The 141,239-nt window shown below is 46.6% G+C and overlaps 6 protein-coding genes across 15 annotated transcripts; 4 read left to right on the top strand and 2 right to left on the bottom strand.

Annotated features, from left to right (window-relative positions):
• The first annotated feature begins 21,951 nt into the window (after positions 1-21,951).
• Positions 21,952-45,685, top strand: SLC13A5 (solute carrier family 13 member 5). Of its 2 annotated transcripts, XM_036341837.1 has the most exons (12): positions 21,952-22,053; positions 26,724-26,852; positions 27,144-27,280; positions 29,759-29,946; positions 31,074-31,242; positions 32,720-32,842; positions 34,958-35,173; positions 36,273-36,373; positions 37,186-37,304; positions 39,474-39,635; positions 42,259-42,396; positions 43,548-45,685. In XM_036341837.1, exons 1-12 carry the CDS (start codon positions 21,952-21,954, stop codon positions 43,677-43,679), a joined length of 1,716 nt encoding a protein of 571 aa, XP_036197730.1. In that variant the 3' UTR covers positions 43,680-45,685. The 2 variants fall into 2 exon arrangements, with proteins under 2 accessions (XP_036197730.1, XP_036197731.1); XM_036341838.1 differs by lacking the exon at positions 42,259-42,396 and having other exon boundaries at positions 43,548-43,679.
• Positions 45,686-55,767: 10,082 nt separating this feature from the next.
• CUNH17orf100 (chromosome unknown C17orf100 homolog) lies at positions 55,768-73,336 on the bottom strand. 3 transcript variants are annotated; one of them, XR_004972948.1, is made up of 3 exons: positions 68,065-70,122; positions 67,044-67,168; positions 55,768-57,555 (listed from the first exon to the last, which is right to left on the bottom strand). XR_004972948.1 is itself a non-coding variant. In XM_036341218.1 (3 exons), the coding sequence occupies exon 1, from the start codon at positions 72,932-72,934 to the stop codon at positions 72,581-72,583; it is 354 nt and encodes a 117-aa protein (XP_036197111.1). In that variant the 5' UTR covers positions 72,935-73,336; the 3' UTR covers positions 55,768-57,555; positions 67,044-67,172; positions 72,285-72,580. The 3 variants fall into 3 exon arrangements, 2 of the variants coding, with proteins under 2 accessions (XP_036197111.1, XP_036197112.1); XM_036341218.1 differs by lacking the exon at positions 68,065-70,122 and adding an exon at positions 72,285-73,336 and having other exon boundaries at positions 67,044-67,172; XM_036341219.1 differs by lacking the exon at positions 68,065-70,122 and adding an exon at positions 72,285-73,336.
• MED31 (mediator complex subunit 31) lies at positions 73,298-80,814 on the top strand. Its single transcript, XM_036341217.1, has 4 exons — positions 73,298-73,420; positions 74,245-74,322; positions 74,632-74,728; positions 78,180-80,814. The coding sequence occupies exons 1-4, from the start codon at positions 73,393-73,395 to the stop codon at positions 78,370-78,372; spliced, it is 396 nt and encodes a 131-aa protein (XP_036197110.1). The 5' UTR covers positions 73,298-73,392; the 3' UTR covers positions 78,373-80,814.
• On the top strand, positions 73,395-140,507 carry KIAA0753 (KIAA0753 ortholog). Of its 5 annotated transcripts, XM_036341210.1 has the most exons (19): positions 73,395-73,420; positions 74,245-74,322; positions 87,162-87,323; positions 88,497-89,115; positions 92,113-92,219; positions 93,297-93,359; positions 93,769-93,984; positions 96,847-97,057; positions 109,680-109,912; positions 111,507-111,673; positions 113,314-113,433; positions 115,055-115,144; positions 117,340-117,418; positions 118,630-118,713; positions 120,770-120,946; positions 122,805-122,886; positions 128,885-129,005; positions 129,714-129,938; positions 139,012-140,507. In XM_036341210.1, the coding sequence occupies exons 3-19, from the start codon at positions 87,228-87,230 to the stop codon at positions 139,127-139,129; spliced, it is 2,808 nt and encodes a 935-aa protein (XP_036197103.1). In that variant the 5' UTR covers positions 73,395-73,420; positions 74,245-74,322; positions 87,162-87,227; the 3' UTR covers positions 139,130-140,507. The 5 variants fall into 5 exon arrangements, 4 of the variants coding, with proteins under 4 accessions (XP_036197103.1, XP_036197105.1, XP_036197102.1 ...); XM_036341212.1 differs by lacking the exons at positions 73,395-73,420; positions 74,245-74,322 and adding an exon at positions 74,637-74,728; XM_036341209.1 differs by lacking the exons at positions 73,395-73,420; positions 74,245-74,322 and adding an exon at positions 85,718-86,474.
• TXNDC17 (thioredoxin domain containing 17) lies at positions 79,672-82,068 on the bottom strand. Of its 3 annotated transcripts, none has more exons than XM_036341214.1 (4): positions 81,694-82,054; positions 80,955-81,036; positions 80,466-80,541; positions 79,672-79,853 (listed from the first exon to the last, which is right to left on the bottom strand). In XM_036341214.1, exons 1-4 carry the CDS (start codon positions 81,887-81,889, stop codon positions 79,785-79,787), a joined length of 423 nt encoding a protein of 140 aa, XP_036197107.1. In that variant the 5' UTR covers positions 81,890-82,054; the 3' UTR covers positions 79,672-79,784. The 3 variants fall into 3 exon arrangements, with proteins under 3 accessions (XP_036197107.1, XP_036197109.1, XP_036197108.1); XM_036341216.1 differs by having other exon boundaries at positions 81,567-82,046; XM_036341215.1 differs by lacking the exon at positions 80,955-81,036 and having other exon boundaries at positions 81,642-82,068.
• LOC118671978 (collagen alpha-1(I) chain-like) lies at positions 82,487-85,617 on the top strand. Its single transcript, XM_036341208.1, has one exon. It carries the CDS (start codon positions 82,530-82,532, stop codon positions 85,602-85,604), a length of 3,075 nt encoding a protein of 1,024 aa, XP_036197101.1. The 5' UTR covers positions 82,487-82,529; the 3' UTR covers positions 85,605-85,617.
• Positions 140,508-141,239: the final 732 nt, after the last annotated feature.

Here is a 141,239-nt window from a genome sequence, read left to right as displayed (position 1 = left end):
TTGTGCGTCTATACCAGCCGTGGGCAAACTACGGCCCGAGGGCCGGATCCAGCCCATTTGAAATGAATAAAACTAAAAAAAAAAAAAAAAAAGACCGTACCTTTTTATGTAATGATGTTTACTTTGAATTTATATTAGTTCACACAAACACTCCATCCATGCTTTTGTTCCGGCCCTCCGGTCCAGTTTAAGAACCCATTGTGGCCCTTGAGTCAAAAAGTTTGCCCACCCCTGGTCTATACCATATAAGGAACAAGTGCGTACTGATGGGCGTTTGGGTAGTTGCCAGCCTTTGTGAACCTATATATATAAAAGACTGGTATGCTAAGTGTCCCTCCTATAGTCTGACTGGTCCCTATGACCTGCACTGACCACAGGGGGCAGACTCTCAATGCAGGAGCTGCCATCACGCGCACTGGCCGGCACCACGGACTTGGCGCTGATAAACCGACACTCGACTTCCCCCAAGTGGGACACAGGCCCCGCCACCACCCCCGGAGTGACACCCCACCAAATCGCAGCCGACGCTGCCAAGACCTCATGGCGCAAAATGTGGCCCACAGCCCAGCCCAGCCCAGAAACGGTCTCTGTGGGTGCCGGGTAATGATGTCATATAGCAACGCCTGCTTCCCCTCCCTAGCGACTAGTCTCCTTGGAGTTTCTTCAGCCCAGGAACACAGGTGGAAACATTTTACACTTTAACCAAATGTCTGTGAAGCGTTTTCCTGTGCCTCATCTCATTTGATCCTCACAAAAGACTTGGAGTAGGTAGGTAGGAGGCCTGGTGGAATCCTATTTTCTTTTCATTAGCGGGAAAATGGAGATTTAGAAAGTTTAGAAACTTGACCCAACTGAAAAGAAGTAAGAAATGGTGGACCTTGAAAATGACTTCAGGTTTTCTCACTGCACAGAATATAGCCAAACACTGCTGCAGTAAAATATTTTACCCTTTGTTCTCCCTGCGTGATCTACAATAATAATCTGTTTCATGTTGATATTTACTGCTGTGTTGCTGACATTACCTGAAAGAGAAGTTGGGGTGCTTCGCTGGGCTAGAAAAAGTTTAGCTAAATCAGAAAGCAGGTCTAATTAAGCAAGTTTATTCTATATCTATAAAAGGCTAAGTTGACTCGCACATGCGCGACACATTAAAACTCCCGCTGGCCCAGTCGCACATGTGTGTTTCCATCTCTCATTGTCGATAGTGAATTTGGTTGACACTTCTGTTATAGAGAAAGGGTGAATAGCGATATTAAGATATTTCTTCTAACTAATTTCCTTTTCATGTGCATGAATTCATGCACCGGGCCTGTAGGTACTGTAATTAAACACGTCTGTGTTTGCGTCTGTGTGTGCGTATGTGAGGACAATACTTTCCTAGAATGAAGTGCTGGCTCAGGGAGTGTGTGTATTTACATACGGGACTGATATTGCCAAACTGCTCTCCAAAGATGTAGTGCCAGGATATATTCTCAAGAATTGTGCCTGAGACCTTACCCTCCCACACCCTTAGCGACCCTGTGCGTATCAAACTTCCCAGTCTCTGCTGATAGTTGAAAAATGCCATCTCATGATTTGCAAATAACATTGAACATTTTTCACATATTCGTAATCCATTTGTGTATCTTTTTTTGGTAAACTCCTTCTTTTTCTCATTTTTGAGAGTTTTTAAAAGGCCTTTTCTTACTCATTTGTAAGAACTCTTTATATATTAAGGAAATTAGTCATTTGTCACAGGAATTTATAGTCTATGTTAAGCTCTGGTGAAGCTAGTTACTGTTTATGCTTTTTAATTTATTCCCCCTACCTATTCTCACATATTTTTCCATAAGAATTTCTGAATCAGCTTTCTCTAGTTCCAAAAACAACCTGCTTGGCCTTTACCCCTCTGGCGCTCTCTCCTACTACTGTTTCCTTCTCCCTCCAGGATTTCTGACCTCAGCACTATTGGCATCGGGACCTAATAATTCCTTTTTTGTCGGGAGCAGTTCTGTGCACTGTGGGGTATTCAGCAGCATCTTGGCTTCTATTCACCAGATGCCAATAGCAACCCTGCACCCCCCAGGCCCCCCTCCCCGGTTGTGACAATGCAAAATGTGGGCAGGCAGTGCCAAACGTCTGAGGGACTCGCTCTGATTAGCTGCACGGCTCTCCTCAGTGTTCCTAGAGCGGGCAGAGAACACTCCTGCCTCCTCTAAATCTCTGCTCCAATGTTCCTTCTCAGCCTATTTCAGACCACAGTTCCCCTGCCTGCCCCACACTCTCTATACTGTTCCTGATGTTCCTTTATTGCGCTATTCATCTCCAAAAATACTATATAATTTACTCCTTTAGGCCGTTATTTTGTTTGTCTCTCCTCCTCCTTTAAGAGTGTAAGTCCCACAAGGGCCAAGATTTTTATCTATTTTGTTCTCTCCTGTGCTGAGAACACACCTGGTACATAAGGTGCTCCATAAATATTGAGTGAATGAATGAATGAATGAATGAATGAATTGGAGGAAAAGATTTATATATTGGTTTAGGTGAGAGATTACATCTTGACAATATTGATTCATCCTACCTAATGCAATGATATTTTTCATATATTAATGCTTACTTTTACGTGGGGACACGCAGCAGGCAGGTCTGGGCTGTTGGGAGGCTTGGCTGGGGCCCTGCGGCTCCCAGGGCGGCAGGCGGCAGGCCCCATGGGGCCATGGCAGTGTCCTGCGGTTCGCCACTTCACATTTATAGCTGCAGGCTTCTCAGTTTACTGTCCCTGGCGGAGGCCTGGCTCTCTGCGCCGCAGCTGTGGTGAGCTGGGTGCCTGCCTGAGCGCTGAGCTGAGGGAGGCTCCGAAGTTTCCCAGGAACCCCCGCCCAGGGCTGGCCCTGCTCTCTGCACAGAACCTGGTTTCAGGCTGGAGGAGCTGCTGGATGTGGAGGGTCCCTGGCACCCCTGCCGCCCGGGCCTCCATGAGCAGCGGGAACCTTGCCAGAGGGCGGGTGCCGCAGGGTCTCTGGGGCAGGGAGCTGATGGAGCGGGTGAGGGTGAGGGTGAGATAGGAGAGGGGCTGACAGCCAAGGCTGGTACCTGGGGGTTGTTACCCGATAAGCACAGGGGACACATCCAGCTGCTGTTCTGCAATGTGAACCCCTTACCCCGTGGGGTTTCCCATGCAGCCCCTGCCAGAGCGGCCTCCCCAGCCTCGTGGTGCTCCTCTCAGCGGATGGATGTGTCTCTGTTCAGCCGGAGGGTCCGAGGCTGGGAGAGGTTAGGGAGGGAGGGAGGCGAGTTGTCTGAACGCTGGCAGCCCTGGTGGAGCCTGGAGCAGGACCATGAGCCTGACTCCAAAGCCTGTGCCAAGGGGACCCCAACTTTTGTCGAACTGGAGACTGGGGTCCTGCTGGTTTGCCAGAGCCCTGGGAGGAGCGGGGCCTGGCTCCTGGGCACCCACGGCAATCTGCATACTTGGACTCAGTTTTGGGGTGTGGGGGGCCCAGTGCAGATGGAGTTCTGCCCTGCCCTCCCCACCTGGGCCCAGGGCCCTGGCTCTGCCTGCTCTTTGGGAACTCTGGGAGTAGGAGGGAAGGTCTGAGAGGGAGGGAGTTTGGGGTCAGGCATGAGACAGGCCTCTGGGCGTCTGGAAGCTCACACCCTGCAATCGAGGGAAACCCCAGAGAGCAAACAGGGGAGGGGTGGGGGCAGGTAGGGCCATGATTACTGGGTGGGGTGTGGAGGCACCCATGGGAGGGAGGCTGGGCCCACCTTGGGGAGGTGAGGCAGGAGGGCAGATACCTAAAAACGGAGCCGATGTTCATATAAATAGAATACCTGTTGGGTGTGTTTCCTTTTAAAGCTGGGATTTATTTCAGGGTTCCCTTCCTCAGCAAACACCCAGCGGGCCAGTCCGTGGTGGTTTCAGCCTGGCGACACGGGCGGCTGACCAGTCAGGTCATGGTGCCCTTCCTCTGGTGTCAGATGCAAAGGGCAGTTCTGTACTTACTGACTGCCCGTGGGGGCCTGGTCTGTGCTGAATGGGTCACGGGAAGAAGCAGGTCCTGTCCCTGCCCCCGAGGGTGAGGCAGGCCTCCTCCAGATTGTACAGGGGGGACAGGTTAACTCGGCCTTGCCAACCAGGAAAGGCTCCAGGGCCTTGTCTATGCTGAGCTTTGAAGGATGAAATGAGTTTTTCAGAGTCTCCTTTTTTTTTCTTGTAACAAACAGTAAGCCCCTACTATGTGCTGGGTGTCAAACTCGTAACAGAGACACAGGACACGGGCCCTGCCCTGAGAAGTCCAGCAGGACAGTCATGTGAGTGGTGACAACAATGTCTTAAATGTTAAAATAGAAGTGAGTGTAAGATGTATCAGGGGTGGGGGAGGGACCTATCCATTCTTTGTGGGGTCTGCACAGGACACTGGCTGGCTTGTCCTGGGCATGGCTGAGGCCAGGGGAGCTGTGTGCAGCAGGAGAATTGTGCTAAGAAATACGTAGTTGGGCCCGGCCCGTGTTGCTTAGTGGTTGAGCATCATCCTACAATCCGGGAGTTTATGGTTTGATTTCAGGTCAGGGGACATGCCCTGATTGCCAGCTCGATCCCTGTCATCATTGGTGTTTCTATCTTTCTCGCCCTCTCCCTTCCCCTCTGAAATCAATAAAAATATATTTAAAAAGGAAGGAGGCACAGGGAGATTTGACTAGAAGACAGAAGAGGAGAAGTAATGTGATGACAAAGCAGAGAGAGATTTGAAGAGGTTATGCTGCGGCTTTGAAGGTGGCTGAAGGGGCATGATCCGCAGGGTGCAGCTCTGGAAGCTGCACAGGCCAGGAAGCAGATTCCCCCGTGAGCCTCCCAATAGATTGGTGGCCTTATGAAAAGTAGAGTGAGATCTCTCTCTCTCTCTCTCTCTCTCTCTCTCTCTCTCTCTCTCTCTCTGTCTCCAGCTCTCTTTACACACACACACACTCTGAGAAAAGGATATCTGAGCACAAAGCAAGAAGGCCCTCCCTAGAGAGATCCCATTCTCCTTATAAGGCCACCAATCTAATGATTACAAATTCTGAGGTTCCAACTACCTCCTAAAGTATGAGCCACAAGCATGGGGGTACCCAGGTCACCCTCACTTCTGATCAGCCTGCTACACATTTGGGAGTTCCCATGACCCCCTCAGGTATAATAATTCACCGCAATGACTCACAGAACTGAGGAAAGTGCTACACTCATAATTACAGTTTATCATAAAGGATGCAAACCAGGCCGGGCCAAGGGGCTATGCACTGGGTGGGCTCTGGCAGGCTCCAGCACGTGAAGCTTCCGTGGCCTCAGGGATGTGCCCCCTCCCGCCACAGAGCTGTCTGATCAGCAACCAGGAAGTGCATCTGGGCCTCGAGGTCTGGAGTTTTTCATTGAAGATCCAAGTTCCCATCTGTTATCATTTCCCTTCAACCCAAAGCACATCATTCATTTTGCAGTGCAGGTCTTCTGGCAATGGACTCTTTTGTCTCAATTCTTGAAGACTCTCTTCATTGGGTATAGAATTCTGAGTTGCCAGATTTTTCTTTTCTTTCAGACACTGAAAACGTTGCCTGCTCTTCAAAATAACTGGTGAGAAGTCCACGGTTCCCCTGTGTATAATTGGTCATTTTTCTCTGGCTGCTTTTCTGTTTATCTTGGGTTTTCAGCAACTTGATAACGATTTGCCTTGGCACAGTTTTCTTCATATTTATCCTGCGTGGGGTTTGTTCAGTTTCTTAAATCTTTAAGTTTATGTGCTTTGCCAAATTTTAGAAAATTTTCCAGTCATTTTTGGCAAATATTTTTCTGCCCCATTAATTCTCTCTTTTTCTACAACGATGATTCAATGTATGTTAGACATTTTAATATTTCCCCACAAGTCCCTGAGGTTCTGCTCTATTTTCCCCCCACTTTTTTTCTCTTTTTCAGATTGGATAATTTCTATTGATCTAGTTTCAAGTTCACTGACTCCTCTGTCATCATCCATCTAGTGTTAATATTTAATTTTAGATATTGTGTTTTTCAATTTTAGAATTTCTACTTGATTTATTTTTATAGTTTGTGTTTATCTGCTGAGATTTCCTATCTGTTTGTTCATTATAAGTATGTTTCCTTACGTCAATGAGTGTGGTTGCTGTAACTGTTTTAAAATCTTTTTCTACTAATTACAGCATATGGTTCAACTTATAGTATTGGTTGTGCTGTATTATTCTTTTTATAATGCCCCCCCCCATATCTCTTTCTTTGCTTGTCAAACAATGTGGGATTATATCTTGTACGTTGTGACTATTATGTTGTAGAGATTCTGGGTTCTGTTATAGTCCTCTGAAAAGTATGGAGTTGTTTTTTAAGCAGGCAATTAAATGATTGGATGCAAATGCAGACTGAATTTCAAATCTCAGTTCAGATTTTTACCCGTAGCCAGGTTGTTTAAATCTGTTTCATGTATGTGTGATTCAGCATCATCCAGGGTCTGGGAGGAGTTTGTATGCAGAATTTAAGGGTCCTTTTCTAGGACACTCTTTCCCCCTGACATGTCCCCATCCCTTTCTAGCTGCTGTGGTTGTGCTCTGGTCCTTCGTCAGAGAAAGAATGAGGATTTTCTGTTTAGCTTTACGAGGCCTGCCTGTAGACTAAAAGATCTGAAAATGGAAACTCACCCAGTTCTCTTCCCCCACATGTTAATTAATATCAGGCTTTCTTGCAAGTGTGTGTGTGTGTGTGTGTGTGTGTGTGTGTGTGTGTGTGTTTCCTCTTCAGTGCCTTCAGGGAAATGTTTTTTTGTTTTTTTTCATTTAAATAATTTTTTTTTATTTCCCAAGAATTTACAACTATTATATATAGAAATCTCGGTCCTATAGGCGATTACGTGGCCGTATTTGAAGTTGCTATCTACAACGGGTGTCTTTCTCGTTCATATCTCCCTGCTATCTCACTTGCTCGCTCCACTCCAGCCTCACGGGCCTCATTGCCGTTCAATGAACTGACCAGGCACAGCTCCCCACAGGTGGGATTCGCAGTAATTGTTCACTAATGGACGCTTCACCTCCTTCGGGTCTTTTCTCACAAGACACATCTAAGTTAAGGCCTTTCCAGGCCACCGTATATAACGTTCCTGCCCCATCCCATGATGTTTATATTCCACTCGCATGCTTTGTTCCCCCCGCCATCATACTATATATTAGATTTATTTTTTATATATCTTTTCTCAACTCCATAAGGAAAGACATTTTTGTCTGTTTAGTTATTTTATTTACAAATATGGAGGTAAGGACTGGGAAAAAGTACTAGAAGTACTGTTGCAAGTGCGTGCCTCCGGGGAATGGGAAAAGGTGGGGTGGGCAGAGGAATTAAGTTGTCGCTAAAATAATCAGCTCAGTGCTGTTGCACATCTTGCTTTAGTCCCTTCTTGGGGCATCTCCACCTCCAGTGCCACCAGGGGCTGGGGGAGCAGAAGCGATACCAGGCGGCCACAGTGATAAGCACATGGTAAGCATTCGTGGCCGGGTTAGAAATGCGACTGAGAGCATGAACTCCGTCGTCTTTCATTCTGGAGACACTTCCCTGTGGGGACTCTGATGGGAAAAGCAAGTGAGGTGATGCTGATCAGAGCGCACAGGCTTATTTTACCTTACAGGAGCCTGTTGGTGGGACGAAACACCAGACTTTCAGAGGAATCAAGAAATACTAGGGCACGTTGTTGGGAGAACACTCCCATTTATATACAATTCAAAACTCACCTCGAAGCCTTCTTCTTCCATCCATACTCCAGGGTCATCTGAACCATTCCCAGGATAGAGGAAAAGGACTGCACACATCAGCTCCAAATTAGGTTAGCATAGTCACCCTTTTTGGGAAATCATTGTAGCTGCTAAGGAACTCCTGCTTGCACAATTCCCATTCTGTTGCAATTCTTTCTTGATTGTTTTTGGTACAATCATGTTCCCTTTTTGGTTGAAATTAAGCAAAGCTAGCTCTGGTCGGTTTGGCTTAGTGGGTAGAGCATCAGCCTGTGGACAGAAGGGTCTCGGGTTCAATTCTGGTCAAGGGCTTGGTTGCAGGCTCCTCTCTGGGCCCTGGTCGGGGACATGCAGGAGGCAACCAATCAGTGTGTTTCTCTCACATCGTGTTTCTATCTGTCTTTTTCCTCTCTCTTCCACTCTCTCTTAAAATCAATGGAACAAATATCCTCAGGTGAGGATTAAAAAATAAAGAATTTATGCAAAGCTAGATTATTTATTTACTCACATCTTGTAAATGACAGCTGGGGCTTTGTTGATAGCTTCTCTGCTGTCCCTGTTTTTTATTGTGTAGTTTTGTGTTGTGTTTCTGCTAACATTTTTAAGCAGTGACCCGACCTTCCAGGCTTCTTATTCCTATCTATATATATATAAAACCCTAATACGAAATAGACCGAATGGCAGAACAGCCGAACAACCAGTCGCTATGACGTGTGCTGACCACCAGGGGGCAAGTGCGGAACATGGCAGGCATCGGCCACGGCAGGAGGGTGGAGTAGGTGACCCAGGGCACCAGACCAAGGCGGGGCGCCAGTCGCCGTCGTCGGGCGAGCCTCTGGTGGTTACTGAAAATTCTTTGCACCCACTGCTGGCGAGCGGGCGCATGGGAGAGGCGGCAGTGGGAGCAGGGCTGCCGGCAGATAGGGGACCCCGGGCCATGGAGGATGGGCTAAGACCATCACAGCCTCGCGGCCCACAGTTCCTTTCAAGGTGCCCCAATTCATGCATGAGCCCCTAGTTTTAAATAAAACTTGATCTTTCTATCAACTTTATGTTTATTTTTTAAATTAACCCCCTCACTTATTTTATATAAATAAAAACATTATTATGACTATTTAAAAATATTAAAAAAGAATATCTGTTCACCCACTACTCAGCTTAAGAAAGAAAATATTAGAACTAACAGTTGAAATGTAATGTGGACCCCAATTCTGTGTCCCTGCCTCCCCGTATTCAACTACTCTTGTACACTTGGAGTTTATTATTCCTTTGCATGGCTTTTAAACACTTACCATATATTTCTGGTCATAAACAATAGATAATATTGTTTTTGCATACTCTTAAGCCTTGTATAAATGGAGTGAAATGTGTATGTGTGTGTGTGATGTATGTATTTCTACAGCTTACTTACCTCCACGCTATCTTATGTTTTTAAGATTTATCCACATTCAAATATGTAGCTCTAGTTTATTTATTTTAATTGCTGAAAGGCATCTAGTTGTATGACTATGCTCCAAGTTGTCAATCCATTCACCTGCAAATTAGGATTTATGATTTTCCATTTTTTTTGTCATTGAAAACAAAATCATAATGAAAAGTCCTCAAAAGAACTGACATTAATATACCTCAGAAAGATGTGTAAATGGTACTTTTACAAATAAAGAAAATGGAGAGGAAGAAATAGTCAAAGAAATAATTTTTAAAATTTCCAGGCTCACCAAGGCTGGTGTGACTCAGTTGGGCGCCATCCCCTGAACTAAAAGATTGCCGGTTCAATTCCTGGGCACATGGCTGGGTTATGGGCTCAATCCCCAGTAGAGGGTATTCAGGAGACAACCAATCAATGTTCCCTCTCACATCAGTGTTTTTCTCTCCCTCTCCCTTCCTCACTCTCTAAACACACACCCACACCCACAAAAACAACATTAAAAAAAAACTTTAAAAAACTTTTTTCAGGCTCAGTCAGTTGGAGCACTATCCCAATATACCAAGGTCGTGGGTTCAATCCCTGGTCAGGGCACATGCAAGAATCAACCAATGAATGCATAGGTAAGTGGGACAACAAATGGATGTCTCTCTCTTTCTCTCTCTTCCACGCTCTCTAAAATCAATCAATTAAAATTAAATAAGCAAAAAATTCCATAACTAAAGAATATCAGTTCGCTGAGCCTTCCAAGTGCTCAGCACAAGGGAAGTCAAGATCCTGTAAAAAAAAAGACTCTATGAAATTTCAGAACACTGGGTACAGGAGAAGATCCTGTGAGTTTCCAGAGAGGAAAAAAATACAGCAGTTTTTTTTTCTTTTAAATCAAGAGCAAGAATGTACTTAGACATTTTAGATAGTGACACTAAAAGTAAAAACAAAAAACAAAACTAACAAACAAACAAAAAAAAACAAGAGAAAAAAGCCTTTAAGTTTTTTTTAATTTTTTAAAAATCTATGTTTCTTTATTGATTTCAGAGAGGAAGGGAGAAGGAGAGAGATATAGAAACATCAATGATGAGAGAGAATCATTGATCGGCTGCCTCTTGCACACCCCCTACTGGGGATCGAGCCCGCAACCCAGGCATGTGCCCTCGGCCAGAATCGAGACTGGGACCCTTCAGTCCGCAGGCTGACGCTCTATCCACTGAGCCAAGCCGGCTAGAGCAAGCCTGTAAGTTTTTGAGGGAAATGATTTTCAGAGTCGAATTCTATAGTCAGCCAAACTGTAAATGAAGGGTGTGGAATACAGATGTTTTTGATGCTTTGCTGGGTTGAATTTGGTGGTGATTTCTGTAGGACCTTTGTGTGTTTATCTGTGAACTCGGTCTATAGCTTTCCTATTATGAACTGCCCGTGGCTGGTTTTGGTGTTGAGATTATGTCGACCTCCTAAAAATAAGAGCGTATTTTCCTATTTTTCAGGAACAATGCATATAAAATTAGGCTTATCTACTCATGCACCTTTTCCATATGTTTGAAAATGTTCACAAGTAGGTGTTAAGAGAATAATTAGAGCAAAGGGGAAAGTTTGAATCCTCACTCAGCTCAAAGGAATCTGTGGTGTCAGGTTTGCAGCCAGTCAAGCAGGACATAAAACTTTGGACCCAGCATCAATTTGGAAAAGGGATCAAGGTTCACATTTTAATACCGACATCATTTATAGACACAGTGATCAAAGGAAACTCGCCTAACTTAAAAACACAGTACAGCTTTTCCATCCGTGTGCTGTTCTCTAACTATACCACTCCCCCCCACGCACCCCCAAAAATGGATTTTGGAGAACTAAATTTTCAGGAAGAGGGACATTAGCTATTCTTATATTGTCTGAAATATTTTTCCTTTATCTTATACCCTGAACCTCACCAAAGCTTTTCTAGCATTAAATGTGTGCAAGCCCCTTTAAAAATGTTATGAACATTTATTTTGTAGTATTTAAAATATGTTAAAAGCATAAAGGAAAAGTATGTCTGTGTCCATACCCAGTTAAAATCATAGGCCTCCCTACAGGTTAAAACTAGATTAAATTTGGTGTTTATTTATACTGATACTAGTGGCCCAGTGCACGGATTCCTGCACATTGAAAGGAAATTAATTAGAAGAAATATATATATTTTTAAAATATATTTCTTTATTGATTTCAGAGAGGAAGGGAGAAGGAGAGAGATAGAAACATCAATGATGAGAGAGAATCATCGACCGGCTGCCTCCTGCACACCCCCCATCGGGGAATGAGCCCGCAACCCAGGCATGCGCCCTCGGCCGGAATCGAACCCGGGACCCCCCAGTCCGCAGGCCGATGCTCCATCCACTGAGCCAAGCCGGCCAGGGCAGAAGAAATATTTTTAATATTGCTATTCACTCTTTCTCTATAATAGAAGTGTCAGAGATGAGAGAAAATTAGTAAAACGTATATGAAAATAATATATAAATTGATTAATAAACAATAACAACCTGATATAACAACAACAAAGACATGATATAAAAACAACAAAAACATGAAATAAAATCAACAAAAATATGATATAAAAACAACCAAATTCACAATTGATAATGACAGATTGAAGCACACATGTGCGATTGGTGCCAGTGAGAGCTTTATATGTATCATGCATGCGTGAGTCAATGTTTATTTTTATTTTTTTAAAATATATTTTATTGATTTTTTACAGAGAGGAAGGGAGAGAGATAGAGAGCTAGAAACATCAATGAAAGAGAAACATCGATTCCTACTGGGAATGTGCCCACAACCAAGGTACATGCCCTTGACCGGAATTGAACCTGGGACCCTTTAGACTGCAGGCCGACGCTCTATCACTGAGCTAAAGCGGTCAGGGCTCAATGTTTATTTTTAAATTGCCAGTTCGCGTCATATGTACCGGCCAGTTGGTGGACCAGTTAGTCGGACGTACGGTCGGTTACTTAGCCTTTTATATATATAGATTCTTTATAATTTTGCTACTTCTGTTTGTATCCCTAAACAAAATGTAGTATTATGTGAATGTTTTAAATTTTATAAATATTATCACTCTCTACAGAGGCAGAGCTGCCTCAAACAGACTGTCAAACTACAGCAGGAAGGCCGGGGAGGTTGGGAGGGCAAGAGGGGGGTGGGTAAGAGATCAACCAAAGGACTTGTATGCATGCATATAAGCATAACCAATGGACATAAGACACTGGGGGGTAGGGGAGGCCAGGGGATTGTCATGGGCGGGGGGAAAAAAAAGGAGACATATGTAATAATTTTTGTAATACTTTTTGTAATACTTTAAGCAATAAAAAAATAAAAAAAAAATATTATCACTCTCCAAATATTCTTCTGTGACTTCTTTCTTTCACCAAATATTATAAGATTTCATCAAGTATTTATGTTTCAGTCATATTAATATGTGTACCTCTAATTCCTTCATTTTTTTCTGTTATATAAATATTTGCTATGAAAATACCCCAATTTATTTTTTCATTCTCCTGTTATTAGATGTTTCCATTTATTTTGCTCTTGCAAAAACTATGACCATAATTTTCTTTTATATGACTCCTTGTACATATATGCAAAAGAAATTTGTTTTTGGTTTTTTTTGGAGGTGGTCTTTGAACTTCCCTAAGCTAATTTTGAAAAAATTATGTATCTTTTTCTACATTTTTAAGTTGACACCTAAAACTTTTAAGTCATAACTTTAAATATTAACTTGAACCTTATGAATTTCCCATATTTGTTGGCTGAAAATGGTTGCATATTAAAAATTCATATGGTTCAAACTTATAGTTGCAAAGAATGTCATGTCTTGTTATTATAAATATTTAAAAATAAAACTGTTACTTCACTTTTCAAGATGTATCCAATAGAATCTAAATCGCATGGTAACTTGATACTTGCTATTACCCACTTTAAAAATATTCAAATGAACTCTTCCTCCACAGACCAAATTTTATAGTTATTTTTCCCATGTATCTTATACGTCCATTCCACTTAGCTCATATTTTTCATTTGAAGTCCTCTATTGTTCTTCCAATCATATTTTCTACAGTAAAAATATATGTATGAATAGAAATACTCATGTTTTAAAGTTTCTTATGACAGTAAGACTCTAAATGTTAAATTTTTCTTCTGTTTTGAGTTATGACAACAATTACTAGTATCATTTGACCAAAGTAACATAAATATAGCATAGGTTTTTATAATTATTATATAAAAGTGAAATTTGATCAGAAAGGCAGCACATTAAGGTTGATGGTTTTTTTGTTATCAATTAACCAAGGATGAATGCTACTTATTTACTCTGATAAAGCAGGATCCAGCATTGAGTCTCTTCTTCTTTCTTGTTATAGATGTGAGCTCTAAGCAACTTCGCTCTTGTGCTTTCATTGTATTTGTGTTAACACACTGGAATACAAATTTAGTTTAACTCGTTTATCGGAAACATCTTCTATATAACTTAATTGGTAAAGTGATCTTTATGAATTTTTAAATTAACTTTATGGTAATACTATTGGTATATGTACCCCAATGTTCATTCCACCATTATTCACAATAGCCAAAATATGGAAACCGCCTAAGGGTCCTTCAATGGATGATTGGATAAAGAAGAGGAATAGATTTTTACAATGGAATACGACTCATCCATAAAAAGATGAAATACTGACAGCTGCAACAATATGGGTGAATCTTGAGAGTATCATGCTAAGTGAATAAGTCAAATGTGTGATTTCACTCATATGTGGGATATAAAACAAAGAGCAACAAACAAGCAAAGTCAGCCTTATTGTCAAATTAATTATCCAAATCAGATATTCACTTTCTATTTTTTTAAAATATATTTTATTGAGTTTTTACAGAGAGGAAAGGAGAAAGAGAGTTAGAAACATCGATGAGAGAGAAACATCGACCAGCTGCCTCCTGCACACTCCCCACTGGGGATGTGCCTGCAACCAAGGTACATGCCCTTGACCGGAATCGAACCTGGGACCTTTCAGTCCGCAGGCCGACGCTCTATCCACTGAGCCAAACCGGTTTCGGCCACTTTCTATTTTTAAAAAAGTCTTGTTTCAATTTTCCAATTTGAATACCTATGCTAATTTGCAATTCCTGTAATAACATCTCACGTCTGATTTTGTGTAACTCAAGTACCAGAGTTCAGATAACTCACGTAAGTTGATCGTGTGTCCACACACGACTTAAAAGATGTAAGTATCATTTCCCGGACTTAATAATATTTATCCTGTGTAGTAGTGTTAGATGGGAAGAGGGTCTCAAAGGTCTGGGAAGGTCTAACTAAATGTTATTTCTTGCTAAATCTTAAAATGTAGCATAGTATTTTGAAGATGCAGCTCTAAACAGAATGAGCTGACAGGAATTCAACTGATGAAAACAGCCAACTGCTAAGAAGAAATCAACATGTAACTGACCAAATAGTATATATAGGGTGCCCCCCCCCAAAAAAAATGTATACAGCACTCAGAAGAATTATAAAGGCAGTGTTTATTAAAATACATTTCATTTTCAAAATTGAGCTATCAGCTGTTAGTGTGTATACATTTTGGGGGACACCCAGCCTGTATACCCAATGGAAAGCCTCCCTTTGGGGAGGCTGAACTCTGGATGTGAATCCCCTGTGCCCTTCATTTGCTTCGAGGAAATAAAACCACCTGCCACAACCATGTCTTGTCTTTTGAACAGAGCATCCCAAGTGGAAACACCTTGGTTTCCTCACAGTAGGTCATATTGTTTGCTTGCAATTATTAATCCCCTCCCCACCTTTGCAATCCTTCTGTGAAGCAGAGGACATTTCCCCACCACATTGACTTTGGACTTGGCCGTGGACTTGCTTTGGCTAATAGACGGGCAGAGAAGTGAGTCGGCTGCATGGAACAGAGGCTTCGGAGGTGCTGCAAGTCCCACCCGCCCTCTTGCTCCTGCTTCCTGGCAGGAGAGCAGTGGCGCCTGAGGATGTCCACCTCCCCAGGCTGAGTCTTTGGGATGAGAGAGCAGGTGGAGCTGACCCACAGTGCTGAGTGGGGAGAGCATGGAGCTGCCCACAGTCACCCACAGCCAGGAGCAGGGTTGCAAAAACCACCGACTCCCAGTGAACTTGCAGCCGGGAGTAAATGCCGTTGCAAGTCTCACCTAGTGAAAGCTGACCAGTGCTTTCTTCGAATAGCAACATCCAATACGCCGAGCAAATCAGGCCCTGACTTTTTAGCAGCCCAAGCTTGTTTACAGATACAACAGTGCTCCCAAGTAAAGTGTGGAAACAAGTGACGCCAGTCTTGGGACCAGTTGTTGGAGCAAACCTCTCCGTAGAAAGACGCATCCAGCCCAAATATGCACCAAGAAACTCAGAGTCCAAGAAATCTGTTCCCAGCTGCATTCCTAGGCATGCCTTATGCACATCGCAATCTCACCAGTGATACCGTTTTCCTTGCTATGATGTCCGTCATAAAATACGAACTGGGAGGAGCGGGACTCATCAGTCTAAAGCATATGTTTTATTTACTGCAATTACAAATGATTTTTTAATGTTAGCACAGTCTCACTTATAAGGAGTTGCAAAAACAGTACCGAGTTCCCCTATCCCCGTTCTCCAGGTTGATCCAATACATCATTCCGCATAAGCACAGAGCACTATTCAAAACTGAAAACCGACACTGGTGCAATACTAGCAAGCCAACTACAGACCCCCTCGCTTTAACGATTTCTACATGCACAGCTTGTGCGTGTATGTGTGTCTGTAATTCTATAAAATGTTATCATATGTATACGTGTATCCATCACCACCATCAGGGTATTAAACTGCTTAATTGCCTTTTTATAGTCACATTCTCTCCCAACTCCAACCCCTGGCAACCACTGGTCCCTCTAATATTTCCACTTGCAAAACATTATAGAGATGGACTAGCGCCATAAGTGACCTTTTGAGATTGTTTTTTGGCCCCTACTCAGCACAATGGCCTTCAGATCCAACCAAGTATTTTTTTTATTTTTTTTACTGCTGAGTAGTATTTTACTATCTGTTTATTCACTTGTTGAGGACATGTGAATTGTTTCTAGCGTGCGGCAATTATAACTAAAATTGCTTCAGTAAATGGTGTTGGGAGGACGGGACAGCCACACGCAGAACAGTGAAACTGGACCACTGTCTTACACCACACACAGAAATGAACTCAAAATGGATTAATCCCCAGAAGCCATGCAAACAGCCATCAGATATACGAAAAGATGTTCAACTTCACTAGCTATTAGGGAAATGCAAATCAAAACTACATGAGAGACCACCTCCTCACACCTGTAAGAATGGTTAATATCAAGAAGACAAGTAATAACCAGTGTTGGAGAGGTTGTGGAGAGAAAGAAACCCGCATTTAGTGCTGTTGGGAATGTAAACTGGTACAGCCACTATGGAAAACAGTATGGTGGTTCCTCAAAAAAATAAAAAATAAAAATAGAGTTACCATATGACGGACCCAGCAATCCCTCCTCTGGGTATCTACTTGAAAAAGTAAAAACATGTATTCGCAAAGATATATGCACCCTATGTTCCTTTTGCATTATTCACAGTGACCAAGACATGGAGACAACCAAAGTATCCTTCAATGGAGGATTGGGTAAAGAAGATGTGGTGCGTGTATACTATGAAATACCACTCAGCCATAAGAAAAGACGAAATACTGCCATCTGCAACAACATGGATGGACCTTGAGAATATTATGCTAAGTAAATTAAGTCAGTCAGAAAAAGCTAAGAACCATGTGATTTGATTCATATGTGGGATATAAAACTGAAACTCAGACATGGACAGACAACAGTATGATGGTTACCAGAGGAAATTGGTTGAAGGCTTGGTAGAGGATAAATATATAGTGAAGGAAGATGATTTGACTTTGGGCTGGTGGTACACAATGCAATATACAGATTATGTATCATAGTAATGTACACTTGGAACCTATATGCCCCTATTAACCAATGTCATCCTAATAAATTTTTAAAAAGACAAAAAAAAAATAGATTAAAGCAGTGATTTTTCAACTGGTGTGCTGCAAGAATTTTTTATGCACTACCTGACTTTTTAATCAGGGAACACAGACCTCTTTTCTCCTAGATTGTCAAATAAAAAAATGACAATAGCCAATGCAACAGTAGCTATCCAGTATGAATGAATTAAGTACCAGATGATCTCACTTATATGTGGAATTGAAAAAAGAGAACTCATAGTACAGAGAATAGACAATGGTTGCTAGAGGCAGGGTAGGAGGGTGGGCAAAATGGGTGAAGAGAGTAAAAGTTACACATTTCCAATTATAAAATAAATAAATCAAGGGGATATAATATGCAGCATGGTGATTATTATAAACTAGAGGCACAGTGCACAAAAATTCTTGCACTTTAGCGGGGGGGGGGGGGGGTCTTCAGCCCGGCCTGCCCCTTCTCTCAGTCTGGGAGCCCTCAGGGGATGTCCTACTGACAGCTTAGCATTATTTCCTAAGCCACAGTCTAGCTTCCCTCTGTGGGAAGCAACTGGCTGATTGTGGAAATGCACCGCACCCATGACCCCCTCGTTGCTGCTGCCTCTGGGCTCCCTCTGTGGGAGGCAACCAGGCCGATCAGGGGAAGGTGATGCCCCATCACGCCACTGCTGCCGCCACTGCCAGCTTCTGTGGCTGCCTGAGCCTCAGCCCGGCCCTCGCAGCAGCTGCTGCAGCTTTGTCTGGAAGGACGTTCGGAAGACGTCCGGTCTAATTAGCATATTACCCTTTTATTAGTATAGATAATGCTGAATTGTATATTTGAAAATTGCTAGGAGAGTAGATCTTATAAGTTCTCATCAGAAGAAAAAAAGTTTTGTAACTATGTATATTAATGGATAACTAAACTTATTGTACTGATTATTTTGCAATATATACAAATATAGAATCATTATAGTGTGCACCTGAAACTAATACGTTATATGCTAATTTTTTCTCAATAAAAAATTAATTGGGTGTATTTTTGGAAGCTGACTGTTTTGGAAATCCATCCTTTTCCTTAATGGATGGTTTTGTAAATCAATGACTTTGTAGAGAGATGTTATATCAAACTCAATTAATTCTGACCAGAAAGTAACAACTGCATATTAAAACTTAGGTCTAATTGATAAAACACACCTACTTTAAAAATCTTATACCTAAAATAGATTTTTACTACCTCAGTTTTAAGATGAAAATTCTATTAAATTATTCATATACAAATGAGAACTGTCTCACAATTTATATACTATGATATTCTAAAATAATTTTGATTTATCTATGTCCCTTTTGTAGTTAGGGAATTATTTATTTTTAAGTTCAAAAATATGTTCTAGTGTTTGGATTCATATTTTGAGAAATATCATTTTTAAAACCCAAGAAATAAAATATAGAACACATCCTGATGATAGGTTACTAAAAGCAGCCGCATTGAGGTAAAATGATGGACACCGAATTAATACTCTTTATGATAAGTTAATCACTATGAGATGTAAACTGACATGCTCCTTTTCATTACTTCGTTTGTTATCATGAGATGTAATAATGTGGCTAAATTATAAGCTATTTGTGAAGTGGGAGAATAATAAAAGCAGAGCATTTCTTTGGTAAACAAATTTGCATGCATAAATTGAACTCTTATTTCAGCTTATGAGAATAATTAAATGACTCGAATAAAAAAGAATAATTTTATTAAATGATTACATATTATGATCAAACTTTCTTATGTGATTAACATTTTTAGTGAAAGAAAGATATCTCTACTGCTTAAAACCAGTTGGTCCGGCAGCGGCCAGTAAGCATCAAATAGTCCATGCAAGCTCTCTAGTATATCAAGTTTCCGTGTAAGCATGGGTCTGTTTCTAGGCTCTTCATTCTATGCTACTGATCTATTTTTCTGTCCTTATACCAATAGTTAATGATTACATTAATTACTATAGCTTTGTGAATCTTGAATTCAGATAAGCAATTTTCACTCCACTTCTCCAGAAGTGTCTTACATATTCCTGAAAAAGTTTCAATATTAGCCCTAGCTGGTTTGGCTCAATGGGTAGAGCATTGGCCTGCAGACTAAAGGGTAGCAGGTTCGATTTCGGTCAAGGGCATGCACCTTGGTCCCAGGCTCCATCCCTGACCGGGTGGCTACGCAACCAAAGGGTGTGTGTCTCTCACATCCATGTTTCTCTCTCTCTATCTCTCTCCCTCCTTCCCACTCTCTCTCTTAAAAAAAAAAAAAAAATCGATGGCCAAATATCCTCTAGTGAGGATAAACAAAAAACAACAGCAACAACAAAAAGATTGGAGTTAGCCCTGGCCGGTGTTGCTCAGTGGGTTGAGCATGGTTCTCCGTGCACCAAAAGGCTGCCTGTTCGTTTCCTGGTCAGGGCACATGCCCAGGTTTTGGGTTTGATCCCTGGTCAGGGTGTGTGCTGGAGGCAATCCATCTATGTTTCTCTCTCATACGGATGTGTTTTTTTCTCTCTCTCTCCCTTCCTCTCTCTCTAAAATCAATTAAAAATATTTTTTAAAAAAGTTTGAATTTTACATTTAGTTTGTCAAATAAAAATTCTCTTGGGACTGTATTTAGAATTTATAGATTAATTTGAGAGAAATGAAAATGTTTACAATGTTTAGTCTTCCCACCATGAACTTGGTATAACCTTCCCATTTATTTAGCTTTTTTTTTTTTTTCCTGTTGTACTTTAGTTTCCAGTATTCCTGAATTACCTTGGGATTTTTTTCCTCAACAATTTTAATACGTTCTTATTCACTGGTGACTTTGACTGGCTTCCACTGCTTACCTGGCAACGTTTTACTTAGCCTTGAAGTCTCAGTTCAAATGCTACCTCCTGGGTGAAGGTTCCCCCATTGCTCCTGCCACTGGGCATTTATTATACTTGCCATCTAATTGCAAAAGGAAATCGTTCCTGAGTGCCTACTACGCGCCAGAGCGTTGTGGGAAGCACTCGCGGAGCGTTAACCCGCGTCATTTACAGAGCAGCCCTTTGAACCCGGAGTTGGTGTTAGTCTCTCCATTTATGAAAAAAATGAGCCCAAGAGGGCAGCCTGCCTAAGGCACAAAGCCAGGGGGAGGCAGGCCCGGGAGAGGGTGCGGGCAGGCTGGCTCCGGAGCCCACGCCCTCACCCCGAGATAGTCTCTTTCAAGCAGTTGTGTTGTCCCGAAGTGGTTCGCCCGCCTTCATTCACACATCCCAGAGGAAATGTTAGGCGTGCACACACTGAACCAGGCGCCGTAAAACGTGCTGGTGGACATATGGTGTTGAATAAAACAGACATTAAATAAAAATCACACCAGTCAGTATATAGGCACCAGTAGTGCTAAGTGCCCTGGGACCGGGGTGGGGGAGGGAAATCCAGTTAGACGATAGAATTACAACGGGGGAGGGCATCAGCAGGCAGAGGCAGGAAGGGTCTGGGGGAAAATGTGTTCTTAGGGGGAGGTACAGGAAGAGTCATGCACTTGGCGAAGGAGGGATATGCTGAGTTTTAGGGCTCTTGAGACCCAGGCTCTAAAGGTTGGAAATAGGGAGATGTCAGACTCCCATATCATGGCTGGGTTGAAGACAGAGGGTGGTAATTACTAAGGAGCACGCGGTGGTTAAGCCTCAAGCAGGGGCAAGACTCCCCAAAAGAAAGCTGCAGAATGAGAAGACAGGCAGGCAGAGGAGAAGGAAGGAAAGAAGAAGGATGGAGGTGGCAGTGCCTGTATCCTTGTATCTCCAGCACCCCAAATGGGGCCGAGCACAGAATCGGTGCTCAGGACTTGGCAGGCGGCCAAATGAATGAATGGCCCTTTCAGGGTGGCCTTGGTTAAGTCCCTTCCTTGCTGCACCCGTTTCCCTATGTAAAATGGCAGTGGCAGCTTGATCAGGAGGGCAACGGTGGCTCTTGGGGCTCAGTCCGTCCCCTCTCCCCCAGCCCCCAGGGGAGCACCCATCATTCTGATGCCCATCAAAGTCAATGCGCAGGTCCACGGGTTGCGCGGGTGTCCCTGGAGGGCTGAAGGCGCTCAGACTGCTGAGGGCAGAAGCCTCGCCTCCTCTGCGCCCAAAGGAGCCGGACCCGCTGCTGGGAGAGGGTGCGCGGGGGTGGGGGGCGAGGGAGGGGGCGAGGTCTGTTGCCCAAAGCAGCACGGACGCCTCGGGAAGCCAGGAGTGAGATGCGGGAAGGAGAGGCCCGCAGGGCGGACTGCCTGGGGCGGCTTGCGCGGGGCAGGGCCACCGCCTCTGCTAGAGACCCCTCGAGATGTGGGTTCGAGGGGCTGAAGTAATGAGGAAGAAAGGGGCCCGGACTGGGAAGACAGATCTCAGAGACCCCAAGGCACGCGGAGACTTTCACCTGGGACCCTGCGGACGCAGAAGAGGGGCCACACGCCAAAGCCATCGGAATAGATGACCGATCACTTCGCGCTTGGCAGCCCTGGGCGCGCCTCTGTGCATCCAGAGCAGCGCAGGAGAGGCTTGGAGAGTCCTGCGGGGCCGGCCCGACGCGCGGGAGTCCGCAGGCGCCTCCAGCCGCCGCGGGGTGGCGGAGTTGGGGGCAGGCGGGCCCCACCGACCCCGCGAGATGGCCCCGCCCCGGAGCCTGGCAGAGGCCTCACCGTGGGGGGCGGAGTTGCCGGCGCTCCACCAGCCCCGGAGACTGTGGCCCCTTCTTAAGCCCGCGGAGCCTCTGGCCGCCTAACCTGCCTCTCCCGCTTCTCCCCCCAGCACGATGGCTTCGGCACTGAGCTATGTCTCCAAGTTCAAGTCCTTCCTGATCTTGTTCGTCACCCCGATACTGCTGCTGCCACTCATCATTCTGGTGCCCACCAAGGTCAGTTGCATCTCCTGCAGCCCCGGGGACTGCAGGCTGCCGGTCTCAGTGACGGGCTCCGAACGCGGGGGCACCAAATTGGAGCGCAGGGATTCCCAGGCGGGCACTGCTCCCCTGGGCGTTCAGGGCGCCAGATAGGAGGTGTCCTGTAGAGAATTTCAAGGGGCAGCCCAGCCTTGGGGTTTACAGATCCCAGGACACAAGAACCGTCCCAACAAGCACGGAACCACCTCTCCACACAGGACATCCACAGGCTCAGCCTGGCCTGAATCTCCCCAGAGATTCCGCCCCCCCCCCCCCCCCTCCCAGTGCCTATAGAGCCCTGGCCTTCTTTCCCTCCTTCGCCCTCCTTAGTGAATGGGGACTTGCCAGCTGTAAGTGGCTTCCAAGACCAGTCAGGCACCTAAGTGGATCCCGAGTGCTGTCCTTGTCACTCTCTGTCCCTATTTGGAGCCTCAGTTTCCCTATTATAGTCCACTTTTTTTTCCAGCTTGGATCCCCTGGACGCCATGGCTGAGTCAAATCCTCCTGGGGCTGAGAGACAGGTCGGGGTGGGTCTGCTCTGCGCGCTGACTGCTGTGGCCGTGGCTGTGGCTGTGGCAGGAGGCGGCCAGCTTCCCAGAGCTCACGCCTTGGGTGGCAGGACTCAGGGTGGCAGGGAAGGCTTGTCCCATGCCCTGGCCTCCTAGCGCTCCTGGGAGGGAGGCAGAGAATGAATGGCCTTGGCCACAGGGTGAGGGTAGTCCTGGGAGCCCTGGCCCCAGCTTCGCTGGGCTGTGTGGAGCCTGTTTGGCAGAGACCCCAGGCCTTTGAAGGCTTTTGTGGCTGCTGGCTGCTCCTTCCTCACTCCCTCTTCCAGCCCTTTCACTCTCAGCCCAGACAGGAAACCCCAGGGTCCCCTGTCCCTCCAGGCAGGCTTGGGAAACAGAGGGGTTCTTTCGGGGATACGCTTGGGCAGTCCCAGAGGACTGGGGTATCAGGAAGCCAAATCTGCAAGAGAAGCCGACTTCATTCACTCTTCCTTGTGATTTTAGTGAAGCCTCTGAGTTTTCCGGACCTTGGTATTCTTGTCTGTACAATGGGCAAGGTGGTTTGGTTCTGACAGGTATGGCTTTGGGTGCCCAAAGGGTCTATGCTGGTTCCTAGGATGGGGGAGGGGAGGCCAAGAGGAGCCGTCCAGTGGGCTGAGCACAGCCCTGGATGAGCCAGGGATGGCCCAACAAACTGGGGTGGCTCTTCTGTTTTCATACCAACTGTGAGCTGCCGTATTTCCCCTGTAGAAAGAGATTTGGGGCTGTTGCTATCTGTGGGAGGGAGCTGGGGAGGAGAGCTGTGATTTTAGTTCTGTTGGCGTGAGTGATGTTCCCTGGAATGATTATACAACTTGGCTGACCTTCCTGCTCTGGGACAGTGTGACTGAGACCCCTACCACCGCCCCCCCCCCCCCCCACACACACACCCTGAGCTGGGACCCTAAACTCAGAGTGTCTATGAGTGTCATTAACCTGCCTTGGGAGTGAGGATCAGTGACGGAACAGGGGACATCTGGGAAAGTCCTTCCAAAGGCCCCCTTCTCCTTTGGCGTTCCCTCCCGCTGGGACAGGTGACCAGGGCCTGGACCTGTCCTGGTGTCTCCCTTTGTGCCTCTGTTTTAGTCACCACCAAAGAGCTCCCTGCCCCTGCCCCCACGGTCACACCATTGTGCAAGGAAACCCAGAGGCACTGGCATGGGCCAGCGGGGCTGGGCAGCCAGCGAGGACTTGGCAGCCTGTGGGACACTGTCTGAGGGGGGCAGCGAATCAGAAGGCACGTGCCCCGGCCTCCCCCACAGGCTCCCCTCTTTTCTTCCTCTCCTCCAACCGGCTTCCTTTCTGGCTTCATCTTGGCTCCACTTTTTCTGCCCTTTCTTGCCCTGCTTTTTTAAAAATAGCTTTTTAATAAAATCAATATGCCTATTGTAAACATATAATTGATTTTATTAAAATTGTAAAATAATATTTCTCAAGTCTGTAACGTATAATGTAAAAAATGAAAATACCTTTAAATCCCATAACTTATTAATATTCTGCTGGCCATCTTTCTAGAAATTAATCCATCTCTTTTCTCCCTCGCTCTCTCACTCACTTTATACACACACACCCCCACACACACATACAAACACACAGCAAGTTCTCTTACCTACATTCATTTTTTATTAGGCAACATGTCATGGGCAGTCTGTTAATAATTACACATGGGTTCCTTCAGTTGTACATTTAACTTGTATTTGTTGATCCCTTCAATGTGCTAGGCACTGTGCTGGCTGCGGACTTTTAAGTCCCACTCCCCTTTGTCTGGGCTCCTAGTGCCTTGCCAGCCACATTCCCGCGGCAGGAAGCGCTCTGAGCTTGTTTACCCCCAGGGAGCAGGCTCCTCTCTCGGGCAGAGTCCATCTCACTCTGTGTGGTGACCGCCCCTCCTCAGACCAGTCTAACGTAGCCCGTCCCGCACAGCCTCTCCCATGGGAGCATTCTAGACCAGGAGGGTCAAGTCCGCCTTCGCGATGGGGCATCTCTGTGGCCTCGGTAGTGGATGGAGGCGAGGGGCCAGTTAAGCGTGTCTTTTCCGTTGGTGATATTTGGCGCCTCCAGGAGCTGTGCTGTGACAATAGGTTACAGGTGCCACCGGTTGTGTCCAAGTGTAGATAATAAAAATTCACCCAGCACCTTCTGTTGAAAAGGGTACTCCTACCTCCTCAGGTTACAGGCAAGGTCCCGAAACAAGCAGGGAGGGGGCCGGGTTGGAAGTGAGACGAATATTTTCTCAATGATCCATCAGGCACCTAAGTGGATCCTGCTTAGCAGCCTGTTGAGTGACTGCTGAAAGCCAGCCAGTGGCAGACAGTGGGCACTGGTCGGTCTGCCTGGTGTGGGGCCTGGGCTCCTCCCCACACCTCGGTCCTGCCTGGAGCCCGTGGAGCAGTCAGCATTGGTGCCTGCAGCCTCCCAAGCAGGGGCATCAGCAAAGCCTGAGACGTTTGTGTTGTCACAGCTGGAGAGAGAGTTACGCCAGCTAGTGGTGTGGGGGCCAGGGACGCTGCTGAACATCTTACAGTGCACAGGGCACCCCACCCCTCGGCAAAGAGCCTTCCAGCCCTAAATGTCCGCAGTGGAAAGGCCAAGAAACCCCGCACCAGGCAGGGCGAGGGGTCCTGAGGTTCTCGTGGGGTGCCGAAGGAAGAAATATTTTTTATGACAGCTAACACAATCTTGACAAAGAATTTCTGTCTTCACCCAACATCCTGTGCACGTAACACGTGCTCTCTGGGGTGATGCTAAGGGGGGTGGGCAAACTTTTTGACGCGAGGGCCACAATGGGTTCTTAAACTGGACCGGAGGGCCGGAACAAAAGCATGGATGGAGTGTTTGTGTGAACTAATATAAATTCAAAGTAAACATCATTACATAAAAGGGTACGGTCTTTTTTTTTTTTTAGTTTTATTCATTTCAAACGGGCCAGATCCGGCCCGCGGGCCGTAGTTTGCCCACGCTGTAAGCAGTGAGAGTGTACAGGTGCGTCTCTCTAGCAGCGTTGTCACAGCTCTAACTATGCTAGTCCATTCCTTGAATGGACATTTGCTGGGCATCTCCTCAGGGTCAGGCCTGTGTGGGAGCTGAGGACAGAGTGAATCCACAAACCCTGGTTCTGGTCTCAGGTGCTTCCTGTTCTCTGGTGGTGGTGGTGGTGATGATGATGGTGAGACAGTTAAGGAAACAACAATGGCAATCGCATGTGCCAATTGCTCGGGCTGCGGGAGCAGACAAGAGGCAGGGCACAGACCCAGGCTATGGGGGAGGCGGGGAAGGCGCCTAAGGAGAAACACAGACTGCAACCAGGCTGGGGTGTGTGTAAGCGGAGGCTCAGTTACCGCAGTGCCTGGGGTAGCTGGAACTCGGGGTGTGAGTGGGCAAGGAGATGGGGCTGGGGGGTGTGCAGGGCCTGCTCCATCATAGAGGGTCTCCTAAGTTATGCTAAGGCATTGGGGGTTTATCCTGGAGGCAACAGGAGGCTTTTAAACAGCGGGTGATATGATCAGATTTGCAAAAGAGAAAGAGGGAGCCTCTGTGCCCAGTGATACAATAGGAAGGTCAAATCGAAGATCATCTCCACCATCCAGGCTGGAGGAAGTGTGTCCTGAACAAAGGCAGAGGCCCTGGGGTGAGGGCAGGAGGAGGAAGAGGCCAGAGCCATGGTTGGCAAACTGCGGCTCGCGAGCCACATGTGGCTCTTTGGCCCCTTGAGTGTGGCTCTTCCTAAGCCTTAGGAGTACCCTAATTAAGTTAATAACAATGTACCTACCTATATAGTTTAAGTTTAACAAATTTGGCTCTCAAAAGAAATTTCAGTCGTTGTACTGTTGATATTTGGCTCTGTTGACTAATGAGTTTGCCGACCACTGGGCCAGAGAATAACGGGCTACAAGCTATAGGTTTTGGGGTTGGTGTAGTAGGCTGGGTTGGAATGAGGGAGAGGGCAGAGTCTGGGTGGTTAATAATGATTCTGATAAAAGTACTGATGGAACATGAAACCACCTAAGGAGGTGGGCATTATTACCCACATTTTAACGGGGGAGGGGGGGGGGAGACGGAGGGCGGCGGCTACGTGCCCAGGCCTCAGGGCTGTCTCTTCAGTTTGCCAGGTGTGCCTACGTCATCATCGTCATGGCCACTTACTGGTGCACAGAAGTCATCCCTCTGGCTGTCACCGCCCTCTTGCCTGCCTTGCTTTTCCCACTCCTCAAAGTTCTGGACTCCAAGCAGGTGAGCGACCCAGGGGATCCTGGTGGCTTCCTGCTTCTCCCACGGGCTCCTCTCAGAGCCCGTCTCTGAGCAGCCTAGGCCCCGGGGCACCAGATCAGCTCCCTGTGGATTCTCTTGGGCATGGAGACATGCCACTGGACCCTGCATCCCACTCCAAGCTGACCCTCACGTCAGCATCTGCTCTGCTCGCCTGTCTCTGGGGACTTGGGTGGGCCCCTGAGTTAATCTCCAGGAGAGACCCCAAACAACGTGTGGCCAGGAGGCAGCCCTGACCATGCCACCACCTTCCAGGTGTGTGTCCAGTACATGAAGGACACTAACATGCTGTTCCTGGGAGGCCTCATGGTGGCAGTGGCCGTGGAGCGCTGGAACCTGCACAAGAGAATCGCCCTGCGCACACTCCTCTGGGTGGGGACCAAGCCTGCACAGTAATTACGCCTTCTCTTCTTGCCACGGGCTCCCTGCGGGCCCCAGGGCTGGGGAGGAGCTGTGGCACAGCCCAGTCACCCACTGGCAAGGGCTGCCCATGGGCTTACCTGGGCTTGGCAGGTAGGTGGACCCCTGGGTGGGGTAGGTGACAATCTTAGCTGAGGACACAAGATGCATGGGCAATGGTGGGGGCCTGTGGTGAGTGGCAGTAGGTAAGGGTTCTCTGAATCCAGAGGAGACTGATCAGCAAGGGCCCCTGCATGTAAAGAGGACTTCCTGGGGGAGGGGCTGCAGGGTTCCACAGGGAACGAGGTGGGTGGAGGCTGGATCCAGCCATGCCTGATAGGGCATTTGTGGGGAAAGCAGGCCAGAGGCGGCTCAACCACCCCACTCAGGAGGAGCAGAAAGGTCATCCTTCCAAAGCTAGCAGCTTCTTACCTCATCTTCCCCATGTCATTTAGAGCCTCAGCTTCTCCCCTCTCTCTAAGATCTCCCCTCCAACCACAGGCAGCTTCCAACCAACCCATGGAGTTGACATCATCAGATTCCCCTGGTACTGAGCACCTGCAGCGCCCAGGCACGACTCTGGGAGCTCATTTATCTCCTCAGTTAACCCTCACCACAACTCTGAGAGCTGGGTATTATCCCTCCACCAGATTCTATAGACGCGGCATTTGAGACAGAGCGGGGTTAAATGCTGTGAAATGAGGCCTTGGCCCTGAGTTAATCTCCAGTAGAGACCCCAGGATGTACCTTCTTTTCAGGCAATGTGCTCCCTAAAAGACGGTGTGCCTAGCCCAGCCCTGGGAAGGCAGCGGTTGGTTACTGCACAGCAAATCCCTCCTGGGATGTCCATGTGTCAGGGACTGTGCCGGCCCCATGCACACAGAGCCTGGTGCACCCCCAGGAGTTGATGCCTGGCTCCCCTGGCACCTCAGACTCCGCTGAGCAGAAAGCTTTGGGACTCTCTGGTGTCTGTTATCCTATGTGGTATCGATCCCCCCCAGTGATTGGTCTACAGGGTCAAATCAAAGGCCATTGCATGTTCTAGAAGTGTGAGACCTCGGTGGCCTCAGAATTCTTGCTCTCAGGATCCTTTGAGCGGCCAGCCTTCCTCCACCAGCAGGTGGTCCTCATTCTGAGAGAGCTGAAGGACACTGGTTCCAAACCCAGGAAGTTCACGCAGGCTTCTCTGCTCCTTCCTGTCTCCGGGCTTCTCCTCTGAGCGTGGTTTCCAGCTCCATGGCATTTGCCTGCCCCGGGGAGACCTTGATGTTGAGGCCTACATGCTGCCTTGAAGCATCAGGTCAAAGCCTCATTCATGAAAACTCTGCTCCTCCTTCCAGCCTGGACCCAAGCCTGTGTTCTGTGGGTCGGTGAAGTCAACCTGCATGGACACCGGCGTGGACCTTGCCTTGGTGCAGTGCAGCTCCCAGATCCCTTCTCCAGGCGCATTAGTGGTCCCGGGGAGAGGCCTGGCCACAGAGGGGCATGGAGACTGAGAGTGGTTTTGTTCCATCCATCCAGCCCTCCCTGAGCTCCTTCTGTTCCTGGCCTTGTGCTGGGTGTGTGGAAGCCATGGAGAGGAACCAGCTTTTCTCCTCCCTGCTCACCACCAAGGGGAGAGCAGTCATGGGCATGGGTCCTCCAAATACAGCTGTTGATGAGTGTTGGTGGGGCTGGAGGAGGGTGTGTCCACCCCTGCCTGGTGGGCACCGGGAGGAAGGCTACAGAGGAGGGACTTTGATTAGAAGAACCACGAGGGGTGCTCTAGGCAGATGGCAGAGGTGAGACAGCGGTGGAAGGACAGGTGTTATAAAGGAAGGGAACATGTTTTCTGAATATTGTTTGATCTGGTCCATTGCAGAATAGAGGGAGTACAGGTGTGTGTGCAGAGAGAGTCGGTGGGGCGGTCAGCCATGAGAGAGGTCCCACTTTCCCAGGCTCACCCTACCCATCAAGGCTAACTCTGTTATGAGAGGAGAAGCAGGGTCTGGAGTGGGTGGGAATCTTCTAGATAGAAGTGGGGTGTTGGGGCTGCTTGCCCATAGGGCTGCTCCATCACACCCTTAAGACACACTAGGGCCAACCTCCACCCTGGGTTGACACCCTCTGGATGCCTGTGCTGCCCCTGCTGGACAGGAGCTCCTCAGAACCATGACAGGTTCTGAGAAAGGCCTCTTGGTGTCCCCTCAACTCCCCTGCGCCATAGCCAGCGGGGTAGACATCAGTAATGTCTGTGGGAGAGAGGTAGGAGGGAGAACAGAAGGAAGAAAGGAAGGGAGGGAGAAAGGATGGGAAGGAGGGAGGGACTAAAAGTATAATCCTCTCCTGGACTACCCAGTCTTGAACTGGCATCAGCACCTTGGCCTTGACCCCTGGCATCCCTGCAGGGGACCTAACCCATGTTGCTCCCTGAGGGCTTGGGGCAGTGAGGGTGGGGATTCTCTGCTTCCCTTCCTGCTCCTCCTCTGCAGGCTGATGCTGGGCTTCATGGGCGCCACCGCCTTCCTCTCCATGTGGATCAGCAACACAGCCACCACAGCTATGATGGTGCCCATAGTGGAGGCCGTGCTGCAGCAGATGCAGGCCACGAGCACAGCCAGCGAGGCCGGCCTGGGCGCCCTGGAGCTGGTGGACAAGGGCAAGACCGGTGAGGTGCCAGGTGAGCCGCGGCCAGGTGCTGCTGGGTCCCACAGCTTTGGCCACCTCCCTGACTCCTGGAGCCCACATTTAAACAGGCATAAAGAGAAATACTTAGAAACTGCTGTTTTTTTTTTTAACCTTTGGAAATGTAATTATTGCAGGAAAGTTAATTTCGTTAGTACAGTGGGGCCTTGAATTACGAGTTTAATTCATTCCGAGACCGAGCTCGTTAAGGAGCTCGTTAACTCAAATTACTCTGTCTACTCAATGCAAAAAAATCCGCCGAGACACAGCTGGTATCTCAAAAAACTCGTTAGTCGGGACACTCGTAAGTCAAGGCCCCACTGTATTGCTTATAGCAAGTTTCAAATCAATAGGTGTTCATTTGATTATGCATTTGAGGATCTTTTGAGCACTCACTGGGGGGGGTCCCTCACCTGTTGGTCTTCCTACTCATCCTCAGGGAGGCCTCCCCTGAACAGGCCACACCTCTCATCTGCTCACTGCTCCCACAGGCCCCCGGGGTGGTTGTCCCAAGCTGAGCTCAGGAAACTCAGAGGGCGCCTGTTTTATTATCTGCCTTGTTTGCACCCCGTCCCCAGGGCCCAGCACAGGGGAACTCAGGGCCCATGCTGATGGCCCGATCGCCAGATCCTGGGGCAGGTCCTGGGGCTGCTGAGATGAAGTGGACACACCCATATTTCAGACTCGAGGAGCCGGGTGGGGTGGGTTAATGAGGCCCCTCACACAGTTCCTCTGGCTTGGGGGATGCCATGGGATGCCATAAGCCAGGCACCAAAGGAGCTCAGACAGGGGAGTCTTGCTAGGAGGCAGGGACATCTAAGATAGATTTGGACACACCCCCTGGATGGACAGACCAGCTGGAGCAGCTAGGAAGCAGAGAAGAAAGGCGTGTGTCTAAGGCAGCTGCATTTGCCCTGGGCATGGAGGAGCCTGGGGAAGCTGTGGGAAGTGACAGGGAAGGCAGACAGGGCCAGACTACACAGTTGGGCTGTGGGCTGAGAGGACCCGAGAAGGGAGCCTGCAGAGCCAGCACGTCCCACCTTAGTCAGCAGCAGAGCTAGGAGCTGGAGCTGAGCCGCGGGCCCCTGGACTGGCCCTGCTCACGGAGGTGTGTCACTACAGGGAGCCAAGTGGTTTTTGAAGGCCCTGCTATGGGGCCACAGGAGAATTGTGACAGGAAGAGCATGTGCAAGGCCATGACACTGTGCGTGTGCTACGCGGCCAGCATCGGAGGCACTGCCACCCTGACCGGGACAGGACCCAACGTGGTGCTCTTGGGCCAGATGCACGAGTGAGTCACTGGCCATGCCTTCTGGGGACAATGACTTGGGCCCTGGGTTGTTGGATGGACTCAGCCTCGTCTCCCATCTCCTGAGCTGGGCCCTGGAGCTGGGGCCTGGCCGGGGCGGGAGGCTGTGCCCCCATCAGCCTCTGCTGCACCTGCTCAGGTCTCCTCAGGGTGGGAGCTGATGACAGTCCCCAGGCCTGGCTGCTTTCTGTCCTGGGGGGCAGGATTTTCACTCAGACAGGTCCTGTGATTGAACTCTGAGCTAAAGTCATGGGAAGTGACAACATTGTTTTAGATGCTGGGTCCTTGTTTAAAACTTGCAGAAAATAGACACCCTTATAGGTGCTCTCCTCAAAACTGGCTCACCCACCTTGGTCGTGAATGGTAATGGCCCTATGATATTGGGGATCTGGAGATGCAATAAAGGGCTAGGGGTTGGGCCACTCATTGCCTCACCAGCTTGTTCACTACAGTTCCTCTCACTGTCCTTGAGATGACGTGTGCCCTTGTGAGGCCCCAGGTGGACCAGAGTGGTGGTCTGGAACTTTCCTTGGCCACAAAGGGACACAGGCCTTGAGGACCCAGTTGTGTGCTGGCCTTGTGCTGGGTGGGGCTGGAATCACAGAAGAGGGTAGACCTGGGCTCTGTCTGTGGGATACCCATGGCCTGCTGAGGGTAGCAGATGCCTGGAGAGTTCTAGGCAGGACATGTAAATGCATGAAGGAAAGTGCAGACGCAGTGAGCGCAGGGAAGGAGAGAAGTATGACATGCCCGTCCTGTGCAGACAAGACAGGTGGGGTGGGAGGGCAGCTAGGAGGTGGGAGGGCAGGCCTGGAGCCTGGCCAAGCAGACTCTTGAGGTGGACAAGCAGACTATTCTGATCCTGTGATGTTTTCTGTAATGATAGCCTCGGGTTCTCCCTGGAGTTCCCGCTGAGTGCAGAAAGCTCTGTGTCTACTTTCACACCCTTGGGCTAAAGTGAGCAAGTCTGGGGGTGGGAGGTGGAGCCTGGCGTGGAAGAGACCCTCCTCCAGTCCCCAGAACCCTCTCTGGTCCCACCCTGGGAGGCTGGGAGATTTGTTTTCCTAAGGGGGCCTTCCCTTGTAGGAGCCCACAGGGTGAGGGTTCTGGGGCATCTGTGGACCTGCTGATGCTATTGACCAAATTACGTGTGTACAAAGCTGTGTTTCTCTGGAGGGAAGAGCCATGACTCTCATGAGCTTCTTAACAGGGTCTGGACCCCCATGATGGTCAGTTGGTCACCCCTCCGGCTTGTATTGGGCATGACTGTTCTGGGGCCCAACTGATTAGGGTAATGCCGGGCAGTGGGCATGGATGGCTGGACCTTAGGAGGATGGGACTCTGCTCCAGACCACCTCGCAGGGTCCAGCTACTGGTCAGCTGGTACATACCTGGCCTGACCTGCTTGCTCTGCGGCTCAGCATCTGGTAGAGGCATGGACCCGTGTTTCTCTCTCCAGGCTGTTTCCTGAGAGCAAAGACACCGTGAACTTCGCCTCCTGGTTTGGATTTGCCTTCCCCAACATGCTGATCATGCTGCTGCTCGCCTGGTTTTGGCTCCAGTGTATTTTTATGGGATTCAAGTAAGTTGAACTGCTTCCGGAATAGTCTAACCTGCCACGCCCTTGCAGAACCACCAATAGGCGAGCCCACAGAGTTCTTCCTGTCTGGCCCCATTTCAACAGCCCCATCATCTGCTAGTCTGCCCTCTCATTTTGGCCACCTCGGGCTGCTCACCGTGCCTTTGCACATGCTGTTCCCTCTTTCTGGAATGCCATTCCCTATCTTCTCACCTTTCAATCTCCTCAGGCTTCAAGGCCAGTTCAAATGCTGCTTCCTTAGGGACATGTTTCCTGACTTCCCCACCCCATTTCCCCACCCCATGCCTGCTCCTCTGGGCTTCCCTGGGCACCCCATGGCTTTGACCCTTGGTACCTGTTGCCATGTTCCAGCACTGCCCCTGTCCCCTGACCCTTGACCTGAGCTCCTTTGGGGCCTGTGGTAAGTCCTCTCTGTCCCCTGCCCCCAGCCCGGCTCCTGGCCAGGGAGAAAGTGTGCCATCAACGTGAGTCAAAGCAATTACAGGGAATCTTGTCCCCGTGAGCAAATCGATACCCTGGACCAACTCCCACTTGGCTGTGTGTCCATTGGGTCGGGTCACAGCACACCACCTGCCGATATCCAGACTGTTACTGAACACCTGCCACGTTCCCAGCAGCGTGCGCATTCTGGGAAGTTTACCTTCCTCTTCCCAGTACACCCAACCCAAGTTCACCAGGAGTCAACCTTGACAGCAGCCAGGCTTTGGACAGAAACCATGGTGTGTGGCTGACAAATACCTCAAAAACACTCTTGTGATTTTAAAAGGCACATATCTATCTGTGGAGCTAAGGGGACCCTCTCACAGTAGTATAGAAAGTGCTTAGCTGTGAGCGTGTGCTCTGTGCCTTAAATCACAGGCAGCTAGAGCCAAAGACAAGGTGCTATCTGGCCACAGGGAGATCTCAGAGCCGAGAGGCAAAAGTGTCCCAAAACCCAGGGAGTTAGCGGGAGAAAATGGGATTTTTGTAAGTTTTCTTCTGAAGGAGGAACTGATTTGGAAACTGCAGTTAAAAGAAATCTCTATATAATCATAAGTAGTCATAGCAACGACATCATAATAGCAGTGGGCATCCTCATATGCCACTCGTGTGCAGGCCTCACGTGAGAGGGAAGCTGCTCCCATGGGCACTTGGGGCACACACAGCCTGGCTTGGAGGGAAGCTCTTTGCCCTGCTTTGCACACCTGCTTCAGGACCAGCGGGCCCCGGGAGACCTGCCCCTAACCTGTCACAGGCTGCAGGTGGTGTCCTGCCTCTAGTGGGGCCATAGGAATAATAATGACCAACATCTGTTGAGTGTTTACTAAGTCACAGACACAACTTTAATGACTCTACATATATTAATTAATCTTCACATCAACCTGTGAGGTAGGTGCTCCTATTATTCCCAATTTACAGGTAAGGCAACTGAGGCACGGAGAGGGGAAAGGGCTGCTCAGGGCTGTGTAGCTTGGAAGCCATGGGACTGAGCTTTGAACACAGGCAGTTTGGCACTAGAGAAGCGGTTCTCAACCTGTTGGTCGCGACCCCTTTGGCAGTCGAACGACCCTTTCACAGGGGTCGCCTAAGACCATCCTGCATATCAGATATTTACATTACGATTCATGGGAGCATCTTCCAGTCTGGGCATGTGCTAGCACACATAACAGGTCCTGGGAGGCATGGTGGGCAGGTGAGAGACATGGAGTGGGGAAGGGGTGCACTCAAGCACCCTCCACCCCAGACGATGGGTAGCACCATAGGCCTTCCCACCACGCTCTGCTGCCCCACATTCAGGCTTCCATTTGACCAGCCCCTGAGCCAACCAACCTGCACCGCTGTTTTCTTTCTGTGTCTCCTCTAGTTTCTTTTGTTTAATTCTTTATTGTTGAAAGTTTTACATAGGTCTCCTCTTTCCCCCATTGACCTCTCCCTGACCGTTTCCACCCCCCAGCACATGCTCCCACCCTGCTGTTGTCTGTATCCATTCGTCATGCTCATATGCACAGTTCCAAGTCCTATGGTTCATCTCTTACCCCATCCCACCCACGCCCTCCCGTGCCTTCCCTCTGAGATTTGATGGTCTGTTCCATGCTTCTCTTTCTCTGTATCCTCTAGTTTTAAAAAGGCTTGGGGCTGCGGTCTGGAGAAAAAGAGTAGCGAGAAAGCTGCCTACGAGGTGTTGCAGGAGGAGTACAGGAAGCTGGGACCCTTCTCCTTCGCCGAGGGCAACGTCCTGCTCTGTTTCCTCCTGCTGGTCACCCTGTGGTTCTCCCGGGACCCAGGCTTCATGCCTGGCTGGATGGCGGTCGCCTGGATGGAGGGCGAGACAAAGTAAGTCCCTGGTTCTGCAGCGCCTGCCGTGTCCTCCTTTGTTCTGTAGTTGAGTTCTGTTGGTTTCCCGACTCAGTCGTTCCTCACGAATCTTCAGGACAAGCCCACAGATATGCCCCTGTGACTCCTCCTTCCCCAACAGGTTGAGCAGAAAATCCTTGGCCAGGGTGGTGGTCAAGAGAGACTTGTTGGGCTGAAGTGAGGCTCCCAGAGCTCTGGGTTCCAAATCTCTCCTCCATCCTCTCCCCAACCCCCACCATCTTTCTTTAGATCTGGGCAGTATCTAAAGACACAGATCCTGGGGTCCAGATGCTTCTTTAGGTAGAGACTTGGCAAAAATGGGGGTATATGTAGTTTCTCTCCAGGCTAAGCTGTTACATGGAAGAAAGGCTGAGAAACGTGCATTTCCTGGAAATGGGTTGGGAGACAGCTGCCTGTTACTGTTGATTCCATTTTTTATTTTTATTTGGTTAATCCTCAACCGAGGATATTTTTCCCATTAATTTTTAGAGAGAGTGGAAGGGAAGGAGGGGGGAGAGAGAAAGGGAGAGAGAGTGAGAGGAGAGAGAGAAATTTCAATGTGAGAGAGACACATCAATTGGTGGGCTCTGCATGCGCTCCAACCAGGTGGGGATGGAACCTGCAGCCCAGGTACATGCCCTTGACCGGGAATTGTACCTGTGACCCTTTGCTGGGTGGACCAATGCTCTAACTACTGTGCAACAGGGGCCAGGGCTACTGATTCCTTTTGGAAGGTCTGCTGGTCATCACCCGGTGAACCCAGATTTCTAGAGAATCTGGCCTAGAAGAGGTCAGACATTCACCCATGGAACAACACAGGATGTGAGAGGGAAGTAAGCTGCCCAGAGTCGCCAATACTGGTGACAGAGCCAGGCCAAGGATGCGGGGGGGCGGGGGGGGTGTTGGTTTCCAGCCAGGATTCAGTCTACCGCACTACTCCTGACCTTGGCCTTTGGGGTTCCAGTTTTCATGCCCAGCTGAGCCTGCCTCTTCATGCAGGAGCACGTAGACGGGGCACAGGTTTGTGGCATGGCTTCCTGCAGCTGAGTTGGCTCATCCATGCCCTCTCCCCACCTAGGTATGTCACCGACGCCACCGTGGCCATCTTCGTGGCCATATTACTATTCATTGTGCCGTCGCAGAAGCCCAAGTTCAACTTCTGCAGCCAGACTGAGGAAGGTAATGCTCCTGTCTTGGCCTTGCATTCATCAGGGTTGGGGGCCTGGTAGCAGAATCTCTCCATGGGAGTCCCTGGGCTTGGGGCGGGGGGGCGGGGGGGGGGAAGCCCACTCCATCAAAGAGGACTGGCAAGATTGCACAGTCTGGGCAGAGGGCATTTTCAGCCCTCCCTAGGTATTGTTAGTGCAACATCTCTTTTGCTTTTTAAACATTTGAAATCGTATTAATATTACATCAGGTACAGAAAAATGTTTTGCATTTCCCACACCACCATCAGTATTATTTTGGTTTCTCGCTTCCTCCCAGTCTTTACTAATAAGCACGTATATTATATGGCTATAATCAAAACACACCATTTGAATCCTGTTGCTTTGTTGTTTCTGTTTTCATGTTTTTGACCGGGTTACTCTAGAGACATTTCTTGCTCTTGCCCCAGTCTTCAAACTTATCTTCCCTCATAACGGCATTGTATTGAGTCAGGGGGCTGTAATCATTCTCCTATTATGGGACATTCTGGCTCTTTTGAAATTTCATTATTATAAATTAAGGTGTTTCTTCTTCAGGATAAATTTCTAGGGTGTCAAATTGTTTTCCAAAAAGATTGCACCAATTTATAATGCTGCCAGGAGTGTGTGATAGTTCTGCCATATTTTCACCAGTGATGGGTGCAGTAATTATTGTAAATTTTAGCTAATTTGTAGATATGAGATGGTACTCATTGTCCATACAGGCTTTTATTCCCTGATCAGATGTCTTGGTCTTCATAAGGCTGCTCTGGGTTGTGTATGTGTGTTTTTCTTGTCTCTTCGCAGAAAGGAAGGCTCCGTTTTATCCGCCTGCACTGCTGGATTGGAAGGCGACCCAGGAGAAAGTTCCCTGGGGGATCGTGCTGCTGCTGGGGGGCGGATTCGCTCTGGCTAAAGGATGCGAGGTAACTTCCCCAGCTGTGGGCTGCCCGGGGCCTCCTTCTTTCACCAAGAGGGTGACCAACGAACTGCTCCACCCCTGCACTCCTGTACCCCTGCTGGTTCTGTGTCAGTCCCCTCCACTAACTGCACATTTCTCAAGAACAGGAACTCTGTCTTGTCATGTAGGAACCCTGGGCCACGATTCGTGCCTAGACTAGAGAGATACTCTTTGAGTGATTGTGGAAGTAGTGAATTTAGGCGACTCCGGGTTAGCCAAGAGAGGCAGAGGATGCTGTGAGGTCTCCTTTGGGGTCTGACAATAGGATCTTTACTCTGATTTCTTCTAGGGAAATCCTCCTTTCAAGTCCTTGTGGAAATCTCCACCATTACCTTTGGTTCTTCTGCTCCCTGAACTCTTTGTTGATATGGCTGCCAGTTTAAATTTTTCTCTAGCTAAGTGTATAGCAGTGTAGAAGGAGAGGAACAGCCTTTGGGAAAAACCACCTCAAAAATGTAACCTTCTTACCTCTCCTCCTTCCATAATAGGGGAAAAGTGAGCCGGAGAGACAGATGAGCCAGCTATTCTCCACCCATTCATACATCCATGCACCTGTCCATCTGTCCATCCACCCAGGAATAGAATGTGATAGATAGACTGGGTCTATCCTGTTATTCTGTTTCCTTAGCATCTGGAACAGATCCTGGTGCACGGCAGGCGCATCAATATTTTTGGATGAACAAATCCATTCATCTTCTCTATCCAGTCATCCATCCATCTAGCATTCATTCCTTTCACCACACATTTCTATTATGCCCCTGTTAGTCCAGGCATGGGACTTACAGAGGAGATTGAAATAGGGTCCTTGTTCACAGGACCATCACAGGCTAGAGAGGGGACATATATGGGAGAGCATTTAGGGAAGAAGTGACATGTTGGTAAAGGAATAAGTGTGTGGTACCCAGCTGAGGATCAGAAGATGAGGCTGCTGAGGCTAGCAGATACTAGTCCATGAGGGTCTTGAATTCAAGATAGGGAGTGTGGACTTAATTCTGCAGGCACTGAATTCAGGGGGCAGCCACTGAAGGGTTGAGGCCAGAGAGTGACTTCGTCAGAACTCCAATTGGGGAAAATCACTTTGATGTCTGAAGTAGAGGCCTAGGCAGGGCTGGGTTGAGGGAGACCATTAGACGCTCTATAGCTTTCATCCAATTCAGGCTTAGTACTGGACTCCACGGACCATTCTCTCCTTGAAACTCCCTCCTCCTTTGGTCCCCAAGATACCATTCTCTCCTGGCTTCCTTCTAACTCTGACTATTCCTGCTCAGGCTTCTTTACTGACTTTTCCTTTGTTCTCCCTTAAATATGAATGTTCCTCTAGGCCAGTGGTTCTCAACCTTCCTAATGCCGCGACCCTTTAATACAGTTTCTCATGTTGTGGTGACCCCCAACCATAAAATTACTTTTGTTGTTACTTCATAACTGTAATTTTGCTACTGTTATGAATTGTTATGTAAATATCTGATATGCAGGATGTATGTTCGTTGTTCACGACCCACAGGTGGAGAACTGCTGCTCTAGGCTCTGTCCTTGGTATCTTCTCTGTTCATTTTTACATTCTCTCCCCTGGACAATCTCTTCTCAGCCCAAAGCACCAAATCCAGATCCCAATTTCTGTCTCAGATTTCTCTCCTGAACTTTAAAGACTGTGGGAGACAGAGGAGACAATGGAGATGAGATGTTTGGGGTGACTTGATTGAGTGGAAGGAATGAGGGGGATAGAGATCCCCGAGATGATTCCTGGTCTTCTAGGACAGCAGGTGGATGGTGACTCCATGCACCAAACTGGGGAGCCAGGGGGAGCGTAGACTCTGGGCTAGAGAGGATGAATGCAGGTTGGGGCATGTTGAGTCTGACATGTTCATGGACATCTGGTTGGAAATTTTTAGAAGGAGTATGGATGTTGAAGTCTGGATAGTAGACCAGCTGGGCTAGAAACACAGATTTTGGACACAGCAGAATGAGGATAGAGATTGAAATTGTGGGCATGGATGAGCTTACCTGTGGAATGTATGCAGAGAGAATATGTAGGAGGGGAGAGGCTGAGCTCCCTAGAGAAAGATGAGGGTCTCTTCTGGCTCTGGAGGCACTGTAGCCATTAGCCCCTCAGTGACTGCCCTCTGGTGCTTTCCAGGCCTCGGGGCTGTCTGAATGGATGGGGAAGCAGATGGAGCCCTTGCACGTTCTGCCCCCAGCAGCCATCTCCTTGGTCTTGTCCTTGCTCATTGCTGTATTCACTGAGTGTACAAGCAACGTGGCCACCACCACCCTGTTCCTGCCCATCTTTGCCTCCATGGTAAGTAACTCTGCTGGGGGAGGAGGAGGCTCAGCCATTATTTCATAAGAAGCTATCAACTCAGGACTATGTCCTAAGTTCTTAGCGAGGCTGCGAAATCAGGGGCCAGGGCCCTACCAGGGTTTTGAGCCTCTGATAGGACTTGTGTGCCTTTGATGACGTGGGCCTACCCTCAATGTTTTGCTGGTTCTTTTTTTGTATCCCCCATGCTGGCCAAAGCACTAAGCATAAGCCAGGTTCTCATAATGTATTTATAAATGTAACCGCTTATTTTTCAAAATGGGTTGTCTGGACTTGGGCCAAGGCGGAGGGGACCAGTGCCACGAGGGAATGATAGAGGGTCTTTGAGAATGTAGCACAGGTGTGCAGGAGGACTGCAGATCAGAAGGACACCACTGGCTGGGATTTGGGGACACCTCTGGCTGGGAAGGTGGGGCTTGGGGATAGTTTGGGGGAGAGGAAATTCTGGGAAGGTGAAGAGTCCAAATAAAGGAAGTGAGTGCATGACTGAAAACCCCTAAACGCCCTGCATTGAGCCCCGGGATCAGGAATCAGTGCACTGTGGTCAAGCATGTTGTTGAGCTGGGACTTAGAAGAAAGCAGAGCCAATAGGAAAATCAGCTGTGATCTTTTCGTGCATTTTCTCCTGTCACTCATGACATGGCAATACTGACCTCAAGGTGGTAAAAGAAGAGCCCTGGGCTTGGAGTCAGGAGACCTGAGTTCAGGTCCTGGGGATCCTAGAACATATGGCTTATGCTCTTTCCTCCTACACTTGTGCTGAAGGTCAAGAAAGATGATGGCTGTGAAAATCCTCTGTAGATTGCAAACAAGCCTGGGAGAGGCTGAGGTTGCCATTCTGGAGTTGGGAGACAGACTTACAAAACCTGAGCACAGGATTGTTGTTGGTAAACTTCACTTTGGCTGCCCAGGTGTCCATGTGTATAAAAAGCAAACCCAAGTGGCTGCTTCTTTCAATCCAAGTGAAGATGAAAGTGTTAGAAATAGCAAGGTGGCTCATCTCCTCCTCCACTAGGCAGGCTGCCCAGACCTATGCCAAGGAGCATTCTTTGTTGCTGGGCGTGGGGTGGTGAGGCCTCCCCTCTCTAGCAAAGGTTTGACTTTGTCACCTTCAGCCCCAGCATTGAGTCCTGAGGGCCCCAGCCCAGACAAACGAAGATCTTAACCCACGGGGTGGCCAGGCCCATCCAAATAAGTCTTCCTAAAGCCAGATGTATGTCACATAAATACTTATTTATAATAAATAAAAGGGATGGATGAAATAAGTTATACACTCATACGATGTACTATTATCAAGCCAATTTTAAAAAATCAGAGTTTTGAAGGGCAGTTAGTAAATTGGGAATGTGCATAATTTTTAAAATCTTCACCTGAGAATATGTTCATTGATTTTTGAGAGAGAGGAAGGAAGGGAGAAAGAGAGAAACATTGATCTGCTGCCTCCCACACATGCCCCAACTGGGGATCGAACCTGCAACCTAGGTATGTGCCCTGACTGGGAATTGAACCCACAACCTTTTTTTGGTGTGTTGGGATGATGCTCCAACCAACTGAGACATCCAGCTGGGGTTAACACTTCTTTAAGTTGAAAATGTAATACATATACATAGCTTACAAATGTCCAATAATACCAAAGAGTATAGGCCCTACCCTCTAGCTTCCTCCTAGGGATAACTTCTGTTATTAATTTCTTAGGTATCTTTCTGGATGTATTACACACACATACACACATTTTTTTTTAAACAAATGGTATCATTCTATGATCCTGTTCTGCACCTTAAATCTTTAAAAATCTAACGATAGGTCTTGGAGATCTTTGCATGCTAGCACATAAAACCAGTCAGTTCTTCCTTACAGCTGTGAACGAGCCATTGTGTGTATACATATTTTATTTAGCCAGCCTGCTGCTGATGGCCACTGAGTCCGTTTCCTGTGTGTTTTGCTGTTATGATGTTGCAATGGACATCTTTGCATATGTGTCTGCCCTCGTGTGTTTATAAATCTGCATGCTAGTTATTAATTTTGATAGGCAGTAACTAATATTATATTATGATATCATTCATTTATTTAGCAAATATTTAATGAGTGTCTCTGCTCTGTGCTGGGTGCTGTTTGCTACATGTGGCTGAATTTTAAGCTGTAGAGTAAAAAAGATGGATACCAAATTCCATATTCAAAATGTACAACAACACATGCAGACACAGATGTATTTATAGGTGGGACGTGGTCCCTGCCCGCTAGGCTCTGGCGGTCTGCGGCAGCACACATAGGTGTGTGCACGGGTGGGCTGCAGTAACACTTGCAGATTCAGTGCAGTCTAAGTGGCCAGCATGGTCTTTGGCACATAGTAGGTGCCCTAGAGCTATGTGTGAAATGAATGGAGGAGGTTCAGAAAGGCCTCCCGGGGAGATGGCTCTGAGCTCAGCCTTTGGGGTCCAGCAGAGTTATCACCAGAGGCATGGCAGAGGGTAGAGCCCCCAGAAGGACCGAGGCTTGGAGGTGGGAACTCACACAGTACATGAGGGGCATGCTTTCAAAGTGATGGTCCCAGGAGTTTTTGTTTTCTGTGTATGTGACACTGCAGTGCTGTGTTTCCCCCCAGTCACGTTCCATTGGCCTCAACCCGCTGTACGTCATGCTCCCCTGCACCCTGAGTGCGTCCTTTGCCTTCATGTTGCCTGTGGCCACCCCACCTAATGCCATCGTGTTTGCCTACGGACACCTCAAGGTTTCTGACATGGTAATGCAGCTGCTTTTATTTACTCCTATCAGCTCTGATGCTTTTGTCATGAGGGACACCCTATTCATTAATGACTTGTGATGTCATGTAATTTGGGAATACCACCCAAAGTCCAGCCCTATTCTCATTATTTGCATTTATGTGCAGTTTTTCTTCCTTTTTGAAATCATCTCGCATTTCATACTGTCCCGTCTCCCAAAGCTGAGAGGAGGGTGATAGAATCTCCGACCTGGAGGTGCCTGAGCAGCCACCAGGGGAGCCTCGCTGAGCACTTTGAAGGGGTGAGGGGGGGGCCCACATGGCCAAGATGGACTTCACCAACTAGCAAGAACCCTTAAGGACAGGCAGGCGGGACAAGGCTGAGATGGGTGGTAGGGATGGATACTAATGACAGATTGACTGACAGAGGTGTCTGCAAACATAGAAGTGGGGACAGGGAGAGGCAGTGCCTGGGAAAGTTGGGGCGTTGGAAACAGATGCAGCTGGAGGAGGAACTCTCTTAGGTTCTACTTGGGCTCTACTGCCTCTGCCAGGAGAAGGAGCCGGTCTCAGAGGCGGACAGGCAGGAAGGAGGGTCCTCTCTCAGTCCAGTCAGGTGTGAGTGATCTCAGAGCCACCACTGGGTATCTTTGGGAGTCTGTGGAGCATTCTTAATAAGAAACATGGACCAAAAATTCAATTACGATCCCCAGTGAAAAATCTACACAGGGCTTGAAGCAGTGGGTAGTGAGCGAAAACAAAGATCTGGCATCAGAAAGAGCCAGGGGGGGTTCTTGAGAAACCAGCTGGTGCTTCGGGGACACAAATGTTCAGGGTGAGCACAGGCCCTAAAGTCAGACCTGGTCTCCCCCAATATTTCTCTGAGTGGCCTGGGGGGTTGCCTCATGTCCCTCTGTAAGGCCCACTGTGGCAAATGTTCAAGCAGGCAGACAACCCGCCATCATGCCTGTTTCCCAGGGGTGCTTGAGCACCGATGACACTTACTGGCTGTGAAATTGCTCTGTCTGTGGGGTAGGGTGAGCACAGAGCATGACCCAAGGATGGGGGCCCAGCAAACCAGCCTGCAGCCCCTTCTCCAAGAGCACTAGTTCCCAGTGTCCCTTTCACCTCTCTTCTGAATCCTGCTGACTCTTGGCCCTGATCTTCCCCAGGTGAAAACTGGAATAATGATGAACATAATTGGAGTCTTATGTGTGTTTCTGGCGGTCAACACCTGGGGACGGGTCATGTTTGACCTGGACAATTTTCCTGACTGGGCTAATGCGACTCATATTGAGACTTAGGAAGAGCCTCAAAGAGCATAACACAGCCCCGCCTTCCTGAGGACTCCCGAAGCTTCCGGCACACCGTACAGCAGAGCTTTGGGGTTGACACCCCAAAGTGACCTGATGATGCCCTCACCCCACAGAGACCCCAGGCCCAGGTCCCAGCGGGGGACAGGTGGCAGAGGGCTGGTTTGGAAATTAAGGGAGCGTCCCAAGACCCAGATGGCTTCCATCTTTCCGGGGTCATGCCACGAACTCTGGGACAGGCAGCCTGCACGCTGGGTTCTGGTGTCCACTTGCTTAGTCTCAGGGTCATCTAAATGGGGATCAGATCCCAGCTTGGGAGGTGAAAAATGACCTTCCAGAGCCTGCACCTCCTGCTGCTGAGCTTGGGCTGCCTCCGATCACTCCTGTCACTTGGAAGGGACAACCCAGCCCAGGGACAGAGCGTCTGGTCCTGGGAAGCTCCTGCTGCTGGAGTGCGAGTGGGACTCAGAGCTCCTGGAACCACCAGGAGGATAATGCCAACACCCAAGGATGAGGAATTTGAACCGATAACTTCTGGATGACATCCCCCATGGTACACCACTGGCCAACCAGCTCCCCTCCTTACCTTGCTCCATTGAACTGACAGTTCAGAGCCCTTTCCCAGCTCTCTAGAGCACCTCCTTCAACTCCTAGGTCCCTTTGTTGTCTGGGCCAACATTCACTGGGATCTGGCTGGAACCTTCTGGCACCCCCTGTTCTCCCAGGCAGGTCAGCTTGGCTCTTCTGGGAGTTGGTCTTCCTGCCAGCCCACACAGCTGGGATCACACTCCAGGGATGGGCACGATGGCTTCTTTGGAACACAGCCGGGTATCTAGGTCCTCCCTCACCTGAAGGCCCAGAGGGGATGCAGCTGTGAATTGCCTAGAGCAGCATCCCTTTGGAGCTTGTCCTAGATCTAGAGTTTGAGCTCCCCTGGGGACGGCCTTCCCTTTGCTGACTGGCCTTCACAGCCACGCCTGGTGGGGACGGAGCATCGCTGAGAATGAGCAGTGCTTAGTGGTCCCTGAGCAGACAGTCCCTGCCCATGAGTGAACCTGCATGAAATTGCTGGAGCAAAGACCCCAGAATGACGGTGGGAACCCTCAGAACCCCTGTGAGAGAGACATGAGAGACACCACCCCCTTGCCCAACAGCCCCGTTTTCTGTCCTTGTGCTGCTTGGAAGAAAGGCCAAAGCAGACAAGTGAGGCCCACTGATGGCGTTTTTCAGGGCAGGAGAAAGTACGGGAACCCAAGGAAACCCCCTCAAGGGCCGAGCATGTGCCTGGTTCCTTGGTGGGCGGATTCTTGGCCACCACATCTGCCTCCCACAAAAAGGTGCACGGTGCTGCCTGCCTGGCATTCGAGGATGGGGAGGGGCCGGCGGATGAATGAGCACTTACTCACCGCCCACCTCCCGTGTCAGCCTCCCTGGTGCAGCCACCACTTATCTCATTTGATCTTACCCACTATTTATCTCATCAGCCCTCTGAGACAGGCAGGTGTTAGTATCCTTGTTTGTCTTTCAAGAACCCTGAGGCTCTGAGAAACCAGCAAGTCATGTGTCCTGTCACACATCTAGTTAGTTAGAAGCACTTAGGTCTTCAGCCTCCGTGACCACTGCTCCTTCCCCGAGTCATTAAGGGCCTTGGCCTTAGAAGGCCTGGGTAGAAAAGTGAGTGGCCAAGAGCAAGTCCACCCCAGGCCCTGCCTATTCAGGGAAGATCACCCAACAGGAGCCCCTTTCTGCCGCCTCCTCAGAGAAGGGCTCAGGACACTGTAGGGGCAGAAAGGGCTGATCTTTGCCCGAAGAAGCAAAGCAGTTCATCCATCCTGTCATTTCTGCTCTCCACACGGCTGCTGCGGACGTGTCTGCCACACCAGTCTGAGGGCTCCTGAGGACTTACCCTGCCTGCTGGTCCAGTGCCAGCTCTGTGACTGACCCAGAGCAGGCCACCATGCGTGTCATTGGTAAATAAACAAGTGATCAGTGTGGTCTGTTAGCTGTATGTTTTGTGGTAATGGGCAAGGTCAGTAAAGGCCATCCAAGGTTCGCATTGAAAGAGCAATAGGACTGGCCAGGCTGCTGAGGGCATGTGGTGCGGTGGGTGGAGGACTCTACTGGACTCCATGTGCTCCAGCGCTGACACGCAAGCGGAGTGGGGGCTTCAGGACAGCAGATCCCACGACTGGGGAGGCTGACCAAAGGCTGCTTCTGTTCAACTTCTCTTGCAGTTGGTTGAAGTCACACTAACAGTTATGGCCAGTGCCAATCAGGATTGCTTTTGGCTACAAGTAAGAGAGAAACCCAGCTAACGGCAGCTTAAACCATAAGGGCTTTTAATGTCTACTTAACAAGAAGCCTGGAGGCAGACAGCTGCTGATATTGGTCCGGCCGCGCACTCAGGCCACCAAGGGCTTGGGCTTTGCCGTCCACTCTGCCATTCTAAGGGTATTTTGCCTTTCTTTACTCTCATGCTTGACCCTCATGCTACATACACATCTGTACTGAAGGCAGGAAGAAAGAGGTGTGGGGTGAGGGCATGACAGTGTCTGCTTCATCTTTCCCTTTTATTAGGAAAGCAAAAACTTTCTCAGAAGCCCCTACAGACTTCCCTTCATGTCTTATTTGCCAGAACTAGGTCATTTGCCCACCCATAGCCAATCACAGACAAAGGCAATTGGAATGCTATAGGAATATCATGAAGCTAATTAGGACTCATCTCTTGGGCTTAGGGAACTGACCTGTTTCCTAAAATGAAGAGATTTCCATTCACTACAAAACCTGGGTTCTTCTGGAAAAAAGAGGGGGAGCTATTGGGTAGGTGATGTCCATGGTTGGGTGCTAGGACCCTTTCAGAGGAGCCCTTACTCCAGGCTGCCTGAGTGGCTCTTTTTCCATGGGATTCAGAGAAACATGTGCCTAGGAGGGAGGAGACTACATGGTTGCCTGGTCAAGGGCTTCGCTTCAGCTCTGCTTCCAGTTCCCAAAGGCCAGGACTCCCCAGGAGACCCACTGCAATGGGAGGCTAGAGCCCGAGTCATGAACTGAGCTTGGTCCTGACACCTGACACCAGTCAGTCCACTCTCTGGGCCTCAGTTTCTATCAGGAAGGGACTGGACCAGAGGATGTGTAAGTTCTGTCTCCCTTACCCCATCTGCTCCTCCATCTGCTTGGGCCGGATGCAGTCCCCATGCTGTCTCATGGGGATTCTGTTGCACAGCCCACCCTGTGCTCATCTGGGTCTTAGCCATTTGCTGAAAACCCTTTCAGACCTTTTCCTAAGGACCTATCTTGCCTCTTACACTTTGTAAAGAAGTTCAACCCAAGTTCCCTCTAAGGCAAGCGTGTCAAACTCAAAGGCAAACAAAGGCCAAATAAACAAGGGAGCTGCGAGTTTGACATCCTTGCTCTAAAGCAGTGGTTCTTAACCTTCCTAATGCTGCGACCCTTTAATACAGTTCCTCATGTTGTGGTGACCTCCAACCATAAGATTATTTTCTTTGCTACTTCATAACTGTAATTTTGCTACTGTTATGAATCATAATCTAAGTGTCTGATATGCAGGGTGTATTTTCATTGTTACAAATTGAACATAATTAAAGCATAGTGATTCATCACAAAAACAATATGTAAGTATATATGTGTTTTCTGATGGTCTTAGGTGACCCCTGTTAAAGGGTCGTTCGACCCCCAAAGGGGTCGCGACCCACAGGTTGGCGACCCACAGGTTGAGAACCGCTGCTCTAAGGCATCTGGATCAGGCATTTGCCCAAGGTAGGCTGAACACACAATCCTAACCAGGACTGATCTCAACTGTGTTGCCAGGAGCCCACACGATCCTATGCCGTCCAAAGATCAGGACCTGGGGTTCCTTCAAGTGGGATCCTTCCCTGACCCTCTGACCTGAGAACTTCCTTAGGGAAAGGCCTGGGCCTCCTCTTTTGGCAGGATCAGGGAGCAGGGCACATCCTGGGACACGTGAAGTTCTCTCTCCTCTCTCTCATCTCACACACCAACAAAAATAATGGATAGCGAGGTGTTTGCTCTGGACTCCAAGCAGGGAATGGTGTCAGTAGCGCACTCCAGTTTTCAAAATCAATACGGACATTCCTGTGTAAGGCCCTCAATGGCACATTCCTGTTTGCAGAAATAAAGACCAAATGCTGATCAATTAAAAACCAGACCTTGCATCCTAATCTTACGTAAGAACGCTCTCCCCTAGTCCCACAGCCTTTTAAAAGCTTTGTCCCCCAAACCACCAGGGAAGCGTCTTTTCATATTAAAAAAAAAATATTGTGCCGAAACCGGTTTGGCTCAGTGGATAGAGCGTCGGCCTGCGGACTGAGAGGTCCCAGGTTCGATTCCGGTCAAGGGCATGTGCCTGGGTTGCGGGCATATCCCCAGTGGGAGATGTGCAGGAGGCAGCTGATCAATGGTTCTCTCTCATCGATGTTTCTGACTCTCTGTCTCGATCCCTTCCTCTCTGTAAAAAATCAATAAAATATATTTAAAAAATATATATATTGTATCCGGATGAATCTTCCTCACCATGGGATGGGTTTTCACATTCCTTCACAGAAAGCTTGTCATTTCAGGCTGAAATCCTTGCAATTAGATCTTCCGTTTCTTTCCCCTGGTGTCATGATTCAGGGCTCTCGTTCTCATTTCCCAGCCCAAGGAATGTTCTCCTGGATCTGCTTGTCCAAACACCCCCTCCACCCTCAGAAACACAGGCCACGACCCCTGGCAGTTCCAGAGCAGCATGTAGCCCCTGCTTCCAGCTCCGGAGGGGAGGGGAATACTCGAATTCAGTCTCGGAGAACCCTGTTATCCTATCAAGAAAGTTAAACTAACTATAGATAGATAGATAGATAGATAGATAGATAGATAGATAGATAGATTTTTCAGAGACAGAGGAACAGAGAGAGATAGATAGTAACATTGATGAGAGAGAAACATTATTGATGGACTGCCTCCTGCACACCCCCTACTGGGGATGGAGGCTGCAACTCGGGCATGTGCCCTGACTGGGATCAAATGGGTGACCTCTTGGTTCCTGGGTCGATGCTCAACCATTAAGCCACACCCTCTGGGCTTAAACTAATTTTTATATTAAAAAAATATGAACAGGGTCAAAGAAATGCTAACAGTACAAAAAGTACTGAGACATGGCCCTCCCACTTCAGGCCTGAGGCCTCCATCCCCCAGAGAGACAGGCACCAGCAGTGCCTTCCGCGTCCTCCCGGAGATGCTACCATCTGCGAGCTTCTGGAATAGGTGCACATCCTCTGTCGCAGACGGGAGCACCATGCACATTTCCCGCCCTTGCTTCCACCGCCCACCCCAGGCCCACACCCCAACCCTGCTACATTTATGCGGGGATCATTCCATTTCAGGACATGTGAAGTTTGACTAGGGTGTGTTTTGTTTTAATTCAATAAATTTTGTTGTTAAACGGAGCCAGAATTAAATGCAGTTCCTGTGTACAATTCAGTGATGTAGACAACTGTGTCCATTGTGTCAGCAACACCCCATTTCCACCTCCTCCCTCCGCCAACCCCTGAAAGTTCTGCTGCCCCTTCCAGGAATCTGCACCTTCCCCAGGCAACCGCTGTTCTGACTTCTGTTTCCATGGCTTAGTTTTTTAAAAGAATATATATTTTATTGATTTTTTTACAGAGAGGAAGGGAGAGGGATAGAGAGAGTCAGAAACATCGATGAGAGAGAAACATCGATCAGCTGCCTCGTGCACACTCCCCACTGGGGATGTGCCCGCAACTGAGGTACATGCCCTTGACGGGAATCGAACCCGGGACCCTTGAGTCCACAGGCCGACACTCTATCCACTGAGCCAAACCGGTTAGGGCTCCATGGCTTAGTTTTGCCTATTAAACCTTCTACGAATGGAACCCTACAGTACATGCTCTTTTGTGTGCGATTAACAAAATGCTTTTGAAATCCGTCCTGTTGTGTGTATCCACTCATGCCTTTTATTATTGTTGCTAAGGAGTGTTCCACTGTATGGATAAGCCACAATTTGCTTGTTCTCCTTTCATGGGCATTCGGCTTGTTCCAGTTTGGGGCTGTTATGAAGAAAGGTGTTAATAAATTCTCTGAACAAGTTTCTTTGAGGACATGTTTTTATTTCTCTTGTATGCATGCCCATGAATAAGCCTCAGTCTTTTTAAGAGCTGCATAGCATTCCATTGTGTGTCTATACCATATAAGAAACAAGTGCCTACTGATGGGCATTTGGGCCTTTTCCAGCCTTTTGCTAATCTCTACTAATAAAAGCTTAGGTGGCCCTCACACCCTCATGTGACGCCCTCACGTCATCACAAGATGGCTGCTCCCATGTAGTCACAAGATGGCTGGCAGGGGAGGGCAGTTGTGGGTGATCAGGCTGGCAGGGGAGGGCAGCTGGGGGTGATCGGGCCAGCAGGGGAGCAGTTAGGTGTCAATTGGGCTGGCAGGGGAGTGATTAGGGGGCGATCAGGCAGGCAGGCAGACGAGTGGTTAGGAGCCAGCAGTCTCAGATTATGAGAAGGATGTCCAACTGCTGGTTTAGGCCTAATCCGGAGGGGTCCCAGATTGGAGAGCATGCAGGCAGGGCTGAGGGACACCCCACCAGTGCATGAATTTCATGCACTGGGCCTTTAGTACTGTAATTAAACACGTCTGTGTTTGCTTCTGTGTGTGCATATGTGAGGACAATACTTTCCTAGAATGAAGTGCTGGCTTGGGGAGTGTGTGTATTTACATACGGGACAGATATTGCCAAACTTCTTTCCAAAGATGTAGTGCCAGGATATATTCTCAGGAATTGTGCCTGAGACCTTACCCTCCCAAACCCTTAGCAACTCTGTGTGTATCAAACTTCCCAGTCTCTGCTGATAGTTGAAAAATGCCATCTCATGATTTGCAAATAACATTGAACATTTTTCACATATTCGTAATCCATTTGTGTATCTTTTTTTGGTAAACTCCCTCTTTTTCTCATTTTTGAGAGTTTTTAAAAGGCCTTTTCTTACTCATTTGTAAGAACTCTTTATATATTAAGGAAATTAGTCATTTGTCTGTCATAGGAAGTTATAGTTTATGTTAAGCTCTGGTGAAGCTAGTTACTGTTTATTCTTTTTAATTTATTCCCCCTACCTATTCTCACATATTTTTCCATAAGAATTTCTGAATCAGCTTTCTCTAGTTTCAAAAACAACCTGCTTGGCCTTTACCCCTCTGGCTTTCTCTCCTACTACTGTTTCCTTCTCCCTCCAGGATTTCTGACCTCAGCACTATTGGCATTGGGACCTAATAATTCCTTTTTTTGTCGGGAGCAGTTCTGTGCACTGGGGGGTATTCAGCAGCAGCTTGGCTTCTATTCACCAGATGCCAATAGCAACCCTGCACCCCCCATGCCCCCCTCCCCGGTTGTGACAATGCAAAATGTGGGCAGGCAGTGCCAAACGTCTGAGGGACTCGCTCTGATTAGCTGCACGGCTCTCCTCAGCGTTCCTAGAGCGGGCAGAGAACACTCCTGCCTCCTCTAAATCTCTGCTCCAATGTTCCTTCTCAGCCTATTCAGACCACAGTTCCCCTGCCTGCCCCACACTCTCTATACTGTTCCTGATGTTCCTTTATTGCGCTTTTCATCTTCTAAAATAATATAACTTACTCTTTTAGGCCTTTATTTTGTCTGTCTCTCCCCTTCCTTTAAGAGTGTAAGTCCCACAAAGGCCAAGATTTTTATCTATTTTGTCCTCTCCTGTGCTGGGAACACACCTGGTACATAAGGTGCTCCATAAATATTAAGTGAATGAATGAATTGGAAGAATAGACTTGTAGGTTGGCTTAGGGGAGAGATGACATCTTGACTCGTCCTACACAGTAAAATGGTGTTTTCCAGATATTAAAGCTTACTTTTACGTATGTCTTCCTGTACAATTTTAAAGTTTCTTACAAATAAGAAATTCCAAATGATATTTATAGTAAACTTCTGCCCAGACTGGTTTTTAGTGTTCTTACTAGTGGACTTGGGAAGCGCAACTGCCTGACTTACGTGGAATGGCTGTCAGCAGGGTGCCAGGCCCCAGTGGTCTCTCTTGGGAGGGTGACCCTGGGGCCTGCAGTGATGTCTGCAGGCCCCTTGTTCCCCACCACCCAGTCCAGAGCTCTTCCTCAGTCTCCTGGGAGGGCCTCTGCCGTGGCTGACGGAGCCTCCCAAGCATCCATCCCCCTCGTGCTCCCCAAGGGGCTCACCTGTCCTGGCTGGTTCCCTAATCTGCTAGGAGGGGCTGTGGTAGGCACGGGCTGTTCAGTGGAGTAGGGTGTTGGAGGAGAGATGTCCCTTGGCAGCCTCTGAGAGGACCAAGAATGAGGGCCTTCCTTCCCTGCCTCTATTTCCCCAGATCCTGGCAGATGGGCCCCTGCTCCCCACCTCGCACTACACTCTCGCCCAGGCCTGTGCTGGGAGTGATGGGGAGACGCAAGGCAGAGGCCAGCTCTGGACCCTCCTCCTGGGAAATGGGCACAACCCTTCGAAGTTCTGAGGACTCTGGGCCGGGCACACACTGGGCACTTTTTGGAGAGGGCTGTCCTTATTTCGTCAGCCATGGATGCCAGTCTCCAGGGTGTCCCTTCCGGCAGTCCCTATGAGGATGCTGGCAGGACCACGCTAGCTGCAGTCCACCCCCAGCCCCCTGACTGTGCCTGAGGCAGCCTCACAAGGGCCTGAAACCGTGACCCAGAGCCACCCGCGCCAGGAGGAAGACCCGCGGAAGCACCCAGCTCCCTCCTCCTGTGTAAGTCAACATAAAACAAGATATGCTGGGGAGGCAAGACCTTAGGTGCTGACTGTTGGTGTACAAAGCGCTGTGTCATGTCTGCCTGGGACCATGGGGGCCCCGGTGGCCCTGCTCAGAGCCCAGTCAGGACACGCAGCAGGCAGGTCTGGGCTCTTGGGAGGCTTGGCTGGGGCCCTGCGGCTCCCAGGGCGGCAGGCGGCAGGCCCCATGGGGCCATGGCAGTGTCCTGCGGTTCGCCACTTCACATTTATAGCTGCAGGCTTCTCAGTTTACTGGCCCTGGCGGAGGCCTGGCTCTCTGCGCCGCAGCTGTGGTGAGCTGGGTGCCTGCCTGAGCGCTGAGCTGAGGGAGGCTCCGAAGTTTCCCAGGAACCCCCGCCAGGGCTGGCCCTGCTCTCTGCCCAGAACCTGGTTTCCGGCTGGAGGAGCTGCTGGATGTGGAGGGTCCCTGGCACCCCTGCCGCCCGGGCCTCCATGAGCAGCGGGAACCTTGCCAGAGGGCGGGTGCCGCAGGGTCTCTGGGGCAGGGAGCTGATGGAGCGGGTGAGGGTGAGGGTGAGATAGGAGAGGGGCTGACAGCCAAGGCTGGTACCTGGGGGTTGTTACCCGATAAGCACAGGGGACACATCCAGCTGTTGTTTGCAATGTGGGGTTTCCCATGCAGCCCCTGCCAGAGCGGCCTCCCCAGCCTCGTGGTGCTCCTCTCAGCGGATGGATGTGTCTCTGTTCAGCCAGAGGGTCCGAGGCTGGGAGAGGTTAGGGAGGGAGGCGAGTTGTCTGAACGCTGGCAGCCTCGGTGGAGCCTGGAGCAGGACCATGAGCCTGACTCCAAAGCCTGTGCCAAGGGGACCCCAACTTTTGTCGAACTGGAGACTGGGGTCCTGCTGGTTTGCCAGAGCCCTGGGAGGAGCGGGGCCTGGCTCCTGGGCACCCAGCAGCAATCTGCCTACTTGGACTCAGTTTTGGGGTGTGGGGGGCCCAGTGCAGATGGAGTCCTGCCCTGCCCTCCCCACCTGGGCCCAGGGCCCTGGCTCTGCCTGCTCTTTGGGAACTCTGGGAGTAGGAGGGCAGGTCTGAGAGGGAGGGAGTCTGGGATCAGGCATGAGACAGGCCTCTGGGCGTCTGGAAGCTCACACCCTGCAATCGAGGGAAACCCCAGAGAGCAAACAGGGGAGGGGTGGGGGCAGGTAGGGCCATGATTACTGGGTGGGGTGTGGAGGCACCCATGGGAGAGAGGCTGGGCCCACCTTGGGGAGGTGAGGCAGGAGGGCAGATACCTAAAAACGGAGCTGATGTTCATATAAATAGAATACCTGTTGGGTGTGTTTCCTTTTAAAGCTGGGATTTATTTCAGGTTCCCTTCCTCAGCAAACACCCAGCGGGCCAGTCCGTGGTGGTTTCAGCCTGGCGACACGGGCGGCTGACCAGTCAGGTCAGGTGCCCTTCCTCTGGTGTCAGATGCAAAGGGCAGTTCTGTACTTACTGACTGCCCGTGGGGGCCTGGTCTGTGCTGAATGGGTCACGGGAAGAAGCAGGTCCTGTCCCTGCCCCCGAGGGTGAGGCAGGCCTCCTCCAGATTGTGCAGGGGGGACAGGTTAACTCGGCCTTGCCAACCAGGAAAGGCTCCAGGGCCTTGTCTACGCAGAGCTTTGAAGGATGAATATGAGTTTTTCAGAGTCTCCTTTTTTTCTTATAACAAACAGTAAGCCCCTACTATGTGCTGGGTGTCAAACTCCTAACAGAGAGACAGGACACGGGCCCTGCCCTGAGAAGTCCAGCAGGACAGTCATGTGAGTGGTGACAACAATGTCTTAAATGTTAAAATAGAAGTGAGTGTAAGATGCATCAGGGACTGAGGAGGGACCCATCCATTCTTTGTGGGGACATAAGAATAAGGGTCTGCACAGGACACTGGCTGGCTTGTCCTGGGCGTGGCTGAGGCCAGGGGAGCTGTGTGCAGCAGGAGAATTGTGCTAAGAAATAGGTACTTGGGCCTGATCGGACTGGCTCAGTGGTTGAGCAACGACCCATGAACCAAGAGGTCACAGTTTGATTACCAAGAAGTCATGTTTTGATTCCTGGTCAGGGCACATGCCTGGGTTGCAGGCTTGATCCTCAGTGTAGGAACATGCAGGAGGCAGCCAATCAATGATTCTCTCTCATCATTGATGTTTCTCTCCCTCTCCTTCTCACTTCCTCTCTGAAATCAATAAAAAATATATTTTAAAAAAAGAAATAGGTACTTGGATTGGGTTTTCTTAGGTCCAACTGCTTAGTGAGTTGCCCCAGCAGCCAAGAGTGTGGGACTCGTGTTTTCAGTCCAGTTGTCCGTGGATGAGCCGTGTGCTTTGAACAATGGGATTCCAGCTCCTACTCCTTCACGTACAAGCTGGGTGGCCTTGAGCCCCCTGCTTCACCTCTCTGAGCTCCATGTGCTCATGGTAACAGTGGTCACACCAACTCGGCAGGAGTGATGTGAGTAAATGAGATGTGTGCACAAGGTCTCCTGCAGTTTGCTGATAAAGTGATGCTGTTCTCTCTCCTCCAAAGGAAGCAGGACTGGTTGTGGGAGAACCTGTGGAGGAAGGGATGGTGGTCTATACACCCAAGCCCACTCTTGCTGTCTGGGGTGTCTTTATGGGGAGGAGAGGTGGCGTTCTCTGGTGGGTCCCTGGACAGGGAGGGGTGCACCCCAATGGGAGGGTTGCCTGCCTTGACCCAGGCCTGGTTGTCACAGGGGCTGTCTGCGTAAGCCTGGCTCCTCTGTCTTTTTCTCTTCTGAATTTGGGCAATGACAGCCTGTCTGTGACAAGTGTACCCCAACAGCCAGGACTTGGCTCATCTGACCCCGGACCCCAGTTAGTTGGGGAGGAGGCTGAAGCTCTGAGATGGGACTGACCTGGGAGGCTGGCCTGTTCCAGGGTATGGAGCTTCCTCCGATCTCCAGACTCCCACTCCGCAGGGCGAAGCTGCAGCACCCCAATTGTTCACAGCACCGGTGGTCTCCTTGAACGCCGGTGCTGACTTGGCCTTGATGCAGGCTGCCCAGGAGGACCGCCAACAAGATGGGCCTTGCGAAAGGCCCGTTACCTGCCAGTGCTCGGCATCCAAAATAGAATCTCGCGCGGCAAAGCCTTTAATTCCACGTGTCCCAACAGCAGGTCAGTGTAGGGATAACTATGATCTAACTGGTCTCGAGCTATAATTACGGAGTCAGGATAAAAAATTACAGGCATTGTGTGGGCTTGTTTTAAATATAACGTAATCCATACCGTCCTCTCTCTTATTTGCTAGACTTGAGGTGGAGTCTTTGGTGGTTGGCACAGGTTTTGCCTGACGTGTAGCAGATAAACATGGCCCTTGCCAAGTGGAAAGGACACAGCGGGAGGCCTCCCTGGACCCCTGACGCTCCTGACTGCCCACAGCCCACAGCCCACACGCGTCTGGGCAGTCTCTTTGTTGTTCACATCATCTGCATGTCATATCTCTCCAACTGGCCGCCCTCTCTCCAGCCTCCCCCAGCCAGTCCACCAAAAACATCTTTGTAAAACACAGCCTTGATGCTTCATGGCGCCCCTCTGCCTACAGGGTAAATCCAAACCCAAGTCCCTTCATCTCTTGGCCCCAAACCACCTTCCAGCACCTATTTGGGGACAGCAGCTCTGAGTACGTGGGACCTGGGGTGGCCCACATGGGTCACACTCAGGCCTCTCGGCTGATGAGCTGAGGGTGGGTCTGGGCAGGTGACCTTGTCCATGTGCTTCAGCTCCTCCACTACGACTACAGGCTGTCGTGAGGGTGCAATGAGGTCACACACTCCTATGGTGACCCTAGGCATGTCCCCTTCCCTCACCAAGTCTCCGTTCACCTGGTAAAAGGAATCAATAGTCTAATTGCCTTTCTAATCGGTAAATGTTTTTAAAGTGGTGTTTTTTGGTGTAGTTGGTTGTGTTGTAAGGCGCGCAAGCATTAGTTCAGCCTCTGGGAAATACACACGCAAAACATGCTTATATCCTAGGAGTAGGAATCGAACCTATCGGAAAAGTCAAACTGTGGACAAAGATGTATGTTTAAAAGATGTTTACTTCAATGTGTGTTTATGCTCTCAAAGAACTGAAAATATAAAATGCCCAATATTTAGGTAACAGTAAGTATTCATGGTGTATCCACTCAAAACACACTTATGCACTCATTAGAAGTGTTTATAAAGAACATTTTTATGTTGAAAATGCTTATATTTAAAGTGAATAAGACAGATACAAATTGTATGTGTTTTTATGATAATAAAAACATACACGACCACAGGAAAAAAGTTGAGGTGGAAATATAGCAGCAGTTATCTTTGGTGACCTTACAGGGTTATATATTTTCGTTTTGTTTTCTGTATTTCCAAATATTTTAGAATAGGCATGCACTACTTTATAATCATTTTTAAAAGAGATGAGTGTTAAAAATGGTCTAAATAAAATGAGAAGCTAGAACTCGATGTCTGAGTTTCTAGCTTTTAACAGCCTCCAATTGCAAGGTCCGTGGTATCTGAGAGGTGACAGCGGAGACCGCCCGCCTCAGTGACGAGCAGCAGGTCCAGTGCCCAGAGTCGGCAACTCGCCAGCCACAGGCTCCCACGTGCATCTGCGCCGACTTCCCGCGGGGTCAGCTGCCTTTCTGAAGTCTTCCTGAAATCTCCCCAGGTGCCTAGGAACCTTCAACGCCACTGGAAGTGGGCAGTGCGCCAGCCCGCTCTGTCTCTGCCGCACCATGGAGTGCTGGTGGCCACGGATCCATGCATCCACTGGAACAAGTGGGTTTCGCCTGAGAAGGAAGCTCTTTCTGCCACCTCGGGCCAGGGGCTCGGAGCAGGAAGAGAGCCTGAGCTGCGGTCACCGCTGTGGGCCCCGCTGCTATCCACATCTGGACTTTGGGGACCCACATCCCCACTGCCAGGACAAGCAGGTCCATTTGTTCTGAAGGTGGAGAGCTGGGAACACTTCACTGGAGGGGGTCACTGAGGGACAGCCTGGTCACTCCCACCATTTCTCGGGAGATCAGCCCAGCTGAGGCCACCTGGAAAGACAAAAGGGGTTCTTGAAGAGCCCCCAGAGGAAGAAAGGGGCCCCATATGAGTTCGGTGGGGGAGAGAGGCCCTCTAGGCCAGGGGTGTAGCCAGCAGCTTGTCAGGGCCTGTCCAGGACCGCCACGAACCAGCCACGTGCCTGCCCAGTTAGAAACCAGAGGAAGTCCCCGAATCAGAAGCTGAAAGACCATGGCAGACAGACAGGCTTAGAGAGAGAGAGCAAGACGGCACACAGCAAGGGCAGAGGTGGGGAGAGGGACAGGCTGAGGCCCAGTGTGGGCAGGGAGGCCATCCCAGGAGTGAACTCCCAGGAGGAGACCAGCGCCCAGAACACTCATCCTGGCTGCAATCAGGGAATCACAATTAGAGGAGCCGGTGTGCCACTTTACGCCTACTAAATTAGCACCCATTAACCAAATGATACCATCTCAGCTGCCAGGCTGTGGGAAAACCAGCTTAGACACACCGCCCGGGGCCCTGTAAATTAGCTTGGCCTTTCAGGGAAGAAATTGGGCAATACGGCTCCAGGGCTATTAAAACGCTCATCTCTCATTCTGTGGTAATTCCACTTCTTGGAATGTGTTGCGAGGAAATAATTCAACAGAAAAATGACAGGCTTGTACATCAGAGATGATGAGCGCAGTGTTATCCGTTATGGTCAATGGGCACCGGGAATGTTGTTTAAAATAGGGAATCTGAAGGCTAAATAATAGCATTTAAGGATCCTTATGATATGTGCAAAAAGCAGAAAATAACACTATCCATATGAAATTAACAATGACACAAAACAGCCGCCTGGATGCCCGGCAGCCCCGCCCTTGCTGGTGACCGGTGGTCCTTGACGCCCGCTGGCCACACAGACACTCTGTCTTCCCTAGGGGCCTCCCTGCCGCTCCCCGTCTGGAGCTCTCTAACCAAGAGGCCTAACCCACAGACCTCAGACTGGTGGGGAGACAGTCCTGGCCAAGCCTGCCCACCTAGGCAGCTGACGCTGGGGTCCTGGGGCGTCTGGGTGATGTCCGCTGGGTCACTCCAATGTCACACCTCGCGGAGCCAAACCAGAACAGACACGGTGGAGTCGGGTCCTCATTTAAGAAAAGGGATGAAGTGATGTTTCAGCTTTGAAATGTCTTGCTATTTGGGAGCACAGCACTCTGTGTAAGCCAGCTGAAGTCTGGGCTCCCAGCTGGGGCATTCTGGGGTGAAGGCACTTTAGAACAGACTGCAGGCAAAGGAAGGAGTCGTGGGGCTCCCCTCCTGGCCTGCTCCCCAGGAGGCACAGCTGGGATTCTGAACTTGAACCACCAGTTCTCCCTCTTCCCCTCATTTCTAGTGGCCGTCCCCACAGTGGCAGTGACTAAGAACTCACTAACTCGAGGGTGAATGACAAGAAAGGGAAGAGACCATGTAGGGCAGTGGTTCTTAACCTTCTGACCCTTTAAATACAGTTCCTCATGTTGTGACCCAACCATAAAATTATTTTCGTTGCTACTTCATAACTGTAATGTTGCTACTGTTATGAATCGTAATGTAAATATCTGATATGCAGGATGGTCTTAGGCGACCGTGTGCAAGGGTCGTTCGACAGCCAAAGGGGTCACGACCCACAGGTTGAGCACCCATGACGTAGGGCATGAATGAGCATGTGTCACCAAACAATTCTTATTCAAAGCCTGTCTGGCTCTCCAAACATGCCCTTAATGGCGCTCCAGAGAAACCACGTCCCTGCCTCACAGGGGCTGAGGACATTCAGTGGCATGCCTGTGTCCAGACAAGCCTAACCTTGTTCATTCAGTCCATGCACAGGACTGAACACAGAGGCTTCATCATGGTCTGCCCTTGACGTGCTTTCAATCTCAGGGAGAGGCAGGAGTAAACAAGGCAGAATAATTCAAGGAGCGATCACGTGGGTGCTGTGAAGAGGTTGCGGCGTTGGGGAATGAGAACACCCAGGAAGTGGGCTCAGGATGGGGTGGAGGGCCCAGCAAGGCTCCCTGGGGAGGTAGAAATGGAGCAGGGCCTGGAGAACAGGATTTTACCAGGAAGAAGGAACATCAGGGGCCAGGGGCAAGTGCAGGAGTCTGCCTCAGCCTCCCCAGCTTCTCACCTGGGGGCCTGCCAAGGACCCACACTGCCCAGGCCTCTGAGGAGAGTGCAGTGGTGGTCTCAGCCTGATTCAAAGGCTGAGGGTCCTGAAACTGACCGTGACCGTTCATTCATTCCTTAGTTTGCTCGTATCACAAACACTTACTGCACACCTGCTCTGTGCTAGGCACTCCTGCAGGTTCTGGGGATACAGTGACGAGTCAAGGTCTGTGCCCTTCCAATGGAGAAAATAGACAACAGACGAGTGACAAAATAAATTCACACTGGAAAAATATATAAGAAGGGTTAGTGGATAAGTGCGATGAAGGTGGGGGAGGAGGTATTTTCAGTAAAATCAATATCTGATTTAACACCTAAATGATGTGAAGAGGCAAACATCATTAAAAGAATCTGGGGGAGAGCATTCTAGGCAGTAAACATGGAAAGTGCAAACACAGGGATAAACTTGGCCTATTTAATGATTAGCATGAAGGCCAGCAAGGTGGAGAAGGCATCAGGGGCTGGTGGGGTGGAGGGACAGGAGACGCAGTGCAGGCGCATGGGAACCACCAGAGAACATTTCAAGGAGAGGATGGCTCCCAGTTTCAAATGCTACAGAAGGGTTGGCGAGGACGGGGCTGAGAAGAGGCCACTGGAGTTAAGACTGGGCACCGTAGGAATAGACCTTGGAAAGGACAGCTTTGGTGCAGCGAGGCTGCAAGGGTAGACAAGACATCAGGTGGGGAAGCTTAAGCAGCAAGGGCAGACAGCTCTTGGAGGAAGTCTGGGAGAGAATAAAATAAGATGAAGCATGGCTTAGGGGTAGGGTGGGTCGGATGGGGAAGAGGGAGTCCAGGCTGGGAACAGGGGGGATGTAGCAGGAGAGGGAGAGGTGCCCCACGGACTTCCCACTTCTTTCTTCTCCTTTCCCCGCTCAGACCTCAGGCTTCTTGCTCCCTCCTGCCCAACAGGCATCTCTTCCCCAGTGGTGGCCTGGCCTCCACCTGTCCTTGCTCAGGGAGACAGCACACTACTGCACGGCGGGCAGGCAGCCTAGTCCATCCTGGGGCTGGCTCCACGGTTAGAAAAGCTTCAATGGGGCTGGGCTTTCTGTGTTTGGCTATAGATCTCATAATACGTTTAAGAAAATCTTCCTTCTGCTGAGCCCAAATGCACCTCCTTGTAGCTTTTTACCCTTTGATTCTTGTCCTGCTCTTGAGGCTTCCTTCAGACAGCGGAGGGCAGCGGGCCCACCTTGTTTTCCTGTCTCGGGCTTTACCATCCCTGCTCTTCTGGGGTCTCCAGGATTTCTCCTGAACACCCTGCAGCCTCACTAGCCTTTAACATAGATACATTACTAGGGGAACAGCTACCTATTCCTCTCCTACCAGCAGACGAGTGGTTAAGAGCCAGCCTGGGTTTGAATCCTGGCTCTGCTCCTCCCTAACAGGTAACCCTGGATAAGACACTTAAGTTCTCTCTGCCCCAAGGTCACGCGGATGCGTGGGTTAGAATGTAGTGCTTCCAATGGTGTCCAGGGGAAGGTCAGTGCTCAGTGCATGTTTACTGCTCGCAGGTGTCAAAGCTCCTTTAGGAAGTGAATATAAAGCACAGGAGTCCCCCTAAATCAGCGGATCTCAGCCTGTGGGTCGCGACCCCTTTGGGGGTCCAACGACCCTTTCACAGGGGTTGCCTAAGACCATCCTGCATATCAGTTCATACCGATTCATACCAGTAGCAACATTACAGTTATAAAGTAGCAACGAAAATAATTTTATGGTTGGGGGTCACAACATGAGGGACTGTATTAAAGGGTCGCGGCATTAGGAAGGTTGAGAACCACTGCGCCTAAACCGACGTGGGCATGCCACGTGGCGATGCTTCGATTTCCCCAGAGGAACCAGCATGGCCAGGGCCCGCTCCTGAATCAGAGGAAGCTGGTCTGAGAAAAACAAGGCCCGGGAAGCACCCCCAGGGTGTTTGAAAGTCAGAGACCAGAACCTAGTCCCGGACGGAGAATGCAAAGTGGCCGCAGCAAAGCCATCTGGAGAGTCCCCTCAGAAGCTGTCATTCCTGTGGGCAAGTGAGCGGGATCTTCTGTCAACAACTGTCCCCTCGGGCCTCTGTCCTGCTTGGCACTCAGCCTAGGTTTCTGGTCGTCCAAGAATCAGCCTTCGCTGCTGTGCAAGGGTGGTCTGACCTCTGCTGTCCACTGAGTGTCATGGCACCAACGTGAAGATGGCCATGACTCGGGGCACTGTAGTGGGAGGAGACCTCAGACATGCACTTTCTCCAACTGTTTTGACCAGGGGTGGGCAAACTTTTTGACTCGAGGGCCACAATGGGTTCTTAAACTGGACCGGAGGGCCGGAACAAAAGCATGGATGGAGTGTTTGTGTGAACTAATATAAATTCAAAGTACGTAGTTTGCCCACGGCTGGTTTTGACAGTGTCTCCCAGTATGAATATATTTCACATGGTAACTATTCATTAAGTTCTCACAAAGCCATTCTTATCTTTAATGTGTGTGAGCACTCTGATAGACTCTACATTTTTCTATTTTATTTCAATAATAAGAAAAATGCTGATTGCAATCCACAGAATTGGTGTCACAGCCCCAGATTTTCTCCTGAAGTTCACGAGACATTACTGAGTTGGTTCCCTAATTCCCCAACTCCAGTCAGTGTGCACCATGTCCCTGTCACACCTTCGGCCACACTGAAGGCTAACTGCTCATGTTTTCTTTAAACCAGTGCACCGAAACATTGTTAAACACCCACTAGAGCAGCGGTCTCAACCTGTGGGTCGCGACCCCTTTGGCGGTCGAACGACCCTTTCACAGGGGTCGCCTAAGACCATCCTGCATATCAGATATTTACATTATGATTCATAACAGTAGCAACATGACAGTTATGAAGTAGCAACGAAAATAATTTTATGGTTGGGTCACAACATGAGGAACTGTATTTAAAGGGCCAGAAGGTTGAGAACCACTGCACTAGAGCTTAAGTAAAATAGTGGTGAAATTACACATTGGAGGGCTAGCTGCATTTCCCCCCCAGTACACACTGAATAAATATTCAGTGACTGACAAGGTGCTCTCACTCTGGGCCTCAGCTTTCTCATTAAGTAAAACAAAGATATTAGAATAGATGGATGGTTTTCAAAGGTTTTATTTTAGCATCCGGGTCCTTTTGCAAATGAATTCTCATTATCATGCAAAAAGCAGGCCTGCTCCACAAAGGACAAAGCTCTGATCAGCCCTCTGAAACCAACAGATATGAAGGTGAGTAAAGACATCCAGGACAATGTCCTCTAGGGATCTGCAATGACAGAGGTTTTCTGCAGACAAGGGCAGGTTTTCATACCCTCCAGGCCTTGATCATATCTCAGCTCTAAGGAATTCAAACCTCTTCACAGTGGTGCACAGGAAAGAATAAATCTCACGGCAAGTCAGAGTACATTGGTACTGAAACGTGTTCACGAAACACCTTTATATTGTAGAAGGAGATACTGCCCTACACTTGGGCTGGGTCAGGGATGTTTTGGGGATGTAATCCACAAACCTCTTCTTGGGAATCAAATATATTTCTGACAAAATGCTTAAGCCATTTTCTGGTGAATTTTCATGGTAATAAGACCTCTGAGAAATCAGTTACCTATGTGCTCAGCTTGGGGAGGGACCCAACGGCCTTTATCTGTCTTTCAATAAATCTAATAATTCTTAACCAGAACTTTTTTCTTATCTAACCATTCTCTTTTCCTATACAATGTCCTTCCCAATAGGTACTTGTTGAATTGACCAGGTAGAAGCCTCTTCCTTCGCCATGAGATTGAAATAAGGTCAGGAGGGTGGAAAGCCCCAGGTGCTTAGCAACAGACAATCAATTGTAGGGTGGGACCTCGCCCCCAGGGTGACCTTTCCTCCCTAGAGATAACATCTAGGCCTCAGTTGTCCTTAGCTCCAGGCCCAGAAAAGCAACACAACCAGCCACTGCTGACCTCAGGACCAGCTGCGTGGCATAATGACGCCCTGGTGCCGGCCCATCAATCAATAGAGACCACAACCCTGAATGGACATACCTGGAAAGCTACTGGGTATTCTATTGAGATCTTCCCCTGGGACCTCCCCTAAAATCTCCACCCTTAAACCCTTAGGACAGAGGACCCAGTGGGCTCTGCCTCGCAGGGGCACGCCCACACCTTCCCCTTCCCTTCCCCTCCACACCCAGGCTCGGCACCACTAGCTCCCTCACTCCCAAGCGCCTTCCTTCACCTCTAGCACTTGTTTCCTAAGCCCATTTCTTCCAGGAATTACTTTTTCTACCTCTGTAATTTACCCAATAAATGTTCTCTTACCGAGAAAAAAAAGAAAGAAAAAAGGACTTTGACACGGAGTTATAAATTGTCTTAAGCTTTCCCCCTCCCTCCATTCATTCCGTTAAGCGCCCAGCCTGTTTTGTCTTCAAGACGGAAAGTATAGTGTCAGTCACTGGTAACTGACTGGGTGCTTAATGTGTTAACGGTGTGATTTACTCTGATATTTTCTGCTCTGTTCTATTTTATTTTTAAAAATGCTAATTGTGACCCACTAAATTGAGTTCACCAGTATTTAATGGTTTGATTCTTGGTCAGGGCACATACCTAGGTTGCAAGTTCAATCCCCAGTTGGGGTACATGTGGGAGGCAACCGAGTGATCTCTTTCTCTCTCTTTCCCTTCCCCTCTCTCTAAGATCAATGATGCATATTCAAAGGTGAGGATTTAAAAAAAAGTCTTTGAAGCAGAAGGAAAATGCTACCAGATGAAAATCTGGATCTACACAAAATTAAGAGTACCAAAATTGCTAACTATGTGAATAAAGAGCTTTAAAAAATTATTTAAATTTCTTTAAAAGCTAATCAACTGTTTAAAGCAAATATGCTAACAGTGTACTGTGAGGTTTATAACATGTATGACAACAATAGAAAAAAGGTCAGGAAAAATGGAAGTATACTTTTGTAAGGTTCTTGTATTATACTAGAGGCCCAGTGCATGAAATCATGCATGGGGGGTGGGGGGGGGAGGCCCCTCAGCCTGGCCTGTGCCCTCTCACAGTCTGGGACCCCTGAAGAGGGAGGCCCGAGGCCCTGCCCACCTGCCACAGCCCACCGGTTGGTGGCCTGGGCCTCCCTCTGCAGGGCAATCATGGGGCAATGGCCATGTTCCGACCAATCGCATCACACCCACCTTGGCTGGCCTGGCGCCGGTGGGTGTCATAGCATGGTAGTCCGACGGTTGTTCCACTGTTCGGCCATTTGGTTGCTTTGCATATTACACTTTTATTATTATAGATGTCAAGTAACATAACATCATGTGAAGGTAGAAGATGATGTTAAAAATGTATACTATAAACCCTACTGAAACTACTAAGATAAAACAAAAAGCGTAAATAAGCCAACAAAGGAGATGAAATAATTACAAAATATTAAATTAACACAAAAGGAAGAAAAGGAAACAAAGACTAGAGTGGACAAATAGAAAACAAACAGCTAAATTTAAGCCCAACTATGTCAATAATTACAGAAAACATAAATTGTATAAAGATTCCCATATTAGCAAAAATTACTAGGTTGGATTTAAAAAGCAACAAGATCCAACTATATAATACAACAAATCCATTTTAAATATAAAGATATAAGTAGGCTGAAAGTAAAAGGGCAGGGAAAGGTGCACCACCCTAACAATAATAGAAAGAAAGCTAGATGGGACGGGGCAGAAACCAGGTGGAGGGGGGCAATGGGGGAAATAGGAGAACATCTGTAATACTCTCAACAATAAAGATTTTTTAAAAAGGAAACTGGAGTTCCTATGTTAATATCAAATAGAATAGACTTCAGAGTAAAGAATATTATCGGGAAACAAGAAAGTCACTTCAGCCATGGCCAGATTGCTCAGTCGTTAGAGTGTCAGCCCTCAGACCGAAGGGTCCTGGGTTTGATTCCCAGTTAAGGGATTAAGAGCATGTACCTTGGTTGCTGGGAGACAACCAATCGATGTGTCTCTTTCATGTCGATGTTTTCTGGGGGCTTTTTTTTTCTCTCTCTCTCCTCCTCCTTCCCCCTTTCCACTCTCTAAAAATCAATGGAGCTCTAGCTGGTTTGGCTCAGTGGATAGAGCGTCAGCCTGGGGACTGAAGGGTCCTGAGTTTGATTCTGATCAAGGGCACATGCCCAGGGTTGCAGGCTCTATCCTCAGTAGGGGGCATGCAGAAGGCAGCTCATCAATGATTCTCTCTCATCATTGATGTTTCTATCTCTCTCTCTACTCCCCCTTCCTCTCTGAAATCAAAAAATATATTTAAAAAAATCTCTATATATAAAAGCCTAAGTGACCATCACAACCAAACAGACGACCGAACAGGCTGCGTGGGGGGACTAGGCTGGCAGGGGGGTTAGTGAGGGATGACCAAACGACTGAGCAGCAGGCTGTGTGGGGTGACCAGGCCCTCGGGGGGGCAGTTGAGGGAGGCCAGGCTGGCAGAGGGGGGCAATGAGGGGTGACCAGGCCGGCAGGGGAGCCAAATGGGGGCGACCAGGCTGGCATGTGGGGCAGTAAAAGGCGACCAGGCCGGCAGGGAGCCAGTTAGGGGCGACCAGGCTGGCGGGGGGTGGGCAGTTGGGGGTGACCTGGCCAGCAGGGGGGGGCAGTTAGGGGGAATCAGGCAGGCAGGCAGGCAGGCAGGTAAGTGAGCAGTTAGGAGCCAGTGGTCCTGGATTGTGAGAGGGATGTCCGACTGCTGGTTTAAGTCCAATCCTGGCAGTCAGACAGCCCCCGAGGGGTCCCGGATTGGAGAGGGTGCAGGCTGGGCTGAGTGGGGACCCCCCCCCCACATGAATTTCGTGCTCCGGGCCTTTAGTAAAATAATAAAAATCAATGGCAAAGTATCCTCAGAGGAGGATACAAAAAAAGTCATTTTGCCGAGGCCGGTTTGGCTCAGTGGATGGAGCGTCGGCTTGTGGACTGGGGGGTCCCGGGTTCGATTCCGGTCGGGGGCATATGCCTGGGTTGTGGGAGATGTGCGGGAGGCAGCTGATCGATGTTTCTCTCTCATCGATGTTTCTGACTCTCTGTCTCTCTCCCTTCCTCTCTGTAAAAAATCAATGAAATATATTTTTAAAAAAGTCATTTTATAATGATAAAGGGGCCAATTTATCAAGCAGAAATGATGATGCTAAATGTTTATGCACCTGATAACAGATCTTCCAAATACTAACGAGGTGTTTTGGGGGCCTCATAGGAAAGACAGTGCTTTGTAGGATTCCATATAAATAGAGTCTCTATTTCTTCTTTTTCTATTTTTAGTATTATCTATTATGCTCACTGTAAATTAAACGTAAGGACACTACACCTACCTTTATATGGTTATCAAAAGAAACCATCTTGAGAGGCAGTAAATAGTGGTTGCAAGTGGATAGTGGTGGCAAGTTATTTTGGCTTCTCTGGACTTCAGTTTTTCCATCTGTACCATGAAGGTCAACTGTCTTGGAAAAAAAAAAAAAGTTTAAACAGTGACTTTTCCCCAGCCTATTAACATGTTGAACCCATATAAGCACGAGGAACCATGGAGGCTGGGTCAACTATCCAGGGCTTGGGCACTGGTACTGGCCATCCTGGGATGGGAGCAATAGCAAGGATGGAAGACCCGGAATCCTAGGAGATCTAAATGAGAACTTGAGCCAAATATCTTGCTGGTCAGGCTCTTAATTCTTCCCCTGACTTGTGTGATCTGGGGAAAGAGTATTCTATTAACAACAGTCTTTCACTTGAAGCATTTTCAACAACTGACAGCAAATACAGATGTGAATTTTGTAAGCTGCCCTCAGCTTCTATGTAAATGAACGGATTATGGGGAGAATGACAGGTGCTGACTTGTACTTATTTAATTTTTCCAAGTGACCTGACTGGCAACAACCGAAGGCAAATGACAGCTATTTCCTAGCTCAACAAATCCGAGGGATTAGCAGATGGAGCCATTAGCGGCTTTCTTGGCTGGCAATGGAGGGACAGTATTGCTCTCTGCTCTTCATTGCACACAAGCGCTCAGCATTATATACCAGGTCACAGGTACAACAGCACCTGCGCTCCTCTGACGCTTCCGAGAGAGGGCTCTGTGGGGAGAATGCTGACACACAATATGCGCAGCACACGCGTATCATATGCAGCAGCTACATTAAAACTGTGACAGATATAAGCTGCTTTAGTATACAGGACCACCTCGAGCTGTGGGATCTGATGTGTGAACCAGTGTGTATGGCAAATATCTTGTCAACATCCTTTTCTTCATGTCTCTTGTCTTTTTGCTTTGAAACATGGATAAATGAAATTTGGAGGAAGAAACCTAGGTAACAAGGATAACAAAAAGAAAGAAGGTACCATAGTTCTGTATCCTCCCAGGAGAATCAATCATCCAGAAACCCAGCGTTTGGCTTTTTCACAGAATCCTTCCAACCAGTCTTACAGGTACTACTAAGAAGGGGGAATCAAAGCAGTTAACACAGTAAAGTCTAGAAGGATATACTCCAGGTGGCTGACACTCTTTCCAAAGGATGAAAATGCAAAGGGATGATGACAAATTATTAAATTTTCTTTACACATTTTTGAATTATTTCATCTGTTACATTAAGCACATATCACTTCTGTAATATACATTAATAAAGAACATTGATACAGAAAGCAACTACCTTAGTCATTTAAAACACACACACACACACACTGATCAAGAGAGTGTTTGTATATAATGTACACGGTCTGTCATATTTACAAGAAGCAGTAAGCTCACCAAAGACTAAAATGCCAGAGTCTAATTATTAGTTTATAGCAGAAGTTTTACGAGGCAGGAGCATGAGGGGAGCCTCTGGGTTTGTAACTTTCCTCTTGCCTGAGCCCCTATTCTACTGGGCAGCCCCGTGCCCAACCCTGTAATTAAATGAAGTCATGTGGGTGATGACTTAGCACAGTGTCTGGAACCAGCTAGTACTCTACCTCACAAAAAGGTCCCACAGAATCAAGGTCACTTACCTCCTGTTAGATGGGATCGGCTTCCTCCTGGGGTAAATATCACATCAATTATTGAAAGCAGAGATGTATGGTCTCCTCAAAGGGCAACATATCCCTCTCCTCTGAGAGCTCCTGCCTGAGATGTGACACAGGTCACTACCTCTAAACCACTCCCACAGCATAATCCTATGATTAGTGGGGTGCTTCCTCAATGGAACATGTTTTAGAATCGTCAGGGTTTTTCAACCTTGGTCATATAGAGATTTCGGGCCCAGTGTTTCTTTGTTGTCAGGGGTTGGGTAGGGGGTAACCTGTGCATTGTAGGATGTTTGGTGGCATACAACATATACCAAACTGCTCAAGCCAAAACTTTACCCACTAGATGCCAGCAGTATCCAACCCCACAGTTGTGGCAAAAATATCTCCAGACATTGCTAAGTGTCCACTATGGGGCAAAACTGTCCCCAGTTCAGAACCACTGTCATAGATCAATTTCGTTGTTCTTCAGCTATCCCATAAGAACCTGGGGCTAGGACTACACATTAATGTCCATGTGCCCCACCTCCACCACCAAAAACGCCCCCACAAAACGTGAACTTTTAAACTTTGTTTTAAGACGCATGAAAGTCAAGTTTCCCGAAGCATTTATCTAACATTTTAGTGCAAATGTTCTCACTTATAGGTGGCTGCCAAAGGACAATAGGCAAGGAAAAATTAGGTAGGTCAAGCCAGGCCCTGTGGGGATGAGAGGGAGGGATGAGGTGTTCAGTTTTCCCTGATGAACAAGATCTCAAATTCACTCGGGCAGCATAAAATGAGTGAGACAGGCTGGCAGACGATAGCTGCTTAGTTGTATGGCTTTAAATACCATCTATGTACTGATGACCCCACATTTTATATTTCTTTGTTGTTGCTAATCCTCATCTGCCCTTTACCAGGAATTGAACCCGTGATTCCCCAGTGCTCCAGCCAACACTCCAACCACTAAGCCACACCAGCCATGGCCCACATTTTATATTTCCAATCCTCACCTCCCTCATGGTAGCCAGCTTCTTGCACTCAACTGCCACTCAGTGTCTCCATTTGGGTCTTATACAGGAATCTCAAACTCAGCATGGCCAAAACGGAACTGATTTTCCCTCCTAAACCTGGTCCTCCTCCAGTATTTCTCATAAATGGCCAGACCACCATACAACAAATTGCTCAAGCCCAAACTGAAGTCATCCTTGATTCTTCTATTCCTCTTTCCCTCACCTCCATATCCACCGGTCATGTCAGCTCTGCCTCCAAACCCATCCCTAGTCTGCCTCTTTTCTCTAGCTCAGTGATGGCGAACCTTTTGAGCTTGGCGTGTCAGCATTTTGAAAAACCCTAACTTAACTCTGGTGCCGTGTCACATATAGAAATTTTTTGATATTTGCAACCATAGTAAAACAAAGACTTACATTTTTGATATTTATTTTATATGTTTAAATGCCATTTAACAAAGAAAAATCAACCAAAAAAATGAGTTCGCGTGTCACCTCTGACACGCGTGTCATAGGTTCGCCATCACTGCTCTGGCTCCACTCCTGCCACCCTAGTATGAGCCACTATCATATCTTACTAAACCACTGCATTAGCTTCCTAACTAGTTCTTGTTTTCTTGCTTGTCCCCTACATCAGGTTTTCTCAATATCACACTATTGATATATTGGGCTAAGTAATTCTTTGTTTGGTGTATATGGTGGGGAGGGGCTGTCTCATGAACTGTAGGATGTTTAGCAGCATCCCTTGCCTCCAACCACCAGACACCAGTAGCAAAACTCTCCCCCATCCCCCGCCCAAACTGTGACAAACAAAAATGTCTTTAGACATTGTGAGGGGACAGAACCACCCCCCCCGCCCCCCCCCCCCCCCCCAGCTGAGAACCACGGTCCTGCATCCTATACACAGAAGGCAGGGTATTTTAAAAATATAAATTGCATCATGTCACTCCCGGGCTGAAAACCCTCCACGTCTCTCCACTGACCTTACAGTAAAACCCCTCCTTGCCTGGCTTACAAGACCTCTATGAACTGGCTCCTGCCTACTTCTCTAACATCCTCTCTTCCCGACCATGACTCTCCCTCGTTAAACTCCAGCCACATGGGTTTTTCTGGTCCTTAAACATTCCAAGCTTGCACCCATCCACTCTTCGCACTTGCTGTTCCCTCTGCCTAGAATACACTCTTTCCAGGTCTTTGCATGGCTCACTGTTCATGCACAGAAATCTCAGTTCCAACGGTGCTTAGTCAGCGAGGCCATCCCTGACCATCCTATCTGAAGAGCCACTGACCTCCACTCTCTACCACATTACTGGTTCGTTTCCTCCACGGTGCTAATCACAACAGGGAACTGTCCTGTTCTCCTGGAGAGCCAGACCCTGTCTATCTGGCCCTCTGCTATAGCTCTAGTGAGAGAATACCATCCGGGATAGAGTGGGTACTCAAATGTCCTCCCCTCCACCTCCTCATATCTCAGGTCAAGTTTCCCTTCTATATATTTCAATGCCATTTAACAAAGAAAAATCAACCAAAAAAATGAGTCCACGTGTCACCTCTGACACGCGTGTCATAGGTTCGCCATCACTGCTCTAGCTCCACTCCTGCACACATCCCAACGAAGGATTGAACCGGCAACCTGGGCATATGCCCTGATTGGGAATCGAACCAGAGACCCTTTGATGCTCAACCCACTGAGCCACGCCAGCCAAGGCTCTAAGACAGCGGTTCTCAACCTGTGGGTCGCCAACCTGTGGGTCACGACCTCTTTGGGGGTCGAACGACCCTTTCACAGGGGTCGCCTAAGACCATCGGAAAACACATATATAATTACATATTGTTTTTGTGATTAATCACTATGCTTTAATTATGTTCAATTTGTAACAATGAAAATACATCCTGCATATCAGATATTTATATTAGGATTTATAACAGTAGCAACATTAGTTATGAAGTGGCAACGAAAATAATTTTATGGTTGGGGGTCCCCACAACATGAGGAACTGTATTAAAGGGTCGCAGCATTAGGAAGGTTGAGAACCACTGCTCTAAGTTTATTCTTTTTTTTTTTTTAAAGAAAATATCTTACTTTGTTAATTTTAATTCAATTGGTTTCAGAAAGGGAGGGAGAGGGAGAGATAGAAACATCAATGAGAGAGAATCATTGATTGGCTGCCTCCTGCACGCCCCCTATTGGAGATCGAGCCTGCAACCCAGGCATGTGCTCCTGGACTGGAATCCAACCCCGGACCCTTCAGTCTACAGGCCGATGCTTTAGCCACTGAGCCAAACCAGCTAGGGCTCTAAGATTAGTCTTGACTGGTGACCTTCATTTCTAACTATACTAGAACTATGTTAAAAAGTACAGCTGGGGTTACCATGTACAGGGCTTAGTACAAAAAAAACCCACCCAAAACCTGCTTATTTTGAAACAAACAAAGGCCAATTACTGAATGAGTGAAAGTCTGTTCCACGACCCTCAGGTTTTTAGCAGGCATACAATCATCCTACCGGCATCATTTCTGGTTGCATCCTGTCCCTAGGCAGTGAAGGGACTATGAATCTCAAACTCACCTGGTTCAGAGGTTCAAACAGCCTCTTATCCATCAACTCAATTTCTACAGGAGAAAGGACCTGGACACTTGTGCTGGCTTCCCGTTAAAACAGTTGCCTGGGTCAAAGGCAGGAAGGTCCAAGGTGCAGCGTGGGCAGTAAATGTTGGCTGAGTCCGGAAACTGCAGATTGGCCTTTCTTAGGCTGATGTATAGGCGGTTGCTCTGATTGGTCCACCTGGCATTGGTGGCTGCAAACTGGAGGCAATGTGGTCCTGGCCGAGGGCCATGGCCCTTCCGTGGCCTTTGGGAAGTGTTTCATCGGGACATTTTTACGTTCTGGCTGGCTGCCGTCTTGTCCCTCCGGGGAGGGCTCTCCACGCGGTGCAGAGACGTCTCCACGCGCAAGGACGAGGCCCTGACGTGGCGGGAGGACGTTTCTGTGCGCTGCGAGGAGGTCTCCACGTGCTGGGAGGACACCTCGAGGATGCGAGGAAGCCGCTTCCCAGAGGGGACCTGGGAGGTCTCCACCTGCCGGGAAGACGTGTGCACCCGCCGGGAGGAGGTTTCCACGCGGTGGGACGAGGTCTCCACGCGGACCGTCGATGTCTCCTTGTAGCGGGTGGTTTCCACCAGGGGCGAAGCGGTCTTTCCCCGCAGGGGTGAGGCCATTCTACGGGTGGAAAGGGGGTGGGAGGCCACGAGACCTCGGGAGGCCCCACAGCCTAACACTCCCCGAGAGTCTCGCCCCTGGGTTACATCACAAGGGAAGGGATGATGTCACAATGGCGTGTCACGTCACCGCAGGCACAAGGGTGGACGAGAGTGCCCCAACACCATGGCATGCAGGCACCGGGTTCTGTCGGGCTTTTCTCTCCCTTGCAAATACCGGACCCCGCCCCGCGCGCTCGCCTTTAGGGGTCCGCGCAGGCGTGTCGGCGGCCGAGCCCGGGCGAGCCTGGGCGGGCCCGGGATGGGCGGAGCCTCCCGCTCCCACGCTAGGCTGTGCCCGCCCCCACATCCCACACTGCCCCGCGACAGGAAGGCGGAGCCGCGGCTTCCGGAACCTCCTCCTCCACTCCTGGCGGTGGCTGTGTGGGGCTGGAGGCAGCTGAGCTTTTTAGCCGGTGATGGCCGCGGCTGTCGCTATGGAGACAGGTCAGTAACGCTCGGAGCCGCGAGTCTCCGCGGACAGACGGGTCCTGGGCCGGGACGCCTGCTCCAGCTCCCGGGACGCCGTGCAGGCCTCATCTCCGCGGGGTGACAGTGCGGACCCGGGGGCGCGAGGGCTCTTGTCGCGGCTGGAAAAGCTAAGGGAGTTTGGCCTTTCCAGAGGCTGATTTGTTCGCAGGCCTTTTCCCTCACTTGCTGGTCAGACACCCACCCCGTGGGCTTCCTGGCGCGGGCGAGACTAACCCGGAGGAGTTCGATTTGTTTTCTGCGTCTCAGATGAACTTGTCTAAGTTTGAAATATCGCGGACACACTTGTGAATTTTTCTGCCACTGACGCTCCTCACATACCCACGCGCTCCCTGGTCTTGCACACGTTCCGTCTCTTTTTCAGCTTGAATTCTAAACTTTCTTTTCTGATTGACTTAGCATTCGCTTAGCTTTTGTTAATTTAATCCCATTAACATTTTAACGCAGTATTCATATAGGGGAAGGCACAGTTATTACCACGTACCCCAGTGGTCACCGTCAAAATCTCTACATAGTGGCTCACAAGTGATAAATGTCCTGCCCCCTGTGTGTTCCTGTTTTCTTTGATGACTTTAAACTTTAGAGAAATAATCACTTTAATCAGGGCTTTTCTTACCCTTGTGAATGTTTATCCCCTCTTAGAAAAACAATCATCACCTGCCCTTCATGTAGAAATACCTATCAGCATTAGTTGGGCTTCTTTACTGCTGTTTTCTTTCTACAAGTTAACATTATATAAAGTGACCTTTATTTTGGGTGATTTTCGTTATCTTTTCTCCTAGATGATGCTGGAAATCGACTTCGGTTTCAGTTGGAGTTGGAATTTGTGCAGTGTTTAGCTAACCCAAATTATCTTAATTGTAAGTTGTTGAGCACCTCATTGAATGAATGGTTTCTGACAGATGAGTTGCAATTCATTAGTGTCTGTTTTTTGTTTTGTTTTTTTTAGTGTCTGCTTTTATACATTCTCAATTGAACGGAATTATTGCTGCACTTATACTGGTGTATATACTATATATAATTGAGCAAGCTGGGACTTGTTTTATGAATTCAGTGTGTGTTGGTGGTGGGGATGTTATGTGTGTAAATTCTTTGTTAGAAGTCACAAATCAGTGGTTCAAGGATTGGTTTGCTCTACAGATGCATTTTTTTTTTTTTATGCCTTTCAGTTCTTGCCCAAAGAGGTTACTTCAAAGACAAAGCTTTTGTTAATTATCTTAAGTACTTGCTTTACTGGAAAGAACCAGAATATGCCAAGTATCTAAAGTAAGTTTAATTTTAATAGTCCTAAATATGTATATACTTGATTATACTCGAAAACACTGATATTTAACAGGCTTCTTGGTTTTACCCATCTCTCCACTTTTAGTTGCCACCACCTTACAAGACACACTTATCTCGGATTATTGCAGTGATCTGCCCACTGGTTATCTTTGCTTCCACTCCTACCTTTTTTTCTCCACCCCACCCTCTCACCCCCAGCCAAACAAAGCAAAACAATTCTTTATGCAGAAGCCAAATTGACCTCTTGAAAATGTAAATCACAACGTGTTACTTTCTTGCTTAGAATCTTTCAATGGCTTCCCAGTGCATCCAGAATAAAATTCAGTCTCTTGAGCTGAAGTTCTATATGATCTGCCTCTGTCTTATCTGACCTTATCTTGTACTATTCACCCCATCTCACTGGTTTTCTGACCCCAAGGAATCCACATTCTATAAATGCAGGAACATAGCTATAGGCTAAAAGTTTAAGAATGTAGAAAGGGGTACTTGTAAGGACAGTTTTCTGGAGGAGGTAACCTTACCAGAGTCTTAATAGCTACTGGTTTTTTAGGGCCTCCTATGTGCTGTACTGTGCCCATTTTAAAAATAAATGAACACCCCCCCCCACACACACACACACATACACATAATTTAGGTTGTGCAAAAGATGTTGTCATTTTAATAGTTACTAAATTGCAAAAAGCATATTATAATCACAAGCATTCCTTTTTACTGGTAAAAAGTAAACTTTGAATTCACACCTCTTTGTCTTAACTAGGCAGTAAAAAAAGCAATAATGAAACTTTGTTTTTTTCTAAGCAAAGTTTGAGAGGAAAATGTTTCAAACTTGCACTTGTTATCCAAGTCACTTTTCTGATCTATGTCTAATGCAGTGGCTCCCAACCTTTTTTGGCCATGCCCCACCTAAGCATCTCTAAAATCCTAAGGCTGCCCTCTATGGAGGAAGCCTAAAGACCATTAAGTCTAGATAAGCTTCCAAAGAACATGGCGTCCATGAAAGAGAAAAATAAAAGGACAGTTGAATACTGAGGAAGAAGTCACTAAGAAATTGTTAAAAAAATAATGTGAAGTGATATGAAAAAATAGCAAATAGTTTCAAAATATATAATAGAGAACTGAAATGCATAAATATGTCACAATATATATTTATATACTGTGAGGCCCCTAGAACCATAAGAAATGCAAAAAATTCACTGTTAATAACTCCATTCTTGAATTGTTCCCCTTAATCAAAAGGGCATGTGCTTCATGTTGGGAACCACTGGTCTAATAGTTGATTCATGAAGCTGCCTGCAGGATCCTCTGTACCCTTCCTGGCTCTTTATAAACAACCACTTATTCATTTAATAATTCACAGTAAATACTTTATTAGATCCCAACATGTATGTATGTAGATTAGAGACTCAGTGATGGACACTGAATTAGACACCACAAGTTTAATTTCAGTCACCACACTGCTGAGATGGTCATCTAAACTATGGCTCGAGGTTCCCCGTGAGCACTGCAGGAGTATACTGTTTCCCAAACGTGTCATTTCTACCGCTTGTCCAGTTTTGGCTCTGTGTACTCCCTATATGATTTACTTTTTAAAAATATATATTTTTATTTATTTCAGAGAGGAATGGAGAGGGAGAGAGAGATAGAAACATCAATGATGAGAGAGAATCCTGCACAACCCCTACTGGGGACTGAGCCCGCAACCCCGGTATGTGCCCTTGACCAGAATCGAACACGGGACCCTTCAGTCCACAGGCTGATGCTCTATCCACTGAGCCAAAACTGGCTAGGGCTGATTTAGTGTTTTTTAATTTACTCATTTAAACTTTATCTCTTTTCTATTTGAAATAATTTTACTTACAAAACAGCTTGGAAAAATAGTAAAGAGCATCCCTATATATTCTTCACCCATATATTCTAAATATTAAAAATCTTATGTAACCACAGTACAATGATCAAAATTAGAACATTAACAATATACTGTCTAACCTTCTCTAATCTACAGACTTCAGATTTCACAGGCTGTGTTACTAATGCCCTATGTCTGGTACAGTATCCAGTGGAGGCTCATATGTTGCATTTTGTCATCTCTTAGTCTCCTCCCACCTGAGTTCGTCAGTCTTTTTTTCCCTCCATGACTGTGACACAGAAGTCAATTTACCCACCACTGATGATGTTATTTTTGATCACTCGGTTGAGGTGGTAGCTGCCAGTTTTCTCTATATCAAGTTACTATTTTTTCTTTTTAATATGTTGTGAGGAAATACTTTGAAACTATGTTTCACACTTTTACCCACTAATTATCTATTGAAGATACTTGCCTCAAAGAATTTTTACTGTGGTGATTTTCTAATTCCAATTCCATCATAATTCCAATTTAGTAGTTGGAATTCAGTTGTAAAGAACATTCCCTTGTTCCCAACTTATTCATTCATTTTTAAAAGTTACATCACTGTGGACTCTTGGCATCTTAATTTTTATCTTGTGGATTATTATTATGTATGTCCTTGCTCTAGTGATTCCAGCTGTGGCCACTAGGAGCCCCTTCACATGGTCTCTGGAGTACTTCTGACATAATTTTTGAGCACTTTTCTTTGGCACTACACACTATCCCAGGCTCATCTTGTCTTTTCCTTGCCGTAGCCCGGAATCAGCCATTTCTCCAAGGAACTCTGGAAAATGCTATTTAAAACCCACAAGTTGGGCACTAAACTGCTTGCTAGTACCACCATGCCATTGTTCCTACGCCTTGTCAGCACACAAACTGAGAACACATATCTGTGTCTGGCTCTATGTTTCTGTCTAAAAAGTCATGAGTTCATACTGCTGTTTTCAGTTCCTGCTCAAAAATAGGGTTCATTCTTGCCTTCTCCCTTTCCTCATGTTTCTTTTTATGATAGCCAGAAATTTGACTCTTTATCCACAGTACATTTACTTAGGTCTTTGCTCAGTCTTAGAGTATATATAATTTCAGAATTCCATATCCCCATGGAAAACTAGAGTATAATATTTGTGCATAGTTCTTTCTGAAATTGACCCTGACTTTTTATCATTATTGATGGAAAACCAATAGTTATCAAACACATTAATTACTAAAAATTAAGTGTTCCTACTCGTCACTTTGGAAACCACCAGAGTAGATTAACTCGATTTGCCCCCAAATGTTGACTCTGCTTACCAGTTATTGTGTGATCTTGGGCAAGTTACTTAATCTTTCTGATCTTAAGTTTTCTCACTTGTGAAAATTTTGCTTAATTCTCACTTTTGATCACTAGTTTCTTTGAGCAAGAAAAAAAAGAACTATGCTACCAAAGTGTTCTAAGTTAATGTTACAGAAATTGTAGCTGCAAGATCATTTGTACATGAGTAACTGAATTAGAGCTTGGAGTTATTGACTTAAATGATGCCAGTCATTAATTGATAAACTTAAACCCAGGTACCCTCAGTGTTTGCACATGTTAGAACTACTCCAGTACGAACACTTCCGCAAGGAGCTGGTGAATGCTCAGTGTGCGAAATTTATTGACGAGCAGCAAATTCTGCACTGGCAGCACTATTCCCGGAAGCGGATGCGCCTTCAGCAAGCCCTGGCAGAGCAGCAACAGCAAAATAACACCTCAGGAAAATGAAAAGCTGGATCCAGACCAGGCTCCTAAGACTGTATATGTTGCTTCTGTACAGTGAAGACCAAAAAAAAAAAAAAAGACTCATCTTACCTACTTTCTTGTGCTAGCACTGAGTACCTTTGGTGTGCTATTTAATCCAACTAACTTTTCATTGTCAGTAGATTATTTCTGTTAAGCCAAAAGTGTTCTTTGATTTCCCTCTGGATTTGTAGATTTTTATTAGTATTTAACACACTCAACTAAGGACAGAAACATTTGGTGCTTTAGACCAGTTTAAGGAGGCAGTGAGGATGGGGCAGGGGGAGGGCCGCCAAACATCCTGAACTCAGTCAGGCTCTGTTCCTCATGTACAGTGGGGGCTGGGGCAAGTCCATCTCCTGGAACCTTACTGTCCCTCAGGTCAGCTACCCCACCCTTCTTATCTACATAGTAGTCATTGACTATTCCTTATCCACATAAGAAATAGAGTCAGTGACCTCTTTAAATCCCAGAGCAGGAACGGCATAAGGTTTTTTACATTCTGCAGGAGAAGAGGACATACCTGTCTCACTACTTGCTTTGCAAAGAGCTTTAATGGAAGAATCATTGCTATGTCGCTGACCTAGTGATGGCAGGGAGATAGATAGTTAACTAATTGGACTCTTGACCTTAGACTAGAACAAAGATGAGGAATTCCAAATACTTGTGCTCATTTGGCAAAGCTAACGTTTATTTGGCAGACACCACAAACCAGGCACCGTGTTAGTGCTTAGCTGCATTTTCATGTCAGTCTTAGAACAATCTTTGTTCAAAAGGGGGAGACTGAGGCTTAGACAGTTTAAGTAACTTGCCTATGGTTACACTGCTAGTAAGTGGTAATCAGAGTGTGACTGACTCAGGGGGAATCCTTCCTCCCGCTTGGCTGTATCGGCTCTAGCCTCTGCTCCCTGCCTCATCCCAAGTAGTGAGGTACGTTCAGACTGTGAAACAAAGCTGCCTCTATGAAGTGGGGCTGGATTAGCTGTGCTGTGCTGTGGTTAGCTTAAGTTCTGCATTCTAAAGCCAAAAAGGTGTTTTAGGAACAATATTTCTGTGTAAATTCATGGGATTTAAATTAAAAGATCCTAAAATTCATTCAGAGATTTGGAAGCAAATTTACTATTAGGGGCTTTCAGATACTCCTATTATCTCCAATAACACATTCCTTTATGCTATTACTACCACTCCTGAAGACTTATTTTACCTATATTTTAAAGATATCCATATATTACAAACAAACAGGGTTCATGAGCATTTGTATAGCACTCCAATGTTTAGACATGCCATTTTTTAAAATCATCATTTATTTATGCCTAACATGAATTCAAAGCAAGCATGCAATTTCTTTTATACTAGAATAAATCAGGAAATCAAGACACAACTGTCATAATCAAATCTTAATCTTCAGTGAACAACATCTCCACGAGGTTGGCCTGAAGACATTCAGATTCTACCAGTTTTTGAGGCTGTAAGAGAAGAACAGTCAAATCGTAACCCACAGCTATAAAAATGTTATTAGGAGGGGATAGAGTTGTTCAGCCTTGAATGACACAAATATTTAAACAGAAAGTACGCCATTCAGAAACTATTAACTAGTTGTAACAAGTTTTATGAAACAAGATATTTGCTCTAAGTTCAGTCATTAAAATACTTGACTCAAAACTTAGACTAAAACAGGAGACAGCAAGTCCAGTGCCACCCCCTTGCCCTCTATTCTTTAGTTTAGAATCCCAGAGCTATGACTAGAAGTTCCTTTTCAACCAGAATTATGGGTTAACTGGCAAGCAGCCACTGATGCCAGTGTTTAAGAAACCATGTGTAAATCAACTTTCTTGAGCAGTGCTTATAGAATTTTAAATTAATAACTTTTAAAAAGCATAAAAAGATGTAATACTTAGCTATTTACATTACTAACAGTTTATTGGGATTGTCCATAGGGGATGGACAGATGCACTCTGAACAGCACTGTGATGTTTGGATGAAATGTCAAGACCTTTCCATATCTGAATCCAGAACAAGTTAAAAGAGTTGTGACGGGGTGAACTGTAGCCCCAACATAGTTGAAGAAAGATACTCACTGTTCCATATTTAAGGAGTGTAGGCACTGCAGTTATTTTCAAGTTTGTTTTGAAGTCATTATTTGGATCTTTCCAACTATTATGAAAAGAAAAAGTGATCATGAAAAACATTTTACTATGTTTCTTATATTTTGTTTAATATTTGATATATTCCTACATTTAGTTTTTTAGTAATCATTTTGTTGTAAACATTTTAAAAACCTTAAGAACTGTGACTTACCTATTCCTCTGTGTAAGTTTCCTTTAAAGTGTGATTAAGATATGTATGTAAAGACAATTAAGTTCTGAACTAACACTAGACTAAATTTATTGAATTACCCTTCTAATACAAGCGGCTGAACATTCAGAATTTTGATCTGTATTTATATCTTCTAATTGCTTGACTCATCCACTGTACCTTAGACATAGAACCTGAGTCCCGGGGCCCTTCCCACCTGTTTGGCAGAGTGCAGTGCATGTCTGGGGGAGAGAGTATATATTGCCACTTACTAAGGTTTTTCTCCTACTTGGCAGTAGATGAACACACATTCTTCACTAATATGCTTCAGCCCTTCTCGTACGACTGGTTCAGCTTAAAAAAAAAGTTGATATAAAATAATCACATCAACTCTACAACCAAGCCCTGATAAACAGCATCCCCTCTCCCCTCCCCTCATGTTGCTAACAACTCAGACCTAACCTGCAGTTAACTGAGGTTAACAGAAGGCAGGTGTTTTCTGATTTAAAAGCCACTTTAAGGGTAACTACGTCCCGGTCCAGACGCCCAGAAGAATGAAAGGCATATTTGCTGACCTATGCAAAGGACATCAACTCCCGTCCTCACCAAGACGCTAATCATACTGAGGAAGTGAAAAATCGTAAAGGACTAGCTGTCAAGATGATATGGGTCGAATGGCAGAAGGCACTCTTGGGGCGGGAGCGCACTTAACGGGAGAGAAGGGAACAAGGTGGGACAAGGAGGCAAAATGCCAGCTTAGAAAGCCCTGCGGATCCTCCAGGAGTAAGACTCCTCCCTCTGCCATGAACTCCGCTCTCCGGCCAGAACCTCGGCCTTGCCTTCCTCCACTCCCTTTGGGCAGCAGCCCCGAACCCCGGCCTCACCCAGCACGCAGTCGGGGCACCAGCTTTTCCCTTCGGCGTCCTTAGAACCGGTAAAGTAGGCGAAAATGGTCTTGCCTTTGTGCTGCTCCACAGCCCGGGTGAAGTCCTCGAAGCCGGACACACTCACCTCCTCGTAAGGGGCCATGGGGAACGCGCTCCGGGAACCGAGGATAGTCGAGGGAAGATAGTCCGGGTGGTACTGCCCAGAGGCGGGGCCCACGTGGGGCGGGGCGAACCTGCTTCCGGGTGGGCTGAGCACCAGGTGACTGCAGGAGCCCAAAAGCTTGGGGAGATGGGGGGCTACGGAGGCTTCTGAGGGCCATAACTGATCCGTACCGCCTTTCTGCTCTCGCTTCTCCGACCTTCCCGTTCTGGCTCCATTCCGAAACCCAGGCTTCTTTCCTAATTTGGTCTCGGCCCCAGCCCCATAGACAATGGCTGCAAAACCTGCTGCCGCGCAGCCCTGGAACCCTGACGTGGCTCTCGAGCTCTAACGGCTCCCAAGCCGCCCTGCGCCTGTTGCCATGGCGACCGGGCGAGCGGCCGGAAACCAGGCCTAATTGAGGTCCCCCCCGCCTGCTTCCCAGTAACCGTGCCGTGCCTCGCCGCCTCAGGCCGGGTGGGCACCCGCGGTGTTGGGGGGTCCTGGGGAGCTGCGTTAGGAGTCTTGGACCTGGGGGAGAGGAGAGCTTGGCCCAGGGCAGATACTGCTGCTCGTCGCCCCTTTTAACTATTTTCCTGCCTAGGCTTTAGGGTGGGGCCAGGACTGAAGGGAGGGCGAGCGGGGCGCGGGGGTGGGGGGCTGGGAGGAAGTCAGGCTGCGCGGTTGGAGCTGGTGTGAGTGCGAGTGTGGAGCAGCCCGGGCCAGGTGCCCTGGGCCTGCGTGGGGTGGGGGGCGGGGGGGAGATGGGAGTTGCCCTCGAGCCCTGAGCCGGGCGGGCGTTGCGGCGAGCGAGCACTGAGATGCCGGGCCGCTGTGTGGGGCCCAGCAGGTCCGGGCGCGGAGCCCGGCGGCCCGGGGGGAGGAAATGGACGGGGGCGTCCCGAGGCCAAGGGGGGAGGCGCCGGGCGAGGTCCTCGGGGTGGGGGACGCGCTGTGTGAGTGCAGGGAAGCCGCCGGGCTGTCGGCAGCCGCGGGGGGGAAGACGAGCGGCGGAGACCGCCGAGGGCCCCGGGGCGAGCGAGGCTTCGGGGACGCCGGGCACTGCAGGCTCCATCGAGGCTGCGAAGGCCCCCGGGGCTGTGCTGGTGAACGGGGCGGCGGGGGAGCCCCAGCTGGTGGGGCCTGCGGGGTCGGTGTGGGTGACGGGCACCGGGGACGAGGAGCAGGCCGTGTGCAGGAGCCCGCGGGGCGGGGAGCGGAAAGGCCGCCCGGGGTCCATGGGGCACGAGAGCATCCTGGAGCTGTGGCTGAAGGTGCAGGCCATGAGGGCAGCCTCAGGGGGTGGGGAAGGGAGCCGAGTCGAGCTCCACCCCGTCCCTGCAGGAGAAGGGCCGGTGGAACGGGGTGTGCCCGGCCGAGCTTCGTGGGTAGAGACCAGCCGCCGAGGTCTCACGGGGCCGTGGGTGGAAGGGCAGGTTAGGGCGGCGCCCCAGGCCGCAGGAGCACCTGCAGCTGCTGGCCCAGGGGCGGGATGTGAGCGGCCCCCGGGCTGGCGGGGCCTGGGCCAGGCGGTGAGCTTGCCCCCTGAGGGTGTGCCTGGGGCTGTGGCCACAGGTTCTGGGATTGCCCCCCTCCTGCTGGGGAGAGGGCCAGCTCCGGGGGTGCCTGGGACTGTGGAGGAGATAGGCTACGAGGTTGCCCCAGGCCCGTGGGGAAGAGGACCGGTTATGGGGGTGCCTGGGGCCGCGGGGTGGCCTGAGGCTGTGGAGGTACCCAGAGCTGTGGAGGGAGAGGTAGGCTGTGGGGGTGCCCCAGCTCTGGTGCAGGAGGCAGTCTATGGGGACACCTTGTGGGGGAGGGGCCAGGCTGTGGAGGTACCCAGAGCTGCAGAGGAACCGCCCTCTGTGGGTGCCCCAGGCATGTGGCAGAGGGGAGGAGCTCTGGAGGAGGTAGGCCCTGGGGGTGTCCCTGACCTGTGGGTCTCCAGGCAGCCTGTCGGGGTGCCTTGTGCTGTGGAAGAGGAAGCTAGATGCGGCGGCGACCCAGGGCTCAGGGAGATGGGACAGGCTGCGTGGGCAGAGACGGGCTCTGCCGGTGACCCAGGGCCATGGGAAGTAGCCCAGACCACGGAGGTGTCTGGCCCCGAAGAGCAGGAGGCAGGCCCCGGGGGTGCGCCAGGCCTCTGGCGTGTAGGGCAGGCCATGGGCGCGCCTCGGGCTTTGGGGCAGGAGGCAGGCGGAGGGAGTGTGCCGGGTCTGTGGGGACCAGCCCAGCCTGTGGGTGTGTCCCAGGCTGGGGTGGTACCAGGGGCCATGGGAGAGCAGACATGTTACGGTGGCATCCCAGGCCTGTGGGCCAGGCAGCAGGCTCTTGGGGTGCCTCTGGCTGAGGCAGTGCCAGGGGTGGTCGGGGAGGAGACGTGCTGTGAGGATGTCCCGAGTCTGTGGGAGAGGAGGCAGGCGGTGGGGGAGCAGGGGGCTCTGGTGCTGACAGCGTTAGGGGTCCCTGGGTCCGTGGACCAGGAGGCTGGCTACAGGGATGTTGCATGTCTGTGCAGGAGGAGACAGGCCATGGGCGTGTCTGAGGCGGTGGGGATGCCCGAGGCATCAGGCATGGCCAAGCACAGGTGCACCCCCGCGGGGGTCCCCGCAGCTGTGGGTGCGCCTGGCTCTGGGAGGGTGCCTGCCGCTGTGTGGGTGTCAGGCCCTGCATGTCCGGACGTCAGCTCTAGAGGGGTCTTGAACCCATGGGAAAGCGATCTCAGTACCGGAACGCCCCCGGCTGCTGGGGTCCCTGTGGCTTCTGAGGAGCTGGTGGCTGTGAGAGAGAATGTGGGGTCTGCGGCTTTCCCAAGGCTGTGGGGAAGGAGGCCGGTGCCCGGGCTTCCGGTGACTGACAAGGTTGCTGTAGTTCCCGAGGTACCTGGGCTTATCGGGGAAGAGACTGGCTCTGGAGGTGTCCCCAGATCTTGGGGAAGGAGGCAGAGTGCCAGGGTTCCTGTGGCCGTGGAGGTGCCCGCTGCTCCCAGGGTGCCTTGTCCTCTGGGGGTGGAGACCGGCTCTGGGGGCTTCTCACACTTGCCAGGGAGGAGACAGACTGCGGGGGTACCTGGGCCTGGAGAGGAGGAGACACTCTCTGGGGATCTCTTGGGCTCATCGGGAAGAAGACAGACGGCAGAGATGCCCGTGGCTGCCAGAGTCGCCATGGCCGTGGGAGTGCCCACAGCTGCTGGCGCTCCTGGGCTGGTGGTGGGTGACACCAGCGCTGGGGATGTCGCTGGTGCGTGGGGAAGGAGACTGGCGACAGAGGGGCCCGCTGCTGCCCGGGCTTCGGGACCTGTGGGCAGGGAGACGGGCTCTGAAGGTGGGCCAGGCCTGTGGCGGAGACCCACTACGGTAGTCCCCGAGGCTGTGAGGGTACCTCTGTCTTTGGGGGTGCTTGCAGGTGTAGGAGTTCCCGTGGCGGGGCACGTGCCTGCTGCGGTGTGGGTGTCTGGGTCTACAGGAGAAGAAACCACTGCTGCTGGCTCAGGCCTCACCGTGGTGACGAGACGGTCTGCAAGGGGGCCGGGGGCTTCTGGGGCGGAGACAGGAGGTGGGAGTATCCTGGGGCTGGCAGGGAGGAGCCAGGCAGCGGGGGTGTCATACACCCATGGGCGCGGGACCAGGTCCTGGAGCTGCCCAGGGTCTGTGGGGGAAGGAACCGACTGGGAGAATGTGCCAGGAGTGTCAGGGACAGGAGCGACTGGGGGCGGGGATGAAGCTGTGGCAGTGTCCGCAGTTTCAAGGGAGGAAATGGGCATTGGCCGTTTCAGAGATCACCCACAGCGGAGAGGGAGCAGCCAGACTGGAGGAGTGTGTGGAATGAGAGTGAGGGGGGACAATTTGGGAGAAAATTGTGTGGGGGAGGACAGATGGAGGGGGGCATTCCTGTAGTAAGAGTCGGGCACAAGTTGAGGGGTCCTGGGACTCTGGGAGGGAACAGTGTGGGGAGATTTGTCCTGGCGCAGGATGTAGAGGTGTCTCAGGATGGGGGATGGGGGATATTGTGTGGAGAAGGCCCACGGTATGTGGGGTAACGCATTGGGAGGTTTCCTGGAGCAATTGGAAAGGGGCAGATTGCGAGGAGAAAGGTGTCCCAGGACTTTGTACAGGGGAACAGTCTGTGTGTGTGTGTGTGTGTGTGTGTGTGTGTGTGTGTGTGTGTTTGGCATCACTCGGGGTATCGGGGAGCTGTGGACATCGCCTGGTTTTTTCCTGTAGAGAAAGGATCATTAGGCCTCATGCAGCCCGGGGGAAGGTGTTGACCACATAAAAGTTGCAGTCACCCTGGCCCCCGATTCTGCAGACTCCTGCATTGTGCGGCTCCAGCCCCTGAACGGTGGTGATACCAAGCCAGCTGGGATTGCCTTGCCCATGTACCTCCTCCCATCTTCGTTTTTTATCTTGTCTCTACAGCCTTAGAAATAAGGAATCTTGGACAGCTGCCTTTATGTTCCTTCAGATGTATCTGTCTTTAACAAATCCAGTCTACAGATGTTGGGTTTATTCAGAAGCTTACATTAGGGATTTTTTTTTAAACCTGCATTTCCCAGTTGATTTACCATGGGATTCTTTGAGAGAACAAATTCTCCATTTAACACAAGTCAGTTCATGGAAAATCAGCTTAATTCAACAAATGAGTTAAATTGTCTACTATGCTCAAAGCACTGTATTGTGGGAAATATCAGAGAAGAGCAAGACAAGGCCCTTACCCTCAAGGAACCTTGTCTAGCTGGGAAGATGAGACATGTGCCTGTGAAATAGGTAAATAACAACGTGAGACAAGTGTGAAGTCAGCACGTGGCGAGCGCAGGGATAGTGCCGTGTCTATCAGGAGGACTTCAGAATAGGGAGAGGCAGTGATAATGAGTAGAGCCCATAACAGCTTAACGCTTTCGTATCGTTTATCTCCACTGTGTGTGCATAGAGGGCGGAGATGGGGAAATGGAAGGTGTGGAGAGGTCATTCAGTGGTTAATGGCAGATCCTGGCATAAATCTAGATATTCTGACCCTGAGGTTTACTTAGAGTCATTCAGTTGTGTCATTTTGAGCCACCTCATAGGGCAAGCGGGACTACTTTCTGACGAGTGGTTGGGATTTATTAATGTAGAACATGTGTCCATAAAATGCCCTGCTGGGAAGTGCTTGTTGACCATAGCGGAGCTCTGTAGTAATATCTTACTAGAGACCCTTGAGATTTGAAATTTGGAATGAAAGGGGCTCAATAGATTGTCATTACAGTAGTGTCTCCCTATTCTCTTGGGAAGTCTAATTTCAATGCTTTTGTAAATGGAAGAAGCTATCCTATACCTATCCTCATATGTCATTGGCTCTCTAGTATGAGGTTGCTATGGGCTACTAGAACATTGTTATAAGAGCATGATGTTGTGTTTCACTTATTCTTTCCCTTTGAAGACTCTCGGTCTGAAAGTAGCTTTCTTTTATTTTAGGCAATGGTTTGGGGAAGAACTGTTGGCTGGTAACTAGGCTTTCACAATTGTTCTGCACTATCTGACATGATGGGACCAGGCAGACCAGCTTCAACTTGTGTTAATCACGCGTCTAGTGTCCAACTAGATGGGAGGAGTGACCCCTGGAGACTTCAGACCCAGGTAGTTGTGGTTTTCTTCCCCCTTCATATTTTTATTATGAAACATTTCAAGCAGAAAAGCTGAAAGAAAAGGGCAAGAACACCTTTTTTAATCCTTTTAGCGTCAACAGTTGTAACAATTTGTCCTATCTGTTTTTCTGTCTCACCATCTCTAAAATGGTTGCAGAACCACCTCAGAATAAGTTGCAGATACGACATTTTGCTTCTAAATATTTTAGAATACTGATCCTAAAAATAAGCTCTTCTACTTAACCATGATACCATTATCAAACCTAAGAAATTGACCAAAAAAATTTCCTAAAATTACCTAATAACCAGTCTTTATTGAACTTTACCCAGTTGTACCCAAAATGTCTTTACTTCCAACGTTGTGTTACAAAAATCTTCAAATATACAGCAAAGTTGAATTTCACAGTGAACATCAAGATTCTATTACTATTTCACTGTACTTTTCAATTGCATATCTTTCCTTCAGTCCATCCCTCTAGGATCCATTCATTAACCCAACTTATTGTTTGACATGTCAAAGTAAATTTCAGACACCGGTACCCTAACTAATTCAGCATGCATATCATACCTAGTACTAGAATTCCTTCTTCACCATTTTTTCTCTTCATGTAAATTTTACATCTGAAATGAATATATTCATTCACATTTGCTGAGTTTGACAGATGTGTACACCAGTGTGACCCATGCCTCTTTCAAGATACGGATCATGTCCACTACCCAGAGGGTTCTCTATGCCCCTTCCTGGTCAGTTCCGCCCTTCCCTCCAGAGGCAACCACTATGCAGATTTTTTTCCACCACTGTTCTTTTGGTCAGTTTTAGAACTTCATATAAGGGGAATCCTATGCTATGCACTCTTTTGTGGAAGAATTTTTTTCACTGGGTGCAATGTATTGAAGATTCATCTATGTGTTGCATGTGTCAGTTTGTTCCTTTTTAATACTGAGTATTCCAGAGCAGGAGTGTGCCAGTTTGTTTATCCAGTCTGCAATTGGTGGTACGTGATGGATTCAGGGTGTAAGAGAGCGGATGATTCTATCATTACAAAAATAAAAATACCTCTTAGCACTAATAAATGTGTAAAATTTTAGAAACTTGGTATGGACATATACCAACTATACAACATATTATTTTTCTAATGATTGCTTACTTTTACTTTTTTTAAAGAACCAGCTGCAGTTTAATAAGAATGTTCCTACACATTCAAGCAACTTGGCAATCCGGTATTCTTACCCACATGCAATTAAAATAGAAAAACTGAAGCACTCGCACACTGAGTCGGACCACTGTAAAGATTTGGATTTTGGAGATGGTCCTGATCTAAGCAGTTCTGTTTCATTTTCTGTTGTATCAGAAGAGAGACTTAGCTACGCTGTCCACCTTGCCAAAAGAGATATGAAACGAAGACACTTTGAAGAACATGTTAAAAAACATCATCTCACAAGTCAATCCCAAATCTCTCCGAAATGTGGATGCACCAAGCATAAAAAATCTGACCTTGGGGTGGAAAGGAAGGAAATGAATCAAGAAGCTTTTCATTGCAGCCACCAGCCATCCAAAGTAGAAATTTCCAGCTCAGGTGCCAAAGTATACGTATACACATCTCAGGCAGGACAGTCAGATTTGACCATGCCAAATTCACCACCCACCCATGACCCAGGACTGCGGCCTCATGGTAGGACAGGTGACCACAAAAGCCTATGTGAACACAGAAGACTGCTAGAAGTTCAGCGACTCCAGAAAATATTGAGCAATTGTATCCATAAAATCGAAGAAGTAACAAAAGGTGAGGAAAATTGGTGAGGGTGGAATAGTTCATACACGTTCATTCTTTTGGGACCCCCACCCCCATCAAACTCCACTCCCTCCTCCTGTCACTGGAGCAAGCACTCATGACCAGACAGGTGGACTTTGAGTTTGACCAGTGTCTTTTTTCTGAAGAGTTTTTCCTGCCCTCGCCCCTCCCTCCAGCAGAGGCAGGTGACATAGCTCCTTTCCTGAAGCTGCACTTGGTCATCGACTGACCAAGGGCCCAGCCTAGGGGTTAGGGTACCTGTTGTCAGAACCTGTGCATGCCCCCAGCGGGACCGCGGTACACGGGAGCAAAGAATTTTCAGTAACCACCAGAGGCTCACCCCAATGACAGTGATTGGCACCCCGCCTTGGTCTGGCGCCCCCGCTCACCAGTGCCACCATTCCACCACGGCCGATGCCCGCCATGTTCTGTGCACGCCCCCCGGTGGTCAGTGCACATCATAGCAACTGCTTGTTTGGTTGTTCAGTTCTGCCATTCGGTCTATTTGCATATTAGGGATACACACACACACACACACACACACACACACACACACAAGAGGCTCGGTGCATAAAAATTTGTGCACTCGGGGGGGCTGGGGGGGTGTCCCTCAGCCCGGCCTGTGCCCTCTCGCAGTCTAGTACCCCTCAGGGGATGACCACCTGCTGACTTAGGCCCACTCCCTGGGGGATTGGGCCTAAGATGGCAATCAGACATCCCTCTGGCGGCCCGGCAGCCCTCGGGGGATGTCCACTTGCCAGCAGGGAGCAGGCTTAAACTGCAGTCGGACATCCTTAGCGCTGCTGAGGAGGCGGGAGAGGCTCCCACCACCACCGCTCTTCTGGCAGCCATCAGCCTGGCTTGTGGCTGAGCAGAGCTCCTCGCATGTGAGACCTGCATTGAGTGTCTGCCCCTTGGTGGTCAGTGTGTGTCATAGTGACCAGTCATTCCCAGTCCTTCTGCTGTTAGGGTCAGTTTGCATATTACCCTTTTACTATATAGGATAGAGGCCTGGTGCACAGGTGGGGGCCGGCTGGTTTGCCCTGAAGGGTTTCCCGGATAAGGGTGGGGGTCCCGCTTGGGTGCCTGGCCAGGCTGGATGAGGGGATGATGGCTGTTTGCAGCTGGTCACACACCCTTCAGGGTGGGGGTCCCCACTGGGGTGCCTGGCCAGTCTGGGTGAGGGGCTGAGGGCCATTTTCAGGCTGGCGGGTGACTGAGCTCCCAACCTCTCCTTTTTTTCTTTTTTTCTTTTTTATTCTGGGATTTATTTACCTTCTATGGCTGTCACTGGAACTGAGAGCCGGCTTTAGCTCTGAGGCTCAGCTCCAGCTCTGAGACCTCAGCTGCTGAAAGCAGGTATCTGGGTTTGTTTGGCTTCTATAATTGAAACACTGTTGCAACTCCAGCTCTGAGGCCCGGCTGGCTGAAAGCAGGTTTCTGGGGTTTGTTTAGCTTCTATAATTGCAACATTGTTTTTTAGAATGCAGCTCAGAGGCTGGCAGCGGCAGGTGGGGAACCTTGGCTTCCTCCATCACTGGAGCAAGCAAGCCTCCTGTTTGCTTCAGCTGCCTGGCTGCCGGCCACCATCTTGGTTGGAAGTTAATTTGCATATCGCCCTGATTAGCCAATGGGAATCGTGTCAGAGGTACGGTTAATTACCATGTTTGTCTATTATTAGATAGGATATATATGTAGATGTCACCCAAATAAATTCAATAAAAAAGAAAAAAAGAGAATCATCTGTAAGAGGAACAGTTAAAAACTGTGCCCAAGCCAGTTACCATTGACATCTGTATATATAAAAGCCTAACCGATGGGCTGACCGGCCAGTAGCTATGATGTGCACTGACCACCAGGGGGCAGGCGCTCAATGCAGGAGCTGCTGAGCAACAGCAACTTTGCAGAGTGCCCAGTTGCACTCCGGGACCTCTCGGGGGATATCGGACTGCCGGTTTCAGCTCAATCCTGCAGGCCAGGCCGAGGGACCCCACCTGCCGGAGGAACCCCACTCACTCCACAGATGCCGTCCCAGGTGCGGCTGGCCGGGGAGGGACCGTGGGAGGTGGCTCCAGGGTGTGTCTGGCCCATCTCACCTAGTCCCGCCCCACCTGCCACTTTCTAATTTCCTTTCAGTGTGCACGAATCCATGCACTGGGCCTCTAGTATACGAACCCAGTTTCTCCACACTGTGCTGCCCAACTGAGAGAAACAGTTTGGCTTGTAAGCACAGAGACTGTATCTGTATCTACAACTCCTTGATTTCAAATTTTCAAGTTCTTCAAAAGTACTTTCACTAGTTTGTTTGTTTTTTAATGAGTAAATATGAAAAATTTGAATTGATAAAATACACTTAAGCACTGCTTCTCTCTGATGGTTTGATGGAATTTTGCATAAGAATTTGTGTTGTAGACATATTTGAAAACCACTGACTGGAAAGGAATGGGTGAGTTGCACATCCCTTAGTCAGTCTTCCAGAAACACTTTCTTTGAACTAACCTTTTGAAAGTGTGGAACACAGTGTATGCGAGGCTGTGCTTCCTAACAAATGTGAAGGCTTCGGACAGTCATGTAATCTTCATATGTTGGAGAAAGAAAGAAATCTTGCAAAACATAAAAATGGGCCAGTCAAGGGTTTTTGAAAAAGTAGAAAGCATTGTAGATTTTGGCTCAATATAAAGAATTTTAAAATAGTAAAAGGTACCTCACAGTGGAGTAGGCTGTCCAGTGGAGCTTGGTTCAGGGAATCCCTGCTTGGAGGGGAGCTTGGCCTTGGTAATGTCATCATGGCCCTTCCATCTCTGTCAGTACCTAGGCCCCCTTATTCCTGACTTCTTGGCTGGTGGAAAATGACATTTGCTGTTGCTACAGCTTCATTTTTCTTCTTAAAATAGAGATCTTCAACTTTATTATCTCTGAGTAATTGAAATTTTCTAAAGTTTTTATGTTTGGTTTGTAATCCACTTTGGGGGGGTGGGATATTTTCAGATAAAATGGAAGAAGCCTTGGATCCAGATGAAGAACGACGCATCCGGGTCAGGAGGCAGGAGCAGGCTGTGCGCTCTGCCCGGATGCTCTACGTCCTCCAGCAGCAGGTGAGGGCAGGGAGGAGTGGGACCTTCAGCCTGTGTTACCTTCTCAGAGAGTTTGTTTTCCTTTCGTCTCAGGAATATTAGCACCTCAGTATCCTCCATGAATTCTAACGCGTTTGTGAGGCTAAATTTCCTGAACACAGGGACAAATAATCCGTCTTCTCTTTGCCACCTGCCTTTATGTGCATTTGTGTGTTATGTGTAAATAGCCAAACTCCTTAAGTAGTGGTTTTTTACTTTTTGGTGTCATAGACTCTTGAGAATCTACTAAAAGCCATGGATCTTTTCCCCAGAAAAAATGCTTGTACAGCACATACATGATGAAGTCAAGGGGATTAGTTACCCCAAAACCCTTTGTCTTTAGTTATGAATCCTAATCCCATCTGTCTCATGTTTATTATCTACTAGACTAGAAGCTTAGTAAGTAGTAAATACTTTGATCATCTTTATTGAGTAGTAAAGAATGAAGACCATGTTAAATATCTTTCAGGACACATTTAATGGCTGATAAATGGGCATTTTTATTGTTTATGGGTAGATTTTAAAAAATGTGTGTTTTAACTTTAAGGCCTTACTCATTAATAAGTCTTTAACTCATTTCTAGTCACTTAAGTCACATGTTGGCCTTATTGCTTGAACCAAAACCTGGACCTTTTTATTTAAAAGAAAATGTGTGAGTTAGATTTTGTTCTGTATTCCTTTTGGGTTCTATTTTGGTCCTTACTCTATATTGCTACCATAGAGATTGTTTTAAAACATGAACGCCACCCTGTCAGACCTCTGCTGTAAAGACTCCCAGGGCTCTGTAACAGGACCGCTGAAGACCGTGACCTGGCCTCCTGCCTTTCAGAGTCACCTGCACCTTCCCTCCTTCATGTTTAGTTCCTTTTACACTGGGGACCAAGGGGTGGAAAACCAATTATCTATTTTGGGGGTACATGAATGAAGAGCCTTGTCTGATTTTCAAGTGACTTGAAATAATAATGGTTATATTTGGACAAGACAAGCTGTTTCCTTTTCTATAAAAAAAATCAGTGGAAAGGTACAAAGTTTTCATTTTTTCCCCCCTTTACAAAACAGGTTAGAGAAATCCAGGAAGAATTGGATAAATTGAGTCCACATAATATTAAACACACTAAGAAGGTATGATGCAACTTAATTATGATTAATACTTATTATTTCTAAATTGGATTTCCAGTGTTTTGTTAGTATCATGTGTGTTCTCTGCATAATACCATTTTCAGTGCTTGTAGAAACCTGTACGTGAGGGCATTAGCACCTTAAATATTCTGAATTTGTGGTTGCCTTCCAAGGAACAGTTTTTGAAAATAGATTGCTGTTGTTGCTGCTGCTGTAAGAAATGAAGAATAGGGAGAAAAAGACTTTGTCATTAGAAATCTGTAAACGTTACAATTCCCTTTACTATGAAAAAGTTTTCACCTTAGAAATAGTTCAATATAGAAAGAAGGTAGACTAAATATTCTTAAGGGTGGGGTTAATGTCAGGAAGTTCTGAATATGGAAATAACTTCTCATATTTCACTTATTGCCAGTCATGGGCAATGTCCAGGCTGGCATCTGCCTATCGAGGAGCTGTTCAGGCCTTACAGATGTTTGTCACGCAGTTTACTGACCGAGGGGAGCACCCAATTCCTGCTCAGTATAGGGAACTGGGCAGTCTCATCCGCCAGCTTTCGCTCTGTTCTGCCAAGGTGGATGCTGATTCTTCCGTTTCTGATGTGGTGATAGATATCCTGCAACAAATTGAGGTATGAAATTGACTTATTGTTGTTAAAAATGCATTGTTTCTTGGTTGGTTTGTTTTTTAATCTTCACCCAAGGATATGTTGTGTGTGTTTTTTCATTTTTATTTTTTTCCCTTCATTGATTAAGATATTACGAATGTGTCCTTATCCCCCCAATGTCCCCTCATCCCCCCAATCCTGCTCTCACCCTCACCCCCTGTTGTCCACATCCATCACTTATGCTTAAGCCAAGGATATGTTTTTATAGAGAGGAGGAGGGAAAGGAGAAAAGAGAGAGAGAGAGAAACATCTATGTGAGAAAGGAACAGCCATAGGTTACCTCCCATATGTGCTCTGACTGGGAATTGAGCCCAACCCACAACCTTTCGGTGTATGAGATGACGCAGAAGTATGTTTTTTTCTAAGCAGGGAAATAATGTTTATCATCTCCAAGTTTCATTGAGGTTAATGCAGAATACCAGACAAAACTGCTATAACTAGTAAATTAAAGTTTTACTGAGGGCAGTAAAAGGACTTCATTTTTTTTAAAACTAGAAATAGGAACTTTTTCTTTTCTTTTTTAAATATATTGTTACTGATTTCACAGAGAAAGGGAGGGGGAGGGAGGGAGAGAAACGTCAATGATAAGAGAGAATCATTGATAGGCTGCCTCCTGCACATTTCTACTGGGGATTGAGCCTGCAACCTAGGCATGTGCCCTTGACCAGAATCGAACTCAGGACCCGTCAGTCCGTAGGCTGACACTCTATCCACTGAGAAAAACCAGCTAGGCTGGGCTTCATTTTTATTTTATTGTTTTTATAGTTTAGTCCAGCAGTCGCCAACCTTTCAGACCTCACGGACCACCAGTGGTTGGCAGACCACTGGTTGGCGACTGCTGGTCTAGTCTATTATATTGTATTTCACTTCTTTGAGAATTGGTTATTTGAATCTAGAACATATAAAAACCCTTAATCAGGTCCATTGATTAAAAAGAATTTTCCATTTCCTGGCTCTGCCATTTAATAAAGAACTTATTAGCATAGAAAAGGAAAACAGTAAAGCAATCTTAAATTGGTGCTTTAATTAGAATATTAGCATGTAATCTAGAGAGATTTGTGGGAAAAGACGTTTTAAGATATATAGAAGCAGAGCCTCAAGTCTTGTGATATGGCTAGGAACTTCGGGAAATCACAGTTGGCATGGACTAGTAAGGAATGAATAGCGTTCTTTCTTCTTGCTGGTCACAGAGACAACAAGGACAACATGGCCTTAAATCTTGATAGCTCTCCAAAGTTCACAGAGTGCTACCACATAATTTTGCCATTTTATCTTTACTGCAGTGCTGTGATTTGCAGTATGTCTTATTTTACAGATAAAATTTTTATAAAAGCTAAGGTTAGATAGATGACACAATTACTTCCCTTGAGAGCTGGGAATCAAATTCCTATCTTCTGATTTCATGCCACTGTTATTTCCACTACACCACATATTTTCATCTACAAATCAAAGGACGACCTGTCTGTCAGTGCGACACAGTGAGCTGTGGGCTGTAGAGGAGAGGTGCTGTAGCGGGGAGCCTGGTGGGCTAATGGCAGACCAGTGTCCCATTAACTAGCGTGGCAGTCCTTAAGGCTCCTCTACCTTTACAAGTCCCTTATCCAGCATGTGTTTGTGAACGCATTGGTGACGTTTGGGTAGTTATAACTCTCTATCAAGAAGGTTATTGTCCAGTGCGGACCTTCAGACAGTATATCAAATCATGTGATGTTTTCTAAACTTACCCATAAGAAACATTTATTGGTCACAATTATTTCATTTAGAGAATAGATCTTTATAACCCTAGAAAAGATCTCAAGAGTTTATCTAGTCACTTTCCCAGATTTTAAGCAAGAGTGCCTTAACATAATGTTTCTTAAACGCAATGTTTATCTCTCCCACGTTTGAAAGTATTCCATAGTGCACGCAGTTTATTCTTGTTGATGTACCATCCCACAGCTTACCTTGTCATTGCCTTACTGTCATCTGAACTAAACCTCCCTGGCTACTTCAATTGTCTTTAATTTGTATTTGCCAGATGGACACCAGGCCCTTACTGGTCATGAGTGAGGGAGTACTTTGTTTTAGGAGGTGCCTCTGTTAGAAAGGGGGACACAGATCTACCATTGTGGTAATGAGTGACCAGAGCCACTGGACACACAGAGTTTCCTTTAGTTTATGAAAATGTATATGAAGTGTTTGCCTACTTAAAATTATTTGAGTTTATGAGTTTTTTTATTGAGAATTAAAATGCTTTAAAAGCATGTAGGTTTATATTCTGAAAACTGTGGTTAGTATTTAAAGTGGTAATGCTTAATTTTAGGACTTGAATGCCTTTAAAAGTATTCATATTGCCCTGGCCAGTTGCTCAGTGGTTAGAGTGTTGACCTGCACACCAAAGGGTCACAGGTTCGATTCCTGGTTAAGGGCAGATACCTGGGTTGCAGGTTTGATCCCCTCCTTCTTGGGTTGCGTGTAGGAGGCAACCAATCGATGTGTCACTCTCACTCTCTCCTTCTCTTCCCTCCCTTTCACTCAATAAAAATCAATGGAAAAAATATCATCAGGTGAGGATTAACAACAAAAAAAGTACTCATATTCTCTATTTTTTTGCTATGGTTTTAGTGAGCTTCACATGTAAAAGAACATGCAGAATTGCTTTTATTAACTTGATGTCCTAAATAATAAAGTTTTAAAATTAAGTTAAATAGTATTTTCTTAATCATTAGAAATAGCCATTTAATAACACATTTCTCTGGAGTCTTCATTTTCAGTCTTGTGGTTAAAAGTCAGACTTTTTAATCACTAGGAGGTAAACAAAGAGAATAATTGACTGTTTCATGGCAGGCTTTGGAATCCCTCTTGGAAAAGAAACTGTCACCAAAAAAGGTGAAGAAAAATTTTACTGAAATTAGCAGCAAATTTCCTGTTGATAGCCCATGGTCCTTAGAGAGATCGCAAAGTACATTGCCAAAGAGTGAGAGGAGACCCTTTGTAACAAAGAAGATATTTCCAAAGGAAACAAGACAACCTTCAGTGGCAAAGAAGGTTCTTGCTGGTAAGTGTCCTAAAGTGTTCATGGCAAGGTATTTTATTCTTTGGAATTGTCTGGACTGTAACATTTGCTACATTGAGGGGAAAGTTAGGATTTAAAACCTAGTCCTCAATAGGTATACTTGAACTAGGCTGGAGACTGGAATATTCTTCCATAGGGGACCATGGAAAAGTAGAATTCCCTTTTCCTACATACAGCATTTGGGCTACCCAAAGTAAATTCCACAGAGCTGGAAGGTAGAGCCCTACTTTAAATTTTCATTTTAACGATGATAGATGATAGATAGATAGATAGATAGATAGATTCATATACACATACACATTGGATATATATGTATCTTTTTATATACATACTAGAGGCCGGGTGCATGACATTCGTGCACTGGAGGCAGGGGTGTTGTGGGGCGGTCCCTTAGCCCGGCCTGCGCCCTTTAGCAGTCTGGGAGCCCTTGGGGATGTCCAACTGATGCGGAGATGGAAGAGGCTCCCGCCACCACCACTGCTCTTGCCAGCCGTCAGCCTGGCTTGTGGCTGAGCAGCACTACCCCTGTGGGAGTACACTGACCACCAGGGGGCAGCTCTTGCATTGAGCGTCTGCCCCCTGGTGGTCAGTGTGCATCATAGCGACTGGTCATTCTGCCGTTCTGTCGATTTGCATATTACCCTTTTATTATATAGGATAAGTATATCTACTTATATAGTAGTAAATTTCTAGAAAGTGGAATTGCTAACTTATGTGGTATGCACAATTAGACATATACTGGCAACTTGTCCTTGAAAATGGGCATCCTATCTAATAAAAGAGAAACATGGTAATTGGCGTACGACCGCTACCCTTCCCATTGGCTAGTCAGCGAGATATGCAAATTAACTGCCAGCCAAGATGGCGGCCGGCAGCCAGGCAGCTTGAAACTAACATGAGGCTTGCTTGCTTCAGTGACGGAGGAAACCAACGTTCCCCACCTGCCTTGCCGGCCTCTGAGCCTGCAGTTTAAGAAACATTGTAACAAATATAGAAGCTAAACAAAACCCCAGAAACCTGCTTTCAGCAAGCCCGGGATCTCAGAGCTGGAGTTATACATTGTTTCGATTATAGAACCGAAACAAACCAGATACCTTCTTTCAGCAGCAGAAGCCTCAGAGCTGGAGCCAGAGCTAAAGCTGGCCCAGAATAAAAAAGAAAAAGAAAAAAAGGAGCAGTTGGGAGATTCAGTCGGCCTGAAAACAGCCCTCAGTCCCTCACCCAGACTGGCCAGGCACCCCAGTGGGGACCCCCACCCTGAAGGGTGTGTGACCAGCTGCAAACAGCCATCATCCCCTCACCCAGGCTGGCCAGGCACCCCAGTGGGGACCCCCACCCTGATCCAGGACACCTTTGAGGGCAAACCAGCCGGCCCCCAGCCGTGCACCAGGCCTTTATCCTTTATAGTAGAAGGGTAATATGCCTCCCAGCACCGGAATCAGCGGAGCCGCAAAGCCTCCCGGCACCGGGATCAGCGTGACGGGGCAGTGCCCAAACCCGCTGATCGCCCTGCGGCTCTGTGTGTGACGGGGGGTGGGGCCACAACCTCCCTATCCGCCCTGCTCTGTTCATGACAGGGGAAGGCGCCCCAAACCCCTGATCAGCCCTGCGGCTCTGTGTGTGACAGGGTGCGGCGCCCCAACCCACTGATTGGCCCTGCTCTGTGTGTGACAGGGTGCGGCGCCCCAACCCCCCCGCCCCACGGGCCCTGCTCTGTGTGTGACGGGGTAGAGCCATAACCTCCCCATCGGCCCTGCCCTGAGTGTGACAGTGGCGGCGGCCCAACCCCATGATCGGCCCTGCTCTGTGGGTGATAGAGGGCGATGTCCCAACCGCTCCCCACGGGCTCTGCTCTGTGTGTGACGGGGTAGAGCCATAACCTCCCCATCGGCCCTGCCCTGAGTGTGACAGGGTGCGGCACCCCAACCCCCTGATCCGCCCTACTCTGTGTGTGACAGGGGACGGTGTCCCAACTCCCCTATCGGTCCTACTCTGTGAATGACAGCGGGGAGCTCCCCAACCCCCTGATCGGCCCTGCTCTGTGTGTGACAGGGTACGGAGCCCCAACCCCCCTGATGGGCCCTGCTCTGTGAGTGACAGGGGGCAGCGTCCCAACCCCCTGATTGGCCCTGCTCTGTGTGTGACAGGGGGTGGTGCCACAACCTCCCCATCGACCCTGCCTTGAGTGTGACTGGGGGTGGTGCCCTAGCCCCCCAATCAGCCCTACCCTGAGCGTGACTGAGGGTGGCATCGCAACCTCCCGATCCACCCTGCTCTGTGCATGACAGGTGCGGCGCCCCGACTCCCCAATCAGCCCTGCTCTGAGCCCGACCAGGGGCTGCACCTAGGGATTGGGCCTGCCCTCTGCCACCCGGGAGCAGGCCTAAGCCAGCAGGTCGTTATCTCCCGAGGGGTCCCAGACTGCGAGAGGGCACAGACTGGGCTGAGGGACACCCCCTTCCCCCCTAGTGCACAAATTTTTGTGCACCGGGCCTCTAGTACAATTATGTTTTGACTAGCAGTGATCATCAGTATATATTTCCCCATGTCCTTGCCAAGTTCTTTATATAATGAAATTAAATTTTTTCCCAGTCTCTCAGTGGAAAATGGTATCTTACTATTTTATATTGTATCTCCCTGATTCCTAGTGAGGAAGATTATTGTTTCTTTTCATGTCTATTTCCTTTTCTGTGATTTGTCTGTTCATATCCTTTGCCATCTTCCTGCTGGGGTCTATGTCTTTTGTTTATGGATGTATAGAAATTCTTTATATAATCAGGATCTTAATCCTTTTATGGTATACGTATATTACAGATACTTTCTCTTAGTCACTTGCTTTTACAGTTTGCTTGTGATCTCTTTTCTGCTACAGAAAATTTTAATATTTCATGAGGCAACTTTTTCTTCTTTTTCAAAATTTTGCTGATGGTGATTGCTTATCTTCAGCGGAATTTAAAATGAGCTTGTCAAGTCCCATGAAAAATGCTGTCAGGATCTGGATTAGTATTACATTGAGTTCATAGATTATTTAGGGGAAAAATGACATCTTTTCTAGATGAAGTTGGCCCATCAATTTATCCATGTTCTTTTTCCGTCTCTTTAGTTGAATTTTATAATTTTCTGCATACAAGAATTCCTGAATAGGAATACATATGCATGCCTAAATTCCTTGTTAGGTTTATTTCCAGTTATTATTGCTCTTGTGAATGGAACCTTCTTTTTTATTAATTTTGAAATTGGTTATTGCTCCTTATAGGAGAGCTGTTGGATGTGTACATTGCTCTTATGTCTGGTACTTGGCTGAAATCTTTAATTTGCTATGATAAGGTATACATTTGAACATTTCTGAAATTGGGATACATTCTTAAATTTGGTGATATCATAATTAATTGGCAATATTTTAGAATTTGCTATTATGCATAAAATAATGATGTTTATACTTAGTGTTTTAGATTTGATGAAATAAGAGATTTTGTTAGTTAACTCTTTTGTATTTTTCCAGGTAGATGATATCTCCTACAAATAAAGTTTTGCCTTTCTCTTTACAATTTTTATAACTTTCCTTTTTTCTCTTTCTGCTTTCAGTGGGTTTTAATTCAGTAATAATTCTAATGGTAGACATTATTTTGCCTTCCAGATTTAGTGGGAATGCTTCTCCTTTTTTTTACTTTGTAAACTATGTTTAATTTCAGCATGTATCTGTTTATATATGTTCTATTGAATATTATTGCTTATTTGCTATAATCATCAACACAAATTTAAAAAATCAGAATTGCATGGACTGTACTTGCACAGTTGATTAATGTTTATACTATGTTAGAGATTAATGGGTAAAAATTATTGTAGCACTTGAATGACATCATTGTTCTCTGTACTTTTTTCCATACGATTCTATTTTGGTGCTTTTTAAAAATTTATTTTTAAATTACAGTTTACATTCAATATTATTTTGTATTTGTTTCAGGTGTACAGCATAGTGGTTAGACAATCATATACTTTACAGAATGTCCCTCTGATATTTCCAGTACCCGCCTGGCACCATACATAGTTACTAAAATATTATTGACTATATTCTTTATGCTGTACTTTACATCCCCTTGACTGTTTTGTCTCTATTCCTTTTTCACTCAGTCCCCCGGCTCCCTCTCTTCTGGCAGCCATCTGTCTGTTGTCTGTATATATGAGTCTGTTTCAATTTAGTTTGTCCATTTATTTTGTTCACTTATAAGTGAAATCATATGATATTTGTCTTTCTCTGACTGACCTGAAGATTTTATTCTTTTTTATGGCTGAATAATATTCCATTGTAGATATGTGCCTCCCCTTTTTACCCATGCATTTACTGATGGGCACTTGTGTTGCTTTCATATCGTGGCTATTGTAAATAACACTACGATGAACATAGGGGTGCATATATTCTTTTGAATTAGTGTTTTGGATTTCTTTGTAAGTAAGTCTTAAAGAGGAATTACTGGGTCATAAGGCAGTTTTATTTTTAATTTTTTGATGAACCTCCACACTGGGAGTCTTCCCTTCTCTCGAAGTTTTTGGAATAGTTTGAGAAAGGATAGGTGTTAGTTCTTTGAATAATTGGTAAAATTCCCCATGTGAAGCTATGGTCTAAGACTTTTGTTTGTTGGCCGATTTTTGAATCCTGCTTTGATTTTGTTGGTTGTAATCGGTCTGTTGAAATTTTCTGTTCTTCTTGACTCAGTTTTGAAAAATTGTATGTTTCTATGAATTTATCCATTTCTTCCATATTGTACAGTTTGTTGGCATGTAATTGTTCATAGTATTTTCTTACAGTACTTTGTATTTTTGTGGTGTCAGTTGTTACTTCTCTTTCATTTCTAATTTTACTTATTTGGGTCCTCTCTATTTTTCTTGAGTCTGGTTAAAGGTTTATCAATCTTGTTTATCTTTTCAAAGAAATAGCTCTTGGTTTTATTGATCTTTCATATTGATATTTTTGGGCTCTATTTTATTTTTGCTATGATCTTTATTGTTTCCTTCCTTCTACTCACTTTGAGCTATTCTTTTTCTAGTTCCTTTAGGTAAAAATTAGATTATTTGTTTTAGGTTTTTCTTGTTTCTTGAGGTACACCTACCTGTATTGCGGTGAATTTCCCTCTCACGACTACTTTCTCTGTGTCTGATAGATTTGGGGTTTTTTTGTTTTCATTTTCATTTGTCTTAGGTATCTTTTGAATCTTCCTTGATCTCATTATTAACCTATTCATTATTTAGTAATATGTTATTTAGCCTCAGTATGTTTGTGTGTTTTTAAAGGTGTTTTTTTCTTGTAATTGGTTTCTACTCTGATACCCTTGTGTTTGAAGAAAATGCTTGACATGATTTCAATCTTCTTAAATATATTGAGACTTGTTTTGTATATATCTATCCTGGAAAATGCTCCATATACTCTTGAAAAGAATGTATATTCTCCTGCTGTGGGGTGAAAGGCTCTGAAAATATCAATTAAATTCATATCGTCTCCTGAGTCATTTAAGGTCCCTCTTTCCTTGTTGATTTTGTCTGGAAAGATCTATTTACTGATGTCAATGTTTTGTTAACATCCCCTACTATGATTATATTACTGTCAGTCTCTCCCTTTATGTCCATCGGTATTTGCTTTATATATGTAGGTGCTCCTATGTTAGGCACATAAGTGTTTACAAGGGTTATATCCTCTTGTTAGATGTATCCCTTTATCATTATGTAATAGCCTTCTTTGTCTCATTTTTACCCTTTGCTTTAAAATCTGTTTTGTCTGACATGTTTTGCTGTTCCAGATTTTTTTGTTTCCATTTGCATTAAATATCTTTTTCCATCCCTTTACTTTCAGTCTGTGCATGTCTAGTATTCTGACATGGGTCTCTCGTAGATAGCATATATATGGGTCTTGTTTTCTTATCTGTTTAGCTACCCTGTGTCTTTCTAATGGGATATTTAATCCATTTACATCTAAAGTAATTATTGATAGGCACATATTTATTGCCATTTTATTATTTGTAATTATGTTTCTCTTTTTTCTTTCTTCTTAAAGAAATCCCTTTAACATTTATTGTAATACTGGTATGGTGGTTATGAACTCCTTCAGTTTTTTCCTGTCTGGGAAGCTCTTAATTTCTTCAATTATAAATGATACCCTGGCTGGATAGAGTAGTCTTTGTTTTAGGTCTTTGCTTTTTATCACTCTGAATATTTTGTGCCAGTCCCTTCTGACATGAAATGTTTCTTTGAGAAATCAGCTGGCAGTCTTCTGGGAGCTCCCTTGTAAGTATCTGTCTTTCTCTTGCTGCTTTTAAGATTTTTTTCTTTGTCTTTAACTTTTGGCATTTTAATTATGATGTGTCTTGGTGTGGACCTCTTTGGATTCATCTTTTTTGGGATTCTCTGTACTTTCTGGACTTGTGTGTCTTTTTCTTTCACCAGGTTAAGGAAATGTTCCATCATTATTTCTTCACATAGGTTCTTAATCCCTTGATCTCTCTCTCTCTCTCTCTCTCTCTCTCTCTCTCTCTCCCTCTCCCCCAACCCCCCTTCTGGTAACCCTAGGATGTGGATGTTTTACGTTTGTGTTGTGCTAGAGGCCCCTTCCAGGGGTGGGCAAACTTTTTGACTCGAGGGTCACAATGGGTTCTTAAACTGGACCGGAGGGCCGGAACAAAAGCATGGATGGAGTGTTTATGTGAACTAATATAAATTCAAAGTAAACATCATTACATAAAAGGGTACGGTCTTTTTTTTTTTTTTTTAGTTTTATTCATTTCAAACTGGCCGGATCCGGCCCCGTGGGCCATAGTTTGCCCACGGCTGCCTTAGACTGTCCTCATTCTAAAATTTATTTATTTGTTTTTGCTCCTCTGATTGGGTGTTTTCTGCTACCTTGTCTTCCAATTTGCTGATTTGATCCTCTGCTTCATCTAACCTACTATTTATTCCTTCCAGTATATTCTTCATTTCTGACTGGTTCTTTTTTATGGTTTCTATGTCCCTTTTTATGCTTACTATCTCTTTGTTGAGGTTCTCACTGAGTTGATCCATTCTTCCCCTAAGTTCCTTGAGCATCCTTATAGCCATTGTTTTGTACTCTATATCTGGTAGATTGCTTGCCTTTGTTTCATTTACTGTTTGTTTTCTGGGGATTTTTTTCCTGTTCTTTCATTTGGGGGCATGTTTCTTTGTGTCCCCATTTTGTTTCTGTATATTGGGTAGGTCTGCTGTGTCTCCCAGTCTTGGTATGGTGGCCTTAGTACTAGATATGCTGTGGGTCTCAGAGTAACCTGATCACCTGAGCTAGGTGGTCCAGGAATGTCCCTTGTGTGAGTTCTGTGAGCCTTCTTGTTGTAATTCAGTCTTGACTGCTGTTGAGATATCTGTGAGTGGGGCTGACCTTCAGGCTTACTATAATGGTTGACCCCAGTGACAGTGTGCAAGCTGTTGTATGGGGAGGCTGACCCCATGAAATGGAATTTGTTCCAGGGGGTCTGGAGCCTGCTGAAATCTCCTTTTGGGTGTGCCCCTTGTGGCAGTCATTGGGTCATGATCTCATGTGGTCTGATGTTGGGCTTCTTCGGAGGGACTCTGCTGCAGGTCAGTGTCAAACACTGCCTGTGACCAGCCCTGGGCCACCAATTTAGAGCTACAAAGTGATCCACAGTGTGGCTGCTTCTGCTGGGTCTGGGTGCATGAGGGGGAGGCCATGCTGCTAACCAAAGCTGTTGTTTTAATTATTGAGTTTTTTCCAGATTTGGATGATTATAAAGAAAATTACTATGATTGTTCTTGTCTCTTAGTACATGTGTTTCTCTTGGGTATATTCCTGTAAATACGATTGTTACATTATAGGTTATATGTTTATTCAACTGTAGAAGATAAAGATTTTTTTCAAAGTAGTTTCATCATTTTATATTCTAGTCTCCTGTCTTGTCAGCACTTATTAGTTTTTAAAAATTTAGGCACCTGATTGGTGTGTAAGGCTGTCATTGTGATTTTAATTTACATTTTCTGGATGAGTAATTGTGTGAGTACTTTCTTATATATTTATAGACCATTTATATGTCTTAAAATTCCAGTTCAAGTCTCTTGCCTAATCCTCCCTCCCTTTCCTTCTGTGTCTTTCACTTCCTCTTTTTCTCTTCCTCCCTCCTTTATTTTTTAATGATTTTTAATTCTTCGTAGGAGTGTTCTGCATATGGAACCTTTCTCAGTTATCTGTATTGTACATATCTTCTTAGAAATAAGACGTGGCTTGCTTTTAAATTTTGCAGTGGTGTCTTTTGATGAACAGAATTCTTAATTTTACTATAGTCCAATGTTGCAATCTTTTCTTGAATTTTTGTTTTTTATATCCTGTTTAAGAAGCTTTTCTCTGTGCCAAATTAAGAAGAAATTTTTTGTTATTTCCTAGAAAAAAGTTTCACTTTCTTCCCAATGGATAGCCACTTGTGCTAGCACTATTTGTTTAAAGAATTATTTTTACCCCCAAAGTGGCATATACTGCCACTTTTGTCATAAAATAACTGTCTGCATAGGTGTGGGTCAGTTTCTTGGCCCCTTGTTATCTTCCATTGATCTAATATTGGTTCTTATGCTCCTATACACTGTCTTAACTATTCTAAGTCTTGATACCCAGTAGAATAGCTTTGCCATCTGTTCTTCCAGAATGTCTTGGCTAATCTTGACCTTTAGTATTTCCATAGAAATTTTAGATTCAGAACTTGTCAATTTCCACCAATCCTCCTGTTCCTCTGAAAACAGAAATAAAAAGCAACCTAATGGAATTTTGATGAGGAATTGATATCTTTATAATATTGAATTTCCCAATCAACAAACAACATATACCCCTCTATCTATATATATAAAAGCCTAAGCGACCAGTCTACCATTCAATCGGTCGACCGGTAGCTATGACGTGCACTGACCACCAGGGGGCAGATGCTCAATGCAGGAGTTGCCCCCTGGTGGTCAGTGTGCTCCCACAGCCGGAGCACTGCTCAGCTGACCAATGGGCCAGAGCCAGGCTCATGGCTGCAAGTGCATCTGCGGCAGCGGGAGCCTCTCCCCCGGACACTCCCCCTGCGTGGGCCTCCCCCATCCAGACTGGGACCAGGATCGGACCAGCACTGGGGCTGACCAGGGATGAGCCCACGGCCGCTTCTCAGTCGTGGGTGCGCCAGTATTGCCCTAGGACGGGTGGCGGAGACCACAGAGGAGCGGTAGCGAGCTTACCGAGCTGTGGCAATGGCAGGCGCAGTGGGGCCGGGATGAGCGGGACCAGTGCAGTGCCCAGCCTGGGCTCGGGCTGCCTGCCGCTTCAGCACTACTACATCCCTTGGGGGATGTAGGACTGCAGGTCGGCTGACCCCTGCAGGCCAGGCCGAGGGACCCCACCGGTGCACAAATCCGTGCACCTGGTTTATATTGTTTTTAAATGCTCTCAGGAATTTATAGTGTGTCTGTGTGTGTGTGTATGGTTTTGTTTAGCATTCATTAGATTTCCTGGTATTGCTATTTTCAATTTGCTTATAGATGATGTCTTTTTTAAATTTTAATTTCTAATGTATATTGCTGATATATAGACAGAATTGATTTTATGTATTGCTCTTGTATCTAGCAATATCTCTAAGCTAATTTATTTTTAATAACTTATCTGTAGATTATTTGTGTTTTCCAGTGTAAGAATTCATATCACCTATGAATAAAAACTATTGGATTATTTCCTCTTTTCCATCTATATTTCTTTTTTTGTATAATTTTCTGTTTTTATTTACTGATTTTTAAATGACTGATATAAAAGGTATGTTAAAGTCTCTTGATACATGAAACTTTCTTATTTTCTTATATTTTTATTCATTTTTGTTTTGTATATTTTGAAATTGTGCTGTTAGACACATAAGAGTTCCTGGCTGTTAAATCTTTTTGGTGGATTTTATATGTTATTATTAGTAAATATTTCTCTTTGTCTTCTTTAATGTTACTCACTTTGGATTCTGTTCTGTTTTGTTTCATCTACCTGACTTGTTTGGCATTTACTTAGAATAACATTTTTTATTCCTTTATGTTCCATCTTCCTTTGATGTTTTATTTTAAGAAAGTTGCTTGTAAATAGTTTGTACAGTTCTATATTTAACCTACTTACATTTACTGACTAATGATGCATTTGAACTTTTTTATTTTATGTTTTTTACTTGTCAAAGCCTCCCCCCCCCTTTGTTGTAATTGATTACATTAATAAAGATTTTCTTGTTTCATTGTGTTTCCTCTACTGATTTGAAAGTTATATGTCAGTTCGGTTTTCATTTGATTTATTTAGTAGCTTATTGTACTACCTCTAACATGAATGTAACATGAATGCTGCATTATTATTAGACATTTATTCACTATAATGTGATATTCTCTTCATTGTCAGGCAGTTGGAACTAATGTAGCATCTGCCTTTGCCAGCCTTTTCCCTTCAGGAGAAGTATCATGTCTGTTTGCCATTGTGTTCTTTATGACCAGCCCAGTGTCTGACACATAGTTAGGCACTTGGAGCGTGAAATGGTACCTCATTGTTTTAATTTGGATTTCTCTGATTCCCAGTCACCATATTTTCATGTTTTTATTGACAGTTAAGCTTTTTCTATATATTGCTAGTTTCTATCCTTAGTCTATTTCTCTATAGGATTGCTTATTTTTCTTATAGATTTGTGGATGTTCTTTATATATTCTGCATATTTATCCTGTGTTAATTATTTGCATTACAGATCTCTATTTCCAGCCTCTAACTTATCTGTTAACTTTATGGTGTGTTTTTGTCAAAAGGAAATTGTAGTTTAGTATAATTAAATTTAAATATCTTAATATTATATTTGAGTTTAAGAAAGCCTTTTCTGTACTGATATCATAATCATATTCTTCCTATATTTTCTTCTAAAAGCTATAAAGTTTTCCTTTTACATTAGGCCTTTGTTCCATTTAGGACTTAAGTGTTGTTCAGTGTGAGGCAAGGATCCTGTTTCATTTTGTTACCCGTGGACATGGATAGTCTTAGCACTGCTGAGCACAGTTCATATTCACTGATGCTCATGTTGCCTTTGTCATAGCCATGTTGCTCACTGGTTTCTGCCTGACCCTGCTTCACTCCCACACTGCCTTGATTATTACAGCTTTATCATGAACACTGCATCTCTAGTGGAATAAGCCACCCACTCCTTCCCCACTCCACACTTTGTTATTGTGCTTCACAATTATTTGGACTATCTTGGGATTTTCCTCTTCATAAGAATATTGGGGTCAGCCTGGTTAGATCCCCGCAAAAAAATCTGTTGGAATTTTAATTGGATTTGCATTGAAAATTATAGATTACTTTGGGGAGAATTGACATCTTTACAGTATTCTTTCCATTCATGAAAATAATTTATTCCTATCTTCTTTTTTCACATCCTTTAAAAATACCTTTAATTTTTAAAAAAATATTTTTATTGATTTCAGAGAGGAAGGGAGAGGGAGAGAGAAAGATAGAAACATCAGTGATGAGAGAGAATCACTGATCAGCTGCCTCCTGCATGCCCCCTACTGGGGATTGAGCCCGCAACCCAGGCATGGGCCCTTGACCAGAATCGAACCCAGGACCCTTTAGTCCGCAGGCCGATGCTCTATCCACTGAGCCAAACCAGCCAGGGCTAAAAATACCTTTAATTTTTTTTCTGTAAAAGTGTTGTATATCTTTTCTTAGTTTTCTTCCTAAGTGCCTTATAGTTTTTGTTGCTAATGTTAATAGTATTTATTTCTGTTATATTTTCTCATATTATTTTGAAATGTGGGAATGATACTGGTTTTTGTATGTTTTTCTTCTTTTATATAGAAAACTTTTTAGTTGTAATTGTTGCCTGTAGATACTCTTGATTTTCTATATAGAAACCATTATCTTATCCTCAAAAAAGGCAGTTTTATTTCCTTTCCAGTTGCAAGGTGTATGTCATGTATGGAGTTCAGACTCTATTCTGTATCACATTAGGAGCCATCAAAGGTTTCAACAAGTGACATTTAAATATTTACTTTTTCTATTTTTAATCCTCACCCCAGGATATGCTTACTGATTTTAGAGAGCGGGGAAGATTGAAAAAGAGAGAGAGAAACATCCATGTGAGAGAGAACATCGATTGGTTGCCTCTGCATGTGCCCCGACTGGGGATCAAACCCGCAGTCTGGGCCACACTGGCCAGGGCAATATATTTACGTGTTAGAAAAAACAATTTTGGTAGCCAGGTGAAGGTGTGATTGAAGGTAAAGAGGGGTTACTTAGGAGATGCTGTCACTACAGTCACAAGGTATTGCAAGCCTGACCTTGGGTAGTTGCAGAAGGGGAGGAAGGGCAGAGATAAGTAGGAGATATTTTAGAATTAGGGACAAAGGGACCAGGTGAATGAGTAAATGTGGGAGGTAAAATTCAGGGCGTCAACCATGGCAGGGTTCCTGCTTGTAGAAGTGCAGTAGGAGTCATAGGCGGAGGAGTAACTTTGGCAACAAGGAGCATACCTGTCTATAGATAATCATTCTCTCCCACTTGATTTGAATACCTTGTCCCTCAGTTTGTCCTTTCGAAATCTCCATATAGATAAGTATCCCCCTGATGTAGAGCTTCCGAGGACCCCGAGGTTGGAGAATGAGCTGGAGGCATTAGATGCGGATATCCTTCCAGAAGAGGCTCTGACTATTCTAGACCAAAACGCAAGCTTCAAAGAAGAGGCATTGGCCCCGGCAAAAACAAAAGCAGGGGGGAAGAGGCCTGTGACTGACAACGTGCCGTGCAGGAGGAAAGATGCTCTGGCACCGGCCAGATCCCAGCAAGTATGAAATCACTCCTTTCTTTTGGCCCATTGTCTTCACCTCTCACTGTCCAGCCTCACAAGGGCTGGTAAGGTGGAGCCAGGATTTGAGTTCTTAGACATTAAATGCCAGAGCCCTTGAGTCCAACTACCTAAAATAAGCTGACTTAGCTGAGCTCTAGGTTGTTTTTATTTTTTACCCCAAATAGCAGTTTTTAATATTGTTGCTCGGACAGGATATTCTCTCTTGTCCTGGTTTGCTAATATCCTAACTTACTTGATACCAAGGTCCTAATCAGACAGGCTGTTTTACCATTCAGGTTTTTCTGCTTCTGATTTGGAAGTGTGAACCTTGAGGAGATTAAGATTTGGTTCCTGCTAAAGATAGATATTGGTAAATAAGAACTACTCAGTATTAAAGGCATCCTAGGGTGAGTTCTTTTTAATATGGCTTTGGAAGCCAGCTGGCTTGAAACTAGATTATATTTTAAGCTTCTCGTTAAAATTTAACTTAAGGCCCTACCAGTGGGGAGTGGCCAGAAGACCTCCTCATAGTCTAAATATTCTTAATGTGGTGCCTACCATTTAATGGTGCTGTCCAGGGGCTTCTGTAGCAAACCTGTATTATTATCTGGTGGCCGCAGGAAAAGGAATGAGCAGTTACCACCAGTTACCGACGGATCATGGATTTGAATCGTCTCTATTCCTTTCCAGTCAGGCTCTCTGGGGGTCGTTGGGAGGGCAGAACTGAGCCTGTGAGATGAGCTTGGTGCTCTTCTTCAGAGACACCTCCTTTTCTGTGAGGTGGTAACAGCCTGAGTCATTCTGTGTAGATGAACAAGCCTTTCTACTTTGGTCGTCATACTCTTCTTACATTAGCTCATTTAACCTTCTAGAAACTTGCGAAGAAATGATCTGCTTCTATGCCCTTCCTTGTTTCACTGCCCTAAGTATATTTTTGCTACAGTCAATAAATTCCTTAAGCCAGTTGGAGAAAGACAATTATCATATGATCTCACTCATATGTGAATCTAAAGAACAAAATAAACTGATGAACAAAATAGATCCAGCGACATAGAAACATGGAACAGGCTGATGAATTGCAGCAGGAAGGTAGGGGTGGGTGGGAAGAGATCAACCAGATAATTTATATGCAGATATGTATATCCCATGGACACAGACATTCGTGTGGGGTGGGGGATGGGCTAGAAGGGGTCAGTGGGGGGAAAAGGAGGACATCTGTAATACTTTCAACAATAAAGATAGAACAAACAAAAAAAGACATTATCTCCCATTTTACAGACGAGAAACCTGAGGCTCAGAGAAGTTAACCAAGAATGTTTTACAGTTTAACCCCCTTTTTTTGGTTTGTTTAATTATGAAAACATATATCAAAAGATGGCAAAGCTGTGGATTCCAGTTTTGCATCTCCCCTCCCCCCTTACCAACATTGTTTCTGTCTCATTTACACCCTCCCCCAAATTTCCACCTCAGTGCTTCCCAGCTAGATCTTTGCTGAATGGATGCATGAATAGCACGGGGGCACTTGTAGCTTCAGTAAGTCAGAGTTCCTTTGATATCCATTTGGTTTGATAATTCATATTTCTCTCTTACAGGGACTTCACAAAGCTGAAAAAAGTAGACCAACCCAATCTCAGGGCAAAAGCAGGTTGCATCAGACAACAGTTTCATCCAGATTAAAAATAAACCAACAGCCTCTGAAAGACACTAGGGCCCCTTGGATACCTCCAAACCCCACGTCCCCACAAGCGTCTCCTAAATGGTATGTAAAAATTCAAGGGACCGTTTGGGTATGTGACTTTATTTTTCCTCCAAAAGATGACCTATTGTTCAGCGCAAATAAAGCAGCAGCCTTAGTTCCCATTAAGAAATTTTTCCTACCTGACGATGGGTAGTGTAGCCTCCATGGGCCACCCCAACACCTTGTGGATATGTGTCATTGTATGGAGGCTCATCAACTTTCCTCACTCATCTCTTCACCTAATACCTTCTAGTTACTTGAGGCCAGGAACTGTGCCTCCCCTGTAGCTGAATGTTCAATGCCTAGCAGAGTGCCTGACACTTAGTAAATCTTAGCAGGAATTCAGTACATCTTTGCTGGATGGATGAGTGAATATTTTAAAGTGATTCTAATTCCAGATAATTATGACTTACAAAACCATAACAATCTCACAGACACTGTCTGACTGCAGGGGACAGTTGGGATAATGCTGACATTATTGCTGTGTCACCTCATTCCACGGAGCTAGAGAGAAGGTACTGTCCTTCCAGGGGCATTGGGGTCCAGTTAGGTGGAAGCAGTCTTTGTGGAGTTGGTTAGAGGGGAACTTGTTTACCATGGGACAGTAATTCTTGAAGGCACAATGGGAAGTACAGGAGGTAGGACAGTAAAAGGAAGGCAGCAAAAAGCAGTAATGTGGAGAGCAAACAAGTGAAAGGTTCGGTGACTGAAGGGGTCTCCCTTTTGGGGGCTGGCAAAAGACAGGCTAAGAAGCCTGGTAGAATGGATTTCCCTTAAGATTGAATGATTCTAAATGAATGGTTCTGCTTATCCATCAACTCTCACTTTAAAGGTGAAGAAGCAATGTCTAGAGAATATACTGTCTTCCTTATATAGCAGAGCTGGGACTCATAACAGGTCTTCTGATTGCTTGATGTGCTTCTTTCATTTTTATTTCTCTCCTCTAAAGTCTGTTAGTATAGAGATATGAATTCAGTTGGTAAACATCAATTAGCCGAAGTTTATATTGCAGCTGAGTGTATGTGTGGCGGGTAGGGAGGGGAGTGGATAATAAGGCCTGCAGGCTCAAAGTGCTGTATTAGGCCTATAAAGGTAAAGGGTTGCTTCATAATATGGAATGAAATCAGTGACCCAAGTCTATATATTATTACAGGTTCTATAATTGACTTTTTTTCCCCCCCATTTAAAATAGTGATTGGCCATGAGTGGTGGTGCTCAATGGTTAGAGTGTTGGCTCCCCACAGTGAAGGGTCGCGGGTTCAACCCTTCAAGGGCATGTAACTGGGCTGTAGGTCGATCCCCGGCCAAGGGCATGTGCAGGAGACAACCAATCAATGCGTCTCTCTCAAGTTGATGGTTTTTTTCTCTCTCCCCTCCTGCCCCCTTTCCACTCTCTCTGGAAATCCGTGGAGAAAATACCCTCGGTGAGGGTTAACAAAATAAAATAGTGATTGCTTCTTTGGAGCAAAAGGAGGACTTCTCTCTTGATACTGAGCCTGAGTCCTGGGGGATCTCACCCTTGTTCACATTCAGCTCCCCGTTAGGGCCCCATGCTGGAGATCACTGTTCCTAAATGCTTTATCTTCTCTGAGTGTCACCATGCAGTGAGCCATTGGCTGTGGAGGGAAGGGTTGCAGAGATTTACTTTCCATTTCTTGCAGTGCTGCGTGGCTGAAGGTGAAACCTAGCCCCAAAGACGCCACGAAAGAGCAGTCTGTGGAGCAGGAAAGTGCTCAAGAGGAAAGCCAGCCGGGAGGTGCTGTTGAGCACGAAGCAGTTAGGTTTGTGCTGGTGTTTTCAAATCTTTGACAGAGTAAGGGCCCCTTTCACATAGATTCTAAACGAACTTTCTCCTCTTCCCGTGTATAAAGTGGTTATTTAAAATGTAAATTATTAACATTTTCTGTCAAACTATTCAGCTTAGAGAGTGAATCCCTTTTTTATTCCTTATTTAATTCATTCAGAAATTATATGAGTGTCAAGTGCTTTACATGTGTTAGCTCTGAATCATTATAACCCCATAAAGGAGGTACTGTGGTTATCTCTCCCATTTTTCAAATGAAGCAAGACACGTTCAGTCAGTTACCCATGGTCACACTTTTAGTCAGTGACCAAAGCGGGGATTTGAACCCAGGCAGTCTGCCCTGGATGGTGTGTTATTCTGGTTGCTCAGCACAGCAGGGTGTTTAAGATCTAGGATAGAAGTTGGAGGAAGAAAGGTTAGGAGAGGTAGAGTTGGGTGTCATCTTTGAGGCAGTGTTTGAATTAGGCAGGCAGGTAGGTGGTATTTACAGGGAAGAAGTAGGAAACAGAATTTAGTTGTGGGTCAAGGATTGAGCTTTGGGCTAGCTCCCCGGGAGCAGGAATAGGAAGGGGAACCAGTGGAAGAGCATCAAACAGGAAGGAAGAAGAGAGCAAGGTAAGATGAGTAAGCCAGGACAAGAGGGCTCCAGCAAGGGGTCATGATTATCAATGAGCCTTTAAGCTTGCTTGTGCCATGGACTTCTTTGGCAGTTTGGTGGCACCTTTGGACTTTGTCCAACAAGAATATTTGTAAATGCATAAATAAAATGTACATTTAATGAAATATTTTTAAAAAGTTATATGTGTGTTAGTTGGCTGCCAGTTGCTTGTTTTGTATATTGTATAGTGGTGAGCGCTATGGAGACTTAAAAAGGGGCAAAAAAGACCAAATCCTAGCCCCTGCTTGTTTACCATTAGTAGGAAGGACTTGTCATTAGCTGTAATTTAAGATGGAAATGGTGGTTACCCTAAGAAGCAAAGGGTTAAGAACAGAGGTTTTAGAAGGGAAAATTAAGTAGGATTAAAGAGTAGGCCCTAAATAGGGGATGATGGAGTGAGAACATTCCCTATGAGGACAGCAGTGAAAACAGGTCTCTGCATTGGTTTGGCTGAAATTGTTCTTGAAATTACGGGAAAGCAAAAATGAATATGGACCATTAAATAATTTAATAATATTTACATATCCTAAACCGAAAGAATCAGAGCCCATCCACATAAAGTTAGCTTTTCCCTTCTCTTTTATTTGACTTCACTGTGCCTTTAGGGTTCTCCGGGAGTCCATTTCTTTGTCTAGCCGTATAGCTACAGCAACAGCTTTATTTTACAGTTGAACAGGAAATCTAAGTCCAGTGATGGATAGTTTTCTGGAGAATATTCGGGCGCAGTTTTTGTTGCTCTGCACACCAGGAGTGCTTGTGCCCGGAAGTGTCTTACCCGGAACGTTACCTGGAGAGCTTACAGGGTCCAGAGAGGTTGTGTTACCTTCTGCGTCCTTCCTGGAGGCAGGATGGGCACTCTCGTATCCCAGTCTGTGTCTGTGGTATTGGCACCTGCAGACCGAGGCAGAAGTGGTCTGACTCTGTGTGTTCTGTCTGCTAGACTCGCTTGGCTTGATGCAGAAACTTCCAAAAGATTGAAGGAACTCGGAGAATTAAAAGGTGAAGAAATGGACAAAATGCAAAATCAGAGGTAAATATCTGTTTCTGGGGTAAAATAGGCTTGATCTCTATCATCTAACTATTTTAACAGCTAGCTAATTGAAATTGTTTAAAGGTGTAGTCACACTTAGGTTTATTGGCTGCCTGCCTGCTCAAAAGATTTTGAAATCGCCTCAGAAGGCTGCAGTGGAGCCAGGATTGGAGCACAGGGGTGTCCTGGTGGCCATGAGGAGAGCTGGGTGGCTGTTCTGTCCTGTCCTGTAGGCTCCATTGGCTTGATACTGAAAGGATTCTTGAACTTGAGCTTTCCTCTGCAGTGGTCGGCAAACTCATTAGTCAACAGAGCCAAATATCAACAGTACAACGATTGAAATTTCTTTTGAGGTCCAAATTTTTTAAACTTAAACTATATAGGTAGGTACATTGTTATTAACTTAATTAGGGTACTCCTAAGGCTTAGGAAGAGCCACACTCAAGGGGCCAAAGAGCCGCATGTGGCTCTCTAGCCGAAGTTTGCCGACCACGGCCTAGGGCAGTGATGGCGAACCTTTTGAGCTCGGCGTGTCAGCATTTTGAAAAACCCTAACTTAACTCTGGTGCCGTGTCACATATAGAAATTTTTTGATATTTGCAACCATAGTAAAACAAAGACTTATATTTTTGATATTTATATTATATATTTAAATGCCATTTAACAAAGAAAAATCAACCAAAAAAAATGAGTTCGCGTGTCACCTCTGACACGCGTGTCATAGGTTCGCCATCACTGGCCTAGGGTCATCTGGGTGGACTGTTTGCTGTAATTAGCTGTAATTCATGCTGGTCTTTAGGTCTCTCCTTGGTGGGGGAAGGGGGGTGTCAGGCTGTCCAGAGTAGAGTCTTCTGATGTTTCGCCTGGAGGGTAGGGATCTGGATGCCAGTGTCCTAGGGGCTGGGTCGGGGAGGAGGGTTGTAATTCCTACCACTCAGCCTTCAGCGTGCATACATGGTCCCCTCCTTCGGGCAGTGTACCTACAGCCTCAGCTGGGATTGGCATTCCTAGGTCCAGAGACCCTTCCAGAGACTGAGCAGCCAGACTGCTCACAGGGTTGAAGAGAAGTCTAGCTTCTCGAACATCATCTGATGCTTGTCTTCCATATTTAAGCTACGCCGCCCAGCTCACCCCCAGGCCAGACATGCCCGGCCCTGCCAGTCTTGCTCCTGTGCCCGTCAGCAGTGCACAGTGTGTGGGTGCTCAGTGTCCCCACGCGGGCTAAGTATCCCGCTTTCTCAGGTCAGCTACGTCATTGCCTTTGGCCTTCTGCCTTCAGCACCTTTCCCCTTCCCTTTGTGGGTGTGTGTCTAACTCTGTTACTGTGGCGCTTCGGGAGGGAGCAAAATTAGTTTCATTTGTCCAGTCGTCTACCATCTTTAGTTGTTTAAAGGCAGCCATTGTTCTTTTAAAATGTACTCAGAGCCTCACGTACTTCATTAGATGTTTGATGCAGGACCAGCAGTGTTGCAGCCACCTGGAAGCTTGTTAGAAATGCAGAATCTCAAGTCTCAGTCAGACCAACCAAATCAGAGTATGCATTCTAGTTCTTATTTTTTATTAATTCTCACCCAAGGATATTTTCCCATTGATTTTTTAGAGAGACTGTAAAGAAGGGAGGGAGGAAGGAGAGAGAGAGAGAGAGAGAGAGAGAGAGAGAGAGAGAGAGAGAGAGAGAGAGAGAAACATCGATATGAGAGGAAGCATTGATCGCTTGCCTCCTGCGTGTGCCTGGACTGGGACTGGGGAGCAAACCCACAACCCAGGTATGGGACTTGACTGGGAATCAAACCCATGACCCTTTGGTCTGCAGGCCATTGCTCTAACCACTGAGAAATACTGGCCAGGGCTCAGAGTCTTATTTTAACAAGACCCTAGGAGACTCGTATGGCCCTTAATATTATGGAAGCATTGCCCTGGCCAGTGTGGCTCAGTTGGGGCATCGTCTCATATACCAAAAAGTGGCTGGTTTGATTCCTGATCAGGGCAGTACTCGGGTTACAGGTTTGATCCCTTCACATCGATGTTTTTCTCTCTCCCTTTGCCTCTGTCTAAAATCAATGTGAAAAAAAATTTAGGAAAGCATTGTGGGTTTATAAACATTAGATTTTCGTTCACCTGGAATGGTAAATAAATATGTAAAATAGAATATTTTCTTGCTTTTGATTTTAATTCTCTATTTTATTTCTAAATAGTGTTTCTGCTACCCAGCTAGCAGACAAGGTAGAGAAGGCAGTCCTGGAGCGGTTGAAGCCTCTGCTGGCGCAGGCTCAGGTAACACGCTTCACCTCCTTTGCTTGCCGTTGGGAAGTTCCAGAATAGAAGGAGTTGCTACAGAGGTCCCCCTGACCGCTCGTCGGGCTGCGTGTCTGGCAGCTGGAGGGTGCAGCGCTGAGCCGTGCTGCTCAGTGCGGTGCCGTGCTGGCTGCGAGGGCCTTCCATTGTGGGCTGGTGACGAAGACAAGGGGGAGAGAGAAAGTCCCACTTTTTAGGAGGTGAGATTTTAGTTTGGGGAATGAGTTTAGATTGCATTTTCATAAAATACATGTTTTTATTAATTTCAGAGAGAGGAAGGGAGAGGGAGAGAGGGATAGAGACATCAATAATGGGAGAGAATCATTGATTGGCTGCCTCCTGCATGGCTCCCACTCTGCCCCCCACCACGGATCGGGCCTACAACCTGGGCATGTGCCCCGACCGGAATTCAAACCTCGACCTCCTGGTTCATGGATCAGCACTCAATCACTGACCATACCAACCAGGCACAATTTCCATTCTTAGTCAAATGTGTATCGGTGGTCATGTGTTTAGCTAACTGCTTCTGCTCTTTCACTTCAGTGGTTTGAGATGATTGACTATTTTTCCAAAGGAGAGAGATTTCGGGGTACAGACCAGGGCTTTTTTGAAGGTGGCATTGCATACAGCATCAGCAGCAGGTTGTGCACCCTCTTAGGCTGAATGTTGTGGCCAGACCCTGTGGATCCACCTGTAAATAGGAACAGTCTGTGTGTGTGAACGGATGAGGCCACAGAAGAATATTAGCATCTTAAATGGAGCAATTGGCATTCTGGGCCCCTGAAAAGGTCACTGAGTTTCTGTAGCTCAAGCTTAAGAAATGTTGAATTATTATTAGAGTCCATGGGAAGCTCAGACTATAGAACTGGGAGGGGTCCTAGAGACCATGTCATCCAACCTCTTCATTTTATCAATGAGTTAACTGGAATAGAGAAGTGGAGTAGTTGCATAAAAACACACAGCTACTCTGACAATGTTTACAAACTGAGGGAGGAAAGGGGCAGAAAGCCAAGATCAACACATGACATTTATTTTCATAAAGACAGAGTGCTTCAAATTGCTACAAAAAGCCTCCTGCAGCTAAAGCTGATGAACAGTCCACACAGAAGTTACTCCATTACAGGATTCATTTGTACTAATATGGGTTGTAAATTTTTATAATTCATGAGCTTGCTTGTCTGTTTTAATAGAGAGTCAATTCTTCTGTGGGAGCAGATACTCATTTGAAGGATCACCCATCGGCAAACACAGGGACAGCCCAGCCTGCAGAGGAGGTGCGTGTGGTATTATTACGTGATAATGTCTCCGGTTGTAAGGAAAATGAGGCACACATTGCAAACACGTTGCAAACACTAGATTATCTTACGCAAGAAGTGGAAGTTATTTTTCATGTGTGGCTTGTTCATGCTTACAGTGTGTATTTAGCATGAGCAGTTAGATCCACCTTGCAAACAGCTCTGGAGCCACCGGTTCCTGTTAGCGGCTCTTTTGCACTCCTCGTGATGACAGAATGTGGGTGCACTGCGTGACCCTGAATGCCGATGGCCTCCGGCAGGAGAATGGCTGTCCTCATTTCCTTTCATTCAGCCTGGTTTTGCTCATTACTGGCCTAATTTCCTTTATACTCGGGGCCAGCATATTTTGAGTGTCCAGTAATGACCAGTATCTGGCCGCACAGAGAGAAAAGACAGCCCAAGGAAAAGTGATCACATTTGAGGGAAGAACAACGGGCTTTGTAGATGTCCAGCCTCTGGAGGACCGCGGGCCTGCTCCCACCGGCCTAGGCTGGTAGAGTATGGTGCCGACTGCACCACTGACCCCGTGTGCAGGGTGGAAACAAGGTAACGGTGTCTGCGCAGAGCAGGTGTGCAGCTTTCAGGGTCAGGAGGGAGTTGGAAGGAAGCGCCATCAGTCCAGCCGCCTTAGGAACAGGAAGGAAGGTAGCAGGTTTCCAGAATGTATCCCTATTGTAATTATTAATCAGAGTTTTCTTTATAACTGCACCATGATTAAATCTCAATGTGTCTCTCTTGCATTGATGTTCCTAATCTTTGTGATTATAAGTTTATTGTACAATATTTTATGACAGAATCTCATGTGAGGTGAGGCTTCTGAGACTGGAAACTGAAAGCCTGCATTTAGCTCTTACAAATCGGGGATGCTATGTTCCGGTGCTCTGTGCAGATAGCCACCAAGTGGTACTTTTATCCTAGTAAAATAACGAGGCTAGGGAGGCACCTCCACAAATGAAGTGATTATAAATGCTGTCTGTGAAGTGGACATGTTTGAATATTATTAAGAATAGTCAGTCTTGGGAATGATGGGGGGCATGGGGGGTAATGTGGGGATAAGGACACATATGTAATAAAAAATATATATATAAAATAAAATGCTTCATCCAGGTGTCAAAAAAAAAAAAAAAAGAATAGTCAGTCTTTGCCCTGGCCAGTGGTTAGAATGTCAGCCCACACACCAAAGGGTTATGGGTTGCAGGCTCAATCCCTGGCCCGGTCAGGGCATGTGCAAGAGGCAACCAATCAATGTGTCTCTCTTGCATTGATCTATCTCTCTCTCTCTCTCTCTCTCTCTCTCTCTCTCTCTCTCTCTCTCATCCCACCCTTCCACATTCTCTAAAATCAGTGGGAGAAAGTATCCTCGGATGAGGAGGATTAACAACAAAAAGAATGATTAGCTTTCTATGTAAGAATTACACAGATAAGTTTGCATTAAATGGTCTTTACTATAACTTATGGAAGAAGAAAAGTATTTAGTGTTATGGCCGCTGTTAAACGTCAGGATTGTTGTAAAGAGTTTCATACACAGCACCATGAAGAGTCAATGCTTTTAGCCCTGGCGGTTGGTTGGGTGTCATCTGAAACATTGATGTGAGTGTGAAACATCAATTGGCCGCCTTTTGCATGCCTCCCACCAGGGATTGAGCTGGCAACCTGGGCATGTACCCTGATTGGGACTCGAACCAGCAACCTTCCGGTGCATGGGACCATGCTCACCAGCCAGGGCATAATTTTTATTTCTTTAACTTTGATTAAGATTGGATACTTGTTCATATCTTTACTGGCCATTAATAATATATTCTGTGAACTATTATTGTGATACTGTACACAGACAATACTAGTATTACTTGGTTAATGCTACTGTTTAAACGACTGGTGAAAATTGTACTGATATTAATGATTTTGATATTTACTAACTCAGAGGAGGTAAAAACTGCCAGTTGGATCACCATATGATGGGCTATGATCGGCATTAATCTTTAGGCTCCTCTGCTGGCTTTGGATTGCCTTCCCATCCTCCTCCCTTGTTTCGTAGGCTACTGCTCTTGATTGTAAATCCAACAACAGTCCTCAGCTGGACGATATTTTGGACGATACCACTCGTGAGCTCCGGGCTGTGACTCATTCTAAGATCTTGGAGCCTGACGCCTTAGCCACCTCGGGGGATGGCCTGTGTCTGGAGACCATGCTGCTCCGAATGGAGGAAATGGAAGTAAGGTCTGGGCTGCAGGCTCTGGTTGGCCATGGTGGTGGTGGTGGGGGTGGCGGCGCCTGGCCCCTGTTGAGCGCAGTCCTCCGCGTGCGTTTCTGTAGATGAGCAGGACTTCAGAATCACATCACTGGTTTTAAATCCTAGTTCAACTGCCAACCAGGTGTCTGACCTTGATAAAGCCACTTATCCTCTCTAATAAGTAGGGTGCTTTTAAAGATAAAACATGGCGTGAAGCCTCATCATGCTGATAGTCACTTACTACCTGACACATACCTCAGGAAGCAACCCTTATCGTTACCCCCTGGTATCGCTGATGTGGTTCAGAAATTACCAGGACATGGGCTTCCTCATGCCTCAGCGCGTAAATGCTGCTCATCTGCCTCTGCTGCCCGGCTGGCCTGGGATCCTGACATATCACAGATACGTTTGCTGCCTGTAATTTCCACCATATGACTTTAGAATCCTTCTCTCAGAATCTTCAGTCTCAGACATCACCCAACCCAATCCCAGGACTGCTCAGAGCAGGAAATTGAGACCAATAGGGAGTAAGTGATGTGGCTAAAGGTCACAAAAATTCCCGCCAGAGCTGGGATGAGACTCCGTCCAGGTCTCCTAACACCAATTCAGCATTTTCTTTATAACTGCACCATGATTAAATCTCATCGTGGCTTTGCTGCTAAACAGAGACATTCGCGGGAAGACAATTTTTTGTTGCTTTTTGAAAATTTAAAGATGTGTAGTTTATCCTAGTCTTTTAACTGATTTCCCTGTCTTGAGAATAACTGTCTAGATCTGGTGTCCAATGGTAGTCTCTAGCCAAATGTGGCTATTTAAATATAAATTAATTAAGATTAAACACACTACTCATATTTCAAGTGGTCAGTAGTTTGTGGTTACTGTATTGGGCACGACAACTATAGAACACGAGTGACCCGGTGCTTGAAATTCGTGCACATTAAAAGGGAATTAATTAGAGGAAATATTTTAATATTGCTATTTGCCCTTTCTCTATAATAGAAGTGTCAGAGATGAAAGAAAATTAGTAAAATATATATGAAAATCTTCTTCCTGTCAGAGTCTGGGGCGTGCCAGGGGAACCAGAGTCAAGTCCCTGCCCACCCACATGCACCTCAAAATCGCACAAGACCCAGACCCAGCCGGCCCCACCCCCATTGGGCTAGATGCAGACCTGTCTGTCCCTACCCCCGTCGAGCCCTACAGGGTGGGGGCCGTGGCCTCAGGTCGCCTGGCCTGGGTCAGGGGGTGCGGCCTGAGTCCCCCATCAAGCCCTGCCAGGCAGGGGGTGCAGCCTCAGGTCCCCTGGCCCAATGCCAGGGCAAGGGGGCGTGGCCTGAGGTGCCCCGGGCCGGTGTAGGGGGCACACCTTGATGTCCCTGTCAAGCCCCGCTGGGTGGGGGCACATCCTCAGGTCCCCTGCCCCTGCCCAGCACCACGCAGCCTCAGGTCTCTGCTGATTGCTTGTTAAGGCTTGTTACGGGAACTTGTACTCCGCTGTGGGTGCAGCCATCTTGTGTTATGGGAATCCCACCTCTGCTGTGGGCACAGCCATCTTTGTGATGGCATGGCGGTCAATTTGCATATTCCCTCTTTATTAGATAGGATTTCCATCCTCACAGCAAGCTCCAGTGGGCAACGTTGGTCTAGATTAGATTAATTAGATTAATGGCTTCAATTTTAGACTTCATCTCATAAGCTAATCACTTCCTGGCCTGGCAGATGCTCATTTCTGGCAACGTGTCTGTATCAAATGTATCTGCTGAGCTATGACATTCTTGCTAGCTCTGGTTTGTAATGAAACTAATTTATTCTCATCAATTAAACTTTTTTTTTTTTAAAGAAATACCAGGAGACAGTTCGCCAAAGATATAATAAAATTGTATATTCTGATCCTCAATTTTGGATGCAGGAAGCAAAAAATGGTGAGTGCTCCCCTCACTTTTCCCCCACCATTATATTCTGAAAATTTTGAACATACAGAAAAAATTCTACAGTGAACACCCATACACCAACCTCATAGATTCTACAATTAACATGTTGCTATATTTGCTTGCTTTATTTATATTCTGTCCATCCATCAATTCACCTTATTTTTTATACGTTTCAACTTGTGTATCAGCAACTAGAGTTTAATATTTATGGCTCTTTTTCCTTTTGAGGTAAAATTTACTTATAATAAAATGCACAAATCTTAACTGTCATTTCATGGGTTTTGATAAATGGACATATCTTTGTTATCCAAAACCTATCAAAATATAGACCAGTGGTTCTCAACCTTCCTAATGCCGCAACCCTTTAATACAGTTCCTCATGTTGTGGTGACCCCCAATTTCATTGTTATAAATTGAACATAATTAAAGCATAGTGATTAATCACAAAAACAATATGTAATTATATATGTGTTTTCAGATGGTCTTAGGTGACCCCTGTGGAAGGGTCGTTCGACCCCCAAAGGTTGAGAACTGCTGATACAGACTCTATCACCTCCAGAAGTTCTCTTATGCTCCTTCCCAGTCAGTTCCCATGACCTAAGCAATAATTGTGCTTTTTTGCTCACTGTAAATTAGTTCCCTGTTCTAGACTCTCACATAAATGGAATCATGCCTACATATGTTCTTTGTCTAAGACTTCTTTCATTCAGCGTGATGTTTTAGATTTATCTATGTTGCTCATTTCCTGTTGCCACTGTAACAAATTTAATTTTATAACAAAGCACAGTTTCAGTATTTAAAACACACATTATCTTTCACTTCTGGAGGTCAGAGTTTGAATCAAGCCTTAAAAGCCTGTAGGCAAGGTGTAGGCAGCTTCTAAGGCTGCCTGCGCTCTTTCACTTAGGACCACACTACTCCAGACGTTGTTTCTGTGGTTAAATCTTCCTGTGACTGCTTATTATAGGGCACTTGGGTTACATTTAGGGACAACCCCGATCCTCTAGGACGGGTCCTCAAACTGCGGCCCACGGGCCACATGCAAATACAAATATTGTATTTGTTCCCGTTTTGTTTTTTTACTTCAAAATAAGATATGTGCAGTGTGCATAGGAATTTGTTCATAGTTTTTTTTTTAAACTATAGTCCGGCCCTCCAACGGTCTGAGGGACAGTGAACTGGCCCCCTGTTTAAAAAGTTTGAGGACCCGTTCTCTAAGATACTCTCCTATCTCACGAACCTTAAAGTCCCTCTTGCCATAGAGGGGAACATTGACAGGTTCCAGGGATTAGAATGTGGACACCTTGAGAAGCCATTATTCAGCCTACCACACTTGGGTCAGTTCATTCCTTTTCATCGCTGAGTAGTATTTCATTTTATGCATGTGCCATATCTAGTTTATCCATTTGTTTGTGCATCTACATTTTCTTGTTTCTAGTTTTGAGCTATTAGAAATAAATCTGGTATTAATATAGCATGTCCCAAAAAATGTATACACACTTTAATAGCTCATAACTCACTTAATTTTCACTCCTTTTCAGGTTTAACTGATTTGATATAATGAATGAAGCCAGACTAAGCTTTGAATAAAGAAAATTTATCCTAAAGTGCCACTAGACTTTTTTTTTATGGGGATACATAAAAGATAAAGTTTGCCCTGGCTGCCATGGCTCAGTGGTGAGAAGTCAGCCCTTGAATCCAAGGGTCGTGGGTTCAATTCTAATCAAGGGCACATACCTGGGTTGAAGGCTCCCTGTCCCGATGGGGGCACACATGGGAGGCAACCAATTGTTGTGACTCTCGCACATCAATGTTTCTTTCTCTCTCCTCCTTCTCCCCTCCCTGCTCCCTTCCACTCTCTCTAAAATCAATAAGAAAAATATCCTACAGTGAGGATTAACACAAAAAAAAGATGAAGTTTACTATATAAAACCAGCAACAGTCTACAAATTGAAGGCGCACAAATACTGAACTGAAATGATTTTTTTCTTCTATTTTTATTGATTTCAGAGGGGAAGGGAGAGGAAGAGAGAGAAACATCAATGATGAGAGAGAATCATTGATTGGCTGCCTCCTGCACATCCCACACTGGGGATTGAGCCCACAGCCTGGGCATGTGCCCTGACCTGGAATTGGACTGTGACCTCCTGGTTCACAGTTTGACGTTTAACCACTGAACCACGCCGGTGGGCTGAAATCATTCTTGATGTTTGTGATTCCATTGCTTTGTGTTATCAGCAGTGCCTGGACCAGAACAGTCATCCATTTGAAAACAGGCACTGATAAAAAAATTATTCATATCTGTAAATTCTTTTAAATTTTGAAAATGAATTGTATGTTAATAAACACTGACTTTCTAATCATTCAAAGTGCATATACATTTTTTTGGAACACCCTGTATATTCATGCATAGCCTGTGTGGACATACTGTAAGTTTTTATTCTTCCTGGATAAACACCCAAGAGTAGGTTTGCCAGGTCATGGGATAGGTGTATGCTTAACTATAAAAAACTATCAAACCGGAGAACCGGTTTGGCTCAGTGGATAGAGCGTCAGCCTGCGGACTGAAGGGTCCCAGGTTCGATTCCAGTCAAGGGCATGTACCTTGGTTGCGGGCACATCCCCAGTGGGGGGCGTGCGGGCGGCAGCTGATCGATATCTCTCATCGATGTTTCTAGCTCTCTCCCTCTCCCTTCTTCTCTGTGAAAAATCAATAAAATATTAAAAAAAATTAAAATAAATAAAATAAAAAATTGTTTTAAAAAAACAAAACAAAACAAAGAACTATCAAACCTTTCCCCAAAGTGTCTGTACCAATTACACTCCCATCTAATTGAGTCTCTATTGCTCTATATCCTTGCGAACATTTGATGTTGCCAGTCTTTAATTGTAACCATGCTGGCGGGCATGTGGTGATATCTCATTGTCGTTTAAATTTCATTTCCATGGTGAATACTGAGGTTTAGAACATTTTCAAGTGACTATTAGCCATTTTTATATCTTCCCTGGTGAAGTATTCAAATCTTTTGTACATTTTTCTAATGAGTTGTCTTACTTTTGAGTTATAGGAATTCTTTATGCATCCTGGGTATACATTCTTTGCCATATATAGTTATTTTTAATAACAACTTTATTAAGATACTAGAGGCCCGCACTTGGGGGGTCCCTCAGCCTGGCCTGCACCCTCTTGCAGTCCAGGATCCCTCTCGCAGTCTGGGAACCCTCACTCCTTACCGCCTGCCTGCAGCGGAGGCAAGAGAGGCTCCCGCCACTGCTGCTGCACTCGCTAGCCGTGAACCTGGCTTCTGGCTGAGCAGCACTCCCCTTTTGGGGGCGCACTAACCACTAGGGGGCAGCTCCTGCGTTGAGTGTCTGCCCCCTGGTGGTCAGTGCACATCATAGTGACTGGTCATTCAGCCATTCGGTCGATTTGCATATTAGGGTTTTATTTAATAGGATAATTTACATACCATAAAATGCATTCTTTTAGTAGTTTTTAGTATATTTACTAAGTTGTGCAAACATCACTGCTCTCTAATTCTATAACTTTTTTACACAAAAGAATCACCCTAAAAAGAAACCCAGTACCTATTGCAGGCCCTCCCCACTGTCCCTCTCTTCCCCAGCAGCCACTGATCTACTTACTGTTTGCAAATATTTTGTTCCATCTGTGGCTCACATATTTATTTTTTCAAATGTGTTTTATTATAGGAAGATACTTTTACTTTTGACAAAGTCGAACTTCCCATTTTTCTTGTGTCATTTTTGCTTTCTTTGATTTAAGAAACCTTTACCTACTCCCAATTTGAGAAGAGTGTCTTGTTTTCTTCTAGAAACTTTATGGTTTTAGCTTTCATGTGTAGTCTGATTCATCTTGAATAAATTTGGCCTGTGGTTTAAAGTAGAGGTTGGCTCATTTTTCCTCCTTAATGGATATCCATTTGTTCTCATACCATTTGTTGAAAAGACCTTTCCTTTTCTCCTCCACTTGTAAAAATTCATTCAGACGAATTTTGGCTGCAGTTGCTAGGCTACTATCACAGTTTTAGCCGGGAAGTGTTACTTCAATTCTGTTTTATGCAGGCTTATCATTTACTACCTTCCTCAATGAAAGGAGGTGAATAAAAGGTGGTTAAACATTACCTCTGAAGGAATTTAAGTATGATGATTACTAAGGGCTATAAAGGAAATTGTGGGTGTAGATGGTTTACAACAGTAGCCTATGTCACATATAATTTTTTTTAATCCTCACCCGAGGATATGTTTTTATTGATTTGAGAGAGAGAGGAAGAGGGAGAGAAACATTGATGTGAGAAACATTGATCTGTTGCCTCCATAGGTGCCCTGACTGGGGACTGAACCTGCAACCTAGGTATGTGCCCTGACCGGGAATCAAACCCGCAGACTTTTGGTGTACGGGACAGCGCTCCAACCAACTGAGCCACCCGCCAGGGCTTCACATATAATATTTTTAAAATATGGGTTTGGGGTGGGTGTCATTTTAGAAAAAGTGTTCTCCATGTCAAATTTTGACAGAAGGATGAGTCATCAAAGCACAGTACTGACTTGTTCCTTTTATGTTTTCTGCCATTTTCAATCGCTCTATTCTTTGCTCCTGTTGGTTCTCCCTTCACCCCAACCCTAATCCCGCTCCCATTTTCATCAAACAGTCGACGCCACCCTTGGGGCCCAACTCACATGACCCCCATGGACCAAGCGTGCAGTGCTCCGCCTGGGATGCCTGGACTGGAACCTGGCTCCCTCGAAGGCCTGTGAGCACCCATGGGCTCCGACCTGTCGGCCATTGTAGAGCTGTTTGTTCAGAGGTCTCCTCTCCCAGCTCGGCCGCAGGTTCTCTGAGGCCGGCAAGTTGGTCAGATTCAGTTGTGCTTCCCCTGCACCCGGCACAGGCCTGGCCCAGGAGGACCCCGCTCAGTGAATGGGCGGGCACTTCGGCGCCTTTTTGTGTGGAAGCAGAGGGAAGCATGCTTTGTTTCACAGGTGGGTTGGCCATTGGCCCCAGAGTTGGGTTGCATCGTGCAAAAGGCAGTCTTACCTAGGACTCCGTGTCCTCCTTTTCCCAGGGCAACTTGAATTATTAATCACTGTCTATGACTCTGCATAAAGTCTAGGGATACAGTGAAGAGGAGCTCCTTAGAGCACAAGCACTAAAATGAGTTTTCAGACACTTGAATTCCAGAATCACGGACTCATAGAAAGAACCCTGTTTCCCGTTGTCAGATGGTATGTTCAGCGGCGTCACACATCTACAGTGACTCTTGAGTTGTGCAGGGTCTAAGTGTATGGCCTCTCTTCTGTGAACAATTAAAAATTGATTGTACTCAGCATTATTTTTACAAAAACAGACTTTTGCAGTATTTCTGACAGTGAGAAATCACAAGCATATAAATGAGTTAGAGAAAGTTCTTTGACTTAGTCTCCTTACCTAAGGGAAGGACAAATCTTCCTACACTTGAAATACATTTAAAATTATAAATAATCCAGAACTCAGAAGAGCTGTCAAGCCTGCAGGGTCTAGTTACTAAGTTAATGTTCGATCGCATTATGCAGATTTTCCAGCAATGCCACAAATTAAGTCAGCTAATTAAGTGCTCAGGTGTAAGTGGATTTTTCCCTCGCCCTAATCAAACCATTTAAAGGTTAAAAAACAAATCCAACTGCTGAAGACCCTGGAATGAGCGTCTCGGTCCCGGAACCCGCGAGCCTGGGGCTGGGCACAGACTTCCTTGCGCCGTCTCGGAGCTAGCAGAGGCTTCCAGCAGCTCGCTGTTCAACAGCGACTCCTCCTCAGCTTGTGTCTCAGTAACTTCTGAATTCCCCTCTTCTCTTTTCATCGCACTGCCTGCTAAACCCATTATGCTTAAGGCGGTGCCTGTGACTTCTCACAGGTGGTTGGCCACGGAGACAGCTCTGGCCTGTACACTGACTCTCCTTTATATGAAGTCATTTGATGCCTCTCCTTTTCTAGACCAAAAACTCGCAGCAGTAAGTGAAGGACCCCTTTCCCCTCATCCAATCAGGATCACAAAGACAGTAGCCAGCAAGGACCCAGATGTGCACATCGTGTTGGAAAGGCCCTGGAATGGCAAGTAAGTGCTAACGAGACTGACCTCATTGCAGTTGGTTGCCTTCGATGTTGATGAGTTTCATATTCCTTCAGTTCCCACAGGACACAGGGAAATTCTTTGAGCAAGATCTTGCCAAACTCTAAGATGGCTCAGTAAAGTAGCGTGTTTATAAGATGGGCATAGAAACTGTTGCATCTTGTCCTAGCCGATGGGCTCAGTGGATAGAGTGTTGGCCTGGGGACTGAAGGGTCCCGGGTTCGATTCTGGTCAAGGGCATGTACCTCAGTTGGAGGCTTCTCCCTGGCCTGGGCCCTGGTCAGGGTGCGTGCAGGAGGCAACCAATCAATGTATTTCTCTCAATGTTTCTATCTTTCCCTCTCTCTTCCACTCTAAAAATCAATTGAAAAATATCCTTGGGTGAGGATTAAATATATATATATTAAAAAAAGAAGAAAAATGTTGCATGTTAAAGAGCCTGGATTTTTCTGTTAAAAGCATCATGAAGGCGCAGTGGTTACACTGAAAATTACTGCAGGACAGGAACTCCTGCCCTGTGGAGGGTTATTCCGGGGGAGAGGGTAAACAGTGAGTGGTGATAACGCTGAGTTCTGTTCATTGTGAGAAAGAGAAATGAAAGTAAGCCTTTTTGGCAAACCATGAGGGTGGGGTGAACAGTTTGCCCTTGCTTACAGGTGATTTGAATGTTGTCATCATTTTTATTTTTCTCAGTTCCCTGGATGATAGTGTGGGAACAGAGGAGAAATCGGAGAAAAGAGAGGCTCCCCTTCTCTTTCCTTCAGAAGATTCTGAGCAGAGAAAGGGTCGGACTGCCCTCCTGGTCCCCCCCGGAATGCGACGCAGCATCGGAGACTACTGCAGCCGCTACGACCAGTACCTCCGGATGGTCTCCCATGAGGCCGTGGGCTCCTTCAATCCGTGGCTGATTGCTGAAAGGTCAGTAAATGTTCCGTGCCATGTGCCAAATGTTATCCGACAGACAGGCGGGGGAAGGACTGGCCACGGTCTCATGCTTTCGGCCTTGGAGTTCCAGTGGTTGCTTTTGGGCTAGTGGCCAGGTTTCTCTGTGAACGTCCTCTTCCCAGAGAGAAGAGACTGTGGAGCAGCCTGGGTGATGTCGCCACGGGAGCGTGCTGCAGCCTCCCCTCCTTAGGCAGAGCGGGGCTTTCCTGTGGCCGGAGGGAGGGCTCGTCCACCAGAGAACACAGTCCTGGGTCAGAAGCAGTGTGGTCGCGAAGCCTTCAGGGTCGGACGGACGGATAGGCCTGTAGCCACAGGCCTTCGGGCTTTGCAACATGCTCTTTAGCCCTTCTCCTTCCGAGGTTGTTTTGTGGAGTCCGGAAACATAGTCCTGCTGCTGCTAAATTTTTGAAGAACAGATTAGGTTGTTTTTTTTAATGTAAATAGTTAATTGAAATCCATTCTTTTAAAATTGGGCCCAAATTTAAATTCCTCTTGAATGTCACTTTATTATAAACATGCAAATATTTTTTCATCATCAAGTCAAGCAGTATACTGTGATTTCTTTCTTGAACAAGCTTGACACATATTTCAGGAGTTAACAGTTGCCTCTTTTGATTGGCTCATTCTTTTAGATATTTAGGAACTTTAACCCACCCACTAGCCAAAACCTCAGCGTCCTTTTCCTCAGGGATAAGATGTAGCAGGTGATCTCTGTTTCTCGCCGCCACCCCACTCTCTCTCCTGAGGCCCTCCCCCTCCCACCCCCACCCAGCCTGGTTGGCTGCCTCTAAGTCGGCCCTGCGGCTCCTGCTCCGGGACTTCCTCCTTCATGGCCCTGCGTGTTCGGTCGCCTCCCTCCCAGGTCAGAGGCTTTATGTCCAGTGCCCTCCTCGCCCTCTTTCTGGTGCTCTCTCTCTCTGCTTTGTCTGCCGGAGGAACGTTCTTGAGATTTGCCAGCTTGAAAGTGTCTTTATTCTGTGGAGACGTGCTTGAGTGATGACTTGGCTGAGTTTAAAATTACGGGTTTGTTTTTCCCAAAGAATCTACACCTTCATTTGTGGGGGTGACGGAGGGATTGTCACTTAGCTGCCGGGAGCAGGGGTGGACACCTGTCAGTCTCGCTGCTCATCCTGCAGAATGTCAACCCAGGCCCTCATTTTCCACCCCAGACCTCCCTCCGCCTGCAGGGTCCTCAGCACTCGTACCCCCGATTCCCGATTCCCGAGTCCTGAGTCTGTTTTTGAGACAACCAGCTTGCTTCCCTTAGCATCTCCCTGGACACACTCCTGCGTTTCAGCTTCCTGTGCTCCCTCTGTCCTGCCGAGTCAGTCAGGATTCTTCCATGTGCTTTTTCCTTCCTGAAAACCTTGGCCATTTCTCATGTACTGTTGTTTCTTCTTCCCCTTGTAGGGTGATGTATTTGTGTATGTCCTTTTATTCTAGTGGAGTTCTGGGCAGGATCAGAGATAATCACTTACGTTCAGTCCCTCAGGTTTAACTGAAGTCCCAAAGCTTCTCTTTAACAGACAGTGCCCTTCCAAGTACCTGCGCCTTTGGTGCTGGTAGAGATGCCGTGTCTTTTGTGGGGAGGAGAGTAGGCAAACCTCACTTGCTTCTGTGTGAACACAGTCCTGCAGATGCTCTCTTGTTCTCGCAGAGCCTGTGTGGGTGGTGAGGCTAACTGCTATATTGGGAAATCCAAAAACAAGCCAGGGAAGATAGACTCCCGTGTGTGTTCTTCCCACCTGATAAATGATACACTTTGTTCATAGTTGTCTTGTTGCTGTAGGGAAAGCTCTCAGCCTATAGGGAATGATAGGTTAACAGGTAGAGGCCAGAGCTGTTAAAATATGGCTGGATCTTTACAAATGTTCTCTGCTGCAGTCTTTGGCCCTTACATGACGGTGCATCCGAATTTTCTAGCTCCATTTCAGTCTTGGTTTTGTTTCTGATTTGAGTGTTCCAAAGTGAGAGATCTTGAAAAATTATCCTAAGACAGTTGACTTCACTTAATAGCTTCTTATGTGAGGGAATCTCAGATGTTTTTTCTGTAATATCTCCATTTCTCCTTACACTGAGGAGAAATGTAACCTGGATGTGAAGAGCAGTGGCTGTGCAGGAGAGGCTTAGGTGACGTGATGCTTCTGATGAAAGCAAACTCTCAAGGGTTCCTGGTTTAAAAAAACATCGGGAGACTCTGGGTGAAAAGGACAGACTGAGCATGTGTATTCATCTTTATCCCCTGTATCTGTACCGACTGTATGTCACTAAGAGAATAGACAAAAGGCATGAACCTTTAAATGGGAACAAACAAGAAATAGCAATAAAAATTTGGAAGCCAGAAAGCAGTTAGACAAATAAGATGACTTAGCAGACCAGGGAGAGCCAAGAACCAAGCTGATTTATGCAGAAACACCTGGGAAAGCGCAGGAACGGGGAGCACTGGGTGCTGGTAAGGCATAGGTACAATTAAGTCAGGAAACAGGAGGCGTGGTTCAAACGCTCCTTCCTGAAGATAGCAGACATTTGATGAAAGCCAGGAAAGATGCACAGCCTCTTACACATAAAAAGCTCTGAAGAAGCCAAACAGTGCAGGAAGGAGAATAAAGCATTGAAAACAAAATTAATATTCCCAGAGAAGTAAGTGGAGCTATTACATCATGAAACAAGAACAGTTATTTTTAAAATATGTTTTTATTGATTTTAGAGAGAGAGAGGAAGGGAGAGAGAGAGAGACAGACAGACAGACAGACAAACATTGACTGGCTGCCTCCTGCACACACTTCGACCTGGGACCAGACCTGCAACCTGGGCATGTGCCCTGACTGGGAATAGAATCAGTGACTTTTTGATGCATGGGACAATGCTTAACCAACTGAGCCACACCTGCTGGATCAGAACAGGATATTATTAAAAAATAAACTTTCAAAGAATGAAACAAAAGCTTTTAGAAATAAAAAATATGGCTGAAATAAATTCACTAGAAGGATTCATAGAAAAAGTCAGATCTCTCAGGAAGTAGAGTTGAAAAAACACACCAAGAATGGATAATAGGGAAGAAGATATTTTAAAAGTTAGAGGATTATTTCGTCAATGTCTTAGCTCTGGCTGCCATAGCAAATGCCATAGGCTGAGTGGCTTAAACAACAAAATTAACACCTTACAGTTCTGGAGACTGGGAAGTCCAAGATCAAGGGCCTGCATCCTGCTTTGCAGACAGCCCCTCTCTCGCTGTATTCTCACTTGGCCAACAGCGAGGTCCTCTCTCTCGTGTCTCTTTCATAAGGGCACTAATCCCATTCGTGAGGGCTCCACCCTTAGGACCTACTTACCTTCCACAGGTTCCACCTTCAGATGCCATCACCTTGAGGATTGGGCTGTTAGATATGAATGGGGTGGAGGGCACACAGATTTTCAGTTTATAGTGTCCAACATCTGTGTAATTGGAGTTCCCGAATGTGAGAACGGGAAACAGAGGGATGGGGAGTGGGACACTTCAGAGAAATACTATAAGAAAACTTCTCAGAAGACTGTTAATCTCTAGATTGGAAGAGTTTATCATTTGTCCACTACAAGTCAGTGAATGAGTGAATACATAAATGAATAAATGAATAGAACAGAACACACCATGACACATCATTTTGCAAAGGAAATTTGAACATCCCAGTGTGCAGAAATAATGATAAAAGGTTCCTGAGATTTAAAACTTGGCCTGTCCCAACAGTCAGAACTGAGGCTGGCACCTTGCTTTCAGGAGCAGCACTGCTGGCAGGTGTTAGAGTGTGCTTCCGGAATTTAGCCTCAAGTCTGTGCTCAGCTAAATCGTCAACTAAATATAAGGGTAAAATAAAGACGCGTCAGGGGTGCGCAGTGACCAGAAATCTAGTTCCCGCGCACTTTTCCACTAAGCTGCTGGAGGGTGCGTGCCACAGTCCCGGTGCACGTTGAAAAGGAGGAAGGCAGGACTTAGGAGACTTAGACTACAACAGGGACCTTCCAGGAAAATGGCCAAAGCTGTTTCCAAGAGAACTTCTCAGTGAGCATAGAAAGCAGCCAATCCAGATTGGAGTAGGAGGACAGAGCGCCAGGAGGAGTGGTTCCCAGAGTGGGCGGCGGGTGAGGGAGGTTAAAAGGAAGAAGAAAACAACCTGGCTGGTGTGGCTCAGTGGTTGAGCATCAACCTATGAACCAGGAGGTTTAGGTTCGATTGCTGGTCAGGGCACATGCCCCAGTTGCAGGCTCGATCCCCAGTGTGGGGCATGCAGAAGGCAGACGATCTTTCTCATCGTTGATGTTTGTATCTCTCCCTCTCGCTTCCTCTCTGAAGTCAATAAGGATATATATTTTTTTTTTTTACAAAAAGAAGAAAACAGATACTTTATTTAATGTGTTTGAATGGATTCGGAGTAGCTTGGTATTTCTTAATATGATGATTTCATAATATAGAAGAATTCACGGTAGGAATATGGAAAGCAAAACAAATACAAAAACAAGTGACCACCTGATGACGCACCTGGTTATTGGGACCACTTCTCCCCTGAGCATAACTCTTAATAGAAACGCTAGGTTAAAAATAAAGCGGACTTGCTGGAAGGCACCAGAAGGTAACCAGGTGACGCGGAATAACTGGGGCAGTGCGTGGAGCAGCAGCCCTGGAGGTTAGCCCTGTCTGGCGCTGCAGAGTCAGTCCTGGGGCATGTGGGTGGCATTTCCAGGTCAGAGGACAGAGGTGGGACTCAGCCTTGCCGTATGGAGGAGTACTTGCCTCACTTGAGAGGACCCTGAAGTGGGGGTGACCTGGGTGCCAGGAGGCCCTCTCAGGACTCTGCGTGGCTCCAGATTATCTTCATTCCTCGGATTGTATCGAGGTGGTTCCGGTTATTGCCCCCCAGGCACCAGGCAGAAGCTAACGTGAATTTTCTCTGAATGTATAGGACAGCATCGTAGGACTTATGTTATTGTTAGAACTTTCAAGCACAGTGCCAGGTATATGGTGGTGAACAACCAGGCAGCAGAGAGAGATGACACTAACAAGAACAGTCCTACAGCAGCTCCGAACAGTAGACCCATCAGACACAGAATCAAAGACATCAGGCCATACATGCAGGAAGTTCTAAAAGGCCCAAGCTAGAGAAAGAGGTAAATCTATACGTAGGCATATCGTAGTAATGTTGAAAAGTCAAAGATAAAGAGAGTGCGGAATCTCGGAGGGAAGGCGGGGGAGGAAGAGGAAATCTTAAAATCAGCTGAAGGAAGAAAGAAAAAACAGACCATGGAAGCTGGGAGATCTAGTATATCTTTTTAAAAAAAATATATTTCTTTATTGATTTCAGAGAGGAAGGAAGAGGGAGAGAGAGAGAGAGAAACATCAATGATGAGAGAGAATCATTGATTGGCTGCCTCCTGCACACCCCTTACTGGGGATTGAGCCTGCAACCCAGGTATGTGCCCTTGGCTGGAATCGAACCTGGGACCCTTCAGTCCGAAGGCTGACACTCTATCCACTGAGCCAAACTGGCTAGGGCTTTTAAATTTCTAAAACAGGAGAACTCGCCACCCAGAGTTCTAAGCTCAGTGAAATATATTTCAAGAAGTAAGGTAAGGAGGCTCCAACACAGCTGAAAAGTGTATTGCCAGTAGACCTTCACAGTAGGAAACATTAAAACAGCGGTTCTCAACCTGTGGGTCGCGACCCCTTTGGGGGTCGAACGACCCTTTCACAGGGGTCGCCTAAGACCATCTGCATATCAGATATTTACATTACAATTCATAACAGTAGCAAAATTACAGTTATGAAGTAGCAACGAAAATAATTTTATGGTTGGGGGTCACAACATGAGGACCTATATTTAAAGGGCCAGAAGGTTGAGAACCACTGCATTAAAAGGATATTTTTTAGTCAGAGCAAAACAGTCACAGATGAAAGGTCAAAAATATAAGAAAGTGTGAAATGTTAAAAAGGTCAGTGTGTAGGTAAATGAATATTGACTGTATAAAACAATAAACTGCTGTCTTAGGGTGTGTGCATACATTTAAAACACACAGTAACAATAGCACATAAGCCAGGGAGATGATGGTGATGGTGTTGTAAGGTATCTTCCATTTTCTGGGAAAATGGCAAACATATCAGTTAGTGTTAGACTTTAAGTCAGGGATTCTCATTGTAATCTAGGGTGACCACTAAGAGAATAATACAAGTTCATAGCGAGAAAAGAATGTAATGAGAAATTACAATATCTGAAAGAGGGCAAGGAAGAATGGAGAACAAATAGACAACTAGAAAATATTTAGTGTTTTCATAGTAGAACCTCAAATATTGGGTGTCCCCAAAAATGTATACACACTTTAACACAGGGGTGGGCAAACTGTTTGACTCGAGGGCCACAATGGGTTCTTAAACTGGACCGGAGGGCCGGAACAAAAGCATGGCTGGAGTGTTTGTGTGAACTAATATAAATTCAAAGTAAACATCATTACATAAAAGGGTGCGGTCTTTTATTTCAATAGTTTTATTCATTTCAAACGGGCCGGATCCGGCCCGCCGGCCGTAGTTTGCCCACGGCTGCTTTAACAGCTGGTAACTCACTTAATTTTCACTCCTCTTCAGGTTTAACTAATTTGAAATAATGGGTAAAGCCAGACTAAGCTTTAAACAAAGAATATTTATCCTAAAGTGCCACTAGACTTTTTTTTATGGGGATTAATAAAAGATCATTTTATGGTACAAAACCGACAACAGTGGATGAATTGAGGGCACACATATACCAAACGAAATGATTCTTGATGTTTGCGATTCCATTGCTTTGAGTTATCAGCAGTGCCTGGACCACAACGCTTATCAGTTTGAAAACAGGCGTTGACAAAAAAATTATTCATTTCTGTAGATTCTTTGAAATTTTGAAATTGAACTACATGTTAATAAACACTGATTTTATAATTCAAAGTGACTATACATTTTGGGGGCACCCTGTATATCAGAATTACATTAAATGAAAGAGAACTAAACATGCCAATTAAAAGGCAAAAGATGGTCAAAGTAAGCAAACGGCTGGCATGGGACTGGGTAACAGGAGAGGGTGAGTGACACTTGTCTGCATTTACCTTTTTTGTGTAATTCTGACTCTGGGAACTATGTTGATGTTTCCTATATATCCATCCAAATTAACAGTAATGGGGGCCTGACTTGGATACAAACAGTGACCTCGACTGCACGTCCAGTGAATAGCAAGACCATGCTGAAGGGGGCGGGACGGAGAAGAACGAGTCTGAGTGACTCTGAACATGGTCTTTTGACTCTGTGCCTCTGGCTGGAGATGAAAAGTCTGTAAGCACACACTAGGTCCTGGGGAGTCGGTTTCTATACACAGTGCGTGGGTTAACGGTTCTAAAACGACTTCTCTGTATTTTAGGATTTCAGATCAGTGAGTATATTGTGAATAGTGAGAGCCAGGTTTCCAGGGGAGGGCTAGAATGAACCAGCTGGTGAACTGGGATTGGCGGTATTACGAGTTTGCAGTTTTGATAGATACAGACTATCACATGGAGTCTGTGTGTCTGTCTGCCTGAGTCTGTCTGGCTGTGGCACCAGTAGCAGTGAGCACACTTATACCAGATCTTTGTTTCTAAATACTATTTTCCATGAAAAGGTACCAGGGTTCCTCAGAGAAATGGCTGATTCCGGGCCTGGGGCTGGGAAATGAAGGAGCAGCCTAGAACATCGTGCGCCAGGGGAAGTGTTCAGAGCAGAGAATGCTGCTCCTGTCAGGCGCACCCAGGAGCCAGCTGGAAGGGGCCCCGACTGGCCAACCTGGGACATTCTGAGTGTCAAAATAAGCAATAATGGTAATGAGTTACAAACTACTGAATGAGAATCTACCAGGCCAAGCCTATACGAATGAATGAATACATCCATCCATCCATACATACATACATACATAAAGGAGAAGGAAAGCCTTTTATTACAGTGGAATGCCAACTGCTAAATGGAGAAGGGATGATGAGATTAGAAATTCAGTGTTGGCAGCCCTGTAATAATTGATTCAGATAAGTTGGATGAGAAACAAGAGATTTACATAATCACACAGATCTCCCCACAATATACTTACTAATTGCAAAGGGGAAACAGTACTGCACAGGGGAGACACCTGGCAGACATCACTGTCACCAAGGGTAACAGTTCACTCAGCACTGAGAGGGTGACAGAAGCCCTCAGGGAACATGATCCCTTCTGTGGCTTCCGTTCCAAAAACGTCACCCGAGTCTCCCCGTGTGGAAGCATCAGACAAACTCAGGTTGAGGGACCTTCTACCTAAAAAGGCCTCACTCTGTAGAAAGTAAGGTCCTGAAAGACAAAGGCTGGAGAGCAATTCTAGGCTAAAGGAGAGTGAAGAGACGTGATCGCCAAATCCAGCGTGGCCTCCTGGCTGGGAGTTTTCTTTTAAAGGACATTATTTGGACAGTTGGCAAGCTGTGGAAAAGGTCTGTAGATGAGATTAGATAATAGTGTTAATGTTGTGATTTTTATAATTATGGTCATTTAAGAGAATTATGGTTATTTAGGAAATATAAATGAAGCACTTGAGGGATGTCAAGTCTGTAACTTACTCTGAAACAGTTTGGAAAAAACTGTGTGTGCATGTATGAGTGTGAGTGTGTGAGAGTGTAAGGAGAAAGAACACAAATTTGAGTGTCCTGCCCCATCCCATCCCGTAGAGAAGGCAGGCCCAGTCTCTGTCCGTGGGTCTGGGTTGACTGGGTTGCAGCTGGTTGGTTTCGGGTCACCACTGGCTTCACCCATCTGAGGGTGAGGCCATCGGTTGTAGTTCAGGCCCCTCCCTCCAGCCGGACTCTGGTCTCTAAGTGCCATCATCTTAATATCTAGGAAAGCAAGGCTCACCTTGTCTTTCTCCTTCAGAGGTATCTTGGCTGTTCTTGGCCTTTTGCATTTCTATTTAAATCTTAGAATTGACTTGGTGAGTTCCCCAGCCGAGTGAAGAAAGGCTCCCATCTCTGGCTGCACGCCTTCAGCTGCGTTGTTTGTCTTCAGCTTTTCAGAGGAGCTGGTGGACGAGGCTCTGGGGTCCGTGACTGCTGAACTTCGGGACGTGTGCGAAGGCTACGCGGAAGCTGTGTTCACCTCGGAATTCTTAGAGGCTGCCACCTGAAGGCTCTCCACCACGGGGCTCCGCGCCCCTGCAGGAGCGGCGGCACCACCCTTGGCGTTAGACACGGCCAGTCTTTACCCAGGCTGTCCATCCAGGCCCAGGCGCTGCCCAAGGAGAGGAAGGACGCGCCAGTGAGGTCATCATCATGGCAATGGTTCTGGTAGTTTACGGTGGAACGTGTTACATTGATTAGTACCCAGGAAACGTGAATTGATTATGACAATATATTTTCTGATGTATAATTTTCCTGTAGCTACATTCCTCCACTGGCTCAGTTTGGTGATCAGAATGTTTTGAAAAGTAACAGATCGGTGTATTTCATACAGGGATTCAAGCTGCTTCAGAACCCACAGGTGGATCAGTGCCCACAAAAGTGCAATGACTGTCCGGTCCCCTCACCTGGCTCACGTTTCCATATCGAGCGATTTCCCAATAGGACCGGTTCCCACGGGTTACGGACTCGAGGCGAGCCGGGTCAGGTTTCCTGCCAGACCTCTGCCATGTGCAGTTCAGTGAGAATAGGAGCCACCAGTTGTCAGTCACAGCAATCAACACATCTCTCCACGTGCAGTTCCTAGCGGCTTCTCACATGTTGAGTTCGTCAAAGTCTTCTCTTGCTATCAGTGGACATATTCGGACACACAGAGCTTTCTCTGAATTCAGAGGAAATCTGAGCACATCGGAGTGGGCCTGGCCTCTTGTGCCGGTCAGAGGTGCAGAACTCACTTCCATCGCTGGTGAGGCAGACACGTCGGTGTTTCCAAACCAGAGAGACCTGGTGGGAGGAGAGAACCGATTTGAATGCCATGAAGACCTCGGGGTCTGGGTCTCCAGAGAAGGGAAGAAACTTCGGAACCATAATAGCTTGGTCATCGAATGTCTTGTAAGTCCTATTTTACCAAGAGAAAAGCTTCTGTGTTTTCAGAAGCTCTGAATTCAGAAAAAGGAACGTGTATGGAAAGAAGGCCACTGCCTGGGAAAAGGTTCCCTCAGTTTCCTGCCTGAGGCTTGTGAAAAAAAAAAAATGTGAAGAGTGAGTGATGTGGACGTTCCCATGGAATAATGTGAATCTTCTTTGTAGCATATAGAGTGTTGTCACCTGGGGTTTTTCTCTGAAGTGCAAGTGTTCCAGGTGATGGTTTAAGCTGCTTGATTCCACTTATTTGTACAAAATTGATTTTTGTTTAATGTTAATGTTTTCTTGATTAATCTTATATAACCTCAGAATTAAAAAGGCTTCAAGGGAAATTAAAGGGTTTAATTTGAGGAGTTAATGTGTACACTTGAATTGATAGGATTGTCTGTCTTCATCATTGATTGTTTAAAGTTACTTGTGTGGCAGTTTTACTGTGCTGATCTTTTAAATAAACTCAGTATTTTAAAGTATATGCGTGTCTGTTTGAAATAATTTACATCTTTGTTCCACGGGCAGAGTGAAATGTGATATGTACATTAGAACCACTGAGACTGCTTTTCTGCTTGATCTGAGCAGAGTGGATTGTTTGCCACTCCTTCCCACCCGAAAGAAAGAAATGAAAATGAAAGCTAACACTTACTGAGCACATACTACGCACCAGGCATTGCTCCAAGTGCTTCCCACGTATTAATTTAACTAATCCTCATATCTGTGTGAGGCAGACACCATTATTCTGATTTTATAGATGAATAAAGTGAGGCACAGGAAGGGAAAATAATGCTATCACACACGCCTGTGTTCAGTGATGTCATGATCCTGGATCACTTGTTCCCTAAAGACCTCTGTCACAGTCTTGAGAGTCCACACGAGTGCATTCTCCTGTACTCGTTCCCACTCAGCACGTCCTACGCTGTCCCAGGAGCCGTCCCTTCCTAAGCACATCCTGTCCGAGGAAGGGTCAAGTCCAGACTCCTTTGCTTTGATTCAGGATCTTCCCAGCCTCTCCTGGCCCTCCCCCCAGATGGGTCTCCCGTCTCTGATTCAAGGCGAGGCTTACTCCTGCCTCGTGTCGGGGTCTGTTCATAGCCCCAAGGATGCCGGCAGTTGAACCCTTCAGGTGTGAATATTCCTGTGGTTGCCTTGACTGTCCCAGGCCTCTAGGATTTTTGTTCTTCATGAACAAAGGCTACGTGT

This window comes from Myotis myotis, unplaced genomic scaffold (assembly GCF_014108235.1).
Source record: "Myotis myotis isolate mMyoMyo1 unplaced genomic scaffold, mMyoMyo1.p scaffold_m19_p_17, whole genome shotgun sequence".
In the NCBI taxonomy this organism is placed as follows: Eukaryota; Metazoa; Chordata; class Mammalia; order Chiroptera; family Vespertilionidae; genus Myotis; species Myotis myotis.
Note: the sequence above shows the minus strand (reverse complement) of the source record. Positions and strands in the feature narration are given on the sequence as shown.

Excerpts from the sequence above, each read along its gene's own strand:
- CUNH17orf100 (XM_036341218.1), bottom strand. The coding sequence starts at position 72,934 with ATGGCCTCACCCCTGCGGGGAAAGACCGCTTCGCCCCTGGTGGAAACC.
- KIAA0753 (XM_036341210.1), top strand. The coding sequence starts at position 87,228 with ATGATGGGACCAGGCAGACCAGCTTCAACTTGTGTTAATCACGCGTCT. Across the intron at positions 93,985-96,846 it reads ATATCCTGCAACAAATTGAG|GCTTTGGAATCCCTCTTGGA; the intron begins GTATGAAATTGA and ends GTTTCATGGCAG. Across the intron at positions 115,145-117,339 it reads GACAAAATGCAAAATCAGAG|TGTTTCTGCTACCCAGCTAG; the intron begins GTAAATATCTGT and ends ATTTCTAAATAG.
- MED31 (XM_036341217.1), top strand. The coding sequence starts at position 73,393 with ATGGCCGCGGCTGTCGCTATGGAGACAG. Across the intron at positions 73,421-74,244 it reads GGCTGTCGCTATGGAGACAG|ATGATGCTGGAAATCGACTT; the intron begins GTCAGTAACGCT and ends CTTTTCTCCTAG. Across the intron at positions 74,323-74,631 it reads TAACCCAAATTATCTTAATT|TTCTTGCCCAAAGAGGTTAC; the intron begins GTAAGTTGTTGA and ends TATGCCTTTCAG.
- LOC118671978 (XM_036341208.1), top strand. The coding sequence starts at position 82,530 with ATGCCGGGCCGCTGTGTGGGGCCCAGCAGGTCCGGGCGCGGAGCCCGG.
- TXNDC17 (XM_036341214.1), bottom strand. The coding sequence starts at position 81,889 with ATGGCCCTCAGAAGCCTCCGTAGCCCCCCATCTCCCCAAGCTTTTGGG. Across the intron at positions 80,542-80,954 it reads CAAGTAGGAGAAAAACCTTA|TTGGAAAGATCCAAATAATG; the intron begins GTAAGTGGCAAT and ends TTTTCATAATAG. Across the intron at positions 79,854-80,465 it reads CACTCCTTAAATATGGAACA|CCTCAAAAACTGGTAGAATC; the intron begins GTGAGTATCTTT and ends CTTCTCTTACAG.
- SLC13A5 (XM_036341837.1), top strand. The coding sequence starts at position 21,952 with ATGGCTTCGGCACTGAGCTATGTCTCCAAGTTCAAGTCCTTCCTGATC. Across the intron at positions 32,843-34,957 it reads TGTATTTTTATGGGATTCAA|TTTTAAAAAGGCTTGGGGCT; the intron begins GTAAGTTGAACT and ends TGTATCCTCTAG. Across the intron at positions 37,305-39,473 it reads CTCTGGCTAAAGGATGCGAG|GCCTCGGGGCTGTCTGAATG; the intron begins GTAACTTCCCCA and ends GGTGCTTTCCAG.